Source organism: Bos javanicus, chromosome 6 (genome assembly GCF_032452875.1).
Source record: "Bos javanicus breed banteng chromosome 6, ARS-OSU_banteng_1.0, whole genome shotgun sequence".
In the NCBI taxonomy this organism is placed as follows: Eukaryota; Metazoa; Chordata; class Mammalia; order Artiodactyla; family Bovidae; genus Bos; species Bos javanicus.
In genome coordinates this window covers 68,571,916-68,716,094 of record NC_083873.1, presented here as the reverse complement: position 1 = coordinate 68,716,094, position 144,179 = coordinate 68,571,916, and the positions used below count along the sequence as shown (strand labels likewise).

The window sequence follows — 144,179 nt, the reverse complement described above, 5'->3', positions numbered from 1 at the left end:
TTTCTTTGTTTTTTATTTTTTATGTTTTTGGTAGATGGAATTTTATTTAAAACTGTAAAATATAATGCCTTAATATTTACCCATAATTATGAGACTATCTAATATTCTTTTCATCCTTTAAGAAGTTTCATATATGACAGGTCCCTAAAACAGTGAAACCTTCCAGTAACTTACCAGAAAAAAGTTTCACTATATTATTTTGCCTGTAGAATTACTTATCTAACATTAAAAAACATATCTAAACCCTTGGCAAAAACAAACTTTGTATTGAAATATAGTTGATTTACAATGTTGTGTTAATTTCTGCTATACAGCAAAGTGATTCAGTTAGAGATTCTTTTTCATGTTCTTTTCCATTATGGTTTATCACAGGATATTCAATAAGTTTCTGTGCTATACCATAGAATCTTATTTTTTATCCATCCTATCTATAATAGTTTGTAGTTGTTAATCCCAGTAATCCCAAACTCGCAATTTGTCCCTCCCCCTTGACAACCACCAGTCTGTTCTGTACGTCTGTGAGTCTGCTTCTTTCACCAGTGAACCAGTGAAGTCGCTCAGTCGTGTCCGACTCTTTGCGACCCCATGGACTATAGCCTACCAGGCTCCTCCATCCACGGAATTTTCCAGGCAAGAGTACCGGAGTGGGCTGCCATTTTCTTCTCCAGGGGATCTTCCCGATCCAGGGATTGAACCTGGGTCTCCTGCACTGCAGGCAGACGCTTTGTGGTCTGAGCCACCGATATGTTCATTTGTGTCATGTCTTGAAACCCACATATGAGTGAGATCATATGGTATTAATATTTGTCTTTCTCTGTCTGACGTACTTCCCTTATGATAATCTCTAGGTGCATCCATGTTGCTGCAAATGGCATTATTTCATTCCTTCTGTGGTTATCAGATCAGATCAGATCAGATCAGTCATGTCTGACTCTTTGCGACCCCATGGACTGCAGCACACCATTCTTCCCTGTCCATCACCAACTCCCAGAGTTTATCCAAACTCGTTTCCATTGAGTCGCTGATGCCATCTAACCATCTCATCCGCTGTCGTCCCCTTCTCCTCCTGTCTTCAATCTTTCCCAACATCAGGGTCTTTTCAAATGAGTCAGCTCTCCAAAAACTGGCGTTTCAGCTTCAACATCAGTCCTTCCGATGAACACCCAGAACGGATTTCCTTTAGGATGGACTGGTTGGATTTCCTTGCAGTCCAAGGGACTCTCAAGAGTCTTCTCCAACACCACAGTTCAAAAGCATCCATTCTTCTGCACTCAGCTTTCTTTATAGTTCACCTATATATTCCAGACGAAGTTCAAGGGAAGCTGTGATGCTCCACTGCCCTTGAAGGAGTCCACATGGAATGAAGAAGTACTGTGGGAAGTCTATTAGTAACCACCATGCCTTGGGTCTGTGGTCCGCACCCCTCCGCTCCGCTCACTAGATGCCAATCCATGGGGACCCAGGAGTGCACGAAATCGGCGTTCCCAGCCGCAAAGGCGACCGCCGAGACACAACTGGAACCCCCCCGACTCCGCCCCGACCGGAACTCCGACCCGCGCCGCCCGTGTTTGCCCCGCCCCTGGCCTGTAGTACCATTCTTAATAACTGACCACTTCCTCTTTCCAAATACCTTCTTCCTTCAACCTTCACTTTGATAGTTAATTTTACATGTCAGCTTGACTTGGCCATGGGGTGCCCAGATATTTGGTCAAATGTTCTAGGTGTTTCTCTGAGGGTGTTTTGGATAAGATTAACATTTAAATAGGTAGTCTCAGAGCAGATTTCTCTCTCTAATGTAGATGGGCTTTATCTCATCAGTTGAAGGGCTAAACAGACCAAAAAGAATGCCTCTCCCATGAATAAGAGAATTCCTTCTTCCCGACTGCCTTCAAACTAGGACATCAGCATTTTTCTTGCCTTTGAACTTGAACTAAAACACCAGCTCTTCTTGAGTCGTGAGCCTGCTGGCCCTCAGTAGGAGCTGCACTCAGTCCTCCTGGTTCTCAGGCCTGTGGGCTCAGACTGGAACTAAAGTGTCAGCTCTCCTGCACCTCCAGTTTGCTTACTTACCCTGCAGATGTTGAGGCTTGCCGGGCTTGTAATCATATGAGCCAATTTTTAAAAATAAATCTCTGTGTGCACTCCCCTGGCTTTTCTCCTACTGTACAAGGTGCTCTCCTTGGCCAACCCCTCTCTGTTCCATCTCTAAATGTTGGAGTGTTCTGGGACTGGGGCTGGACTCCCTACTACTTGTGCAATGGCAATGTGCACGCTCAGTCACTCAGCTGTGTCTGACTCTCTATGATCCCATGGACTGTAGCCAACTAGGCTCCTCTATCCATGGAATTTTCCAGGCAAGAATACTGGAGTGGGTGGCCTCTTCCTACTCCAGGGGATCTTCCTGACTCAGGGATTGAACCCATGTTTCCTGCAGCTCCAGCATTGGTGGGTAGATTCTTTACCACTGAGCTACCTGGGAAACCCCTACTACTCTCTATCTGCATAGTATTCCGTACCAGTCTCTATAAACAGTATCTTTGTGTCAATGATTCGCAAATCTATCTCCAAAGCTGATTCCTTGTCTCACCTCTAAATTAATACATTCTTACGTATTTGTTGTGACCACTTGAATGTTTCATGTCCACCTCTACTTAATCATGGTCAAAACTTTACTCTTGATTCCCTCCCAAACCTGCTCCCTCTTCAGTTTTCCTGGGCTCAGTGAATGATGACACTGTGCACTCAAGTTGCTCATCCCTGAATCAGATGGTTTCCACTATTCCTTTGTCCTTTTCCCCAGCTGCCCACAAATGCAATTTGCCAGCCCATCAGCAAATTCTTTCAACTCATTTCTATCCACATCACCCTATTCAAATAACTTCTAGCTAGACTGCTACTGTGCTGTGCTGTGCTGTGCTGTGCTGTGCTGAGTTGCTCAGTCATGTCCGACTCTTTGCGACCCCAGGGACTGTAGCCCGCCAGGTTCCTCTATCCATGGGGATTCTCCAAGCAAGAATACTGGAATGGGTTGCCATGCTCTCCTCCAGGGGATCTTCACCCACTACTAACTCTTCTAACAGAATCCAATCTTGTCCTCCTGAAATTTATTCTTTATTTATTTACAAGAAATAAAAATGTATTCTTTATTCTTCTAAAAGGAGACTTTTAAAAGCGAACAATATCACAGAATTTCTGACATGTCAAGGGCTTCCCATAATAACTAGAATAAGATCCAAAGCCCTTACATGGCCTGTAAGGCCTTAGTAATCAGAGCCTTCTCTCCCCCACGTTTGCTCTTGAGACCATTGTTCTAGCTCTGCCCACAGTGCTCACCCTGGCCCCATCTTCAATAACTGGAGCTCTTGCCACTCAGGTCTCAGTTTAAATACTACCTTTCAGAGGCTTCGTTTACCTGAGCACCACGTCTCAAGAAGCACCTGCATCCCTCACTTTGTGACACATTTACTTCCCAGTAATTTTTTTCCCTTCTAGAATAAATGAGGGATAGTGCGGGCTACACCCATCAGAATGTAGGTGGTTTTGAATGAGAATAAAAGTGAACTTTTTGGGACTTCCCTGGTAGTCCAGTGATTAAAACTCTGAGCTTCCAAAGCATGGGGCGTGGAAGGGGCGTGGTGGGGGGGGCAAGTTAGATCTCTGGTTGAGGAACTAAGATCTCACAAGTGGCCAAAAAAATTAAAAATTCAAATTAGGTCTTTAAATAAAAATAAAACAACCAAAAAAAATGAAATAATTTTTTTAAAGTGAACCTTTGGTTCTCCTGGAGCAGGAAATGGCAACCCACTCCAGTACTCTTGCCTTGAAAATCCCATGGATGGAGGAGCTTGGTGCAGTCTACAATCCATGGGGTCACAAAGAGTCGCGCACAACTGAACGACTTCACTTGGTTCTCCTGGTCTTTTTTTTTTAATCTAGTTTATTTCGTAATTATTCACTTATTTACTCATCCATTCATTCAACATTCAAGAAACATTAGTTGAGAAAAAAATAAACATTGCTTGATTATTTCCCATGTGCCTGCCCTTGTTTTAGGTGCTGGACAGACAGCAAGACAGACAGGTTTACATTCTACCAAGAGGAGAAAACAATGCACAAGCAAAATCACACTTTGAAAGGTATGACTGTGACATGTAGGAGCTGGCAGGCTATCTTATAAGCAGCAGAGCACTTAACCAAAGTCTCTGATAAGCTACTTTCTTGCAGTGTATTGAGATTTTTACATATCTTTGCTGGGAGTCAGTTCCCTTACTATAAAATGGAAAGGATAATAATAGAATGTGTCTCATTGGGTTCTTGTGAGAGTTTTGGATTATTGAAAATAAAGTGTCAGAAAGTGCCTTGACACTTCATAAATGTTAATTTTTATTATTACTTTAAACTGGGGACTCATTTAAGTTTCCGGGAGGAAGAAATATTTAAGCTGAGACCTAAAAGACATAAGAGACCCAGCGTTGTGAAGATGGGCTAGGGAGAACATCCCAGTCAGAGGAAACAGGTGACACACGACTCAGGCGGGGCCCTTCAAGGCCAGAGACTGAGCGGGGGTGGGGTGAATCTACACGGGGCTACATGAGCTTGACCAAGGGTTTAAATTTTAGGAGCCATGCAAAAGCAAGGGAGAGTGTTGAGTGTGAGAGATGACCCAGTCTTAACTAAAATCTTTAAAAAGGATCCCTCAGTTCATCATGCAGAGAATGGATTTTTAGCAAAGCAAGGGTGGAAGTAGACGGACAAGTTGGAGAATCTGTTTCGGAGGTTAAGGTACGGAAGGCTGTAGGCAGGACGGTAGCTGTGGAGACTGGGAGAAGTGATGGTTTAACTGTGTCGTACTTGATTTTTAAACTTCCAATTCTGATATTGTGCTTTTGTTTTTCATTTTACAAATATTTAAAGTTATAATATATATTCCAATGTCTTTTTCTATTGAGTTCTTCCAAACAGAGAGAAATTGACTTTTCTTTCATTGATGTGTCTCAAAAATCATTCCCTGGTAAGTCTCCATAAAGTTAAGCTTTTATGTTTAAATTTTTATCAATGAATTTATCTTTTAGGTTTCTATTCAGTTATCAAAATATATTCATTAGTTTCCTTTATCTCTTTGATTTTGAATGCTCTTAACACAGTCAGATTTTCTGTTTTCCCTTTCTTCCTTCTTTAAACTTGGGGTTTCTTCTTTAAACTTGTGTCTGTTTCTGGATTCTTTTACATTGAAGTAGAATTCCATTATATCACTACTAGTCTGTAATTGCTGCAAAAGAGGATGTAAAAACTGATAACAGCCTTTCCCTTTCAGATATTCCTTTATAGTTGAATCCATGTACTTTTCCATTTTAAAAATTATTTTTTATTTAAATTTAGTATTTTCTATGTTTAATTGGAATTGCATTAAAATCAAATGTTATAATTTAAATATTTATGCAATTATAAATAAGGAACACATACATATAAAAACTTAGTTTCAAATTTCAGAATTTCTTATGTACCCAATGTTTCATTGTTTATTTTCTATCTCCCTCTGTCCTTTATGCCTATAAATTCACACTATTTGAGAATATGCTATAATTCTCCACCTCTCTTTATTCCTTTTCCAAAAATCTCCCATTTTACAGATGGATAAACTAAGACTCAGAGAGGTTAAATAATTTCCCAATTTCCCACAGCTGCTAACAGTGAAAGCCAAGATGGGCAGCAAACAGCCCACTCCATAAGGTGCCCTCTGAAGCACTATCTTGTATGGTTGATAACTAAACCAATAAAACAAAAGAAAATAAAGTATATATCTAAGTGTTGTATATTTTTAAGTTTGATCTCTTATTTTCAGCTGGTTATATGAGGATCCTATTAATTTTCATCTTTTTCTCACCATTAACCTATTTTTATATCTCTAGAATTTTTCTTTAAAACATAATTACTCTGGATTTTCTAAGACTATCAGTTGCATTACCAGCAAATAATAGTGCTTTTCTCTTTTCATGTATAATTACATTAGCATACAATTTTCAAAGAAATCTTAAATAGTTGTGTAAGCGGGAGCTAATTTTTAGACCTGAAATTAAAGAAAATATTCTAGTTTATTAGATCTAATTGCATGAAAGTTTTTTTTTTTTTTTATTCTTAAATGTGTTCACTTTGTCTCTGATAGGAACAAAGATTTCTATAATAATGGAAGGTAGAGTTGAGACTTCCTCTCAACCACCCGCCTTCCAAACCTAGATTATAGGTTTAAGTGCTCTGACTGTGTGCGTGCTAAGTCATTTCAGTCGTGTCTGACTCTGCAACTCCATGGACTGTAGCTCACCAGGCTTCACTGTCCATGGGGATTCTCCAGGCAAGGATACTGGAGTGGGTTGCCATGCCCTCCCGCAGGGAATCTTCCCGATCCAGGGATCAAACCATGTCTCCTGCATTGTAGGCAGATTCTTTACCACTGAGCCACCAGGGAAGCCCCAAATACTCTGACTAGAAGATCTTAAAATTATAAAGATGAATTCAGTTAAACTGGATTTGAAAGTATGGGAAATTTAAGTGTAATTTAGATATTGTGGGGAAAGAAAAAATACTTTAAATGAAACGGTGTTCCTAGTCCACTGTTTGTTTAGAGCACTAGTTCTCAAACCGGGCTGCACATTGGGATCAACTGGTAACATTTACAAAATACACTGATGCCTGTGCTCCACTACCAGTAATCTGATCTAATTGGTCTGGAGTGCAACATGAGCACTGGAAGCTTTTAAAAACACCCCAGAAAGTTCTAATATATGGCCAAGTTTTACAATCACTAGTTTAGGGAAGACTCTAAACCTGTTTCTCACCCTGTACAAATTCTGGTTAAAAAGGTCTGTATAACCTAGTAGTAAAATATGCCACTGTGTACACCAACATTCATAGTAGCCAAAAAAAATGGAAATAATCCAATACCCATTGATGGATGTGAATAAACAAAGTGCATATCCATACAATGGAGTATTATTTAGCCTTAAGACGGAATGAAATTCTGTTAGATGCTGCAACATGCATGGATGCTGAAAACATCATGCTGAGTGAAATAAGCCAGATCTTGCATGATTCCCCTGAATCTGAAGTTTCTAGAAGGGTCAAATTTGTAGAGACAGAGTGGAATAGAGGTTACCAGGGTCTTGGAGATTTACTGTTTAAGAGGTATAGTTTCAGTTTAGGGATGACAAAAATTTTCTGGAAATGGATAGTGGTGTTGATTGCACAACATTGTGAATATTCTTAATGCCACTTAATTGTACATTAAAAAATGGTTAAAATGGTAAATTTTATGTTATATATATTTTAGAACAATAAAAAAGTGTTAAGCATAAAGGTTGCCAGTGGTGGGCTAATGAGCCACCTTTCCCAGCTAGTTTTAGAGTGTTGATGGTAAGGACTATGAAACAGAGTAATTTAGTAATGGTCTTAACAGAGTTTGGTGGTGATTTTCTCTCCACATCGTTCTCAAAGAAAGCAGTTCTTTTTATTTTTACTTTATTTTTAAATGTTTGGTTGTGCTGGGTCTTTTGGCTGTGCTGGGTCTTCCTTTGAGTGCATGGGCTTTCTGTAGTTGTGGCACCACTTCTCACTGAGGAGCATGGTCTTCCCACGTTGTAGAGCATGGGCTCTAGAGCTCACTGGCTTCTCTAGTTGCGGTGTGTGGGCTCAGTTGCCCCAAGGCATCTGGGATCTTAGTTCCCCGACCAGGGATAAAACCCACGTCCCCACATTGGAAGGTGGATTCTTAACCACCTGACCAGACAACAGTTAACTGTTATAAAACCTTTGCATGTGTGCAGACAGGTAGAGACCGTAAAGCTGAAATCTGCAATGCAATGCTGTAAAAACTACTGTGTGAGGATCCTTTTGAAGCAAAGTTCAAAAGTGAGTCTCTTTGACCCTCACATCTTTGATGCACTCCCTCCTGGACTGTACGTGTACACAGCAAACAAAACCGGGACATCTAGATCACTATTTCTGTGAGACATTTAGCGAGAGAAGTATAATTTGTATCTGACGTGATGCTATTTCTGGTGTTCCAAAGAGAAAGATAAAGTGAAATAAGTCTCGTTGGTATCAAATTTTCATGACAGAAATGAGGCTATTTATAAGCTGTCTTAACCGAAGTAAATGGATCACAATGTCAAAGGGCTTGATTTACCAGTCTGGATAATCTGCTTGAGCAGAAGACAGGTGAGCTCTTGGAGCTTGGTTTTCCTATGCAAAATAATTGTATCATAAATTCATACTGGCTGCAAGGAACATATTAACATTCAGAGTTTCTAAATTCTAGAAGATTTCCAGGAGATACTCTTCCTCCTTAAGCAGAAGATTCTGGAACTGTACTGTCTAGAAGTGTGCTCTTGAAATGAGGCTAGTGCTACTGAGTATATTAATTCACTATGGCTGCTGTAACAAATGTCACAAACTTGTTGGCTTAAAGTACACATTTATGATCTTACAGTTCTGGGGGTCAGAGTTGGAAGTTAGTTTCCCTGGGCCAACATCAGGGTGTCTGTAGGGCCATGCTCCTCTTGAAGTTTCCAGGGAATAGTTTGTTTCTTTGCCTCTTCTAGCTGTAGAGCTCTACTCTGAGCATTGATTGGCTCAAGGCCCCCCCTCCACCTTCAAAGCCTGCAGTGTAGCATCTTGCCTCCGCTGTCACATTGTCTTTTTCTTCTGTTCTGCAGTCAGATCTCTCTGTCCCCTTCTTATAAGACACCTGTAATTACATTTAGGGCCCATTCGAATAATCCAGGATAATTTCTCCACCTCAAGATCTATAATCTAGAGGGGAGGAGAGGGTGAGATGTATGGATAGAGTAACATGGAAACTTACATTACCATATGTAAAATAGATATCCAACAGGAATTTACTGTATGGCTCGGGAAACTCAAACAGAGGCTCTGTGTCAACCTAGAGGGGTGGGATGGGGAGAGAGATGGGAGGGAGGTTCAGAAGGGAGGGATTATATGAAACCTATGGGGCTTCTCTGGTGGCTCAGATGGTAAAGAGTCTGCCTGCAGTGTGGGAGACCCGGGTTCGATCCCTGGGTAAGGAAGATCCCCTGGACAAGGAAATGGCAACCCACTCCAGTATTCTTGCCTGGAAAATCCCACGGATGGAGGAGCCTGGCAGGCTACAGTCCATGGGGTCACAAAGAATCGGACACGACTGAGCAACTTCACTTTTCTTTCTTATGGCTGATTCATGTTGAGGTTTGACAGAAAACAACAAAATTCTGTAAAGCAATTATCCTTCAATAAAAAAATAGATTTAAAAAAAGATCTTTAGTCTAACCATATCCATATAGTCTCTTTTGTTACATAAGGTACAACTAATAGGTGCTGGATATTAGGAGGTGGATCTGTTTGGAGGCCATTATTCAACCCACCATACTGAGGACTGAATTTCTCATTTAATTAAATGTAAATATCCATGTGGCTAGTGGCCACCCTAGTGGACAGTACAAACATAGGACGTTTCGTCTTCACAGGAAGTTCTATAGAAACAGTGCTGCTTTAGGAGACATCTAGCAGCCAATGTAGGCTTCCCTGATAGCTCAGTTGGTAACAAATCTACCTGCAATGCAGGAGACCCCAGTTCAATTTCTGGGTTCAGAAAATCCGCTGGAGAAGGGACAGGCTACCCACTCCAGTATTCTTGGGCTTCCCTGGTAGCTCAGTTGGTAAAGAACCCGCCTACAATGTAGGAGACCTGGGCTCAATCCCTGGGTTGGGAAGATCCCCTGGAGAAGGGAAAGGTTACTCACTCCAGTTTTCTGACCTGGAGAATTCCAAGGACTGTATAGTCCATGGGGTCACAAAGAGTTGGACACGACTGAGTGATTTTCACTTTCAGTAGCCAATTCTAGATAGTTCATTTCATAGTTACAGGCCATCTTAAGTTATTATTGGGCTGCTCTTCAAAAGAAAAAAAAACTATATAATTTTTTTAAAGAAATTCAGAACACCTCTTCCCATAGATGGCCAAGGAAAACCCCTAGTGATCCTTCATCACTGAGTAATGAGGTAATGAGTATTTATGATGGGCCAGGCACTGAACTCTAAAAGAAGTTCACAATCTACAACATAATTAATAAACATCGTGATAGCAGGAGACACTGGGAGCATGAGATCAGAAACCAGTCCTGATGAGGTCAGGAAAGGAATTCTGGAGAATCAAAAAGCCTAAGGGGTTGCCAGGCTAAGAAGGGTGAGAAAGAACACAGGCAGAGGGTAAGAAAGATGTTACTGGCACAGCGGAAAGAGATTAAGAGAGAGGTTGGGAGTAAAGTGGTGCCATGTGACTGAATATGCGGGCTCCAAAGGGAGAAGGCAGAAAATAAGGCAGGGGACATCTTAACTGGGTCTAGTATGTTATCATAAGGAGTTTGAGCTTTTCCCTTACTATCAGGATTGGTTTTCATGCAAATAACAGAGGCCCGGTGATAGTGTCCAAGGTTCTGATCACTAATTAAGATGTGTGGGAATTTGCCACACACATCAGCTTTATTCTGACACTATCTACCTGGAGATAGCATCAGATCCCACAGATCAAGGGCTCAGTCCCCACACCCCCTCCCGGCTCAAACATCCAATGCCAATTGTGAGTCTAGGTTGTTACCTGTGGTTTTGACAACTGACTTAGATCAGATGTCCCCACAACTCTAGACTTGGGTTCAACTATAGTAATTAGAATGACTCACAAACCTCAGAGAAACATTTTATTTACTAAATTATCAGTTTATTATAAAAAGGCATAACTCAGGAACAGCCAGATGGAAGAGATGCAGAGGGCAACATATTAAAAAGGGGAGCAGAGTTTACATGCCCACTTTGAGGGTACCATTCTCCCAGAATCTCCATGGGTTCACCAACCCAGAGTTCTCTGAACCCTGTCTTTCTGGTGTTTTGTAGAGGTTCCTCACTAAGGTGTGACTGATTAAATCAGTGGCTATTAGTGACTGAGTCAGCCTTCAGCCTCCAGCCCCCTTCCTTCCCTGGTGTGGGGTAGGGGGAAGACAGGAGGGACTAAAACTTCCAATCCTCGAACCACAGTGTTGGGTCCTCTGGCAACCGGCCCCTATCCTGTACTTTCCAAAAGTCATGTCATTAGCATAACAAAAGACACTTTTTATTGTACTCATCAAGAGTTTTAGGAGTTCTGTGCCAGAAACAGGGCCACAGTATACAGGACCTTGAACAAGGCAGATGTTCATCAGGACCAAAGCTGATGTAGAAGTTGTGCTCCATACAGTTCTCAGGGGCTCAGATTCCTCCTAACTCATTTCTCTGCCATCTTCAGTATATTAGTTTCCAAGGGCTGCCATAACAAAGGACCACAAACTGGGTGGCTTAAAGAACAGAAGAGCAGCGTCTCCCAGTTCTGGAGGTTGGACATCTGAGAAGGAGCTTTCTAGAGGCTGGAGGGATGAATCTGGTCCAGGTCTATCTCCTGGTTTCTGGTGGTTTCCTGGGAACCTTGGGCACTCCTTGGCTTGTAGAGTCATCTCTTCCTTCATCTTTCTATTCATATAGCATTCTTCCTGAGAATGTGTTTCTGTGCCCATGTCTCTCCTTTTCATAAGGACACCAGTCATACTGGATTAGGTGCTACTTTAATACGACCTTCTTATCTAATTACATCTGCAATGATCCTACAATATCACATTTCAAATAAAGTCATGTCTAAGGGGGAGGGGTAGGACTTGGACACATTTAGGGGAGACACAATCCAACCCATCACGTCTAGGAGATGGTCAAAGATGGCAACTAGAGATGCAACTATCACAGCCACATTCAAGGTTTTCTTAAAGGGCCCATCCTTACTGTGGAGGGTTTCTCAAAGCAGCCTAGCACGAACAGATTCTGGTTTTGAGGTGAGAGTCATTGGAGAGTCATTCTTTAAAAAGGGTACTGACCACTTGTTAGCAATGTCTCCTCTTCAGAAGTGAGATCAGAGATAAGCCTGGCTGAGGATTGAGAAGCAAACAGGGAAACTTGTTCCTTCTCCTCGTATCATTCCAAAAGGAGGAGAAAGGATCAGGAGTCATCTACAAGACCAAGCTGCTAAGGACATCTGACTCATTTCCCGCAGACTAGTTTCAACTATGGCGTGCTACAGACCTGCTGGCAGGACTCATGGCCAATTGCCATTTCTTCTGTGCTTTCACCCCCTTTTCTTTTTGTAATGTCTTTTCTGCTGGGGGGTTGTGGTTATTGTGAGTTTGCCTCCACTATGAGACCATAGGTTCCTCAAGAGGAAACAAAGTACCTTTTAAGTCTGATAACTCTCATAGAGGTGGCGGTGGTGGGATTCACAGCTTTAATCTCAGCTCCAGCACTGATAAGCCATCTTAAAAAAAAAAAAAAGTAGTAACAGTATATATCTTACAATGTTGTTAGGATTAAAAATAACAAATGCAAGTGCTTGGGTGTATAGTATTTAGTAGATGCTCAATGGTAACTATTATTGGTTATTTGTCAGAGTTTATCCTAGGGGCCAGCACAGGGCATCTCACAGAGTAAGCCCTCTGCTATCCTCATGTGTGGAAACTGATGATAATTAAAACAGCCATCACAGTAACTATAAGACACAAGACATTGGAAAAGAAACAGTCATCAAAAGCAATCAAGCATTGTGGGGAGAAATAAATACATGTAACATAAAAAGTAACACTGGAAGGACATAATAAGTACATATGTATCATTTAAAAGTCAAAAGACTCCAATGATACCATGGAATAAATAGGACAGTATGGTTTAAGGAATCCCTTACACATAGGAGCCAGATTTGACTCAGACCTTTGATTACAAGTCTGAGGGCAAACTCTCAGACACAGCTAGTAACAGCCCAGGAAAGCCCTCTGACAGAGAATTGTGTGACCTTGGATGACAGCAGACAGTAAACGACAGGTGACGGCAGTATAGCAGCAAACTTTCCCTGTGATTTGGGGCTACATATTTTATGGTGTCTGATCACAGGAAATGTCTCCTAAAACATTAAACTTTCCCAAACCTGAAATAATATTTTCGTTGCTAAAAGTACAAGGTCAAAACAGCTGGATGTCTTACCTATCTTTGGGAAGATGCATTTTTAATTTCTTTTTAAAAAGATACTACATAGATATTTTTGAAGAGCAGCCCAGCCATAAACTCAAGATGGCCTGTGGCTGTGAAATGAAGTATCTGGTATTGGCCTCTAGGTGTCTTCTAAAGCAGAGCTGTCAACAGAACTTCCTATGAGGATTTTCTATATCTGCTCTACCAATATGGTAGCCACTAGCCCCATAGCTATTTAAACTAAATTTAAAAAATCAGTTCACTGGTGCACTATCAAGGCTAATTATAAAGCTATAGTAATGAAGACTATGTGGTATTGGCACAAAGATAGACAAAATCAACCTATTAAATAGGACAGAGTGGGAAATAGGTCTACACGTATGTGGTCACCTGATTTGTGACAACTGCAAATGTGGGCAAGTGATCAATTAAATAACCATGCTGGATTCATTGGATAGCCATATAGAAAAACAGATGTCTGGATCTACCTTTATATCTGATCACACACAACAATCAGTTTAAAATGGATTACTATTCTAAATGGGCAAATTAAAACAGTAAAACTTTTGGAGGAAAATAGAGAAGGAATCTTCATAACCTGGAGTAGGCAGAGATTTCTTAAAACCAGTCACCATCAAAAATTGATACATTGGAGTATTAAAACTAAGAACGTGGGCTTTGCTGGTGTCTCCGTTGTAAAGAATCTGCCTGCCAACACAGGGGACACGGGTTCAGTCCCTGGTCCAGGAAGACCCCACAAACCGGGGAGCAACTAAACCCATGTGCCACTACTACTGAGCCTGTGCTCTAGAGCCGAGAAGTCACAACTACGGAAACCCTCATGCCTGGAGCCTGTGCTCTGCAACAAGAAAAGATGCAGCAATGAGAAACCCATGGACCATAACTACAGACAAGACCCTCTCACTGCAACTAGAGAAAAAGCCCATATAGCAATGAAGACCCCAGCCCAGCCAATAAATAAATAATAAGAACTCTCCCTCTCAACGGGCATCGCTAGAAGAATGAGAAGGAACTCAGAATTGAAAGAGATATTTGAAACACATACACTTCACAAAGGAGGCATATTTTACAAGTCCTCTTACTACGGATAAACTAGTATATTTACCCAATGGAATTCTACTCAGCAATAAAAAGAAATGAATTATTGACACATGCAACGACATGAAGGAATCTAAAGTACAGTAGGCTGAGTGAAAGAAGTCACAAAATAGCAGATATTTATGATTCTAGTTATATGAAATTCTGAAGCAGGTAAAGCTAATCCACTGTAGGGAAAAAATAAATCAGAACTATGGTTTCCATCAGGAAAGTGGAAATGGAGATTGACTGGAAGGTGGCATTGAACTTGAAACTCCTTTGCTCAAAACTCAGCCAATCTACACTGAAGATTTGTGCATTTAAGTTTTATATCAAAAGAAGAAACCTTAAATACTGAATTATATATATGCTGAAGTTAGAAGACACATATTGCTATCTGCAATCAATTTTGAAATGCAACAACATGAAGATGGATAAAGGGAAGGATAGAAATATAATAAAACAAGTTGTATAAAAAATGGGAGATCAAAGCAGTCAATCCTAAAGGAAATCAACCCTGAATATTCACTGGAAGGACTGATGCTGAAGCTGAAGCTCCAATACTTTGGTCACTTTATGTGTGCTATGCTGTACTTAGTCACTTAGTTGTGTCCAACTCTTTGCAACCCCATGGACTGGTGCTCGCCAGGCCCCTCTGTCCATGGGGATTCTCCAGGAAAGAATACTGGAGTGAGTTGCCATGCCCTCCTCCAGGGGATCTTCCCAACCCAGGGATCAAAACCAGGTCTCCTGCATTGCAGCCAGATTCTTTACCATCTGAGCCACCAGGGAAGCCCTTAGTCACTTGCTGCAAAGAGCCAACTCATTGGAAAAGACCCTGATGTGGGGAAAGATTGAAGGCAGGAGGAGAAGTGGGTGACAGAGGATGAGATGGTTGAATGGTATCACCGACTCAACAGACATGAGTTTGAGCAAACGCCAGAAGATAGTGAAGGACAGGGAAGCCTGGGATGCTGCAGTCCATGGGGTCCCAACGAGTCGGACATGACTTAGCAATTGAACAACAACAGAATCTGTGTGGCAGGTTTACCTGTGTTTACTGTAAAATTCCTTAAACTTTGCTATTTGAACATTTTTATAATCAAGTATTAGGAAAAAAAATTAAAAACTCAGGAAAATGGGCAAAAAATTTAACAGAAACTTCATAAAGTTATTTCTAAATAACCAATAACCATATGACAAAGTGCTCAACTTCATTAATCCAGTTCAAGTTCAGTCCAGTCCAGTCCAGTTCGTGTCCGACTCTTTGCGACCCCATGAATCACAGCACGCCAGGCCTCCCTGTCCATCACCAGCTCCCAGAGTCTACCCAAACCCATGTCCATTAAGTCGGTGATGCCATCCAACTATCTCATCCTCTGTCATCCCCTTCTCCTCCTGCTCTCAATCTTCCCCAGAATCAGGGTCTTTTCAAATGAGTCAGCTCTTCGCATCAGGTGGCCAAAGAATTTCAGCTTCAACATCTGTCCTTCCAATGAACACCCAGGATTGCTTTCCTTTAGGATGGACTGGCTGGATCTTCTTGCAGTCCAAGCGACTCTCAAGAGTCTTCACCAACACCACAGTTCAAAAGCATCAATTCTTTGGTGCTCAGCTTTCTTTATAGTCCAACTCTCACATCCATACATGACCACTGGAAAAACCATAGCCTTGACTAGACAGAACTTTGTTGACAAAGTAATGTCTCTGCTTTTTAATATGCTGTCTAGGTTGGTCATAACTTTCCTTCCAAGGAATGTCTTTTAATTTCATGGCTGTAATCACCATCTGCAGTGATTTGGAAGCCCCAAAATATAAAGTCAGCTACTGTTTCCACTGTTTCCCTATCTATTTGCCATGAAGTGATGGGACTGGATGCCATGATCTTAATTTTCTGAATGTTGAGCTTTAAGCCAACTTTTTCACTTTCCTCTTTTACTTTCATCAAGAGGCTCTTTAGTTCTTCACTTTCTGCCATAAGGCTGGTGTCATTTGCATATTTGAGGTTATTGATATTTCTCCCAGCAATCTTGATTCCAGCTTGTGCTTCCTCCAGCCCAGCGTTTCTCATGATGTACTTCATTAATCAGGGAGATGAAAATTAAAATCACAGAAAACATAATCATCACCCACCAAAATGGCCAAAATGAAAAAAGATGGGACATACTTGGCACTGACAAATATGTGGAATGACTGGAACTCTCATATGTTGCTGATCAGGGTGTAAATTTGTGCAAACACTCTGGAAAACTGCTTTAAAATGTCTACTAAATTTGAACATGGCACAACTCTGATCCAACAGTTCCGTTTCTGGTTATACACCCAACATGGCTTGTGTACTTAACTGCAGATGCGAATATTTCAATAAATAGCACTGTGTGCCAGAGAGTGGCAATAAGGAACCACAGAAGGATTTGAGATTTCTGAGACCTGAGAAGGATTTGAGAGAGACGATCAGATTTGCCTTAGGAAGATTAATCCTTGGATTTGTAGAGGATGGCAAGGAGAGGAGTTAAGTTGTTTTTAGAGGTAATCCAGCAATTACGAAGTCCCGGATTAAAATAAGAGACAGGGATGAAAAGGACAGAGTATAGTGCATACTTGCAGAGCAAACACAGAACTTGGGCAGGTGACTTAAGTTCTCTGTGCTTCTGGTTTCTTCACTTGAAAAACCATTGACAGTACCTACTTCACTGATGATTATTTTGATGATTTAATTAATTAAGGCACGCGGGGCAGGGAGTGGTGGTTAATGATTGTTAAAAAAAAATTTAATTCTCAGTGCATGCTATGCAGAGCAAGACGTAGGTTTGGAGATCAGAAAGCTTTTAAAGAAATACCTTAATTTGGCAAGGTCTATGGAAGCCTGTTTTCTCCCAAGCACGGGTAAAAACAGCTCCCTGCCCAGGACAAGGTCAGTTTGGGGACACAGGTTAGAAAACTGAGGTTAGGAACGAGACAAGACATGCTAGAATCTGGGCAAGAAATGATTCTAAAATGCCACGGATGAAGAGGTGGGATTCTACTCGGGCAGCCCAAGCTCTCGCACTAGGAACTCGGGGCAAGCGTAGGCGTTTCCTCTCCTGCTCTCCATCTCCTCAGCTGAGAAGCAGTGCCGGAGAGTGGGACGAGGGTTCAGACGGAGAAGGGTAAGTTGGCTCCGGAAAACATGCCAATGGGACGCGAACCTTCCCGTGCTTAGCCAATTGGGTGCGCGCGGAACCGCCTCCATGTGGTGATTGGCAGGCTGCGTCCCCCAGGGTTCTCGCGGCCGGTAGCAGCGCGTCAGAACTCTCGCGAGGGGGCAGGTCTTCCACCGGGTTTGGAACACTTGGTCTCATTGCCAGTGGGTGGAGGGTGCGGTGTCTTTGCCTACTCGGATGCTTCGGCCTTTGGTAGCGTCCATTCGCTCGCTATCCCGAGCCGCGGGGCTTTGAGGGGCAGTGGGCGTGGTCAGGGAGTTTGACGAGCCGCAGGCAAAGAGCTGCCTGTCTCGAACCCCGGACCCGTGGTGCCCGAGGCGGAGGTGAGGCTGGGCCTGGGCCGTGGGGTCGCTTAGCCGCCGGGTCTTGGGTTTTCCCTCTCGGTTCCCTGCCTCCCCTCCGCGGGGCGGAGATTCGCTGTTGGCGCGGCTCTGCTGCCGCTTGGCGGGAGGAACCCAAGCTAGTAAAGCGCGACCTGATTGGGCCCTGCCGGGCACTGACGCTCACTCAGTCTACTGAACGGTTTGCGGCCTCGGAAGGGATATTTGCATTCAAAATAGTGGAAGAGTTTGTGGCTTTCTGGTTACCGCGCTTGAGTGTTCGCAGGACGGTGAGATAGAATGCTTAGAGGAATGAACCGCCTCGCTTAAATGGTCGGTTCATGTTCTAGCCTGTTTCTAGCTCGTGATTATTCGGCTGCTGTACAGATAGTTAAGTGAGGGTAAAGTCACATCTACATTTTGAGGGTCGTTTCTAATGGAAACACCTGCAGTAATGCAGATTCCTCCAGTAATGGGGAGTGTCAATATGTATTGAATTCTTGCACTTGGCAAACACAGTTATCTTCAAGTATTTTACACTTAATACTAAAAGTCTTGTGGCTGAGTCTGTTTTCACTGCAGAAAAAGCACGGCCAAGAAGGGGGTAAAAGGTAAATGGGGATCTCGACTACTGAGCCCTGTACATAACTGAATATTCACGTACTGTTGTGGAAAGTGGTAGAAAATAGCAAATGTTGAGGTTCGGCATCCTGGTATATCCTCAAAAGTACTATTTTGAGTAGTAGATTGTAGACAACAGCATCCATTCTCTTGTTATGTATTTGGCCTATTAATACAACACGTTTCAGCTGACCACACTGCTTTCTAGGTTGCCAGCTAATTTTGTGAGTAGATGACAATTTGTTTTTCAACCATAAAAACGAATGATCATTATTTAGAGCAAAAATTTCGTGTTAAGCTTTGTATAAAGCCAAGTGTAAATCTGCGACACCCTTGAAATGTTAAAATATAATTTATGGTGAAGAAGTACTGTCAAGAGCAAGCCTCTGACTAGCATAAAAGGCTTGAAGGCGGAGATGACACCCAGGACGATGCAAGCATATTGCAGTTATCCATATTACACATGAACAGTTGAGGGTCAGGCATTTTGCTGAAAGCCAATTAACTAAGAAAAAAAATGAGTAAGAAGCTAAATTAATAGATTCATTCTGAAAGGAAGCGTGCACCTGAGGGAAGTTCCTAGCAAACTCTGTTGTGGGCAATGATCCTGTAGAAGTCTAACCAAAATAGGGCTGCACCAGAACCTGCCACTTGGGTGCATGTTTAGGGAATGCCAAGTTGCTTGTCGCGTTCAACTCTGTGCTACCCCATGGACTGTAGCCTGCCTGGCTCCTGTCCTTGGGGACTCTCCAGGCAATACTGGAGTGGGTTGCCAAGCCCTCCTCCAGATCTTCCCAACCCAGGGATCTAACTGACATCTCCTGCATTGCAGATGGATCCTTTACCTTCTGAGCCTCCAGGGAACCAGGGAGTTAAGCCAGAGATAATGGGAATATCTCAAAAGAAGAGTGGCCACTTTTAGGCAGAAATACTCAGACTTGTAATAATGAAACTTTTTTGCTGTGGAAAGTTAACAATAGGTATTCAAATCTGTCAGCAAGAAAGGAATGGTGGGGAGTTTTTTATACTTTCACTCTATTCAGGTCTACAATTTGCTATGGTGAGTTTTGATCCTAACTTCTTTGAAAGGAATGAGATTCAAAAGGCATTACTGTGAATGGCAACATGTAAACAACACACAATCTTTTCAATAATGTTTTATTTATTGACTGTGATAGCCCCACAAGAATACTGAAATTCAGTAAGTTTTTTATTCAGAAACTTGGGTCTGTCCATCTACTTACCAATCTCTAGCATGAAGCTGCCATTATTCGGTATCAGTATTTGTTGCAGCCTGTGTGCTGTGCTTAGTCACTCAGTTGTGTCTGACTCTTTGCAACCCCATGGACTGTAGCCTGCATGGACTGTAATCCCATGGACGTAGAATTTTAAATAACAAATTCCTGGTTATTTAAAAAATTTTTGGAAAATCAACGTATGAACAGGACTGTACCGGTTGCAGTTGCTTCCTGGGAGAGGGGGAAATCTGTGGCAGACCCAAGGTTTCCACCTGTGTGCCCAGCCCAAGTGACTCCTCAAGGGACAGAGAACCACCAGCAGGGCTCAGTGGAGTGACGCTTCTTGTGCAACCAGTGGTTACCCTTGGAAACTTTGCTAGCGCCCTCAGACTTTCATCTAGGCCTTTAGTCTACCAAATACTTCTCCACCAAAATGCTAACTAGTCACAGGCCCTTTACACCGGAGGCCTTTGTCAAAGACCAGTTGCAATTACATACTCTGATCTGCTTTGTTCACAATACCCAGAATAGGTCTTGGCCCATAGCAGGTACTCTATTATTTTTTTTAACGAACATTAAAGCCAGGATCTTAGTACCATATAAATATCAAGTATCAGTATTTTCATTCTGATCTAAATTACAGTGACCATACAGTATTATCAAAATGATCCTATAGCACTACTAAGTGCCTACTACTCACCAGGGAGTTAGATGTACTGTGTATAAACCCCAGTAACTATCATCAACTTAAGAGTTAGACTCAACATAGCGACTAAGCCACCACTGAAGATAAAGAAATTGAAGTTAAGAACTGGTCAGAGATCATTTAGGATGGGGATTTGAATCTAGGCTCTTATTAACTAGGCTCCACTCCTAAGTAAGCCACTTACTTCAGTGTGATTTATAAGACAATTCAACACAACTAACAATAGTATTATAAATGATACTGCTCCTTGTACTATAGTCACCATGGTTTTAGGACTATTTGAGAACTTATAATATGCCAGGTATTTGGTCAGACCCCAGGAATATGGTAGAAACCAAGATGGATTTTATTGGCAAGCTCACAAGAAACCACAAAATGTGCTTCCAAGTATAAGGGCATTACAAGGTGCTATAGAAATCCAGAATAAGAGCACCGGGGAGGGAAGATAGCACTTAATAGAAACGTGGGAAAGTATATGGATGGCAGGGGGCATTGTAGGTTAAGTGGTAGCATTCCGAGGTCTGACAGGCCAGAAAGCAAGCTGCCATCTTAGAATGGTCTCAAATATCCACCCTAGCCCTGCACACACACTTAAGGCTACTTCTCTGCAGCTTCACCTTGCTTTCCCCACAAACCTTTAAACATATCCCTCCCCAGGGCCTTTGCACTTGCTTTCCCTCTACCTGAAATCCTCTTCATCCAAATATTTACAGTTGACCTTTGTATAATAAAGGAGTTAATCTGAATAATTTATAGATGGCCCTCCACATCCACAAATTCAACCATGTAGTATCTACTACTGAAAATACCTATGAATAAGGAGACCCATTAAGTTCAAATCCATGTTACTCAAAGGTTGACTGTAACAACCATGTTACCCTCTGCAGCCCTTTCAGGTCTTCTGTAGTCAGTCTCAGCCAGCTCTATCTGAAATTATGTCCTCCACTCAGAGTGCATACACACGCCTTTCCTATTTCCCTTATCTTTTCCCTCTAGCAATTATTCTTTTACAACATATTTGTTGAATTTCCTATATTAGGAGGCTAGATTTTACAGAATTTGGAATATTAAAAAAATGAAGTTTACACAGAGGCTAAAACAATGTTTTGAAATAAGCATTAAGAGTGAATCCTAGGCTTAAGATTTAAGATTTCTGGAAAATGAGGTATTTGCAAGCATTCAGTGCTGATAACAGAAAGAATTCCTAGCTCCTACTGGACTATTAATTTTGCTACACTGACATTTCTTCCTATATGAAAACTTTCCCATCACCTCCAATACTTCCAGAATTCTAACAGTCTAGCATCATTGTGTCCTTTAAATTCCTTCTTACAGCTCACTGTGCTACATTCAGCAGCATTTAACATACTGAAGAATGGTCCCTTTGTGCCAAATTTCAACATATATACTAAGTCTCTAATCCTAACTCCCTCCCCAAATGGCCTAATCTCTACTTGAATACTTCTACTGTTACACGAGGACACTAAATCCCGAGAGATACATGACTTTCCATAGTTTACATAGCCAGAAAGGTACATATGAGGTTACTTGTTTAGGGCTATGCATGTGATAGAATATTAATTCACTACCTGAAATATTGCTTCATCTATAATTTTACACTACCCACTTCATAAAGCTGGGAGAATTAAACCACCAGCATTATCCCACTGACCCAACTCCTATGCCAGTGCAGATCCATAGCTGCTACAAGTTATGTGAGAATAGCTGGCCTCATTAGACTCACTTGTGTGTTGTACACTGCAGAGCAATATAGTTGGTGTAGGTCAGTTAAAATACCAGCATCAGAGAGCATCCTGGCTTCAATGGCTTGTACCTGTAGTTTTCAACCTAAAAAAATAAATGTTTTAAAATTACCTTTTTGAATAGAAAATTTGTACATGTGTTCCATCATCTAGATATTTTTCCACCATCAGAAGCGACCAAAGTACCCAAACTGTCTTGTATTTTTGAATACACTAGATGGGACCCGCAGAGGAATCTAAAAATCAGGCCTGAAAGTATTGTCAAACCGAAGGTCAAGTTTAAATTTAATGACCTTGGTATTAACTATACACATACTAGTAAGTGCTAAGACTTAAAATCTTCTGGTTCAGTTGTGACTCCAGACAGGATCCAGAGAGGAGTTCTAAAATCTCTTCTCTGGGTTTTATGGAGACTTTCTTTACCCTCCTGTGTTAGCCTCTTAAGGCACTGTGTCAACCTTAAAAGGGCACTGGAAAGGGCGATCTGGGTTTCTCACAGGGTTCTCTACCATTTCCTGCACTCCTCTTCATAATATCATGGACATCAGCAGTTTCTTCAGCCGAGTCCGAAAACCCACTTAGAAGCAGCTGGTCTGCTGGGTGAAGCCAGTAAACATCCACTTCTTTTAACATTAAGGAAGAGCCTGATCCAAGCCTTTGCATGGAGCTTGGGAACTCTCCAGTCACCATTAGCCACACGCTCGGGCCTGGGTCATCTTACTTTCACTCAAGGACAGGGTTGTAAGGAATAGGCCGGGCGTTTTGGGTAATCTTTACCTGAGATGGCATTTGTAGTTGAGCAGGGGGTGGAAAGTTCCAGGCTGATGCAATCTGCCTGGAGTACTGGAGTGGGGCAAAGTTCACTTTTATTTTCCCTGAAGTCAGGTGGTCCAGCAAGGGCCCTTGAGGTAGTTATCTTCTTTTTCTAGGCCTGAGGACTCCTTCATTACAGACCCTGAAGTCATAAAAGGATGGGAAAAGGGTGCCGTATCTCTCTGGCTACTTCCTCCTGGATAGGGGCGACGGTTTTGGGGTCTGGAACAGAGGATCTTTCTAGGGCCCAGGGTTTCCTTTTTCTGAAGTTAAGGTGAGGCTCTCAAGAAGAATGGTCTTTGACTTGGTCTTGAGAGATGGCCCAAATCCGGTCTTGGAGAAACCTTTGAAAGAGACTGAAGAAACAGGGGCCAAATAAGAGGAGTCAGATAATAAGTACTAATGGTTCCAAGAAAGGGAGCAACCAAGGGCAGGCCAGTTGGAACAGGCTTCGGGGAGTGGAAAGCTTTTGTAACTCTTTTTTGTGGCCTTTGATTCTGTCTCTAAGTTCTCTGACCCTACCCTGGACTATGCCTGTTTCGTTAACAAAAGAGCAGTAGTCTTCTCCCAGGAAAAGGCAGGTTCGTCCCTTTCTGTGGTGAGAAGGTCCAGGGCTCGTCTATTTTGTAGGGCTACAGAAGCCAATGAGTTAATTTGCCTTTGGACTGCAACAAAGGACTCCACCACCTGTTCCATATTATCCTTAAGTTCCTGGGACAGTTTGTAGTAGAAATGGGCTGAGGTCGAGATGCCCCCAATCCCAGTGCCCAGAGCTGCCGCTATGCCAGTCCCAATCAGGAGGGGGGCCATGACAGCCTGTTTTTTTCCTGTGGGAATGTTTCACCTGGGGATCTGCTACTTGTTCTATCTCTTTATCTTCTAGGATGGTAAGACCTGGGGTCAGAAAGACCAAGATGCAAGGTCCAGGGGGTTGGGGGGAAGACATGAGTAGGCATAGGTCCCTCAGAGAATGAAGATTCCTGGGCTGGTGCAATTACTTGTGCTGTCCCAGAGAACCAAAGTGGAACAGAAGAGAGTGGAGTTTGTGAGCCTGGTGTAGTTGGGACTAGAGTAGTTGACACAGGTTAGGTTTGAAGGGGCTGAAAGGAGGATATTGTCAGAGACTGGCCCAATGAGTTGTGTAGTGTTTTGTTGGGGAGGGGAGGTACAGTTGCCCTGTGACAACCAAGTGGAGAGTAAAGGGATTGCTATGTGTAGTGATGGAGACAGCGACATGCATATCCAGCACTGGGATGTGTAGTGTGTGTTCTAGAAGAACTGGAATGAGTTAAGGAGGATAAGGTGTCAGTTGTCAGAGGGAGGATTTAGGAGGGGCCGTAATTGGGAAAGGTGGTCTGGGCATCTATAGGACTCAGGGGTTGCCTGTAACTGGGAGATTAGGTTTCTTATAACCTGTTCTTGATTCTTTTTACACTGTTGATCTTGTGCCCCTCCCCCGTCTGAGTACCCCCAGCGGGTAGTGGGATAGAAACATGTGTTTTCCATTTGGCTTATAGCAGCTGCTCACGGGACTCCCTGTCTTCTGTACTTTAACAGTGAGTAGGGATTTGGACTTTCCTGCCCCGATGTTCATAGTGCATGGTTTAGGGGCCGTGTTAAAACATGAGGAATGGACATAGAAATGAATTTCATCACAGGGGCAGGAACTAGCCAGAAGGCCGGGGAGCGTAGCAAGGATAAGGAAAAGGCGAGTCATGGGTCTGGTAGTTAGACAACGTGAAGGAAATAGAATCCTAGGAGTAAAACACAGCTGACAGCATAGGTGGCACTGACGAAGAGATGGAAGATGGGTGACCAGTCTAGAGGAGACAGTTGTTAGGTCTATAGCAAGGGCTAAGGTTAAGGGTGATGTGGACTGGGGTATGTTTGGCTATGGATGGGTGACCAGTACCCCAGACTCGGGGGTCTATGGCAGGTAGGTCCAGGGAAGGTCAAGAGTAGGGGATACGGATGGTCCAGGTGCCATCTGCATGTAGGACAGAGACCACATTGAGAGGGGGTATGGTAACAGAGACCCCTAATTTGGATAACAAATCTCTCCCCAGGAGCACCACGGCGCACTGAGGCATTATGAGAAATGAGTGTTCAAGGGTCAAGTTTCCAAATTGACCGAGTAACGGGAGGCTGATTCTTGGGCTCAGGGGGACTCCAGAGACCCCCTTGATTGTGAGCTCTCAGTTTTGGGTTGGGCCAGAGTAGGAGGTCGAAAGAAGGCAGCTCCAGTGTCTACTATGAAGGAGACCTTTCTCTCAGCCACTATCCCGTCTACCCTGAGTTCTGAGCTCGTGTCCAGGACACAGGCCGGGGGGGTGCTGGAACCTGGTTTCCATCATTGGACCAACTCTCACAGGGTCGGGCTGGAGTTTTGGGGAGAGGTGGGGACCTCCCCAGGGGTGCCAGGGCGTTCCTGGGGGCAGTCCACCTTCCAGTGTTCCCACTGGCCTCAGTTCAGGTACGCCTTGGTGTGGGTCAGTGGGTTTGGGCATGCCTTTGACCAGTGTCCCAACTGGTTGCAGGGTCCGGGCCAGGGGGGTTAGGGAGGGGGGCGGTTTGAGCCCCAGTCTGGGATGACTTGGGCTGGGCTGATCTCTTCCCTTAATTGCTGCTGCCAAAAGGTATATTTAGCCTTTCTCTCAGTCTTTTTCTCTTTTAGCCTCCTTCTATTATTGAACACCTCCAGCTACTCCTAGAAGGTCCCTTTGGGGAGCTCTTGGGGCCCTTCTCTAGTTATCGAAGTTTGCGTCTAATGTCAGGGGCGGACTGATATTGAGGTTGTTATACTTTTGGACTGCCTCTGTGAGGCACACCAAGAACAAGGCTGGATTTTCGTCCGCCCCTTGGGTGATTAATCATAACTGACATGGATATGAGTATTTTTCTGCATGCCCTCTAGGAGGCAGGTGACCATATGGTTGAGTATCCTGATGCCTGGGTCACCGGGCTGGTATGTCCAATGAGGTTCTAGTTGAGGCACCACCTCATCAGCAGCTGGGCTGGCCCAGTCTTGGTTGTGACTGGCATGGGCTTCTGCCGCTTGCCAGATACGATCTTTTTCATCTGGATTGAGAGTGGCATTTAGGATATAATATATGTCACTCCATGTGAAGGTTATAGGTCTTGGTAAGCCTCAGGAACTCTTTTCTGTACCTGGTAGAGTTTTCAGAAAATGATCCTAACTTTTCTTCTATCTGGCTCATGTCTGACAATGAAAATGGCACGTGGACTCGGGTGGGGCCTTCTGGTCCTGCCACTCTCAGGAGAAACGTGTTGGGTACGTGATTGCATGGCAGGGGGGTTGGGAAGCAGGGAGGAGGGACTGGGGTCACGGGGTTGAGAAAGGCTCAGGAGAGGTTTCAGAGTCACTAGGTGAGTTCGGTGAGGGGGAAGGAGGGGGTTGATGGTGTGGCTGGTAGGGAGGGGGCTCGTCCACAGGGTTGAACTTTGGGGGTGCAGAAGGTCGTGCGTGGCTGGTTAAAGCAGAAGGGTCCTTTTGTTTGGGAGGCAAGGTGCACAGAAGGACCTCATGCAACAGGACTTGCATAGGGAGGGCCTGCTCCGAAAGGCCCGAAAGGCTTGGGCATATGGGACCTCGGACCACTTGCCATTCCATTTTAAGAAGTTGGTAAGATCTTGAAGAATGTATAAGTCAAATGTGCCAAATTCAGGCCAGTGGTTTTGATTGTCTAATTAGTACTGAGGCCAGATCTGCATACAGAGCTGCTCTAAGCAGCTCGCCTTGAATTCAGTAAGAGTAGTTTGGGATTTTTGAGGACGCAGGACGAGGGGAATCTTTTGGGATAGACTGGCCAGACCCCATGATTGGGAGGCAAGCAGAGGCTCTTTCTGTGAGTCTCGGTCGTCACCCGTAGTCACAATAGGAGTTATGAGAAGAGAGCTCATTATCAAGGCGGAGCAGCCCCCACTGTCGCTTACAGAGTGGCCTTAGGCCAGGGGACCCCGGGACCAGAGAGGACAGTATACTAGGGTACCTCTAGAACACTATCCGGATCTTACCTTAATATGGGGGCCGGAGTGAGTGGAATATTGGATGCAGAGCCGTCGAATGGCAAGAGTTCCCTGTTCCAGAGGTCGTCAGAGAGAGAGAGGAAAGAGGAGAGAGAGGAGAGAGGAGAGCGAGACACGAGTGCCTCGCCCATTCCGGGGTTTCAGCACCAAAAAAATGAAAGCAATAGTTCTGCTGCTGCTGCTGAGTCGCTTCAGTCGTGTCCGACTCTGCGCGACCCCATAGACGGCAGCCCACCAGGCTCCCCGTCCCTGGGATTCTCCAGGCAAGAACACTGGAGTGGGTCGCCATTTCCTTCTCCAATGCACGAAAATGAAAAGTGAAAGTGAAGTCGCTCAGTCGTGTCTGACTCGTAGTGACCCCATGAACTGCAGCCTACCAGGCTCCTCCATCCATGGGATTTTCCAGGCAAGAGTACTGGAGTGGGGTTCCATTGCCTTCTCCAAGCAATAGTTCGGGATGAGGCAAAGAAAGGAAAACGACCTCAAAGAAGACAGGTTACCTTTAGTCAGGCAAGGAGTAGGGGACAAGCGGCCTGACGACCAGGCTGAGCGCGCGAAGGATCAGGGAGGCTGCGTATTTGGGTGAGGGGGTGGGTTGCGGAAGTGATACGAGAAGCTTTAGTCAGGCGGGGCGTTTTGGGTGATCTTTAGCTGTGATGCCATTTGCGATTGAGCAGGGGGCGGGAAGGTCCGGACAGCGGGGGGAAGTCCCGGGCTCATCCCATTATCTTCTTTTTCTAGGCCCGAGGTCATACCTGCGCTTAGTACTCAGGCCGCTGCAGCCGGCAGTAGCTGGAGATAAATTCCCCAGGCCCACGGTTGGTTCAAGATCCGCTGTAACCGCCTCAGTCTGGGTGGGGCCCGACCCCGCTACAAAGTAGCCGCGGCTGAACCCTGGGGAAGCAAAGCGCAAGCTTGTTACCGCGCCCGGGTAGGCCAGCCTGGAAGCCTCCGGGCGACTCGGCGCGGCGCAGTGTGCCTCGAGCGGCCCCGGGACGGGCACCGCCGCCCGTCCCTCCCAGGCCGCCGAGGGCTGCTCTACCCCTGCGTTCTGGCCGCTGAGAGCAGTGGAGCTCCGGGCGGGCAAAGCTCGAGGGGATGAGGGGCGAGCCCAGCCCCACCCGGCCCGAAGTCCGGCCGGGTGCCCTCCCCAGCACACCGACCTACACTCACCTCTCAATTCAGCAAGACTGAGGCCGGTGCGCGTGTGCTGCGCCGAGAAAATGCAAGCGGGGCGGGGCGGGGCGCGAGCAGGGCATCCGGGGCGGGACGGTCGGGGGTAGGGGCGGTCCGGGCAGCCAATCCCGGGAATTATCCGGACCTGGGCGGTGCGGGCCTGGCCATGCGGTCTCTGGCTAGACCGGATGCTGCAGGTCTTTCTGTGGCAGGAGGACTAGGCAAACCTACGCAGAGCGTTCTACTCAGATGCTCTAGGAGCCTTGCCGCCTTCCTAGGCCTTGGTACTCGTGAATCTGGTTCTCTCGGCCAAGTGTCTTCCTCTGGACTGCCCTTAGAAGGCTCTGGCCAACCCAGAGATTCCCCTTCCCGTAGCTACGCTTGTTCTGTTTGTGTCCTGCAAAACTAAACTTAGAGGCCAGAGCCACGTCTTCTTGAACAAGCTCACTCCATGGTCCCTCCTAAACCTGGAGGACCAGCCTTTCTTCATGCTCTCTGTTCACTCATTCACAGTGTTTAATAAGTAAATTGGGGTGGGGGGTGGGTGTGATGGGGGAGGGTGTTGGTGGTGAGTGGGGGCGGGGGGGGGGGGCAAAGAGGCGCTATAAACCTTTCCTAGGTGACAGGTATCAAACTTGGCAAACAATCAACTGGATTAAAATTGGAGTATATAAAATGATAACTTACATTACTGTTCTAAGAGTTTATCATTTGTTAAATTTAATTCTCAAAATATTTTTAATCATCGTCACATTATAGGTGGGGAAACCCAGACAAGTCCAGAGCAGCAAACAAGTGGTGGATCTGGGATTTGAATGCATTTTGAAGGCTGCTGCTGCTGCTGCTAAGTCGCTTCACTCGTGTCCAACTCTGTGCGACCCCATAGACAGCAGCCCATCAGGCTCCCCTGTCCCTGGGCTTCTCCAGGCAAGAACACTGGAGTGGGTTGCCATTTCCTTCTCCAATGCATGAAAGTGAAAAGGGAAAGTGAAGTCGCTCAGTCGTGTCCGACTCTTAGCGACCCCATGGACTGCAACCTACCAGGCTCCTCCGTCCATGGGATTTTCCAGGCAAGAGTACTGGAGTGGGATGCCATTGCCTTCTCCGATTTTGAAGGCAGAGCCCCCCAAAACACCACACTACATTGCTTTCCCCAGGTGGGTGGGAAGGAAAACAAGTGGCCTAGGTTTGAATGGCTGACCAAGGTAGGCATCTCCAGTGGAGTTGGGGGTCTGCAGGCACAGAGAACAGCTTGTGATAGAGCCCTGAGATAGAATGGAAAGGGCTTGACCTGTTAATTGGAAGGACTGATGTTGAAGCTGAAACTCCAATATTTTGGCCACCTGATGCTAAGAACTGACTCTTTGAAAAGACCCTGATGTTGGGAAAGATTGAAGGCAGGAGGAGAAGGGGACAACAGAGGATGAGACGGTTGGATGGCATCACTGACTCAATGGACATGAGTTTGGGTAAGCTTCGGGAGTTGGTGATGGACAGGGAGGCCTGGCGTGCTGCAGTTCATGGGGTTGCAAAGAGTTGGACACGACTGAGCGACTGAACTGACCTGTTAAGGGCTCCAAAGTGCAAACAGAACTTAGGGATGTAGGAGTAGAGTGGCCTGAGAAAAGCGTGGGGCCACACCATGCAGGAGCCCCTGGCAGACTTTGTGTTTTATGCTGAGAACAAATGAAAAACTGTTCAAGCCTTTTGTTTTTTATCAATTTTTTTATTGGAGTATAGTCGATTTACAGTGTTAGTTTCTGTTGTATACCAAAGTGAATCAGTTGTACATATATTGACTCTATTTTTAGATTCTTTTCCCATATAGGTCCATAGAGAATATTGAGTGGAGTTCCCTGTGCTATACAGTAGGCTATTGTGTGACTGCATGTGTGCTAAGTCGCTTCAGTCATGTCCATCCCTTTGACCCTGTGGACTGTAGCCCACCAGCCTCCTCTGTCCTTGGAATCCTCCAAGCAAGAATACTGACTTAAGTAGATTGCTGTGCTCTCCTCCAGGGGATCTTCCTGACCCAGGAATTGAACCTATGTCTCTTATGTCTCCTGCATTGGCCAATTGCACTTTCTAAAAATGGCCAATTGCCTGCACTTTCTAAGCAGCCCTCAAGTCCTCTGGACAAAAAAAACTGCTGGGAAAGTGATCTGGGAACAGTTTAACTCTGCTTTCTCCACTCTCCTTGGGATGGAATAGATAGCACATGCTCTTCTTTTATACTGTCTTGCACATAAAAAGATAAATCACAGTATCTTCCTCAGACCTTTTTAAATCTACTTTTCCCCCTTCAATGTTGAAAAGTCATAATAAACCTGAAACCTTCTTAGTCCCTTCATTATATTTGTGTGGTAAAGCTCACAGTTGATGTCAGAAAAGAGACATCCATGTATAAAGAAAGATGTGGAACATGTTAAAAATAAGATGGATTTAACCAGCAACTTGAAAATGACCTGCAATGTATTTCTTTGTAATTTTTTGTGCTTATATTGATATTTATTTGTAATTTTTAAAATAATTTATTGTTGTTCATTCATTTATTCACTGTTTTACATCTCATTTTAGCCCAAGAAGAATGTAGTTTACAAGAATATATTACAATTCTATTTTTAAAACACAGTGAGAAAATTGGATTGCAGGGGAAATAAGATAAAGCTGGGGCTGGTACAGAAAATATAACCCATGAAGCTCTGTTGACTTGCTGGAAAAGGGCCAAAAATTTTACTCTGAGCTGCCTAACAGTCAATTCAAAAACCAGAAAATGGAAACAAATCAGACACTCAAGAGAAGCACAAAGATTCCTGAAGAAAATTTCCTCCATGGGTCTTCATAAAGAGGGCACTGCAACCAACTTCCTCAATATCAAAAACCTAGAAAAATATAATTCACATGTTCAAGATTTTTGACCCCCGGGCAGACAGTTTCCTAGTCAAGGTGATTTCACATGCTTAAACTTACTTAAAATAATTATTTTCTTCCAAGTCCTAATTATCATGTGATAGGAGGGTTATCAGGCCACATGCATCTGAGAACAAAATTGCACCTGATTTTGAAGCAGATAGGCCACATTCTATAACACTGAAATCAGTGATCAAAAACAGGTAGTATGATCCCAAAGAAAGACGTGGTAATTTGGGTTAATTCCCTGATCAAAGATTCATCATCAAATTGTATATGTGTGTGTACAGTAGTAGATTTTTAAGACAACTAAATCTCTAACAACATTATAGAATTAGGAAGTTCTCAACAATAAAATCTTTTTTTAATTAAAAATTATTTATTTATTTTAATTGGAGGCTAAATACGTTACAATATTGTGGTGGTTTTTGCCATACATTGACATGAATCAACCATGGGTGTACATGTGTCCCCCTCATCCTGAACTCCCCTCCCTGCTCCCTCCCCACCCCATCCCTCTAGGTTGTCCCAGAGCACCAGCTTTGAGTGCCCTGCTTCATGCATCAAACTTACACTGGTCATCTATTTTATATTGATAATATACCTGTTTGAATGCTATTCTCTCAAATCGTCCCACTCTCGCCTTCTCCCACAGAGTTTAAAAGTCTGCTCTTTACATCTGTGTCTCTTTTGCTGTCTTGCATATAGGGTCATTGTTACCATCTTTCTATATTCCATATATATGCATTAATATATTGAATTGGTGTTTCTCTTTCTGACTTACTTCACTCTGTATAATAGGTTCTAGTTTCATCCACCTCATTAGAACTGACTCAAATGCATTCTTTATAGCTGAGTAACATTCTGTTGTGTATATGTACCACAAATTCCTTATCCATTTGTCTGCCGATGGACATCTAGGTTGCTTCTATATCCTAGCTATTGTAAACAGTGCTGCAATGAACCTGGGGTACACGTGTCTCTTGCAGTTCTGGTTTCCTCTGTGTGTATGCCCAGCAGTGGGATTGCTGGGTCATATGGCAGTTCTATTTCCAGTTTTTTAAGGAATCTCTACACTCTTCTCCATAGTGGCTGTACTAGTTTGCATTCCCACCAACAGTATAAGAGGGTTCCCTTTTCTCCACACCCTCTCCAGCATTTATCAACAATGAAATCTTAAGTCCAGAACAGCACATCAAAGTACAAATTTATTTTGATGTGAAGTCAATTCATTGTACATCCCCTGAGAACTTAAAGTGACTTTTGAGGAAAGAATTAGACTGGCTTTTCTCTTTTAAAAAAAATAGCCAAAGAACTTTGAGCTCAGTTCCTTTTCAGTGTGTCCATTAATTTTTCTGAGTATATGGAATTATTCTCAATTCTCCCTCTGATCTTTTCCTGTTGAAAAGCTAAAAAGTTAAGAACCTGCCTCTAGCTTGGGGCTAGTGCACTGGGACAACCCAGAGGGATGGTATGGGGAGGGAGGAGGGAGGAGGGTTCAGGATGGGGAGCACATGTATACCTGTGATGGATTCATTTTGATATTTGGCAAAACTAATACAATTATGTAAAGTTTAAAAATAAAATAAAATTAAAAAAAAAAACAAAAGCTGAAGGAAAAAAAAAGAAAAAGAAAAAAAAAAAACCTGCCTCTAATATTTGCCCTTCAGTCTCACTCTAACACTGCAGGTACAATTGAAATTTTTGGAATCAAAACAAAATCATCAAGAAGCCCTGAGTTCCTTCATTCTTAAATCTTATCATAAAAATTTCCAAATATAAAAGGGAGAGAATTCAACAAGTCCCTGTATATTTATCTTCCAGGCAACAACTGTCAACCAAAACTATCATTTATTTTGCATACTTCTTCCATTTATCTCCCTTTTTGCTTGAAGTATTTCAAAGAAAACTCCAGATACTATGTTATTTCAGGCCTCAGTATTTCAGTATGAATCTCAAAAGACATAATTGTACCTGAAAACAATACCAACGTGGTTGCTAAGAAAATAAACAATAATTCCAAATTCATATTCAACATCTCCGCTTGTCTAAAAATGTCTATTTTACAGTTTATTTGAATCGAGATTCAAGCAGGTTTACTTATATTTAGTACGTCTTCAAAGTTTAATCCTCTTTTAGTCTGGCTTCTTTTAGCATAATGTTATTCAAGGTGGAACAAACAAGAGCAGTGCTATGCATTGGTGGACTTTATTCCTTTATGGCTGAGTCATATTCCACTGATTGGACTTACTAAATTTTGTTCACCTGTTTATTAGCTGGTGGACAGGTCAGTTGTGTTGTGGTATGTTCCACATGTTGGCTGATTGCTTCCTTCTGCTGCTATTTAACTTGGGTGTCTTTATCCTGTTTTTCTTAAAACCCTGAGAGAAACTCACATTCTTGGAAACTTGTTTGTCAAACTTTAATGTATGAAAGAACTACCCGACATCCTTGCTAAAGGTGCAGAATTCCAGGCCCATCAGCAGAGAGTCTGATGCAGTCTGGTGAGAAGGCCCAGGAAACTGTATTTTTTAACCCACCAGTTGATTGTTATGCAAGTATTCCCAGAATATGCTTTGAGAAGCTCTACTACTGCTGCTGCTGCTGCTAAGTCACTTCAGTTGTGTCCGATTCTGTGCGACCCCATAGACGGCAGCCCACCAGGCCCCTCCGTCCATGGGATTTTCCAGGCAAGAGTACTGGAGTGGGTTGCCATAGCCTTGTCCAGAAGCACTATTAGGTGTCCCTAAATTTTGATTTTAATAGCACTTGACGTAAAAAAAAAAGTCATAACAGCAACTGGGAGATTATTGACTAAGACTTTTAAAAAATAAAGTTGGAAATATTACTACAGAGTTACTAGAAGAGGCTAAGTGAATACCCTGGATGATGTCTTCTGGGTTGGATTTAGATATTTGCAGGAGTGATGGCCAGTAGAAATGAGTTGTGGATGTTAATTAGCCACCCTGGAGTAAGTGAAGTAGCCAAATTTAGTTTTAAACACAGTGGAAGTCAAATAGCCTCTAAGAATTAAATTACTGTATGGATCTTTACATTATTGACCTCAACATTTACAAATGCACTCAGCCTGATTAATTAGAGTACTTCTGATGCAGGAAATTTTAATTCTTAATCTGAAGCCATTTTCTCTTAGGTGACCAAAGCCAAAGTAGGTCGTAAGTATTCTAAGAGAGCTCCCCTTTTCCTCTAGAAATAGGCTATAACCATATACAACTGCATGTGCTTCAACACTTTTTCATGATCTTTTTCACTATGTAAATATTGCATTTTAAACACCCCAAACTCCTGAGTATGAAGAGTGGTTTTCCCTTAATTCAATGACAAGGATTTTCTTTCACTTATTAGATGAGTGATGTTAACAGGGTCTTAATGGTTCTCAAGCAGCCAAAGGAGCAAATGGAGTTCCATTTACTCTGCACATTCCATTATTACAGAAGAGATCAATGTGGGAGAAAAACCACCGTGCTTTTCTGGGCTGTGAGAGAGAGAGATTAAAAAAAAAAAAAAAAGGATATCAGGATATGAAAACTTAGTTTTGGGCATTTATAGGGGAGTTACCAGTAAAAGGGAAAGTTGAATTTGTGACTAATGATAATCTCAATGTCTTGACTCATTACCATGGCTTGTAAGGAATATATACCTACAGCAAAAGTATATTTTAAAAACTTTTTATTATGGACAATTTCAAGCATACCCCCATATAAGGAAAAGCTTCACATACTCAGCACCAATCTTCAGGAATTGGTAACATTTTGCCAATCTCATTTCATCTGCCCACCCACCTTTATTTTTATTCATTTTCAAGGAAATTCCAGACTTTGTCATTTCACTCATTGAAATTGTAGTAAGCATTTCTAGATTGATAAGAAAACATTTTAAAACATTTTAAAACATAACTATTTGCCATTATCATACTTAATAATTTTTTTTTAAATCATCTAATACCAGGTCCATGTTCAGACTTCCCCTATTGTCTCAAAACTCTCTATTTACAGTTGGTTTTTTCCCATCAGAATCCAAATAAGATCCACACATAACATTTGGCTGCATCTTTAAGTCTCTCTTATTTAATGATCCTCCTTCTTTACCTGGTCACTGATTTGTTGTAGAATTGGGTAACTTTTTCTATTAAAATGACCCACATTCTGGATTTGTCTTTTTGTTTTCCCTTCTGTCATTTAGTGTGTTTATCTTTGTTTAGCTTGTTTTCTTTATTTAACTTATTTTCTACAAACTAGCTGGATAAGTATCAAGTTGAATTTTGGGGTGAGAAAACTTTCAGCACTTCTGGTGCATCATACCAAAAGGCCCATAATGGCACACTTGCCCCTTTTTACACTTTATTAGTGGGTTGAGGTTGGAGAAGCGAATGCCAACCCATTCCAGTGGTGTCAGGACACCATCCTTAGTCATCACCCTATCACTGACTAGTCTCTTGTTAATCCCAGGTGGCTTAGTGGTAAAGAATCTACCTGCCAATGCAGGAGATGCTGCTGCTGCTAAGTCGCTTCAGTCATGTCCGACTCTGTGCGATCCCGTAGACGGCAGCCCACCAGGCTCCCCCGTCCCTGGGATTCTCCAGGCAAGAACACTGGAGTGGGTTGCCATTTCCTTCTCCAATGCATGAAAGTGAAAAGTGAAACTGAAGTCACTCAGTTGTGTCTGCCTCTGTGTCTGCTCCTCTGTCCCTGGGATTTTCCAGGCAAGAGTACTGGAGTGGAGTGCCATTGCCTTCTCTGGAGATGCAGGAGACGTGGCTTCAATCCCTGGGTTGGAAAGATCCCCTGGAGGAGGAAATGGCAACCCACTCCAGTATTCTTGGTGGGAAATCCCATACCCATAGGGTTGCAAAGAGTCGGATGCGACTGAGCACACAGGCACCCTTTCACTAAATGGCTTTGGCTTCCACTAGTGCTCATTCCTTAAGCTCTTTATTCATAGCTGTAAAATATCAGAATTATTAGAAATTTTAAAAAAATCATTCCTTCTGCTTTTATTAGCTGGACTTCTAGAAAGAACAAGTTTTCTTCAAATACTGCTTGATTACTCCCCAAAACAGGTCACATGGGTAAGGCAGGATAAACCTTTTTTCTCCCCCCACCTCAAATTTCAGAATAATATTATACAACCTCAAGAATTACAGGAAGGTTTCATATTTTCATGAATTCAGGATTTTTATATGTTTTACATTCATCAAAAGTAAGTTTCTAAAACTGATGCTGGAAATGGAATAATGAAATACTGGCATCAGTCTTTTGAGCCAGAGTTTCTCAAAGTATGGCCACAGACCATATACATCAGAATCCCCTGGGGCACTGGCTAATTTGTAAATTGCTGGTCCCCCCCAAGACCTCCTCTCCAAGGAGGAAAACCCCGGAATCTGCATTTCTAACAAGCTTCTCTAAAGATTTCTAAAGCAGCTATGGAATGGGTAGCTTTACGGAACAACCTCATCAGAGCGCGGGGACAAAGCCCCAGGTGGGTACACAGCTGAGCAATTACTTCAAAATAAGGTCACAAGATCAATGACCACTGATCATTCAAGAAAAGAGAAGGTGGATACACTAACCCCTTCAAAAAGGGCCCAACAGGAACTTCCTTGGTGGTCCAATGCCTAAGACTCTGTGCTCCCAATGCAGGGGGCCCAGGTTCGACCCCAGGGAACTAGATCCCACATACCACAGCTAAGGATTCACATGCCAAGGCTAAAAGATCCCACATACTGCAACGAAAGCCCGCACAGCCAAATAAATGAAATATATATATATATATTTTTTTTATTAAAAAGGGCCCAACAGACAAGAGTAGTACTGTACAGTGACCTTAGCTCTTTCAAGTTTTCTATCAGATGTCACCGTCTCAATGAGGCCAATCTTCTAACCTCGTAACATGGCAACCTGCCAAATTACTCTGTTCTACTACCTTTTTTTTACATAGCAATTATCAACTTATTTATTATGCCCCTTGTCTGACTCCACCTGCTAGAATGCAGGCCATATTAGAGCAGTGAACTTCGTTTTTCCAACTATTTCAAGGGCCTAGAAAAGTGGTTGGCATATACTGCTGCTGCTAAGTCACTCCAGTTGTGTCTGACTCTGTGCGACCCCATAGATGGCAGCCTATCAGGCTTCCCCATCCCTGGGGTGTTCAATAAATGTTTGCAGAGAGTTGAATAAATAAAAGTGGGATGCCTGTGTAATGAAAGAAAATAATAGTTCTACCTTATATTTCAATACTTGGTAGATATTTTGTAAACATAATGTTTATGCATGTGGATCATTTCATATTAGAGGAAGCATCGAACATTTTGGACTGAAAAGCACTAGAATCCTTGCCTGGTCTTTGATGCAAATGGTCCTGGACCCCTTACAGTGCTCTACCTGGATTGAGACAATCTAGGTTCTGACTATACATTGTTCTTAGAACTCTGGAAAACTTCCACAACAATAAATTCTGTACAGCATGGCTCGACATGACATTGAACTAACCTCTCCTGTGGATTTTCTTGGACCAGTGTGTTGTTCACATCCAAAGCCTCAGATCCTGCGTAGCTGCTGTCCAGTAGGCCCCAGAGACTATCACTGCATGATGTGTCGTCGCATCAGGTAACATGGCTCTGCATCCGTTAAGACATGGAGTGTCACTGGTATTTGGAGGATCATGTAGCATCGTTCTCACACGTCCTACTTTCAAATTGCTCATCTCCTCCAGGGGATATACTTTCAACATTTTATTAAAGTCCCCAGGTGCTTGGCATTTTGAGCGAAACATTTATTTAGTTGGTTTTCCATAGAAGTGATGATCCATTTCTGTAATTTCACTTGCCTTTATTTATTGAATTTTAAATATCATTGTTGAATGCACTGACTCATAGGGGATAAAATACAGATGCATAGAAGAAAAGCCAAACTTGCAAATCTTGGCAACTGAATTTTCTGCAGATTGGAGAATGCTAAACTACATCACTCAGCATTTTTTCTGCCCAAGTACTTGAAGGGGGAAAAAAAAACAAATGAGAATTAGGTAGCTGGGGCATAGCGGAAGTCCTAGCTCTCCCTGAATGAATGCAGCCTCATTGTGTGCCAGTGAAGCTCTGTGTTATGCCAGTACCCAGCCCAGAGAAGGGCATGGCAAAGGACAGCACTGGGCAATCCAGAAGTCCCTACAGGGGACTGGAATTATATGCAACTTTTATTGAGATTCTTCAAGTTGCTGCCAATGAATGCCCTGGCATTGAATTCCAGGCAGAAACCTGGCCTTGATGTTATTTGATTAGGGCAGGAGTCAGTTCAAGTGCCTATGAAAGGAAGGCAGCATAAAGGAGTGAAGAGGCCTGGATAGGAGGCTGGTAAATTAGGGAGATATGTCCCCATTGAACAAAGCCACCCCAGTCAACAAGATCTCTGAATGGCTCGAGCTTTTGGTATTTCAAGAGAGGCTTATCATCTAAATTTTTATGTGAACTCTTTAGATTTCAAAGGTTGTCATTAATTCAAATAGCTTCTAAACACTGCACTGGTTAAACTAAACACATCTGTGGGCTATTGTTTGGGGGCTTTTGATTTAAGGGACTGTTGTTGTTCAGTCACTAAGTCATGTCCAACTCTTTGCGATCACATGGACTGCAGCATGCCAGGCTCCCTTGTTCTCCACTGTCTCCCAGAGTCTGCTCAAATTAATCTCCATTGAGTCGATGATGCCATCCAACCATCTCATCCTCTGCTACCCACTTCTCCTTTTGCCTTCAATCTTTCCCAGCATCAGAGTCTTCTTCAATGAGCTGGTGCTTTGCATCAGGTAACCAAACTATTGGAGCTTCAGCTTCAACGTCAGTCCTTCCAACAAAGACTCAGGGTTGATTTCATTTGGGATTGATTTAAGAGATACAGTACCTTAAGTTAATACCACAGTGATATAGAGGAGAACTTATATTTCCCAGACCAAGATGGTGAAAGTTAGCCTATAGATGGTTTGCTGATGCTACTAGTGAAGTTAAAGTCACTCAGTTGTGTCCGACTCTTTGCAACCTCATGGACTATAGAGTCCATGGAATTCTCCAGGCCAGAATACTGAAGTGGGTAGCCTTTCCCTTCTCCAGGGGATCTTCCCAACCCAGAGATCAAACACAGGTCTCCCGCCTTGCAGGCAGATTCTTTACCAGCTGAGCCACAAGGGAAGCAGAAACTCAAACCATGAACATCGTAGGGATAAATTAGCTATATTTTGGTCAGTAGAGAAAGGCTAGACATTTGCAATTGTGTGCCATTTTTAATCTAGAAGTTCTGGATGAATGTACAAGGATCAGTGTGGAGCTATAACTTGAGGTTCACAATCTACTGATTGTGGGTCAGTAGTGAAATCTTCCTACAAGAAAGTCACCACATTATGGAGCTAGCCCTCAACCCCCCTTGAGTCCTCAAAGGAAGACAGCACAGTATTTGCATGAATTGCTCTATAAAACTCTTAGTCTTGACTTGCTGGTGAAGACAGTAGTGAGAATTTAGACAGACTGCTTTTGTCTTTCTGAAGAGTGATAGCCAGATGGCATGTTCTGTTGGGATTGGATTTCAGTGTTGTTGTCTTCTAATTAGTCAGAGAAAGCATGGCTATATAATTACAACATGTGGACAGAGTGTTCTTTCATGGTTAACTAAGTGCACTTACAAAATTAATCTGAACTCTAAGAAATTGAGTTCAAAGCGAAATTTTAGACTTAAGAAAGTACATTGAATAAAAGTTTAGGTACCCTATAAAAGACCAGGGATGTAGGGACTAGAATTCTAGTTCTGGCTCTGTCCGCAACTGATATGGGTCTTAATCATTTAATCTCTCCCGGCTCCAAGGCAGTTGAATTAGATTAACGTAACTGTAATATTCAATTATTCTACAACTCACACTTTACTTTTTAAAAAGCTGGTTATTTTCTGTTACTGCTTATAGGCACTGACTATTCATTCCTCTGTCTTGTTTTATTTTGAGGAGAGAGTGGATGGATCCTTTTCTTGCTAGATGATTCACATGTACTTGTCACATGTCTATGTTATTGCTTTTATACTAGTTGGGACATGGACCTTACTGAGATGGGCTTACAATGAAACAGGGTGATGTGGATTCAGTACCAAAAATATTTAATAAGCATTATTAAGTTATATGGAGAAGGAAATGGCAACTCACTCCAGTACTCTTGCCTGGAAAAAACCCAAGGACGGAGGAGCCTGATAGGCTACAGTCCATGGGGTCACAAAGAGTCAGACATGACTGAGCAACTTCACTTTCTTTCACTTTATTAAGTTATATATGGCATACTTACCAAAAGGCGAACGTTAAAAAGCTTGATGTACTAAGCCACTTCAGTCGTGTTCGGCTCTTTGTGACCCCCATGGGCTGTAACCAGCCAGGCTCCTCTGACTATGGGATTCTCCAGGCAAGAATACTGGAGTGGGTTGCCATTTCCTTCTCCATGGGATCTTCCCAACCCAGGGATTGAAACTGCGTCTCCTATGTCTCCTTCACTGCAGGTGGATTCTTTACCACTGAGCCATGTGAAGCAACAGGTGAGTGTAAGTTAGTATGACCCCTTTACAAACCAGTTTAGCATTATCACCCCAAGTTGAAAACATGCCTACCCTATGATCCAGCAACTTATACCTAGATGTATATCCAACAGAAATGTGTGTGCATGTTCACCAAAGGACACATACAAGAACATTCATAGAAGCATTTTTTGGTAATACATTTAAGATGAAAGCCAACCAAATATCCATCAGTGTTGAATTTTTATATAAACTGTGATATCTTCATAATACTGTATAGCAACAAAAGCTAACAAACTACAGATTTTCTGAGCAACATGGCTGAATCTTATAATACTGAGCAAAAGAAGCCACACAAAAAAGAGTTACACACTGCATGGTTTTATTTAGATAAACACAAACAGAAAACCCAGGCAAAAATAAGCTATTGATTTAGAAGTCAGTGTAGGGGTTTGAGAGGGGAGAGGGGTTGGGAGGAGCATGGGCGAGGACTTCAGGAATGCTGATTATGTCCTATTTCTTCACTTGGGTGGTGGTTGTACAGGTGTGCCTGTTTTGTGACAATTCACTTAAGGTTTATGCCTGTATGTATGTTTTAATTAAAAATTAGAAGTTCTGAATGTGTGCTTTAATTTAAAATATTAAAAACATAGAAAAGTCTCATGCTCTGTTCTTAGACATAATATCAACAGCTCTTTTAAAAAGTTGTTATAACCTATAGGAATCATAATAGCTGAAACTTATTATAAGTGACTTCAACTAAATGGCTGAAGAAGTAAGCTATCTTAAATTGTCCTTTTTATTTAAAAATAAAGTTCAAACAGCAACAAATATAGTGTGCTTAAAATGGAAACATCCACAGTATCATTGTTTCAGTTGAATCAGAATTCCATCAAAAACAGCAGAAATCACTTGTAATCATTTGAATCAATTTGTACTCTTGAAACATTTGAATTCACTTACTGAGCTTCCCTCATAGCTCAGTTGGTTAAAAAAAATCTGTCTACAATGCAGGAGACCCAGGTTCAATCCCTGTGTCAGGAAGGTGCCCTGGAGAAGGATATGGCAACACATTCCAGTATTCTTGCCTGGGAAATCCCATGGACAGAGGAGCCTGGCAGGCTACAGTCCATGCAGTCACAAGTCAGACATGACTTAGCGACTAAACCACCACCACCATCTAGCTCATGGAGATCTTGAAAGGCTTATCGAATGGGTACGTAGAGCATCCCAAGCTGTCAGCTCCTCACAGCCTCTCTCGGACCACTGGCGATGGTAGGTGATGACTGGCGTGTGTACAGTACTTTTCAGGGCACACAGCACCACAGCCACCAGTAGGAGGATCTGCTCACGTGGCCTTATTACTATCACCCTTAATTTGGCTGTCTGACCCTATTTTATTTTTTAAAATTTATTTTTAAATTGCTGACCCTTTTTTCTGAGAAGAAATGCAAGAGTAGAACCCTAAACATTCACTGGAGACAAAACTATACAGTGAGAGAGTTCACGTCAATCTTGCTTTCAACGAACCACATGGTTGCCAGTTTTCTGGAAGAGCAGCACCACAAAGGAGACTTAAAAGCGCCTCTGCCTGAGGGAAGTCTCATTCCAGGCATCACTTGTGAATTCCTGCCCTTCCACCAGGTGGCAGCGGTTGTCGGGAGGTTGTTAAAGCTATGCAAGCGATCAGACATGGGCTGGGAGCACCCCTTTGGGTATGATCTGGTGAGGAGGCATACATCTTTCCTCTACTGTAAACAGTGTTTATGGACATGGAAGGAATGCAAGTGCCCCCAAAGCCTGTTCTAAATCTGATTAGGCTATTGGAACAACGATTCGCTTACACGAGAGTTTATACTTGGAGTTCTTCTAATCTTATCCTTTCAGTCAACCTTTCAACAAATATTGAGCCTTCTAAGAGCCTTACTGTTCTGAGGGCCATGGCAATAAAGAAAGCAGTCAAAACCCCTTGGGGGCAATGGAGCTTCTATTCCTGTCTACTAAGACAGTGGAGGCCATCTCCTGTTAATTTCTTCAATCTAATGGATGGATGACTTCCTCCTTTCCAAAGCTCTTGGGCCCTCAACCTGAACGAGTGCTGTGCTCCGGCACACCTGACTCTTTGCGACCCTATGGACTGCAGCCTGCCAGGCTCCCCTGTCCATTGGGTTCTCCAGGCAAGAATACTGGAAGGGGTTGCCATGCCCTGCTCCAAGGGATGTTTCTGACTCAGGGATCAAACCCGCGTCTCCTGCATTGGCAGGTGGATTCTTCCCCACTGAGCCACCTGGGAAGCCGCTCAACCTGACTCCTATTCTTCTAATAACCGTCACTTGCAGGTTCACTGGCTCCTCACATCTTGACGACAAATGTACTAATACTTGTGGTAAAAGAAAAAAATAAGATGACTAAACCCTTCCATTGATTCCCTTGCCTTCCTTAGGCTGCTGAGATCTCTCATTTTATGATCAAATCTCTTTAGAAGTCTCATTTCTAAATGAAGGAAGCTCATTTGCTTCAACTTCCTCATCATGCACTTACCTTCTAAATCCTGCCTTCCCCATACGCATGATGGCTAAATTCTGTATAATTCAGATCAGAACTTGAAGGAAAGAGAAAACCACCAGGAAAGCAGGATGGTGAGCAAAATGGTTCTGATCAAGGAAGCCAAGTGTTGTAGGTAAAAAATTAATTACCTGTTAATTATCTGAGAGCTTCCTGTGTGCACACAGCATTGTGCCAGGCATTTCAGGTTTCTAAAGAAATGTCAAAAGTGACCTCTGATAAAAGCCTACCAAGAAAGGTGAGACTGAGAAGACTTCCTCTGGAAGCAAGCTTTGAATTGAGTTTTGAGGAGTGAGTGGACTTGAAATGGAAGGCAGAATAATCAGCTGAGGGTGGGGGGAGCTGTGAGGCTGCAGGCACAGAGGCAGAGTGATGTGATTTAAAGGAGGTCCTTGCAAACCAAGCAGAGGCCCACTTCAGGAAGGTAACTTTGAGCTCTTTAATTATCTATTTATCTCTTCTTCCCTTGAAAGCCAAACACGTTTAGTCTGTTTTCTCATCTCACTCTTATTAATCTAATACGAATAATCCAATATCCTAACTGTTCCATGCAAACTGCCTTTGATATAATTCAAAGAACTTTTCAGCAGTAGGTTCTGGTGCTTAATTGAATCTGAACAAGTTACTTAAACCCTTTCAGTCTTGGTTTTCTCTTCTCTAAAATGGGAACTTTAACAGTGCTTTCCTCCACAGGATTGTCAGAGGGTTAAATGCATCTTAAAGTTTTGCTCAAGAATTGAACATTGTTATTAATCACCTTTGATATCTAAGCTGTATTTGATACTTTTGACTACCCCCTCCCATCTTGAAGTACTCTGGCATTTGCCACGCTGCATGTTTGTTTCTCGTCTACCACTTTAGAAGCACTGTATTCATTTCCTTTGGCTTCTCCTTCCTCCACCTGATCGGTTGCATGGTGGGGCTCTTCCCAGCTATTCCTTTGTCTACTCTAAGTCAACACTCCTTGGCAAAACTCTTTCTATGCAATTTCATCCATAACCACATGCCTTCTGTTATTTTCTCTATGTTAATTAGACTTACCTCCAGCCCAGACATCTCTTCTGAGCCCCAGATTGGTATCTGACATAATCTTTACAGGTTGTTCCATGGTTATTTCTAACTCAGCTTCTGAAATCAAGTTCATTTCTTCTCAACCACCTATACCTGCACCTTCTCCTTCAGCATTCTCTATCGTAAGAAAAATGACATTCCTTTTCATTCTAGTCAGAAACCTGGGTTTTATCTTTGACTCATCCTTGTCCCTCATCCCAGACAACCTCCAAAAACGTCTGCAGTCTGTCTGCTTCTCCCCTTTCCATTGCTGTTCCTTACCTAAACCCAGGCTCCCAGGAGCTCTGGGACTCTCTCTCCACAGATTTCTAACTGGCCTCCCATAGAGCACTTTTGCTTTCTGTCAACCCGCTTTCCCCACACAGTAGCCAGCTATAGTCATCTCTTCTTTCAGTTAATCAAAATGTATTAGCAAATTGAAATCAAATTATGTTCTAGCCCAGTTTAAAAGTCCTTCAATGGCATTTCAATTGGCACTTCAAAATAGATCAATTGTTCCAAAGACTTAGGGAATCTTAACCACCCATAAACACATTCATGGCTTTAGAGGTAGTTTTCTCATTGTAGAAATTCACTCCAAAGTTTGCTTATCCTAATTTATATTAACTGCATGCAAAAAGTAGTGAAGACATCCACAGTGATGCCAATGACCACCACACTAGAAACACAGAGCACAGCAGAATGCTGTGACTGCCTCCTCTTATTTTAGGACCATTGGTACCTCACACAGCATCTGGTGCAAAGCATGTTTTTAGTATTTGCTGTATACATGATGTAAAAGGGAAAAGACTGTCATAAAGTTCCTCACAGAATTGAAATATAACCCTCAGAAGCCAGTCTGGTTTTAAACTGAAGTCTACAACTAGGAAAATGTTTTCCCCCTGACAGCCAAATGTTTACTAGTCTTTGCATTTCAAATGAGGTGCAATAACCTATTCAGCAATGAGGGGAAAGGGAGAGAGATGAATGTGCCAGGCACAGTGCCTGAGACCAGATGAGATCTTTTTTAATACAAAAGACAAGGTACCTTCCCTCTAGGAGCTTCCAGGCCACTTGGAAAGAGGCAATTGCCCAAATATTTAATATCTGATTTCTTGGCTGCTCTTTTGGACAAAGCACTGTGTCTTAGGTGTAAAATGGTAAGCAAAAACAGACCTCTCACTTCACATCTAATGTGAGATGAGAAACAGATACTAAACACTCACATGCACAAAAATAATAGCAGCAATCACTTATAATGCACATCAGCCATAGTTTTGTACTCTATATAAACACAATCACACTCTATGAAGGGCCTCTTCTTTTTATGGATCCAGGAATTTTGGCATAGAAAAGTTAAGACATTTGCCCAAGTCCAGAGAGTCTGGATCCAGGACTCCCCTTTTTAACCACCCACTCTACTGTCTCCACGCTGTGTGCTGGATGGCATAAGCAATTCACAAATATAAGGTCCATGAAGGGAAGAGGGATGGCACTGTGAGAACATATGACAAAGGCATCCCATCTTGTCTCAGGTCATCTGGAGGCTGCATAATGGTAACTAAGCCAAGAGGGGAAGCAGGAGGGCAATGACACAAAACTGGTAACAACAGAAGGGCATGAACCATCTGGATGTACTTCATTGGTGGTGGTGGGAAGCAATCTTGGACGGCATCATGGAGAAGAAAGACTGGAAAAATCCACGTAGTAGGAAGAGAACAGAGGAAAAGGGAACATCATGAATTCAGAATGAACCTAATGAATTTTGCGAACAGGGAGACAATGATGTTTTAGAATTGTTTCAGTCATGAGCAGCAGTCACTCAATTTGAACGACCAAAGAAAACAAGGACATTACCAACTTGAGTTGCTGAAAAGGCCTTGGCAGCAGGACAAAAGATGTTGTTTTACATTTCTCAGCTTTATTTTTCTTCACTCAAGCAGTGGAAAGACAGAAGCTCTAGATATTATCGTACCAGCTCAGCAAACTAAAGAAGGGGAGCACTTCTTTCCCCAAAGACCCAGGGCCAACTCTAATTGGCTCAGCGTATATCACATCCTCCTAGCTGAACCAATCACTGTGGCTGGGCCATGTGGTGCTTTCATTGGCCTGGCCTGAATCAGGTTCCTTCATCTGTTTAGTGCTAGCCTATGTCCCAACTTTCCACTTGTGTACTTTGCCCAGATTTTACTCTATATCTTCGAATCAGCTGGCCCCTATGTGTGAAACACTTCTCCTAAAAATTCTCATTAGCTTGTCAACATTTTCATTACTTTGCATCTTATCACCGCCAATGTTTCCCGCTGAAAAAGACTGAGGTTACAATTCTTCAACTAATGCCCTTTCCGATTTAAGGCCTGTGAATACCAACCTCGTACTAGTGTAAAAATATATTTAATTATTCATGAGTCTGACAAGATCTGCTGTGTTCAGTTGATTTGTTGTGTTTGTAATTCACTGAGTTTCAATCTGAATGTTTGTCTATATTGAACACTTAGGTTTTAGCCTATAGGCTGTTCATGCAAAGGATGCCTTGCTGACATAGCACTCAGCAATCCAACGATGTTCAATTTTCATTGTGTCAATGGCATTTTCAATCCTGTGGACTTTGCCATCCATTATGCTATAATAATGGCAGAAATTCTGAACTCTATTATGGCATAAAATTTCTATATTATTTAAGATTTTGTATTAATGCTTTTATAGTGGAATGTCTGTGAAATTTGAGTCCTAAGGCTTGAGTTCTAGCCTTGAGGTTGCTCCTGAACTTGTTCTATGACTTTCCTCAAGTATAATATTTTAAACCTTTACAGGTGTCAGTTGTGGGCTTCCCAGGTGGCACAGTGGTAAAGAATCTGCCTGCCAATGCAGGAATGCAAAAGACGGGCGTTCAATCCCTGGGTGGGGAAGATCCTTTGGAGGAGGAAATGGCAACCCACTCCAGTATTCTTACCTGGAGAATCCCATGGACAGAGGAGCTTGGAGGGCTACAGTTCATGGGGTAGTGGGATGTGACTGAGCCACTGAGCAGGCACATACACTCAGGTGTCAGTTACCCTAACTGGCCATAGGTTGGGTGTTTTGTTGTCTTGTCTTCAAGGTGCTCAGGCAGATTAGCACACCAGCTTCAGTAGGATGCTTGGTATCCTAAGCTTTTTTTTTTTTTTTAACTGACCTACAAAAGGCGATTATAATAGGACCTATTATCTGATGGTTTTGGTGGTGACCAAGATCCTGAATGTAAAGAGCATCATGACTGACAATGGTAAAAAGTCACAGTGAGCTACCATCATTATCAGGATCTGTTTGGAAAAAAGATGTAGGCAGAATAACTTAAGCAGGAATTGATGTCTGGAAACCCATTAAATATCCTGAGCCAAGATGACCCCCAACGAAACTTTTAGTCTCCGTTGTCTTATTTCCATCCCAGGTCCTAGGGACATTAACAATCAATGGTCTTCAACTATTAAAGAGCATAACACTGAATAGATAATGGAGGACAGGAAGTGAGCTATTTTCCCAGTATGTTCCTCTTGGTGGTTAGATAAATGCTATCTTCAATTTTATTAATTTCTCCTCCAATTCGATTTGTCATTAAATATATGGGTTTAAGAACTGTCAGGCGTTTCCCTCGTAAGACTTCTCTGTTTAAAGCATAAAACTGCAACTTTGTATGAGAACTGTTTTACACCTTCGGAAACGGGCTCCTCCACTTCACAGAACATAACTGCTAAGTGGTGTAGATTCACGGTTTGAGTCAAAAACCACGACTGTGTTTGCAGGAAATGTGTATAAGCCAATACAATGACCCTCCAAACCTAAACAAGCTGGGAGGCCCCGAGAGAAGTAGGTTTTTCTAGAAGACGCGGAAAAGTTTGTTTTTCATTCTTTCCAGAGTCCATCGCTCTTCGGACCATCCCTAGTCCTTGTCCAGAACCGAGACTTCCCCTTTGTACCTGCTACTGTCACCCAGTGCCCGAGCGCGCCTCGGCCCAGGCTCCCGTCCCCCTCGACCCGGCAGGCCAAGGGCTCTCGGCACTCCCGTGTCCTGACCCCATTTACTTCGTGGGTCCCCGCCGGTGCCATCTAGCTGGAAACCCGGGGACAAACGAAAAGTTGGACGTAGTCACCCTTGCCCCTTGCCTCCTCCACTCGCCCGAACGTGAAAACGCGGGGCTGCTGCGGGCCGCGCGGCCGGAAAGAACAAGTGAAGAGAGAAAGCGGCCCCGAGTCTCCAGCCCGCGCGCTGCACCTTCCGCCGGCCGACACCCAGCGCGGGCTCGGTCCTCGCTTCCCGGGCGGCGCCGCGGGCCGGAGCTGGGCGGAGGAGGCCGCCGGCGCGGACGGGTCCGCCCGGGGGACAGGCTGCAGCTGCGCGAGCCCGGGCCTGGCCGCGCTTTCCAGCCGGTTCGGAGTGAAGCAGGACGCCGAGAAAGAAAAAAGAGAAAAGCCGAGCCAGGGCGGCAGGCGGAGGCGGGAGGAGGAGCCGCGGGGACCCGGGCCGGGTCGGGGCCGGAGCGCTCGGGGCGTGCGGGCTGCACGCGGCGCTCGGGCCGCCCCTCCTCCCGGCGCAGCCGGCCGCGGCCCAGGCTCCCTCGCTCCGCCACTCCCCGCCCCTCCGCTCTCCCGCCCGCCTCCCGCCTTCCCCGCCCTCCCCGCCTCCTCTCCTCCCTCCCGGCCTCCCTTCTCCCAGCCAAACTGAAAGCCGGACCCCAGGCCGCCTCCCCGCCGCCGCCGCCGCCGCGCCCGGCCTCCCCGCGAGCGCTCCACCATGGCCGGTCCTGTTTTCCCCTTGTAAAGATGGCGGTGCGGGATCGCTGTAACCTTTAGACTAATGACTGTCCGAAACATCGCCTCCATCTGTAATATGGTGAGTGGTCGCCGCCGCCGCCTCGAGGGTCGAGCCCCAGGCGCGGGGAGACGAAGAATGGGAAACCCGAGCTGCACGCCCGCCGAGCGGCCGGTGGGGGTGGGGGCGGCGGGGGCAGCGCGGCGCCGCCAGAAGTTCCCGGCCCCCGGGCTGGGCGGGCCGGTCGCGGCCCGGAGAGCTGCCGGGGGAGGGGCCGGGAGCCCCCCGCCCCCTTCTCGGCCCCGGGACCCGGGAGCCCGCCCGCCCGCGCGTCCCTGCGCCGCTGCGCCTCCGCCCTCGGGTTGCGGTGAAGCGTCTTGGGGGGAGGGGGTAGGCCGAACCCGGACGTCCCGGGGGACCAGGTTGGAGGAGAAGCTGGGGTGGCGGGGGACGCCCACCATGTTCTTGCCGAAGATAAAGCCCTGCCGGACTCCCTGACCGCCCTTGTCTCATTTTTGAGTTCACTCTTTTAAACTGTATTTAAGATTCACTTTGCAGAGGCAGTCGGTGTGTCTGGAGAAATCTGAAATGTGATAGAGCTGTAAAAAAGTGCAAAATTGTGGTTAGGGAAGTGAACTTCTACCTGGTTTGGGAAAGAACGGTCATTTGTTGTGGATGCCTCAGTTTCCCCATCTGTGAAAGGGGGACAAGGTCATAAGGCAGTGACATTTAAAGGGCCGCCTGAGGGCATGGAGGAGGTCTCCAGGGTTATCCTGCCTGATTAACTGTAGACCCAAGTGTGGACCGGTGGGTGTGGACGCAGCAAGAGGACACTGCTGGGCTCTGGTGAGGACGGGGCCCATGACATCGTGTCCACTTTAATTTGTATTTCTCCCATTGCTTTGCCTTCTGCAGGAACAACCTCCAGCCCTTGGGTCCCCAGGGTGCCTCCTGCTGGTACCTCCACTTGTCAGAGCCTTGGGGAGCAAGGCTTGCCCCCTGGAGTGAGGCACTGCCTTCCTGTGCAAGATGAGAGGGTGTGTGCTTTGCCTCGCCTGTCCAAAGACCACCCCCCACCCCGCCCCCATTTTGTCTCCCCTCCCTCCAGCTGGATGGAACACATGGTCTTTTAATGCCAGTTTGGGGAAACCTCTCTGAAGCTAATAACACAGGCCGCTAAAGGGAATCTGAGGAGGCTTGATTGAGAAGCCTGAGAGTAAGGTGATCTGGCTGCCCTTCCCCCATCACCGAGCTTTTAAAATCTTCTGTCCCACATTCCCCTGCAAGATTAACACATGGGAAAGGAGCATTAAGGAGCCATGTGTTACTCAGGGATGGAATCAAGACCTACTGGGGCTGGCTTCAGTGTTCAGTGCTCTTGGACGTGGCTACTGCTGTGGTGGGCAGAGCAAAAGCTGGGCCTTCCCGGAGTGACAGCTGCAAAGATACTGGCGCAGGACCAGTTAAACGTGGTGGGTGGCTCCTGGTGGGTTTCCATTTCCTCTCTTCCTTCTCCACGCGGAGACAGGCCCCCTGCTCCCTCCTGTCGAGTGGCATTAATGTTGCTTGGTGCACTGAAAAGGTGATGCCTTTCTTCTCGGTTTCTCTGTCTTCTAAGACCAGCTCCTGAGGGGAACTGTGAAACCAGAGCAACACTCTCTTTCGTGCCTCCTGGGGTGGCTTTGGGCTTACAGGGCAGTGAAGCCGTCCGTGGTGGTGTTCCTGCCCTGCTTGTGTGTGGTGACACCTCTGTATTGGAGCAGGCTGGAAACTTGAGAACTAGCGTGTGCCAAGATGAAGCCAGCCCCCAGCTTTTTTTTCTTTTCTGCCCTCAGTGCAGCTGGGGCTTCTTGGCGCACCTGAGTAGAATGTCACAACCTGTTTCCAACAAAACTCAGCTAGAGAGGCAAGCTTCAGGGCAGACATGAGAAGAGTGGGCTGTGGAGAGTTGACACCTCATGTGAAGTCCTTAAAAAGGCACCGAACTTAGGATCATCACCCAAGTGAGATGAGGAATCAATTCACAACTCGGGAGTTGTACATTCTGATATGGACCCTGTGCCTAGAGTAGGGGATATGAAGAGTTTGGGCTGTAAAGTCAGGCTTCCTGGGTTCAGGGTTCGAACATATACTAGCTTTTTGTCCCGGAACCAGTTGCTCTCTCTCCTACTTTCCTTATGTACAAGAAGGGGATGATAATGGTTCCTACCTCATGGGACTGTTGTATTAAAGGAGTTACTGAGCCTACCATGTAGCAAGTACTTACTGAGTATCAGGTGTTGATGATCAGATTCATCTTTCTCATTATGTCACCTTCAGTTGTTTAAAGTACAATGTCTTTTGGACCTGATGTAAGCAGCTGCTAAGATAAATGTTTATGCAGACCAAGCCCTACAGGGAGACTGGGGTGGGAGTCCTTAACCCCGCCCCCTTATAAAAGGCTGCTGTGGTGCCCTGGTCCCTCCCAGTCTTGCTTCCCACAGAGGAGGCTCGGTGATGAGGAGACTGCTGTGTTTTCACTTGTTCAGACATACAGTTTCATTGGACCTCCCTTTAGATTCTTCACTCAATGATGAATTGTTTCCAGGTAGGTCTTCTGTGGGTCTCTCCTCACCACTTCTTTTCTCTCTGGGGGGCTCTAACTGATCCTTCCCAGTCCCAACTCCATTTGATCCCAAATGGAGTTGTAGTAAGAAGAAGTGACAGTTGCGTCTTTTTTTTTTTTTTTTTAAGCAGGTCATCTGGCATATTTTAAACAGGCTGATGTGTGTCACAGAAACAGTGATAGAAGATACATCCTTCTAGGTAAGGCTTGTGCAAACCAGGACCTAGTACTGAGTCTGGATTTGTTTCATCCAGCAGACAAGAAAGGACCCAGCAGAGCAGGAAAAACCTTGTTGCAAATCCTTGTGTGATTGAGAAATAAACACCTTCTCTTTCCCCCACACTTCTTGTGCCAGTTTTAGATATAGGGGTCGTGGAAAATACTCCCATCCCTCTACTTGTCTTTTACCCCCGAGGTTTTATTGTCCATTGGCAGTTTAATGTGAGTTCCCGTTTGTTTTAATTTCACTTCGTGTGAATTCCTGCCATAGTGATTCTTGATCAGCTTGCTGAGGGCTTGTCACCTTAGCTACACAGCGTGTCTGGTTCAGAGATAGTAAAGCTTGTTTGGCTGGTATGTTGTAATTTTTTAAATGTATTAGCTGCTACCAAGCATGAGGAAATGTCCCTTGTTGATAGTCTTCTGATTTTGGCCAGGCTAATGGATTTAAGTTCTGTAAGTGAAAGGTTTTTGGGGGGTAGATTTTCTGTTTGAAAAGCCTGAGGAACTTTCTAAAGAGGAAGCATTTGTTAGTAGAAACCAAATGTGCCCTCTAGAAATGTGACTTGTATGGATGCAGATTGGCCTAAATCATCAAATCTTAATTTCATTTGTGAATAGTGCTGTAAAATATTCCATGAAAGAAATGCCGTGTGTCAAATAGATCACATTTTGTTCCTGGAAATGGCCATCTGTTGAGGATCTCTGTGTTAGTGTTGGCACATATTATGTGCAGGTGTGTAACTGAGTGAGGGGAGTCGCTGTCCCCAAGGAACTCAGTGGTTTCTTGTGGGCATAACATTGGTAAAGATGAAACTATCTCAATACAGTGTGGTATCCACACGGATAAAGATTGAGCAAAATCTCAGAAGCAGTACAGTAAACTGATGATCACAGCAGGATGTTTCTTTAATTTGCATTTGATTCAAGTTTGATTCTTTTATTTTCTATGATTGTAGTCAGAAGAGCTTAGAACTGAAGTCTATGCTATTGGGTGTCTCTCCAGCTAAGCTTGAGTCTAATGGTGCCATTGAACAAATTGTTGTGTTTCTTGGGACTGTAGTTTCTTTCTCAACTTGTAGAACTAATGTGTATGTATATTTGGTTGTCAGAAACTTCCTTAGTGAGTAGTAGTTCTTAGACTCTTTCCTTGAGTATTTAACTACTTTGTTTGAAACTGTGTTGAATTTACCAGATATTACCATTTCAGCATCCATTGAACAACCCCAGGATGCTATTGGGCACCACTGTGAGTGCCAGATTTCAATTCTTTTAAATAGAAGTCACCTCGATATGAAGGAAAAATAAAATTACTAGAAATTTGTAATAAAGCTGGAGGACATTTATAGAAATCATTTTATATTGGAAAGTCAGTTACTTATTTGAGGCAGGCATTTTTAGAAGTTGAAAACAGTTTTTAAACATTATTTAAAAATATGTAAAACTCAAAATTTGAGAGAAGAGATGACTGTGTCTCTTCCTCTGTTACTCCTTCCCATTGCAAAGATAATTGGAGACTCTGAGTTAATGAATCAGCTAGGAGAGGTTAAGGTCATGTTGTGAGCATCTACACTGATAATCGTCAGATTTAGAAATTGCAGCCTGAAGTGGGCTGGGTTAATGTTTAAAAAAACATTCTGTTCTTCTGGCCTCTTAGGTCTAACATGAAGGAGTTTGTGTTGGGTCAGGACCTGACAATTAGGTCTACAGATTCTTCTCTGTTTCTCTTGGAATCATATGGGAAAACAAAGCTGAAAGCCAGTATTTTGTTAGAATTAAATCTTCCCTGGTGGCTCAGACGGTAAAGCGTCTGCCTATAATGCGGGAGACCCAGGTTCAATCCCTGGGTCGGGAAGCTCTCCTGGAGAAGGCAATGGCAACCCACTCCAGTATTCTTGCCTGGAAAATCCCATGGATGGAGGAGCCTGGTATGCTATAGTCCATGGGGTCGAAAAGAGTCGGACAGGACTGAGTGACTTCACTTTCACTGAAGACTGTGATACCCGCTTCTGGATATCAGCTTTGTGTGTTCCAGTTCACCCAAACAATAAAACCTAGTTATTTTTCAGTAATGTGGAATTTTGGTGTGTTTGGGTAGCAACTGAAAGTTTTTATTCTCTTAAGCAATTAAGAGAAAACTCCCTAAATTTCTCTAAACAAGAAAGTTCACATGTCTTTTTTCACCCTACACTGGGCCTAGTCTGTCTAGTTAGTTTTAATGAGTTGAAGTTTTATGATGGTATTGAATTCTTTGGTATCATCAGAAAGGTATCTCTCGGTGGTTTTATCTCTGGCCTACCCACGGAGCCAGCCCAAAGCAAACCAACTGGGAGAGTTGTAGAAGTTAACTTTGAGTCTAGTTAACTTTTCTGGCCTAAATATTTTAATGCAGTTTCTTATAATAAACCTTCGTTTGTGGTGAAACCCAATGCTCATTTAAGGGTTTGAAAGGCCTTGCTGATCTTTTCAAAGAAGAGGCCACCCAAAAAATGAACCAGGAAAAAAATGTCTTCAGGCAGATAAATTCTGTGTCAGCACTAAAGGCTGTTTGGAATGTTTCTGTTCTGGGATTGTGGCTTAGAATTTTGGGGGTGTCACAAGTCCTCTATATGGAATTTTGCCACAATTCTGAGAATGATTTTTTGCCATGGATAGTTTGAAGAGGGAGAGAGGAACGCTATTGGTTGTTTTAGCTTTCCATTCACAGGTCCAACTTTCCTTCTCCCCATCAAGTTCTGATTCTGCTTTCAGAACCTTCAAATGCTTTCAGGTAGCTCAGACGTGGGACTGTCTTTCTGCTGCTGCTGCTAAGTCGCTTCAGTCGTGTCCGACTCTGTGCGACCCCAGAGACGGCAGCCCACCAGGCTCCCCTGTCCCTGGGATTCTCCAGGCAACAACACTGGAGTGGGTTGCCATTTCCTTCTCCAGTGCATGAAAGTGAAAAGTGAAAGGGAAGTCGCTCAGTCATGCCCGACTCTTAGCGACCCCACGGACTGCAGCCTACCAGGCTCCTCCATCCCTGGGATTTTCCAGGCAAGAGTACTGGAGTGGGGTGCCATTGCCTTCTCTGAAATTTCAGGCATGCAGAAAAATATGCAAACTAATAGAGTGGCCACTCAGTGTCTACACCCTGTGAAGAAATAAAATATTACAAATATGAGTGAGCATTTCCCCATCCCCTTGCTACCAGACAGTGACCGCTGTTCTGAATTTATCATGTGTTTATCATGTGTTTCTACACCTTTCCTAGATATGTAGGTATTCATACACTACATATTGTATTGCTTCCTCACGTTTTAAACATGCTCTTGTAATACTGAACAACTTCAAAGTTGCTTTTAAGTTATGATTTTGAGGTTTATTGATGCAAGCATGTAATCTAGGTTGTTTTTAACTACTGTATAATATTCCATCACACAGATGGGTTATATTTATTCATTTTTCCGTTAGTTTTAGAATTTTGTCTGTGTGCCATGACCGTTTGGAACTTGTCTCCCTCTGCGTCTGTTCAGTTTTTCTCTGTGGTGTACCTACCTAGAAGGGAAATTGTGGGTCAGAGGAAGTGGGCATCTTGACTCTAATATATGACCTGATTTCTCTTCAAAGCAGTTGTACCAATTTACATTTCATCTGGCAGGTTTGAGAGTTTCAGTTGCTTCATGTGCTTGCAGACACTCAAAATTGTTAAAGTTTTGCCAGTCTGATGGGTGTGAAATGATATCATTGTGATTTAAAATGTGCAATTTCTAATTTTCTAATGAGGCCAAACATCTTTTCATGTGTTTGTTGTGCTTTCTTTTTAATTTTATTTTCAAAAATTGCTGATTGAAATATAGTTGATTTACAGTGTTGTGTTAGTTTCAGTTATACATATGTGTGTACACACACACACATTATTAGGAATTCCCAGATGGCTCAGTGGTAAAGTATCCACTGCCGGTGCATGAGACGCAGGAGATACAGGTTCAGTCTCTGGGTGGGAAAGATCTCCTGGAGGAGGAAATGGCAATCCACTCCAGTATTTTTGCCAGGAAAATTCCATAGACAGAGGAGCCCGGCAGGCTACAGTCCATGGGGTTACAAAGAGTCAGACAGGACTGAATAACTGAGCACGCACTCGGCACGCGTGCACACACACACACACATACATACATACATTGTTTTCTATTTTCCATTATAGGTTATTATAAGATATTGAGTATAGTTCCCTGTGCTGTGTGTAGTAGGTTCTTATTGGTGATCTATTTTATATACAATAGTGGGTATATGTTAATCCCAAACTCTTAATTTACCCTCCCCCCAACATGCACACACACTGTGCTGTGGGTTTGTTTGTTTGTTTGTTTGTTTGGCTGCATATGTGGGATCTTAGTTTCTTTACCAGGGTATGAACCCAGACTTCTGATTGTGGAAGTGCCGAGTCCTAACCCCTGGATCTCCAGGGAATTCCCTATACTGGATTGTTTTTAACCCCAGGGGCTCCAGAGAGGTTTTCCAGGGCATGAAAGTCAGACTGTGGTATTGGTTTTGTTTGCACATAGGGAAATAGAAAATGAAGGGGAACATGGGGGAGGCTGAAGGAAAAGTCAAGAAAGATAAGGATGGAATGGAAGATACTCAGATCAAGGAGATGTTAACAAGATGTGGAAAACTTGTAGCAAAAGGACTATAGAGTAGAATGAAGATGGTCCTAAGAGGAGAAATTTGGCATCTCTTAACTCTGCTAACCATTTCTGTTTAATTGAACCTGGCTCTGGTGTCGGGGCCAGCAGCAAGGCTGGATCTGTGGAGCTTTCCTGTTTACCCAGTTGCTTTTTGAAGTTGTTTTATTTAGAAAAGCAGTGTGAAGTTATGTTCTTCCTGAAATACGTTTCTTTGTCCTTCAGGGTTAGATACACTGTGCGGGAAACCAGTTTTCATCAGGATCTGCTCTTGCATATACTTGTGGAATTATGATCTCGAGCATTTAGGAAATGTCCCCTGCACCTTAATTTTCAGAGTATGAAGCAATGTCACCTTATGGTGACGTACCAGACACATATGTTTTTAAAAATTTGAGTAATAGTAACTTAAAAAAATATACTTGAGTGGTTCTTCAGTGTACAGTTGCACCCATGGGTGCATTCTTTTATTAAAAATTCAGCCTCTGGGTTTCTGCCCTCAGAGCTTTTGATTAAGTAGGTCCAAGGCAGGAAACCTGGAATCTGCATTTTAATAAATACTCCCTCTCCTTCTCACTCCCTCTTCCTTGTATCGCTGGTGAACTGAGGATCACAGTTTGAGAAATGTTTCTTTCCTTGGGTAATACTTACCTTTGGCTCCTGAAAAAAAATATATAGCTTGTAGAAACTATCTGCCACGTGAAAGTTTCTTTTGTAATATATATAAAATTATTTAAGGAAGTAATTTAACTTCAGGAGCTATAGATCATTGCCATTCTATAGATGTATTTCCTGATATTAAACAGCTAGAGTTGTATTGCTTCATGTTCTTAGAACAGGGATTCCTTACCCTGACTATATATTACATCCCCTGTGAAGCATTTGAAAGAATTTTAAAGAAATTAAATCACAAAACATTAGCACCCAAAAATGTATGGGGAAAAAATGTAATTTAGTATATATTAGATACCCAAATTCTAACCTTCAGATTTAGCAGACTTTAATTGTATTTGGTTAAGATCTTTTTTCAGATCTACTAAGTACCTTAGAAAAAACCACTAACCACCACTTTCTCTTTCCTCTCCCCTCCTCCTAGAACTAGCCATTTTCCTGAAGATGGTGTGTGTTTGCCATGCATGTCTTTATGCTTCATATTTATGAATCCATATATGGCATGTATAAAATTATGTAGCCTTTTGGAACTATCTTTTTCCCCTCAACAATTATATTCTAGAATATATCAACACGTACAGGAGACACAGGAGATGCAGGTTTGATCCCTGGGTTGGAAAAATCCACTGTGATAGGAAATGGCAACCTACTCCAGTATTCTTGCCTGGAAAATTCCACAGACAGAGGAACCTGGCTTTGAGTCCATGGGGTCTCAAAGAGTTGGACACGACTGAGCACACATACATCTATTTTCTATTTGTTTATGCATCCCGAGGGCTCTTTAACAGTATTCTTTATTTAACCATGGTTTACTTGTTCATTCCCTTATCTAAAGACAGTTGAATGGTTTCCCAGATTTCTGTCTGGAAGCATTGCTGCAGTGAGTGTTCTTGTTCCCGTCTTCTTTGCACACATGCTTCCATTTCTCCAGGATATAGTCCTGGAAATGGAAATGCTGCTCTTAGGATACGCTTGCCTGCAGCTTTCCTAGATACTGTCAACTTATTCTCCAAGGTAGGTGCATGAATTGGAGCTTTTCTGATAAGCAGCATCTAGGGTTTCAGTCTCAGTTTCTGACTGTATAGAGATGTAGGTGGGTCTGGGATGGGGTTTAGGCATCTGCTTTTTTTTTTTTTTGCCTTTTTTTTGTTAAGTGCCACCTTTGATTATGGTGAGCACCCAAGGTTGAAAAACCACTATGTTAGACTGGCAACCCATGAGGGCAGGACCTGTGCTTATGTTATTCACCGTGGATTTCCCAGCATTCAGCACAGTGTAGTAGATGCACAAAAAATAACTATTGGATAAATGAATGAAGAGATGCAGCGTGGGAGAATGGAAGGACTGCCTTGCAGTAAAGCAGTGCTCTTCAGATTGTCTTGTCCCCAGAAATTACCTGGGGAGCTTGTTTAAAATGCAGATTCTGATCCAGTATGTCAGGAGTGGGCTGACATTTTGCCTTTCTGGGGCCCTCTCTCGTGACCAGATGCTCTTGGTTTGGGGAGCACACTTAAGACCCTAGGAAGAAAAGGAAAACAAATTTTTTTTTTCCCCATACAACTCTAAAGTGGAGCAGTTTGGGTTTGAAATCCTGCTTGATAAATCTCAGAGCCTGTTTCCCCATCTCTTTACAACACAAAAAGACATGATGAAAAACCCTCCTCACAGCTTTTTTTTTTTTTTTTTTTTTTGAGAATCAAAGGATATCTCGCTTATGGAAGCATTTTGAACCATGATGCCCTCACACATATTACTTTTCATAATTCTCTTTTAGTGAATTGAACATTTTCTTTAGTTTGATCAAAGCACAGAGCTGTTGACATTGCAGGAGCCAGTGGGATCCTTTAACTCTGACCTGCCGTCTACATTTAGTGGGCATGTGGGGAACAATAGGATTGGACAAAGAGGTTGGGCAAGAGCAGAGGCAACATTCACCAGATGGTGCAGTTCTGACTGCGGGTGCTGGGGAAGTGGGGTTCCTTCTCACTGTTTCTGGGGCGACAAGGGCTAGAGAGAGGTCACAGGTCTCTCCCAGTTGGCTCTCCAGTTTGCTGGCCAGGTCAGATACTTAGAGAGGGCACGCTCAAAATAATTACCTGGTATTAACTGGTCTACTATACGTGTAATCAGAACTATTCAGGGTCAAACCTTGATAGAAGGTTTCAAGTTGCTTTGGTAACAGGGGTCCTGCCTCGGGCATCTGAGCGAGGCTGGGTGGTGTGAAGGGCAGATGGAAATGAAATAAATACAAATAAGGCGACATTCAGAAGCCATGTGTGTTGTGTGCTGGAGTATTCCTGAGTTTCTCTTCCTCTAGGTAAAAACGGTGGGTTGGATCCACTTCCTTAGACCCATGATTCGTGAATGTCAGTTTGTTTTCCTTCATGGTTTTCATTATATCTGTGAACCACCTGAACTTATTTATTTAGCAGTTGTCCTTAAATCTGTTCAGCTTCTTTTAATTCAGTCTCATTTTGTGCTAAGACATCTGTGAAGTAATGGGTTTGATGAGCTAGTTATATGCTTTTTAAATACATATCAAGTATAATTGCTAAAGTTAAAAAAATGTTCATATTCGTGCCACCTAAGATTATTTCTCCTTCTTTGGGCATTCATGGTCTGTGGTTTGGGAGACATTGGCTCAGAGAAGAAGTTCTTTATGGTGGTTCATGTAACTGGCTCTTGGAGTGACACTGTTAAACTGGTTTGCAGGTTGTGGGCTGGTGAGCTTCCTCCAGAGACAGGTCAGTGTGTGGATGGGATCTGGTTGGTTAGGTGTGAGAGCTCTCCATGCTCCACCCTCTCAAGAGACTCTGCTTCTCATCCACAGGATGTGGGTCACAAGAGCACCTCCCTCCCTGGGGCATTGCGGGGCGTAAGTGGCATCATTTGTGTGTAGTGCTTGGCCCAGAACCTGGCCATTTTATTTTATTGCTGTTTTCTTCTACTGCCCCCTCCTTCCGACTAGCAAAGGAATCCACAGGATGTAGTGTAAAGAGCCCTGAACTTGGGATCCAAGGTCCTGAGTTCCAGTCCTGATCCTGCTACTTTGTAGCTTTGTGATGCTGGGCAGGTGAGTTAGGTCTCTGGGTCTGTAAGATGCTAAGAGCCATTCCTTCTGGTGAGTAGCACTAAAGAAAGAGATGAGCAGACTTGTAAACTCACTAGGGCTTCCAGTCAGAGGCAGGCCTGGGGAGGGGACGTGCATGGAGCGGACAAAAGGAGGAAGAAGCTGTGATTTCCTACTGAGATGTTGGAAGACACAGGGCTGCTGGTGTGTGGCAAAGCTTTTATAATCATCAGTCAGGATGCTGTGTTTTCCCTTTCCTAGTAACGAGCACGCGTGATGCAGTAAACGATTTTCAGTCATCTGATAAGCCAACAAACATACCCTTTTGTGTTATCTGGTGTACAGAGGCATTCTTAACAAAAACATGAAGTGGCTAAGCTCAGTTTCTTTCTTTTTAAAAGTTTTGAAATAAAGTTTTTGAAAAGGGAGTATGAATTACTGGTAGAAAAAAATTTCAGATTGTACAAAAGGATATACTGTGTTGCAGTTATGTCCACCCTCCGATTCTTGTCTGTGGCATTCATCAGTATTTGCCATTTCTTCCTCTTGTATTCAGCGATGTCTTCTTATGCATATACAAGCAAGTATGTTTTGTTTCTCTCCTGGTTTTTAAAAACACAAATAGTGCTTGTAGCATGTACGGAACAGTCTGGACCTGCCCTTTGCTTTTTGTATCTTGGAGTGGGGTCTGTGCCACTGTGTGAAGAGCACCCTCATTCTCTTTTTATGGCTGCAGAGTATTCAGTTGCCTGAACGTATTGAATTCACTTAACCAGCCCCTACGGATGGGCATGGAGGTAGTTTTCCATGCCTTTTTTACAAACAAGGCTGCAGGGAACAACTTTGTGCCTACATCATTTTGTGTATATGGGGGTGTATCTGTCAGCTGACTTCCTTGCTGTGCATCTGTATTTGTAACTTTGATGAGTTTTGCCAAATTGCCCTCTACTATCAATGGGTGCGACTGTTGCTGCCCCAGCCTTGCCAAAGTAGGGTGCTATCCAAAAGCCTTTTGATCTTTGCCAATAGGAGGGAAATGGTGTCTTAGTATATTTTTAGTTTGCATCTCTCATATAAAGAGTGAGCTTGAGCAGCTATTCACACATTTCAGAAAACAAGCTCAATTTCACTCAGCTGTTTTGCTGTTGGCAATTATTTTCCAAGTCTGTAGGGAAGGACCAGTTTTATTTTTATTTTCAATCTGTCACAGACTGATATTTTTGTAAACTACAATAAAAAATTAATTGCAAAATGGAATAAAAACCCCAAAGATACATAAAACACCAACTTTAGGGTTTTTTTTTTTTTTTTTTGTCGTTTTTGTTGTTGTTACTAAACTCAACAGAAAGGAAATTACTCTGTGCGTTCATTATACATGTTTTCAGTTTCTGAACTTTGCTCCTGGCAGAGGGTTAATAACACTTTGAGTAATGCTGCTGGGAAGACCTCCTTGTTCCCTCTGCTTTCTCCCATTGCAACACTGTCTGGGAATGGGGGAGGAGTCCACAGAATTTTGTATTTTATGTTTCATAATGAGTACATTACAGGGTGTTTCCAGTGCACTTGACTAAAGTATCTCTGAGAGGGCAATACTGATTCAAGGGCAGGAGTCTGTGCTGTCAAGTGGGGGTACTGGGTTTTAAAGACCTTGAGCTTGCGCTAGAGAGAGTGAGGAAAGTACTTGAGGTCACCCTATTAATTAAATTTGCAGAGTTGGCCTCTTTGACCAGGATTCCTGTGCCATCTGATGGTCAAGGAGGTAACTTGGTGCCTTTGCAGAACTTTGGATTTAGAATGAGGTTCTTCCACAATTCTAAAACACGCATGTGTTCATTGCAGCAGTATTTACAACAGCCAGAACATGGAAGCGACCTAGATGTCCATCGACAGATGAATAAGTTGTACATATATACAATGGAATGTTACTCCATAAAAAGGGATGAATTTGAGTTGGTTTTAGTCAGGTGGGTGAATTTAGAGCCTGTTATACAGAGTGAAGTAAGTCAGAAAGAGAAAAACATATATCTTATATTAATGCATATATACGGAATCTAGGAAAACTACTGATGACCCTAATTGCAGGGCAGCGATAGAGATGCAGACAGAGAACAGGCTAGTGGACACAGCTGGGGAAGGAGAGGGTGGATGAACTGAGGGAGTAGCATGGAAACATACCCATTACCGTATGTAAAATAGACAGCCAGTGGGAATTTGCTCTATGACAACCTAGAGGGGTGGGATAGGGTGGAGGATGGGAAGGATGTCCAAGAAGGAGGGGACATATGTATACCTATGGCTGATTCGTGTTGATGTATGGCAGAAACCAATACAACATTGTAAAGCAGTTATCCTCCAATTAAAAATAAATAAATTTAAAATAATAATAAAGCGAAAAAAAGAAGGAGGTTCTTGTTTCTAACTCACTGAATTCAGGGACTGGATAAATAGTTTCTCTTTCCCATTCTGCTGGAAGACAGACCCAGTCCCAGTTTTCTTTGTTCTACTTTTGAGTTGAAATTTTGCCTTTGCCTGAGGACTTTGTTGTGCTGTCTCTAGCCACGAGAAGAATTGTTTCACAGGCCGGAGTCTCCCGCTGCTCTTTACTGTCCTTCCTATGACGACTTGGGGTCATTATGTATCCCAGGGTCGTCGTCTTCAGTTACAGGCATTTTTGCTTCTGTGTTATGGTCATTAAGTGAAGTCACACTGAGGTTTTTTTCCAGCATTGTTTCTCCCTCCCCAGAAAGGCATGGAAGTGATATGCTCTCCTGGTGTAGAATGAAAATGCCCATCACTGCCTTCTCCTGAATGCCTTTTTCCTTGGGGGAGTCTGGAGGGAGGTGCAGGAGCACTGTTGAACCGGGAGTTGGCATTGTGATGGTAAATAAGATTGTGGGTTTGCAGCTGACCTCTGCCTCATACTAACACTTGACCTTGGCAATTTACTGAACCTCCGTTAACTTCATTTCCCTTACCTATGAAATGGAGGTGGTGAGTCCGAGTGAGTGCCTTGTCTGGAGGGAGAGTGTCGGTATTGCTCAGTGGGACCAGGTGACGTGTCTGTTCTCTGAGGAGGACGGATGGCATCTGAACTCCTCTGGGTACAGCGCACTGGTGGTTAGGTGATGTGTGAGGGCCAGCAGCCAACGAGGATGCAGTCAGAACCAGTCATGGCCCTCTGCCCAGACCCTCCATCTGCAGCTAAGGAATTACTCAAAGTCTGAATGGGTAGATCATTTTCCCTGCCTTGTGGTCAGAAGCTCAGGCTCTGGAGCCAAGTGGCCTGGGGTTGAGTCCTGGCTCTGCCCTTACTGGCGGAGTGGAATGGGACAATAAGTGGAATGGCTTTGGCTGGTTGACAGTGGAGTTGATGAGTACAGAGGTGTGAAATTTTCTGAACCACAAGCGGCACATACTGCTTATTACCCTTTTACCAAGTTGATTCAGTCAGCAACTTTAGTAAGTGCCTTTTCATGTCAAGTGTTCTGTAGGGTCCAGGTAGACCCATCAGACACAGTCCTGTCCTCAGAGTTTATGGTCCAGTGTAGGACTTGGCAGGGTTGTTGGTAAAGGGCTCGATGGTAAATACTTTAGGCTTTGTGGGCCACGTGTCTCTGTCGCAGCTACTCAACTCTGCTGTTGTATTGTGAAAATAGCTACAATAAGTAAATGAGTGGTCATGGCTGTGTTCCGATAAAACTTTATTTACAAAAACAGTGGGCCACATCTGGCCCAGGGACTGTCATTTGCCAATCTGTGGTCCAGTGGGAAGACAGATGTTAAAGACATCAGCCCCAAATAAATATATTATTACAGATTATGATTAGTTGCGTGAAGAGTGACACAGGATTCTGTGAGAGGGAAGGGTCAGAGAAGATAGCTTTGAAGAAGTGATGTTAAAGCCAAATGCTAAGGAGGGGTGGTGGGGGTTGGGGGAGAGGGGACAGCGCTGAGGGGCCAGAGAACTGGCTGCACCAGTTCTGAGCCAAGAGGCACAGAATTGCAGTCTGCATTTATGTCTATATAGAGGCATGACAGAGGCTTTGCCACTTTCTTTGGCTAAGAAAAAAAATGACAAGTTTTTCCCCTGATACATAATTCACACCATTTCTCCCCACTTACCCCTCCCAAATAGTCCCAGTACTGAGAGATAAGCTGTATTAATATATTAACATATTTTATTCTGAATACTTCTGGTGGGTCCTTTCTCTCTGGCTTCCTTTTCTTTTTTAAATTGTCAATATCTGTCCATGTTAGGGAAGTAAGAATGCACGTTATTCCATTATTAGATGTAAAATGGTTTACTCCTTAGAACTCATTTCTACTTTTTGATCTTGTTTTTGCTTTCTCCTATTTTAAACAGTAATATTTTCTTTTACTATTATATTTGGCTGGGTAAAAATTCACAGCCTGAAACTATTTTGGCAAAAAAAAATTACTACCTCTTGATTACATCTCAGGTTTCTCCTGATTTTCAACCTCAGTTTTATATATTCTTTAAATTGGTTGCAGCGTTCTGTGGTGATTTTACAGAGAAGGATACCTGTGTTCCTCATTCTAGAATATTTGGAGTGGTGCCTCAGAGGTAGGGGATTAGATCTCTTAACTGTGACCTCTTCTTTTTCCTCAGGTTTCTATTCTTACGGTTCTGGGGCTCTGAGGGGACCCTATGACCTTGAGAGTCAGTGTGGTATAGTGCTTGGGAGCCTACACTCTGGAGCCAGATGGTGTGAATTAAAACCTAATTCCAGTATTTATTATCTGTGTGAACCTGGATGAAGTTATTTACTCCCTCTGTACCTCAATTTTCTTATCTTTAAAATGGAAACAGTAATGATATCCACCTCATAGAGTTATTGTGAAGATTAAAATGAGTAAAATATACCTTAAGTCCTCAGAGCAGTGACTGGACACAGTGTTATTTTTTGTGTTATCTATTAGTATTACTAATTATGATTGGAAGCCAGTGACTGTAATCTGTCCTTAACCATCTTTGAATTCTGGCAGTTGGCACCTGACTCATCCTGAGATCTTGAGTAGCATCACTTTATTTACTTATTTTTATTTCTCATTTGTAATTTTAATTGAAGTATTGCTATTCATTTTTAAGTCCTTCCTTATAAGCACCAAATTTTAATATCTATGTCAATTTTGGTGGCGGGGGAGGGGGGAGAAACTCTATCAAAAACTTTCTTCCAGAAGAAAACATCACTTCATTTTTGCTTCACTTTCTCCTTAAGGCTCTACGAAAGACCTTTTGTCATCAGAAGTCTGGGAATTCTAGTCCTTTTGAGAATTTGTCCTCAAAATACTTTTGTACTTTGAAACACGCTTGTTAGGTAAAATAGCCCTTTTTTGAATGTCTACTTTAAAAGGTCGTTTTAGCAACAACATTCCCCTCTCCTGTCATGTATTTTATTTTATTTATTTATTTATTTTTTAAATACTTTATTGGCTACCAATTCAAGTTTGGGACTTAAGCCACAGTATACAATAACAGTATAGATCACAAGTCCCTTGAAAGTCTATGATCCGATAGATTAGGTTAGTACTTCTAATTCCCAAGGAGTTATGAAATGGTCAAAGAGACCGAAAAGTTTGACCGAGAAAGGAGAGTTCGGTCCACAGGCTTTGCCCATTTCTGGTCGGTTCCCGAAGGAGACATTGGGTGCCTCTTGGCATTGGCAGGTCGGTATAACGCCCCGACAGGTTTCTGACATAAGCCGTATGAGATCACCGTGGAACCGCAGAGCGGGGCTTCTTCCTTGCTTCACGCAGGGCATGCCATTCATTCACACAAGCACATGGTAGAGTTAGTAAAGCACAGCAGAAAATGTGTTCTCTAAGAGAACAAAGAACTAAAGCTCCAAGCATCCTTACCTTGTCCTGAAGGATCCCGGACGAGCCCCCAAGATGAAAGGTTGTTGTTGAATCACGCGAATACACCGGGATTCTTGGCCCCCGGAGGAGAAGAATTCAATCCGGGGCCAGAGACGAGGCTTGATCGCTCAGAGCTTTTGTGTAATAAAGTTTTATTAAAGTATAAAGGAGATAGAGAAAGCTTCTGACATAGGCATCAGAAGGGGGCAGAAAGAGTACCCCCTGTCATGTATTTTAATTCATGGTTTATAATCAGCGACTTACTCTCTGTGTACTTAGAATTCTTATGTGTTCTTTGGGGCCTTTCTGTACTTTGTACAAACTTGAAAGAGATCCTGCATGCCTTAGGATGCAGAAGAGTAGGCTGCCTTGGGGTGATCTTGAGAAGTAGGTTTATGTTTATGATCTTAGGTGTTGGTTTTTTGGATCTGTATAATGGTCTAGCTGATCTTCAAGGCCCCTTCCTGGTTTCTATTTTCAGTTTAGGCTCCTGCATAATATACAATGTTCTTTTTATTTATTTATTTTTTAAGTTTTATTTGGCTGCTTCTTGTCTTAGTTGTGGCATGTGGGATCTTAGCTGCAGCTTGAGGGATCTAGTTCCCGACCAGGGATGGAACCTGGGCCCCCTGCATTGGGAGTGCAGAATCTTAGCCACTGAACCAACAAGGGAAATCCTTCATGGACTTTGCTAGATCTTGCAGTGCCATTGTTCTGATTACAGCCTCCTGGGCAAGAATCTGTCTTCATCCCCTCTCCCCTGAGGGAAGCCATTCTAACTTGTTTTCCTATAAGCTGCTTTTAAAATTGCTTTAGAAGAATTGCCTTTCTTTATACCTCTCATACGTTTATGATTCATTCTTCCCGAGTCGTTGTTGTTGCTTCTGTGTTTTTGTCGCATCCCTTGGCAGCCACACAAGTGCTTTCAGACATGCTGTGAAGAGCTAGCATTACAGTCTTCTTGTTGGAACTTGTCCCAGCCCAGATTCTATTTTTAATAAACTGCGGTGCATTGTTTTCAAAGGTTACCACGTTTCTTACCGATGTAAATGAAAACTCTGTTTCTTATACCCGCACACCCTGTGACTTACTGCTGTGAATCAGTTTTTCGTTCAGTATCTGGTCAGTTATTCTCAGTGCCCCGTTTGCCTTTTGTGTCATTATGCTGGGTGCCACTGATCAAAGTGCAGACTTGGGTTTACAATGCATCTTGCCATTTACTTAGTGCTGATAATGTTCCTTGTTTTGCTTGATTTCCTCTGACACCCTGAGCCACAGGCAGGCTGAATATGAGCAACCCCACTTCTAACCCAGGAAACAAAGACCAAGAGAGAGGACGTGCCTGAAATCAAAAGGAAATTCATACTGGGGGGAACAATGGCCAAATATAACTGTGAGGTGTGTGCTGTGGGTGTTCGATCACTGGTCTGCAGGATATTAGTTTGCTAACTTTCATTACATTTTTTATGACAAAGATAATATGTGCTCATAGTTAAAAATTGGAACAGTTGAAAAAACAAAAAGCCCCTTGGTGGGCTTCTCATCTGCAAGCCATTCTCCTAGACACTGGTTCAGTGCAGTTCAGTTCAGTTCAGTCGCTCAGTCGTGTCTGACTCTTTGTGACCCCATGAATCACAGCATGCCAGGCCTCCCTGTCCATCACCAACTCCCGGAGTTTACCCAGGTTTATGTCCATTGAGTCTGTAGCCCCCAGTCCCTCCCAGCATCAGGGTCTTTTCCAGTGAGTCAACTCTTTGCATGAGGTGGCCAAAGTATTGGAGTTTCAGCTTCAGCATCAGTCCTTCCAATGAACACCCAGGATTGATCTCCTTTAGGATGGACTGGTTGGATCTCCTTGCAGTCCAAGGGACTCTCAAGAGTCTTCTCCAACACCACAGTTCAAAAGCATCAATTCTTCAGAGCTCAGCTTTCTTTACAGTACAACTCTCACATCCATACATGACCACTGGAAAAACCATAGCTTTGACTAGACGGACCTTTGTTGGCAAAGTAATGTCTCTGCTTTTGAATATGCTATCTAGGTTGGTCATAACTTTCCTTCCAAGGAGTAAGCGTCTTTTAATTTCATGGCTGCAGTCACCATCTGCAGTGATTTTGGAGCCCCCAAAATCAAGTCTGACACTGTTTCCACTGTTTCCCCATCTATTTGCCATGAAGTGATGAGATCAGATGCCATGATCTTCCTTTTCTGAATGTTGAGCTTTAAGCCAACTTTTTCACTCTCCTCTTTCACTTTCATCAAGAGGGTCTTTAGTTCTTCTTTGTTTTCTGCCATAAGGGTGGTATCATCTGCACATCTGAGGTTATTGATATTTGTCCTGGCAATCTTGATTCCAGCTTGTGCTTCTTCTAGCTCAGCGTTTCTCATGATGTACTCTGCATATAAGTTAAATAAACAGGGTGACAATATACAGTCTTGATGTACTCCTTTTCCTATTTGGAACCAGTCTGTTGTTGAATGTCCAGTTCTAACTGTTGCTTCCTAACCTGCATATAGGTTTCTCAAGAGGCAGGTCAGGTGGTCTGGTATTCCCATCTTTTGAAGAATTTTCCACAGTTGATTGTGATCCACACAGTCAAAGGCTTTGGCATAGTCAATAAAGCAGAAATAGATGTTTTTCTGGAACTCTCTTGCTCTTTCCATGATCCAGACACTGGTGACAAGTGTTAATGTTTTCTCAAGTATTCTTTCTGGAATTTCCATTAGAGCACAGATGTTGAAGGCAGGCTCTGGCCGCTCTGTCCCTTTGTGTCCCTCAGGTATGTAGTTGTGCTGTGGACCAAGTGGGCTCAGTGTCTGTTGCTTGGATGGAGGACGTTTCCAGTAATTGTTCTGTACACACGTTGGCTCACTCACATGTTTTTACTTATCGTTGTATCTTGGACAAATTTTCACAGCCATACCTATGGAGTAGCTTTGCTTTTTTTAAGTAGCTATATGGTATTCTGTCTTATTTATTACTGTAATTATTTAACCAGTTAAATTATTTCTTGGAGAAGAAAATGGCTACCTACTCCAGTATTCTTTCTTGAAGAATTCCCTAGACAGAGGAGCCTGGCAGGCTACAGTCGATGGAGTCACAAATAGTCAGACACGACTGAATGACTAACACTAAATTATTTCTTTTTTCTGTTAAAACCGTGCCAGGGAGGACCATTGCATGCTGACTGTTATTTCAGTATCCTTTTTCCATTTCTAATTTTGGTGGCTCATCGCTGCTCAGGAGCACGTTTGCCAAGTTCCCCTGGCAGCTAGGTGTGGCCGCGTGGCTGGGAGATGTTCTGGCCTTCAAGATCTTGAGAAAATGTGATGTGTGACTCTCAGGAACTTTTTTGTAAGGGAAGGACATATCTCTCTCCTTCTTGTCTGTTTGCCCCGGCAGGGGTTTGATGATAGGGGACTGGAGTGGCCATGTTGGTTCCTAAGATAGACTCTTGAGGATGACAAAGCAACAAGTTAAAAGGAGCCTGTGTCCCTGGCCCTGCAGAGCTGCCATTTCAGACCTGCACTGCTTCCTTCCTGTGAACACTTACGTGAAAGAGAGAAAGAAACTTCCATCTTGTTTTAAGCCAGGCCTGGTTCATTTGGGGCCTGGATACAGGCTCTGTATCTTTTCCACCTGTGTGAGTATAGATGTGGAACAAATTGCAGGGCTGAAGGACATGCTCATTTAAAGTTTTGATTTACATTGTCTAATTGATCTTTAAGTATCTGTCATCATCATCTCATGAAACATTCCCCATGATGTCTATGTCCTTTTATTGTACAGAGATCTACATTTAACATAGAGAACTCCAAAATCTGTTAAGGTTGCACAAAAATTCATGTTACCAATGGAAAATGCTAGCATGTGAACCAAGAGTTTGGTTCCAAGGGTCAATATTAGTAACATTCTGTATCCATAGGAAGGAATTCCTAGGATGGGCAGGGAGAATGGGGAAGTGGTTGAGGGTACCACTTGTACCCTCACTGAGCCTCACTGAACAATAGATCTGGAGAGTGCACGCATCCATGTGTGCACCCATGTCCAAATGATCATGGATATGGAAGCAGTTCACACACCCTTGACCATTCCCATCCAGGCATCCATCCAACCATTCATCCATCCAGCCACTCATTCATCCATCCATCCATTTACCCACCCAGCAGGACTGGGCCTGCCCTGTGCTAGTCACTTAGTACTGTACTTGCAGGATTAAATAGGTTAAACATAGTCTTTGCTACCATGGGACATATAGTTTAGGGCGATGGCACCCCACTCCAGTACTCTTGCCTGGAAAATCCCATGGACGGAGGAGCCTGGTAGGCTGCAGTCCATGGGGTCGCGAAGAGTCGGAGATGACTGAGCAACTTCACTTTTCACTTTCATGCATTGGAGAAGGAAATGGCAACCCACTCCAGTGTTCTTGCCTGGAGAATCCCAGGGACGGGGGAGCCTGATGGGCTGCTGTCTGTGGGGTCGCACAGAGTCGGACGTGACTGAAACAACTTAGCAGCAGCAGATATTAATAATCATGCAAATAACAATTGGCATAAATACTGTAAGGGAGACGGTATGCTATGAGTGGAGGGTGGAGGTTGTTGGGGAGGGGGGTATGTCAATTTCGTGTTGCTACAGTAAAATAGTACCACAAATTTAGCAGCTTTTTTTTTGGCCGTACTGTGTGGCATGTGGGATCTGAATTCCCCAACCAGGGATCCATCCAGTGCCCCCTGAAGTGGAAGCACAGAGTCTTAACAACTGGACCACCAGGGAAGTCCCTTAGCAGCTAAAAATGACAAGGGTTTATTCTCTTGGAGCTCTGGAGGTCAGAAGTCCTAAAATCAAGGTGTTGGCAGGGCTGCACCGCTTCCAGAGGTTCTACAAGAGCACTTTCCATTGTCTAGGGCCTGCTGCATTCCTTGGCTCAGGGTGCATTCCATCTTCAAGGCCAGCAGCATAGCATCTTCACTTCTCTCTCAACTCTGCATGTGTCATCATGTCTCCTCGCTGACTGTGATACTCTTGCCTCCTCCTCATGAGGACCCTTGATGACACTGGGCCCACTCAGACCATCCGGGATAATCCCCCCATCTCAAGCTTCTTAAATCAGTCATGTCTGCAAAGTCCCTTTAGCCACACTGGGTCATCGTTACTGCGAGGGCTTTTCTCTAGTTGCGGCGCATGGGCTTCTCTTTGTGGCGGCTTCTCTTGTTGCGGAGCACAGGCTCTAGGTGCGTGGGCTTCAGCAGTTGTGGCACATGCGTTCAGTAGCTGCAGCTGCCAGGCTTTAGAGCACAGGCTCAGTAGTTGTGGCACATGAGCTTATTGGGTTTTGGGATCTTACCAGACCACGGATTCTTTACCAGTGAGCCACCAGGGAAGCCCCAGATCTGTATTTAAAAAGAACAGTTTTGCTGCCACGTTGACAGTGGGGTTAAGGCCAGCAAGGTGGATGTTGAATGCCATTTAGGAGGCTGTTTAAATTCAGGTGAGAAATGGTGGTGGCTTGGTCTCACTGGTGGCTGGAGGTTAAAGAGAAGCGAAAGGACTTGAGAGATTTAAGGAGAGGCAATCAGTCAATACTCAGTGATGAATGAGTGTTGAGCTGGGAGTGGGATGTTGGGCCTGGCCCTGAGGTTTGTAGAAGGAGCTGGAAGGAAGGTAGCATTGTCATGGACTAAGTGGGGAAACACCAGGAAAAGATTGGATTTGGGGGGAAGGAGAAATGAAAGCTAGGGCTTGGGGTAGAATGACTTTGAGGGTCTGTGAGACAAGCAAGTGGAAATGTGTATTCATCATACCTGAATGAGCTCAGAAGTGAGCTTCCAGGGATGAAGGTAAAGAGTTGGAGGTGTTTGGCACATAGCTGCTGATTAAAGCCTGGTTATTATCTGGACCCTCCACAGAGAGGCATGGAGGGAGTGAGGAAGACCTCAGACAGTGGCTGGGGAAAGCTAGCAGCTGTGTGTACCATCCAGAGTTGACCGTGTGTGGAGTGCATCCAGGGTAGCCTCCAGAAGGGGCTATTTTGAGGAGAGATGGCAAGGGGAGAAAACAGAGGCAGGTCTCAATACGTATTATGGAAAACTTCAAACACAGTGTATTGGTTTCTTCTTGCTGCTGTAACAAGTTACCATAATCTTAAGTGGCTTAAACAGTACAAATTTATTATCTTATAGCCTCAAGGTCAGAAGTCTGAGCTGAGTTTCCCTGAGCCAAAATGAAGGCAGTACAGTGCTGTATTCTTCCTGGAGGTTCTAGTGGAACCTGCTTCCTTGTCTTTTAAGCTTCTAGAGGCTGCTTGGTTCTTTGGTTCCTGGCCCCTTCCTCCACCTACAAAGTCAGCAAAGGCATGACTTACACATCATATCACTCTCATTGGTTGTCCTGCTCTGTCTCCCCCTTTTAAGGATGCTTGTGATTACGTTGTGCTCAACTGGATGGTCCAGGACAATCCCCCTATTTTTGGTCAACTGATTTGCAAATCAGTTCTGCAATGTAAATTTCCCTCTTCCACGTAAGGTGATGTCATCACAAGTTTGGAGAGTAATCACAAGTTTTGCCCATGTCATTACAAGAGGACATGGGCATCTTTGGGAGACCATTACCCTGCCCATAATATCTGTAAAGGATAAACGGGATGGTATAATAAGCCCCATGTACCCACGCTCAGCTTCAACAGCAGAGTTTTATCCCCACCCCCCACCTCCCACTTCTCCCCACTGGATTATTTGAAACAACTCTTAGAAATCATCTGATTCATTTGTAAAATGTTTCAGAATAGATAGTTGTTTAAAGTAGTTTAGCTGTGAAGAGAAGGTGAGAGAGGATGGGGACTGGGGAGATGTGGGAAGAAGATGTGTGTATATATTTTCACATGAGAGACATGTAGGCATGTTCCGTTCAGCAGGGCAGGATCTAATAGTGCAGGAGCAATCAACCTTGGACGAGAGCGAGATCTCCATCATTGACGGGGAGGCATGTAGGTTTGAAGGGTTCAGTTCAGTTCAGTTCAGTTGCTCAGTCGTGTCCGACTCTTTGTGACCTCGTGAACCGCAGCACGCCAGGCCTCTCTGTCCATCACCAACTCTCGGAGTCCACCCAAACCCATGGCCATTGAGTTGGTGATGCCATCCAACCATCTCATCCTCTGTCATCCCCTTCTCCTCCTGCCCTCAATCTTTCCCAGAATCAGGGTCTTTTCAAATGAGTCAGCTCTTTGCATCAGGTGGCCAAAGTATTGCAGTTTCAGCTTCAACATCAGTCCTTCCAATGAACACCCAGGACTGATCTTTAGGATGGACTGATTGGATCTCCTTGCAGTCCAAGGGACTCTCAAGAGTCTTCTCCATCACCACAGTTCAAAAGCATCAATTCTTCAGAGCTCAGCTTTCTTTATAGTCCAACTCTCACATCCATACATGACCACTGGAAAAACCATAGCCTTGACTAGACAGACCTCTGTTGACAAAGTAATGTCTCTGCTTTTTAATATGCTGTCTAGGTTGGTCATAACTTTGCTTCCAAGGAGTAAGCGTCTTTTAATTTCATGGCTGCAATCACCACCTGCAGTGATTTTGGAGCCCCCAAAATAAAATCAGCCACTATTTCCACTGTTCCCCCATCTATTTGCCATGAAGTGATGGGACCGGATGCCATGGTCTTAGTTTTCTGAATGTTGAGCTTTAAGCCAACTTTTTCACTCTCTTCTTCACTTTCTGCCATAAGGGTGGTGTCATCTGTATATCTGAGGTTATTGATATTTCTCCTGGCAATCTTGATTCCAGCTTGTGCTTCCTCCAGCCCAGCGTTTCTCATGGTGTACTGTGCATATAAGTTAAATAATCAGGGTGACAATATACAGCCTTGACGTACTCCTTTTCCTATTTGGAACCAGTCTGTTGTTGAATGTCCAGTTCTAACTGTTGCTTCCTGACCTGCATATAGGTTTCTCAAGAGGCAGGTCAGGTGGTCTGGTATTCCCATCTCTTTCAGAATTTTCCACAGTTTGTTGTGATCCACACAGTCAAAGGCTTTGGCATAGTCAAGAAAGCAGAAATAGATGTTTTTCTGGGAGTCTAATTAAAAAAGCTCCTCTCTGCTCATTTTATTTTGTTATTTTTGCTGTTGAGTGGGAGGCCAGTGAGAGGGGCAAAGGAGTGTAAGAGTTTTGAGGAGCTTGGAGAAGGCTGGAAATAGTCACTGTGGAGTGGAGAATGAGCGTGTTAGGAAAACGCTATTGGAATGTGGGCGTGTTGAGAGCTGCCTGAATTTGGTGAGTTCAGTTGAGTGCAGTCAGCTTGGGGTGTGACTTCTCCCCTCTAATATTGCTCATCTGTCCGGGTTCAGAGAGGGTGGATAGTTTGGTCCCCTCTGGGTTGACTTTTTGCCAAGTAGTGTAAGCAAAGGATGGGTGGGGGTGTGTGTTTATGAGAGCCATTGAAATCATGATCCATGGACTCTAAGCTAGATGAGAAAGGAGAGGAGTGAGGGGTTCCAGCCAGTCTCTGTGTGGCTGTAATGGGATGAGCCGGCAGGCAGAGCCCAGCCTGCCTGGGTTTAGGTGGTGACCAGATCCAGGCTGTGTCTTTGGGAGTGGGTAGCTGGAGTGGAGTGGAATAAAAGGCAGCTGCAAAAGAGGACACCAACACTGAGAGAGCAGGTGTGGGAAGGTGCTGCCACGTGGATCCTGAAACCACCCAGCATGATGGCAGGAGACGGGGTGTCAAGGTAGGTCGCTGGGAGATGGAGGGTTAGGCAAGATGAGGAGAAAGGAAGGGGTTTGTACAGTGCTGGGAGGCATGGGCTGCAGAGGGCAGATTTTTTAAAATTTTGTATTTATTTCCACAGGCTTTCTCTAGTTGCAGTGAGCCGGGGCTACTCTCGAGTTGCGGCGCGTGGGCTTCTCACTGCGGTGGCTTCTCTTGTTACAGAGCATGGGTTCTGGGGCACGCGGGCTTCAGTAGCTGCAGCACGTGGGCTCAGTAGTTGTGGCACATGGGCTCTAGGGTGTACGGACTCCGTAGTTGCAGGCACAGGCTTAGTTGCTCCATGGCACATGGGATCTTCCTAGATCAGAGATTGAACTCATGTCCCCTCTATTGGCAGGCAGATTTTTAACCAGTGGGCCACCAGGGAAGTCTGAGGGTAGCTGTTCTGACAAAAGGGTGACATTGCAGTGATCTGGAAGCCCCCCAGGGTATCAGATCTCCCTCTTGACCCTTCCAGACCTCCTGCGAGAGGATGAGTGGGCCTGACCTGAGGCGTGGCCAGGAAGTGTGGCTCTCAGGTTTCATGAAGACCCTGTTAGCTCCCTTCCCTCTTCCTGAGCTGTGCTGCGGTGCCTCCTCCCCTGCTGCCTCTTGTCCAGGGTATCCTCTCAAGCACCACCACCCCCACCCCCAGTCACTGTAGTCAGCCTGAGTCACAACCAGCACTGCCCCCACTACCGCCACCAGCTCCCTCTTTGGTGGGAAAGTATTAAGATAGATAGAAAAAAGCAGACTCCACTCAAGAATTCCCAAATAGCAGAAGTCATGGATTGAATAAATGGCTGCCTCATAAAGAAAGATTTAATGAGATCTGTCTCCATGTGCTCTACTTTTATATCTGACATTCCTCCTGGGCACTAAGCCATATATCCTAACGTTGCTTCAGAAATGGCCGTGGGTATATTTAATACACGTTATTTACATCGATTTATGATTGAGATGTAGCTTTATTGGAAAATATTAGTGATTTTTTTCAATACCATGAAATCCTGCTTTAATGAAGTATTTTATGAATTCAGCCTGTATATGGAGTCACATCATTGTGAAGGCAGTGACTCGCTCCCTGCCCCCCAACCGGACCCCCCACCATTAAAAGATAGTGAAACTGTTGTGCACACAAATGGCCACTGAATGTAAAGTCTCTGGTGGACTTTAGATTGGCGGAACAGTATAATGGACCTAGAAGACAAGTGGAAACAAAGGATATTATGATAAGGGGATGGAATGTACTATTTCTGCTGAGGTTCTGTTTGCTCAGAATTGAGTTGTTCTGCCCCTTTATTGTTTGCTTGTTGACACGTGACCATCTTGACAGGTTCTTAGCCTGCCTTTTGGCCATTTCTTTCTGTGATAGGAGATTCTAATTATACGAATCCAGAATAAGTAGCAGCAGCAGATTTATTTTTTATAAAGCCTAAACAGTCTCTTTTTAAAATGCCTGTCTCCCAGATCTTTGAGAGTCTGTGAGCTGTAGGTCTTCTGTGATAGCCCGAGGATTTGAGGAGCATAGAATAATGTAGAGCTGTGAGTAACCGTGGGGCCTGGTCCTCCCTACCCCCACATTACTCACCTGGTTGGACTGAACTTTGGTCATTTTTCCTAATCCCAGTATCCAGGCCTTGGGGGGAAATGATCATCAGTGAGGTATTGCCAATGACCTCTTGGCCCTTAGCAGGGCTCAGGAGATGATTTTATTCAGTAGGATTGCTCTGCATAGTATTTGGTTAAGAGTATGAAATCCCAAGTCTGACTCCAGGGTTCAAGTCTAAGCTCTGCCACTTATTGACTGTGGTTCTTGGACAGATTCTCAACCATTCGAAGCCTTAAGTTCCTAACTGTTAAATGGGGATTATAATAGTAAGTACTTACCTGATGCTGAAGCTCCAATACGTTGGCCACCTGATGCGAAGAGTTGACTCATTGGATCCTGGGAAGACCTGATGCTGGGAAAGACTGAAGGCAGGAGGAGAAGGGGCGGCTGACGATGAGATGGTTGGATAGCATCACTGACTCAATGGACATGAGTGTGAGCCAACTGCAGGAGAGAGTGAAGGAGCCTTGTATGCTGCAGTCTGTGGGGTTGCAAAGAGTTGGACACGACTGAGAGACTGAACAACAACAATTTACCTGATAGGAATGTTGTGAGAATAAATAGTGCAGTTCCTGGCACACAGTGGGAGTATCCAGTAACTTATTATCCTCGTGTTGGAGTGTTGAAATGAGTATGCATGGCTTACGATTTCATACACTTGGGAACAGTTAGGTTTTAAATTCTATGTTTCCGTTATTTATATGTCTTTGGACATTTCGCTTTCTCAATAAGGCCTTCCCTGACCACCCTATTTAAAGCTGCAACTTATCTATCCTTCACGCCTCCCCACTCCATGCTTTCCCTCCTCCCCCTACTCCCTGGAGTCCCTACCCTCATTTCCAGCTTTGTTTTTCTCCACTGCACTTACGCGTTCTGATGTACTGTCCAGTATACTTGCTTTTTCTTTCAGACTGTCTTTGTCTACTGTTCTGTTGTCAGAGCCTAGAATAGTGCCTGGCATGTGGTGGGTGCACAGTAGATAAATCTTTATCAGAAAAACACCATTGACTTTGACATTGGTGGTATGATTCTATACACCACTGTATAAAAGTATAAAAGCTACTCCAGGTATCTGAGCTTAGAACATTTTATTTGAAAGTTCTGAGTGGTAGTTTGCTCGTTACTTGTCCTAAACCTCCTTTCCTAATGGAAGGTCATTGAAGCCGGGTAGAACAGATTTGAGGGACGATGAAGTTGGGTGAGGAGAGGAATAGGCTGACCTCATTACCTCATCTACGGTTTGCTTCCAACACCTGTTTTCAGCATGACCATCTCCAGACTCTGTGGCCACTCGGGGAAATGCTGGTCTCAATAGCGGGCTCTCTCAAGTATTCTTTTACTTTTTGTCTTTTTTACATGCAACAGAACTTTTGCTGTTTTTCTCTTTCAGGGCACCAATGCCTCTGCTCTGGAAAAAGACATTGGTCCAGAGCAGTTTCCGATCAATGAACACTACTTCGGATTGGTCAACGTAAGTATTTTGAAACGTACTGTTACTCAGGTGTTTTAGCATTCTTGAAGCAATGTCACTGCCATTTTCATCATTACCAAGTTTTAAATAATTGTTCATACTCCTTGGTTACCATAGGTGGCAAATAGCAGAGTAGGGGATGTTTAGTCCAATTTTTGGAAGTATGAGTTCCCCTAGAAGAGGAAATTTAATTAGTGCATTATTAGGTCAGATTCTCATTTTTTCCCCTGTGCTTTAAAGGATTTCCTTTGCACACTAACTTTCAGAGCAATATTATTAGCCTTTGTAGCAAAATCTGCTTTTGTGTGTCCTCCCTTTACCATCTGAATGGGCTTGTCAGATGGTATACATCAGCTCAGCCAGAGTGTTGAAAGGGTTACCGGCTCATCACCAGTGGTTGCTTCATAGCATAATTTGGTATCGGAAGCATGGATGGGAAGTGGGGGGAGACTGGGGTCAGTTTATCTCTAAATCCCTTGGCCTCATTTCACTTGTGCTCAGCAATGGTCCCCTTGTATATAGCCAGACTTGTCAGGCACTGTGTCCTGGATAAGTTCATGATGGCCAGGTAGTAAGGCAATATTACGCACCACCCTCATGAGCTTTCTTCTCCTTTCTCTCTGGGGTGGAGGATTTAAATAACATCAGCTGTTACCTCACAAGCACCAGGTTTTCTGGAACAACTGCTCTGAGCATGGTCTGTCAGAACTCAGGTGTCATAGGTCATAGTCTCTACTGAGAGTGTCCTGAGCGAATGCCGCTTGTGGAATAATGGAGTGGACATTGTCTCTGAAGTAGTACAGACCTAATCCAAAGTCCGCCTGTGCTGTTCCCTAGCTGTGTGACCTTGGGCAAGTCACTTGCCCTCTCTGAGCTTCCGTTTCCCCCTCTGTGAAATGGATCACGGTGGTTGCTGCTGCTGCTGCTGCTGCTGCTAAGTCGCTTCAGTCGTGTCTGACTCTGTGCGACCCCATAGACGGCAGCTCACCAGGCTCCGCCGTCCCTGGGATTCTCCAGGCAAGAACGCTGCAGTGGGTTGCCATTTCCTTCTCCAGTGCATGAAAGTGAAAAGTGAAAGTGAAGTCCCGCAGCTGTGTCCCCGGCTTATGGTGAAGGATCCATGAGAGCTCCTATTGACGGTCCTGACGTGAGGCTGAGGCACACAGTGACATTCAGTAAACGTTAGTTCCTTTTCTTTCCCAGGAGTTGTTCACTGGTCCAGGGACCAAGTGTTACTAAAGGGTGTCTGGCTAAAGGTGAGGTACTGAGTAAAGAAAAGGATGGAAGGAGGAGGCTACAGTACTGAAATATAGGGCACTGTGTTGATGGAATACTGACTTATAATTGTAATACAACTTTTTAGGCATTGTGCAAAGGCCTCTTGCTTAAGCTCTATGAGAATAGTTATTCAAGTTGAGGGTATTCTGCCTTGGCCAGGGAAAAGACAGATGCAGACTGTGGAGGAATAAAGAACTAAAGCCATCTCCTAGCCTGTGGAAGCGTTGTGAGATCTAAACCTATTAATAGTTTTGTACATGTTCACTTCGAATGGTAGTTCATGAAAGTTACAGCTTCTCTTTAAAAAGGGGTTTGTCTCATCATGTAATTGTGTCAAAGTAGATTAAAATGTATAAAAATAGAAAGTGTTCTATCTTAGCATACGAAGAAATGTCACGGTAAGGATGGCCGTGCATCTGCCTCGCTCTTGGGCAGATGACACACAAGCCAACAAACCAGGCTTGAGAAGATGTTCATGTTCTATTTTAATCTTACACAGCATTTTCTAACCTGCTCTTAATCTTCTAATTACCTTAGATGGTTTTCCTCTTTATTTTAGCATGTATGAAAAATTCTAAAATGAACGTCTCAGCTATGTGTTCTCCCATAGAATTGGTTATCCAGCCAGTTGAAAACCAGTGAGACTATGACTTTTTGCCTCGTTCAATCATAACCGTGGCTTTTGAGAAGTGCAGAATGTTACTCTCTGAGTCCTACTATGATGGCAGGAGACCAGGACCTACGTGCTATTGTATTGAGGCAGTGGCTACTTCGGCAGAAACGAGATTGCTTTGGAGAAAGTGAGGTGATTGGTCTGAAGCCTGTGGCAGGAGTGCCAGACCCTTGAAAGAGAGAAACTTAAAAACAAGTTCCTGCTTGGTTAAGGCTGGTTCAGCTGAGCAAGTGGTTCCTAGTAGCTGGATTTCTTTCTGATTGGGGTTTTTATTTTCCCTGTCATAGGAGTTTTGATGTGTTGCAATGTGACGTCTTTTGTGTCGCCAGCTGCTTTTCTGTGTCTCCATATCATGTTGATTTTTTTTTCTTTCTTCACCCTCTCTTTTAAGCACCAGAAAGTCTCATTAGATTTTTAAAAACCAAGGCTGAGTGTTCCTTATCATTTTATAGAGACTTTTATAGCCTAGAGATCTCTCCAGCTTGTGTGTACCAGCATTCATTTCCCTGGTGATCAGATAGTCACTGGTGTTCTGCATGGCTTACTGGTCTACCACGGCATGACATGGGGGACCTGGGCCAGTTCACACAAGGGCGGCCCCTCCCTCTCCTCACTGATCCCGAGAACCCTGATTTAAATCGGCCCTCTGGTCCTTTGGCAGTTCGGAAACACATGCTACTGTAACTCCGTTCTTCAGGCCCTGTACTTCTGCCGGCCGTTCCGGGAGAACGTGCTGGCGTACAAGGCCCAGCAAAAAAAGAAAGAGAACTTGTTGACATGCCTGGCAGACCTTTTCCACAGCATCGCCACGCAGAAGAAGAAGGTCGGCGTGATCCCACCAAAGAAGTTCATTTCGAGGCTGAGAAAAGAAAATGGTGAGTGGCATGGAGACGAATGTGTTTCGGATCTGAGATAAGGAGAATCAACAGGTCTGTGTAACCTCAAAATGAATCCCTCCCCTTTTTTTTAAATGGGAAAATAGTATGGCCAACTACTCAAATATCAGTTTTTAAATAAAAGATATTTCTTCTTTTCCACCCAGTATATAAAGCAAAATTGGATAAAAAGAAATATACTTAAAAATTCTGATTGGAACTTCCCTAGTGGTTCAGTGGTTAAGACTCCACATTTCCTGTGCAGGGGGTGTGGGTTCCATCTCTGGTCAGGGAATTAAGATCCCACATGCCACATGGCCAAAAAAAAAAAAAAAGTAATCATTATAAGAGGAAAAATTGCCCAAGGCAGGACACTGACTGGAATAAATAGGTTGATGTAATAATTGAATAAAACAGTACTGTCTTATAAACTTGTCATAAGTGATTAAACTAAATGCACATTATCTAATTAGAGCCTCTCCTGTTTTAAAAATAATACCTCTGATTTTTATATGTCTAAAAGAGCTGAAGGATATCAAATTGATATTTTTCTATAATAAAAATGTCCTGCTGTCACTTGATTTTCTTCTTTTTTTTTTTTCCCTCTTTATCTGTTTTTTTTTGGGGAGATGTGGTGGTAGAAACAAGGTTATTCCAGAAGTTTTGCATGGGTAAATTTTATGACTATAGAAATATTTGATATGGCAACTTGTGTTTAGCCTAGATTTCAGCCGTATTGCAACAGACTTGCACAGTTAATCAGATGTTTGTTTTTTAAAGTCTCATTTAATTTGATTGCTGTCTTTTGAAGTTGTTGTAGTTTATACAGACCAGAATAAAAATAATCTGAGAAGGAAGCAGAACCCTCCCAAGTCTCCCTTGTGAACATGATTAATAATGAAGTTTCACAGCTGCATTCATCTCTTGATTGTTTGTCCTTATGGCAGGGAGCAGCAACGGGCTGCTAGAATCTTCTGTATTTGGTTTCAGAATGCTATCAGATAGATACATTCTCGTATATATCTCTCGTCTCCCTTATGTGTTTCATTTAAGCTGCTTCTAGGCTGGTCCAGAGTTTAATATGATCTTTGGGAAGAGACCCTGTCATTCTGGATAGATTACAAACTGAATAATTGATCATTGGTGGTCATATTATATTAAATATTGATATTTTATCAGGGAGCTTGTCAAGTATTTCCTGTTCTTTTTCTTTTCTTTTTTTGTAGAGCAAATACAAGTGTTTGTAGCTTTATATATATATGATGACTTTACAGAGGGAGATTGGGAAAATTTAGTTCTCAGTGGTAAAAAGTAGAAGTGAACAAAAATTTTTTAAAAAACTTATCCATTGAAGTTGCAAGATAGAGGTGAATATATCCCATACATGTCCATTCTTTCGATATAAAAATTGAAACATGGTTTGTAAAATTAAGCATTTCCTTTGCTTTTCAAGAGCCAGAGACTGAAATAACAACCCTCTCCTTTCCAGATCTCTTTGATAACTACATGCAGCAGGACGCCCACGAATTTTTAAATTATTTGCTAAACACTATTGCGGACATCCTGCAGGAAGAGAAGAAACAGGAGAAACAAAATGGAAAATTAAAAAATGGCAACATGAATGAACCTGCAGAGAATAATAAACCAGAACTCACCTGGGTCCATGAGATTTTTCAGGGAACGCTCACCAATGAAACTCGATGCTTGAACTGTGAAACTGTAAGCATCACGAGGGCTTTCATGTAATTTGCTTGTGCATATTTGTGCATGAGCTATGTTGTGCATGAGTGCAGTGTGGCATTGTAGCACCTAGCAGTTGTCTTCCTTGTATACAGACTGTTCTGTTTATATGTTTGAGCCTCAGGTGCAAACTTTGGAAGCTTGTCTCTATCTTAGATGTCTCAGCCGGTGGAAGTAGAGTGATCAGGGAAAAATCTCAAAAACTTAGATCACTATGCAGCATGGGCTAATTTGAGGGTCTAAAAATTGAACTATTGAATTGGACCTCTGCCAGTTATCTTGAAAATATTTGGGCCACAAGGAAGTCATGTGTGACTTAGAACAGACCATTTCCCCGGCATAAAGGGAATCAGCTGTGCTATGGTGAACTTGAACTCAAAAGACAGACCTAACTTCTGATTCTCCAGCAGTTAGCTGGGTGAATGGGATGAATCTCTGACAGCGCTGTTGCAGGGCCTGGGTGAGTCTGGCACGTGGTAGGCACTTAGTGTTGAATTTGAAGACGTTTTCTAGAGGGTGATTCAGGAGGTCACGTTGGCTTCGTATATTTGAGTTAACTCTATGAGTGGCCTCATGATGTGATAGATAAAAGCCCAACTCTAGGGCCAGGCTGCCAAGTTTGTATGTAGGCTGCCAAGTTTGGAGCTATGGGACCTTATGCAAATTATCCAACCTCTCTGAACTCACTCTCCTCATCTGTAAATTGGAGGTGTTGAGAGTGCTTATCTCCTAGGGTTGCTGGTTGGTGGTTTAGTCGCTAAGTCGTGTCCAACTCTTGTGACCCCATGAACTGTAGCCCATCAGGCTCCTCTGTCCATAGGATTCTCCAGGTATGAATACTAGAGTAGGTTGCCATTTCCTTTTCCAGGGGCTTGTCCCAACCCTGGAATTGAACCAGGGTCTCCTGCACTGCAGGCAGATTGTTTACCAACTGAACTATCAGGGAAGCCCCAGTGTTGCTGGAAGGATTAAACGAGTTAACTCTTGAAAGCACTTAAAAACTATGCTTGGCACATACCAACCAAGTATGCAGTAAAAGTCAGCGTTTATTATTTATTATTATAACTACTAACAATATGGAGAGTATGGGCTCATTTGGGGTCTCAAAGTTTAACACTATGAAAAATTCTCAAGAATTGTGCATTTCTAGGGGAGAGAATGATTTTCATCAGATTCTGCAAGGGGTCTAGGACCCAGAAATGGTTAAGAAATGTGAACTTAAGTGAGAGGTTTTTTGTTTTTTGGCAGTCTTCTATCCTTTTAAACAAGTTTTGAAGCGTTCTGATATGTTCATTGTAGAAATAATTAGAAAACATAGCTAAGCAAAAAGAGACTAAAAGTTACCAGTAATCTCCACTAGAGATGATAAATTTGTAACATTTTCTAAAAATTGTGATCTTGTTAGCCCAGAGATAACCACTTAAACATTTTAACATTTTGAAATATATCCTGCCAAAACATTTTCTACACATATTTATCTATCTAGAGATCTCTCCTCCCTCCCTTTCTCCTTCTGTTCCTTTATATTTTATATTCCATTAAAATTCAATGGAATATAGAAGTAGAATGTGTAATAAATCCATATGTATATAACTTGGGGTCAGTGATTGTTAGCACACTGACGCATCTTGATCGTCTTTCCTGTCATATCCCTCTTCACTGAACCGGTCTGTTTTTAAGGAAGTCCCAGGTAACATCATTTCTCATTTCTTCATTACTTTGCTATAAATCTCTGAAAGATAATAAAAGGTAAGAAAAAAAATTTTTTTTAAACATCAGTACAATACTATTATCACACCTAAAAATGATTCCTTTAGATCATAATTCACTCAGTGTTCAAGTTTCTCCAAGTATGTCTTTTTTTTTTTTAAACAGCTAGTTAATTCAAATCAGGATCCAAACATGGTCCATACATAGTCCATATTTTCTTTGGGAGAGTTTGTATACATTTTGAATGTTTTGGTAGAACTCAGAACTTATCTTTGCATCCTTAAAACATATAGTTCAGTTTGCCTTGTTTTTGGAGAAGGCAGTGGCACACCACTCCAGTACTTTTGCCTGGAAAATCCCATAGACAGAGGAGCCTGGTGGGCTGCAGTCCATGGAGTCACCAGAGTCAGACACGACTGAGCGACTTCACTTTCACGTTTCACTTTCATGCATTGGAGAAGGAAATGTCAATCCACTCCAGTGTTCTTGCCTGGAGAATCCCAGGGATGGGGAAGCCTGGTGGGCTGCTGTCTATGGGGTCGCACAGAGTTGGACACAACTGAAGTGACTTAGCAGCAGCAGCAGCAGCAGCCTTGTTTTTGATCTCTATATGAATGAAATCATACAATATGTGTTCTTTTGCATCCTGTTTTTTTTTCCTCACTAACCCTTGTGAGATTTATTTGTGTTGTTACATGATGCTTTAGTTCATTCATTCTCATTGTCCTATGTCAGTATTTATACAACTCTATTATTTTTATGATACAAGCTATTTATTTGAGATTTACTTCTTAATATTTGCTCTCTATTAAATTAATTATTGCCTGAAGATATCACAATTCATGAATCCATTTTATTGCTGATGGATATTTAGTTGTTTTCAATTTGGGGCAACTATGAACAATGAACATTCTAACATATAATCTAGTATACATAAATTTAGTTTCTTTAGGATATATGCACAGAAGTAAATTTGTTAGGTCATTAGGTGTGCTTATCATTAAACTCATTTGAAAATATCAAATTCCCACCTGGTATATAAGCATTCTCATTTCTCTACATTCTTATCTATACCCATTCTTAGATATCTTCACTTTGGTAATATAGTGGCTGTATAGACAATTATTCTTTTATTCAATAAACACCTTTTTTTCTTTTTCACATGTACTAAGTAAAGATACAGACACTGAGGATGCAGTGAGACCTTTGCCTTTCTGGAAGTTTGAGCATGAATGATAGACATAACAAATAATGAGTTTTGTAATTATGATTGCAAAATTTTATGAAGGAGAACAGAGTATTCTGTGAGCTTATGATACAAGAACCAGAACAGTGGGTCATCACATCTCTTCATTTAGCCAGATAACCTTCCCCAGATTGTCTAATCCGTTTGGTTATCTTTGAAATGAACACAGTTACTAAATCTATCTTGTGATTCTCTGCATGGATTTTCAGATAGGCTCAGTCACATTGGTAATTTCTTTTTTTGTCTAAGAACAGGTCAGTTGATCCCAAAAAATACAAAGGTTGCACCCCCAGACGACTGATTTGCAGAACCTGTTACTGAGCCTGTTAGTTTGTGGAAGGTTACTGTGGATCAGAAGCCTGTGCCCAAAGATTCCTCCAAAACTTTTGGATCATACCATAGTGTTTGTTTCAGTGGGATTCCAACCATTTATACTTCATTTGCAGAAAACAATGAGACTGTGTCTTTGTGGAGGATGGTGCATTTTGAAAAACCTGGATCTTTTTCCCCCCACCACAATTTTATTTTTTTAATTTATTTTTTAAATGGAGGATAATGCTTTACAGTATTGGTTTCTGCCCTACAACAATGTGAATCAGTCATAATTATATATATCTCCCCTGCTTTTTGAGCCTCCCTTCCCTCTCCTATCCCACCCTTCTACATCATAGAGCGCGAGACTGGGCTTCCTGTGTTATATAGCAATGATTAGATTTGTGGCAAGAGTTGTCCCCCCAACCCCCACCGCCGCTCTGGAGTTACTTGGATAATCACCTCCATTTTCTTAGCGACTGTAACTGGTTGGGAGCCTAGGAGTCACCTAATCCTTTCTCGCCCTGTGCCCAGGTCCCTCCAGTGACGTCCTAGCCAGTTGGTCACCAGCATCTGCTGGATTCTGTCCAGCGATAGGGAACCCAATCTCCCCAGGCGACACCTTCCATTTTTAGAAAGCTCTGATTGTTAGAAAGCCGTCTACTTTCTAAGAAAATACATAGTCTGCAGGCTTTTTCGTTGTTATTGTAGAACGTTGAGAATTCAGTGTAAAAGAAGACCTTAAGTTAAAGTTTTCCTTCACAGGATGAGAAATATAGGGCCCCATTTGAGTACTGTCCTCTGCCCAGGGCAAGCAGCCTTTTCAGAGTGCTTCCAGCAGAATTGCCAAGGCCATTAGTGAGTGCTCACAGTGGGATTAAACTACACTGGATCTGGAGCAGCAAATTGACCCCTGGGGGAGCCTTGCTGTCTGGGCAGCCTCAGCTGGTAGTTCCTCCAATTGTGCAAAAACCTTTTGTGCCAGTCTTCATGCTTTCAGACAACAATGATTTTTGTCTTTTTCTGGGTCTCACCCTTTGTAAATGTTGCCTGGGATTGCAGTGCAAATGTCAAGGGAAAGGTTTATGGAGAACAGCCGGTTTTCATTCTGCAATAGAACTGGGGAGACAATTTTAAGGGGCTCATCCTTTGCTGAATTTTCCAGATGAGCTTGACCAAGGTACTTTAGAATTGAGGCATGGGATTTTCCAGTCTAGCCTCAGCTCTCCCTTGGTTGTCCTCTGCTTGGGTCACAAGATTTGCTGCACCAGTTGGAGCTTAATTTTGTTGTTGTTGTTGTTAATTTTCACTCCCTTCTGTTTAATCCAAGTTTTTGCTTTGCAAATTTGTGGTTTTCATAGCTTCTCAGTGGCTTTAACGCATTTATATCTGTTGTTAGAGCCAAAAGTTTGTCTAAAGAGCTGCTTTATTAAGTACCAGTTGTAGGCTCCTTCTTGCTTTGTTTGCCAAGGTTAAAATTGATTCAGTAGAGCTTCTGAGCCCTGTACAGAGGAGCAGTGGGGGATGGGCACGTGGTCGCTGAGTAATGGTGCTGGGTTCCTGGGATTCAGATGGGCTGTCATTGCCACTTTTCCTGAGCCCACCTTCTTGGCATCACCTCTAAGCCAGTTTTCAGTTCCTGGCTGAACAGCATGGAGCTGCCACCTGGTCACCTTTACTGTTAAGCCTAGCAAAGGCTGCTGGGAATTTAGAAGCACATTTGAATAGGATTTTAATTACTCAGGACTTTTAGCAAAGCTCCTGATTTTTTATGTATGCCCTGTATATTAATTTGTTCTATTAATTTGTAATTAAAAAGAAGAGCAAGTAGGATCTCTTCCACTCTTTTAAAATTAGTTTCTGAGGAAGTCCATGCCCAGAATCAGGAGGGAAGAAAGGAGAATAAGATGTAGCCTGTACCTGCTGAGAGTATTGGAGTCTTAGCGATATATATGTTTCCTTGGAGACAAGCTGTGTTTTCACTTAGACCAGAATGAGATTCTTCTGTGTGGGAAGAAAATGGTTTTATTTTCTGGCAGTTTCCTGGGAAGAGAGAAAAGGGAGGGGGGGGAAATTGCTTGATCACTCACTGCTTTTGACTATGTCAGTCTGAGACAGGGAGAGGGAGAGAGAAAAATCCCCATGAAAGAGTTAGTGCTGTGTTTTGATGTCCCTGGCGTGGCTCACCCACCTGAGCAGTGCTTGCTCACTCTTAATTCTGGAAACAGTTTGCACTGGGAATTGAGAAAGTTACAATAACTTTCTCCAGTCCTTTAATTAGATGTGTACCTTTCTTCCCTCTCCCTAGAATAATTAAGTAGAGGAAAAGATTTGCATCTAAAGGGAGACAGTGTTTCTTTGTTTTTATCCCCCTTTAAGTACAAGAACTTGAGTAGAACTATCTAAATTATGTGTGAACTTCAGTTGGCTAGAATCCTTTTATTATCTCTCAAAGAAGGGCCATTTGAGTTTTTAAAAAGATTTACTGATGAAAAAAATATACTACCCGTGAATTATGTTTTTAAAAATCAGGAACAAGAATGTATAAACAGTAAATCATCCATAATTCTGCCACCCAGATGCCACTGTTGGCATTTCGATATCTTTTCATTTGTTCAGTCTTTTGTTCAGTTATGTATTCATTTATTTAGTGAATAGTAATATGAATCTATTAAATAATGGAAATTATGTTATGTACTAGAGATATAGCAGTTAAAGCAAACAGAAAAGACAGTCCCTGCTCTTTTATTTACTAACGTACATGTTTAAAGTTATACTTTTTCCTTTTATCACGCAATCAGTGCTGGTTGCGTCTCTCAAATCCTGATGTTTTCTTTGTCACTAGCTCAGAATATTTTCTAATTTCTCTTGTGTCTCTTTTCCTTTTACTCATGTATTGCTTAGAAGTATGTTGTTTAATTTTCGAACACTTGGTGTTTTCCCAGGTTTCTTAATGTTTTCCAATTTCACTTTGTTTTGGTTAAGGAATATATTCTTTATGATTTCAGTCTTTTAAAATTTACTGTAACATGTTTTGGATCCTAACACAGTGTCTGTCTTGGTAAATGTACTTGAAAACAAGGTGTGTCAACCTTAGAACTATTAACCGTTGGGATCCAATGTTTCTTTGTTGTGGGGTACTGCTCTGAGCATGGTTAGCTGCATCCCTAGCTTCTACCTACTGGATGCCAGTAGCATCCCCAAAGATATGACAACAAAGATGTCTGTAGACATGGCCAAATATCCCCTGAAAGGCAAAGTTTCCCTTATTAAGAACCATTGAGTCAAAAATGATTTGTATTTTGTAGTGGTTGGGTATAGTATTCTCTAAGTATCAGTAGGTCATGATGATTGGTAGAGTTATTCAGATTGTCTGTGTTTTTCTTAACTCCCCTGCCCGCCCCCACCCCCCGGGTTTTATGTCATTTGTTGAGAAAGAAATGTTAAAATATCTAACCATAATGTGGGATTGTCTTATTTCTCCCTCTAATCCTGTCAGTTTTTGCTTCATGAATTTTTTTCTACTTTTTAAAAACAACTTTGTTGAGGTGCAGTTTATGTACCATAAAATTTATCCATTCAGTGCAAAAAATATATATATATTTTTTTGGTGATTTGCTGGATTATGCAACTATAACCATAATCCAGTTTTAAAACTTTTCCACCACACCAATAAGATCCTTTGTATTGAGCAGCATCAAGAATGGGAATGTGACATCATCTTGTGGGATTATATCAACTTCTGTCTTCAGATATTTACCTTTTTTGAGCATTTCATATAATTAGAATCATACAAATGTAGTCTTTTGTATCTGATTTCTTTTACTTGCATATCATTTTTGTAGTTCATCTGCGTTATAGTATGTGGTTCATTCTTTTTTTCTTGGTGAAGTGTTCCAGCTTCATATATTTTTGAGACTTTGCTACAAAAAACTAGGGCTTCACTAGTAGCTCAGTTGGTGAAGAACCCGCCTGCAATGCAGGAGACCCCAGTTTGATTCCTGGGTCAGGAAGATCCCCTGGAGAGGAGATAAGCTATACTCACTCCAGAATTCTTAGGCTTCCCTGGTGGCTCAGCTGGTAAAGAATCTGCAGTGTGGGAGACCTGGGTTCAGTCCCTGAGTTGGGGAGATTCCCTGGAGAAGGGAACGGCTACCCACTCCAGTATTCTGGCTTGGAGAATACCAAGGAGTGTATATAGTTCTTGGGATTGCAAAGACTCGGACACGACTGAGCGACTTTCACTTTCACACTTCTATGAAGGACTTCTGTATTTTTTATTATGTTTTTCTAGTAAATTGACCCAATTACTAGGAAATAGTTTTTTTACTTATAATTTTGTCTAAAATCTATTTTCTTATATTAAATAGTCCACTATATATGCATCTTGACTCTTTACATAGTATATCTTTTCCACCCATTTATTTTTAGCTTATCTATTTCTTTATATTTAAGGTATAGCTCTTGTGGACAGTATATAACTGGTCTTGCTTTTCAAAAAAAGTCCAACTTAAAACTTTCACTTGAAAAAAAGTGTTTAATTATTAACATGGTTGGGTTTGATGCTCCGTTATTTTCTGTTTTTCCTCCTGAGCTCTATTCCTCTTTCTCCGATTTTTTTTTCTTTCCCCTTTTTGGATGATTTGTGCATGTATATATATATGTATTATATTTAATAATTCCATTAACATTTTTCTCTTAGTGTATCTTTGGAGAATATAGTATACTTTTCACAGTCCACTTAAAGTTACTAGGTTGGTGCAAATGTAATTGCAGTTTTGGACCGTGAATTTTAAATCATTATAATTAGGCTCAAACATATCTTTATTAATCAAAATAGGAGCCATTACAATCAACACAGTTTTGCTACTGAGAAATAAGTTTGTTTATTCCTTTAGCATAAAATCCGTGCTTTGGGCTTTGAGGAACTCTTGGAAAGCACTTTCTGCCTCCTGCTGGTTGTGGACGTGTTTTCCCTGCAAACGTTGTGGAGATGCTTGAAGACGCAGTAGTTGATTGGCAAGAAGTCAGGTGAATGTGGCGAGTGAGGCAAACCTTCGTAGCCCAGTTTGTTCAACTTTTAGCATGTTGGTTGTGTGATGTGCAGTCAGGTGTTGTCGTGGAGAAGAATCGGGCCCTTCCTGTTGACCAGTGCTGGCTGCAAGGTGCTGCAGTTGTCGGTGCATCTCACCAATTTGCTGAGCGTACTTCTCACTACAATGGTTCCACTGGGATTCAGAAAGCTATAGTGGATCAGTCAGCAGACTACCAAACAGTGACCATGACCTTTTTTTGGTGCAAGTTTGGCTTTGGGAAGTGCTTTGGAGCTTCTTCACAGTCCAGCCTCTGAGCTGGTCATCGCCAGTTATTATATAAAATCCACTTTTCGTCCAGTGTCACAATCCAATCAAGAAATAGTTCGTTGTAGTTGTGTAGAATAAGGAAAGATGACACTTGAAAACGACAATTTTTTTTGATTTGCAGTCATCTCATGAGGCATTCAGGGCTTCCCTGGTGGCTGAGATGATAAAGAATCAGCTGCAGTGCAGGAGACCCAGGTTCGATTCGTGGGTCAGGAAGATCCCCTGGAGGAGGGCATGGCAACCCACTCCACTATTCTTGCCTGGAGAATCCCATGGACAGAGGAGCCTGGCAGGCTACAGTCCATGGGGTCGCAAAGAGTCAGGTATGACTGAGTGACTAACACATGAAACATTCACTTATCAAGCTTATTCACCTTTCCAATTTGCTTCAAATGCCGAACAACCACAGAATTGATCAACGTTGAGTTCTTTGGCAACTTCTGTAATTATAAGAGGATCAGCTTCAATGATGTCTCTCAGTTTGTCATTGTCAACTTCCAATGGCTGATCACTGCACTGCTTATCTTCAAGGCTCTCGTCTCCTTTGCAAAACTTCTTGAACCCCCACTGCACTGTACGTCCGTTAGCTGCTCCTGGACCAAACGTGTTGATGCTGAAAGTTAATCTCTGCTGCTTTATGACCCATTTTGAACTCAAATAAGAAAATCGCTTGAATTTGCTTTTTGTCTAATGTCATTTCCATAGTCTAAAATAAATATAAAATGAACAGCAAGTAATAAATCATTAGCAAAAAACAAAGTGAGAAATGTGTTTTAAAATGATGTATAACAAAACCACATTTATTTAAAACGTATTCCAGTATCAGATGGCAAATTTCAACATTGCAAAACCACAATTACTTTTGCACCAACCTAATACTAATGTTGCTGCCTGCTGCCCAGTCGCTTCAGTCGTGTCTGACTCTTAGCGACCCCATGGACTGCAGCCTACCAGGCTCCTCCATCCATGGGATTTTCCAGGCAACAGTACTGGAGTGGGGTGCCATTGCCTTCTCCCAATACTAATGTTACATTTCACATAAAACATAGTTAACTCATAACTGTGTAGGTGCCTATTCCTTCCACCCCAACCTTCCTTGTTTTTTATGCTGTAATTATATGTATTACATTTACACATATTATAACCCCCACAAGACAAAATCACAATTCCCATTTTCGATGCTTTTCATTTTTTCTTGAGATCTGGATTTCCATCTGGTAACTTTTGGTTTAAAGAATTTCCTTTAACCTTTCTTGTGGTGCAATTCTGTTAATAATGAATTCTGTTCATTTTCTTGTCTTCATTCTTGAAGGAGATATTTATCAGATACAGGAATTCTGTTCTGATAGTTTTTCCTTTAGCACACTAAACAAGTTCAGTGTCTTCTGGCCCTTGAATTTTTGATGAGAGACCAGCTTCCAGTGAAATCATTCTCCGGTAATGTGTCATTTTTTGAAAAAAAAAAAAAAAAATTGTTTATTGTGGGATCTCTGTTCCCCAACCAGGATTTGAACTGGGGCCACAGTCATGAAAGCCCAGAATTCCAATCATTAGATCACCAGGGAACTCCCTGTAATGTGTCATTTCTCTCTACGTGTTTTTAAGATTTGCTTTTTCACCTTTGGCTTTCAGCAGTTTGACCTTGGCTGGCCTTCTTTGTATTTATCCTGCTTGATTCTTGTTGAATATCTTCAATCTATAAATGTATATCTTTCACTGAATTTAGGGAATATTCAGCCATTATTTGTCAAATAGTTTTTCTGCCCTATTCTCTTTCCTCCCCTTCCGGGACTCCCGTTAGTTTATGATATTTTCTAACAGGTTTATGAGTATTAATTTTTATTTCAATCTTTTTTCTTCCTTTATTCTTCTCATTGGATAATTTCTGTTGTTCTGTCTTCAAATCCACTGATCTCTCTCCAGATCTCTGTTAAGTCCAGTTCAGTTCAGTTGCTCAGTCGTGTCTGACTCTTCGCGACCCCATGAATCGCAGCACGCCAGGCCTCCCTGTCCATCACCAAGTCCCGGAGTTCACTCAGACTCACTTCCATCGAGTCAGTGATGCCATCCAGCCATCTCATCCTCTGTCGTCCCCTTCTCCTCCTGCCCCCAATCCCTCCCAGCATCAGACTCTTTATTAATTTTTTAGTTCTGGAATTTCCATTTGATTCTTTTTTTGTTTGTTTCTATTTCTCTGCAGTCTTATGTTTTGGTTCACGGTGAATATATTATATTTCACTTTATTGAAGATAGTTACAGTAGCTTCTTTAGAATCATTGTTTGTTACTTCCAACATCTGGGGCATCCCAGGATTGGTCTCAGTTATTTCCTTTTACTTAAGAATATCTTCCATTTTCCTGATTCTTCACATATGGTAAGTTTGGATCATATCTAGGACGCTAAGAATGTTAAGTTTGAGAGTCTCTGGGTTCTGCTGTTTTTCTTCGATGAGTTTCTTAAGTTTTAGCAGGTAGTTGTGTTGGTTGGACTCAAACTGCAGACTCTGTTTCTCAGGCAGCAGCTTGACTCTTGGGTCAGCCCTCTTGTCTCCAGCCGTGTTGCTGTGAGTGTACTCGGTGTGAGCGTGGCTCAGGGGTCAGCCAGAGATGTGGGCAGCCAGAGTTGGGAATACCTTCTCAGATTTTTTCCGTTCTCAGTGGACATGGTTTCCCAGGATGGTTTTTCTGCCTCCTAAACCAGAAAGATTGCATTTTCCCCCATGAATCCCCAGCTAAAGGCTGTGAAACTATGAATTCATCCTTTGCAACTCTTCCTCCTCCCAAATGTGAACCGCCCATCTGCCTGTCTTTGTTTCTTCTCTGTTGGTTTATCTGAGTTTATAGTTTTCTGGAGGAGTGCTGGAAGACAGGATCTTAGTCATTACTGAAGCCAGTCTTTCAAACTTTCATTTTAGTAAGGGGGAAACTGACAATAAATGAATAAAAATAAAAAGTATATACAGACATACCTTGGAGGTATTGCGAGTTTAGTATCAGACCACTGCAATAAAGTGAATATTACAAAGAGGCAAGTCACACAAATTTTTTGGTTTTCCAGTGCATGTGAACGTTATTTTTACACTGTATTGTGGTCTTTTAAGTGTACAATAGCATTGCATTTAAAAAATGTATAATACTTTAATTAAAAAATACTTAAATCTAAAAAATGATAATCATCATTTGAACCTTCAGTAAGCCATAGAAGTAACATCAAAGATCACTGATTACAGATCACCATAAGACATAATAATGAAAAATTTTTTAATGTTGCAAAAATTACCAAAATGTGACACAGAGACATGAAGTGAGCAAATGTTACCGAATAGACTTGCCTGACACATAGTTGCCACAAATCTTCAAATTAGAAAAAACACACTGTCTGCCAGGTGCAATGAAAGGAGGAATGCCTGTCATGTTAAGTAGTTCTGTTGGTTATTTGTTGCTTTGCTACAGACTTCCCCAAAACTCTGAGGCTTAAATCAACTCTGATTTATTTTCACTATAATTCTGCAGCCTTGGGTTGGTGGGGAGTTGCCTGATCCAGCTGGCCTTACCCAGACCTGTGGGTCTGCATCTCAGCTGTCTCACACATGTATCCACAGGCTGGTGGGGGTTGAGCTCTAGTCTGGGCTTCGCCAGGACACCTTAGTGAGAACACTCTCCTCTGTGGGCTCTCATCTTCTTCAGGGGAGCAGTCACGGGGCCAGCCTGGGTTACCTTTCTCATGGTGGTGGCGGAAGTGCAGGAGAGGAGTCCCGTATTTCATGTAATATTATGCCCACAACATAGTAACCCATTCCCTACTATTTGACCATTTTAGACCATTTAAAATATTTTGCCCCTCCTGGATTTGTTGAGTACTGACTTCTTAAAGCACTTTACATGTATTAGTTTATTTCATTCTCATAACAACTTTATGAAATAGCTACTCTTCTCCCACTTTACAGATGAGGGAACTGAGGTACAGAGTGGCTAAAGTCATCCACTGTAAGTAGCAGAGACAGGACATGGAGCTGGGCAACTGCCAGTACCCATTCTTCGGTGTGCTAATAAAAGCATGAAGGATTGTGTCCACATCTCTGAATGTTGGAGTACTGGCTCCTAGGATAGTTGTCACATTTATAGGCGTATTATTTTTGTTTGCTGCTAGGTGACTGGGCATCTTAAAGTTGCTGCTGGGCTAGTTTGTCCCTCCTACTCCAAGATGGTGAAATGCTAGGCTAGCTGGTGAGCTTCGTTAAGTACAGACCCAGAAGTGGTGTGGTGTTAGCTGTGCAGGCTGAGAAATAGTCGGGACTGATGATCAACTCGGCCAGCACAGGAGACATAAGAGATGTGGGTTCAGTCCCTGGGTCGGGAAGATCCTCTGGAGGAAGGCATGGCAACCCACTCCAGTATTCTTGCCTGGAAAATCCCATGGACAGAGGAGCCTGGCAGGTTATAGTCCATGGGATCACAAAGAGTCGGACATGACTGAAGTGACTTAGCAAGCAAAGCAGCCCAAGCCCAAGCTCCAGGTCTGGGTGGTACCCCAGACAGCAATGGGCATTCTGCAGGATGGCACTTGCTGGGCCAGAGGACAGCTGTGTGTGCAGGTAGGGTGACCCTCTGGCCCATAGCACTTTCAGCTCCCTGGCCCCACATACAGTTTGAATGACGAGGCACCAGAGGAAGGGAGTGATTTCAGGGCACTGGCAGGAAGTGCAGACAGCTTAATGGAGGGCAGTCATCTGAGCAATAGGTTTATAAGGCTCTTGTCATTTTTCTGTTTCCATTGTTAACCATTCTGCCAGGCTGAGCTGTAAGGATACCTGTCTGATACTTCTTGCTTTGAAACAGTGGGAGAGATGAAAGGACAGGAAGAGAAATCTGGTTGAGTTATAATTGTGAAAAGCCTGAGTCAAAGCTGGGATATAGGTATGCTTTAGAGTTTTCTAAGAATTTAGAGTTTTCTCTTGCTTGGGATTGTTTTCAAGGTTAACCAGTTGCCAGTGAATATACAAAGTCACACCTGCCTTTAACTGTAGTTACGGGTTTTGGTTCCCTGTAAGTATTCAAAATTACACCTGCTTGTCTGTTATGTATTTTATACCTAATACTTTTTCCTTTTTTTGCTTCAGGTTAGCAGCAAAGATGAAGATTTTCTTGACCTTTCTGTTGATGTGGAGCAGAACACATCTATTACCCACTGTCTAAGGTAACCTCATGAATTCTGACTATGGTCTGAGTTTTTGATGAGGCTAATAAGTCATGGGGGAAAATTTCCTGTATTTCTTCAGGAGATAATCTTCCTTTCTGTTAAACCAATGTAATCCTATTATTTTCTATTTCTTCTTTCCCTAGAGAGATTAGAAATAAGTATATGTTGTCTAGAGAAGAGTCCTGCTGAGGAGTGAGGGGATCAAGTGGAAGTCATTAGTCATTAAGTTTAAAAATAAGGTTTTAATCTTTAATACAGATGTGTGCTTTGGGCCCTCATCTGCCTCTCCACACACACAGACATACCCAATCACAGTCACACAATTAAGTTGAAAAATGCTACGGATGCCTACCATTCCTTTCTTTTTCTAAGCTAATCTAGTCTTTGATTTTAAAAATTATGCACTTTTGAACTGAGAACCGATGACGGCATTGCCTTTTCCTCTATCTCGCAGCATTGTGTAGAGCTCATTCATGGAAGAAGGCTTTCTCCTAATTAGAGTTGAGGGGAGGTAAGGTTCCCTGAGTGTAAGAGTAACATACGCCCAGGGTTCCTGCAGATATTGTGTTTTGACTTGTAGTTGAAAACGTGCTCAGAATTGATTTGTTGTTGTTCAGTTGCTAAGTTGTATCTGATTGTTTGTGACCCCATAGACTGCAGCATGCCTCACTTCCCTGTCCTTCAGCTCTCTCTCATAGTTTGTTCAAATTATGTCCTGAAGTCAGTGATGCTGCATAATCATCTCATCCTCTGTTGCCCCCTTCTCCTGCCCTCAATCTTTGCCAGCATCAGGGTCTTTTCCAATGAGTCGACTCTTTCCATCAGGTGGCCAGAGTATTAGAGCTTCAGCATCAGACCTTCCAATGAATATCCATGGTTGATTTCCTTTAGGATTGACTGGTTTGATCTCCTTGTTGTCCAAAGGACTCTCAAGCATCTTCCCAACACCACAATTGATGCTGAAAGCATCAATTCTTCGGCACTCAGCCTTCTTTATGGTCCAACTCTTACCATATATGGCTACTGGAAAAACCATAGCTTTGACTATACGGACCTTAGTTGGCAAAGTGATGTCTCTGCTATTTTAATACTCTGGAGACACAATTCACTGTCCTGTCCTCACTTCTTTCTCCTCCTTTTAACTTATAATTAGCCCCACTCTTCTATACACCGGAGGTCAAGGGCTAGCGTCAGGTATGTATCTCGTGGCGCTTATAGTCTGGTGGGAATCCACGGACAGGAATTGGTGCTTTGAAGGACATTAAACATGTCTAGAGAGTGGCTGGTAGTGGGGGTGCCCGGGCAGGCCAGGTGGTCTGGGTGGCCCTTCCCATTGCTTAGAATGCCTCATCAGCTCAGGGCACTGTTGGGTTTTTATTTATTTATTTTAAAAAAGTTTATTCTATTTAAGGATAGGTGATTTACAGTGTGGTGTTACTCTCTGCTGTACCTCGGGGTGATTCAGTTATATATGCATTCTTTTTTGGTTTGTCACAGGATATTGAATATAGTTCCCTGTGCTGTATAGTAGGAACTTGTTCATCCATCCTATATTTAATGGTTTGCATCTGCTAACCCCACACTCCCAATCCTCCACCCCCTGCCCACACCCCGCCAGCGACCACAAGGCTGTTATTCTCTATGTCTGTGAGTCTGTTTCATAGATAAGTTCAAGGTCCCACACATAAGTGATACCATATGGTATTTGTCTTTCTCTTCCAAGCCCTGTTGATCTTTATCAGTGGGCATTGTGTGACAGAATTGTTCTATCAGGAGTTCAGGTTACTCAGAACTCTTTAGATTAAAGGGACTTGCTGTGGCCGTCGACTGTTAGAAAGTCATTTTTCATGGTAGAGGCACCAGTTCCAACCTGGCAGAACGTCCCAGTTCGTCTGGGTGTCATGTATTGTGTGAGCTGGGGGCTGGTTACTCTCTCATTCCCAGGAGGCTGAGCCTTCCCCTGTCCCCACCAAGTTACCTCAGCACCTCCTGCTGGTCTGGCATTTCATCGTTTGTCTCCAGATGCCTTGGGTCCAGGTGTCCAGGACACATTTATGGTCTCTGTTTGCAAAGCATTTTTCAGGCCAAGATAGCTTTTTTTGTTTCTTCTGATTGGTTCTGTTTTTGGCATGGGCTCTTAATATTCCTGTGAAAAGAAGCCAGTTTTGATTTCCTTAGGGTTTTGTGATCACAAGGAGGCGAAAAAGCTATAAAGTTATGCCAGAGCTGGTCATATGTGAGGGAGCACAAGAAAGGGTATTACCTGCCCATTCTTCTTGGAGAAGAGGAGCTAGGAGGCTGGCTGCTTCCCCTCCCTTCTAAGAAATTCCTGGGCTGTTCAGGAGGGCAGATGGCAGTGGCTATAGCTTTGAGACCAGCTAAGAATTTCAACCATTGGGGAGCCTCGTTACAGACAAATGTAACCCAGAACTAAGTCCCCTCACTTTTTTTTTCTGGAGGAAATACATACATTGGCAGTGCATACCTGATGAAGGCAGACTGGAGACATTTGGAGGCCTTTAAGCCGGGATGGGTACAGAATAGCCTCACAATACATTTTAAACAACATCAAATTCTCATCTGATTGTTCAGGCTGATATTCCTGAAGGGCCTGCCCCTCCCCCTTAGTACATCATCCTGAAAATAGACGTTGGCTGACTTACCTGGACCTGCCTTCATCGGTGCCTAAGAGCTCACCTCCCCAACAGAGAGAAGCCTGCCAGGTGTTGCTGTTCAACCACTGAGAGTTCTGGGGTGGGGGTGGCAGCTTTCCAGCCTCTCCCAGAGGAACAAAGTGCAGGAGAGAGTTCAGGGAATAAATGATGCCAGCTGATCTGTTAACTTTTTCTATTTGAGACAAAAGAGAAGGAATGATTATGATCTTTTTTGGCCCCTTTTATGGCTTAATGTGGTTTGCATTCTTGAGGATTTGTTTTTCAAACTAGAATTATGAGTTGTCTTCTTTAACATCATGCCTGCGTATCTTTTCTGGTGTGATATCCTTACCATTTATTTTGATATTGAGAAAAGTTAAAAATCAAGCTAAAATTGTAGGATTTAAAGCCACCTTCTTCCAGAAGGGCTTTAGGTGATCAATTACAACGTGTTTTCAATGAACTTTTATCCCAGAGAAATGATGATATAAATAGTGGTTAATTTGGGAAACAGGTTTAGAGAAGCCATTAAAGCCATATTGTAGCTGAGGTATACTTCTAATATTTCACATCACAGCACCGTGTCTTAGGCAGGCAGAGTGAGCCATCTGCATCATAGGAGGATACTGAGAAATTTCTTTTTCTTTTGAAAAGTTCAGGGATAGCCTCAGGCAAAAACTTAAAATATGTGTTTATCTTACCCCCTTGTCCTTTTGGGCATTTTTTGTCTTTCACTTCAGGGCCTTAGTCCCTCCCTGTGGCTCCTGCACAGAAATGTACCTCTCTCCTCAAAGGGCTCGATGCTCTGACACCACTCTCCTCTTCCTCTGTCCTCCTCTCATTAAAAATGCCCATTCTCTCAGGGCCAGGGAGGTCAGCGTTTTTTAGTTCTCCCAAAGCTCTATTTTAAAATTACTCTTCCTTTTAAAAAAATGTCTTTTCATTTTGGAAACTTCTCTGTGCCAAGTTTATATGGAACTCTATCACAAATCTATTGCCATATGCTTATCTGTCAGTTTCTCTGTTTTATCTGGCTTGTGTCTTAGTTTTGGCTATTTCTCATATATGGTATTTGCTAATATCTGACACACCTTTCTTGTGGATTTCTTTTTTTCAACTTTCTTTAACACTTGAGTCAGTAGTTCTCAAACTTTGGTGCATATCAGAATCATCTGGAGAAGTTGGTAAAAATGGAGGCCTAGGTGATATTTAACTTCTGTTAGCCTGGGCATCTACTATTCCTTAATTTTCCAGATGGTTTTGATACCGCCAGAGTTTGAGAACTGCTGCCCTAGATCTTTGCTACTCAAATAGGGGTCTGCGAGCTAGTACCGTTGACATTACCTGGGTCATTAGTAGGGCAGAATCTCTGGTCTCCTTCAACAATGAGTGCACGAGTCAGTGCCTGCACTTGGACAAGATTTCCAGGTGATTCCCATAACATGTTCATATTTGCAAAGCGCTGGGGACAGTGGCTCTCAGCCCACGGAGCATATTGGAACCACCTAGGGAGTTTTAAGAACAATGGTGCCTCTGGTTCTTGGAGACATTCTCATGTAACTTGGCTTGGGGCAGAGTGATGGGGGATTGAGATTGTTTTGAAAGCTCCCCTGGTGATTCTGATGAGCAGCCGAGTGAACCACTGCTGTAGACTCTAGAACAAAGCTTCCTAGCTTATATGCCATGGAAGATGGGTTCCAGGTGTGTGCAGATCCCCTCAACTTGCAGGCAGAGCCTGGAGCTGCCGGCAGAGCAGCCGTGTCAGTGTACCCCAGCTCCTTTCTACGTGGCACCATTTTTCGTTGTTGTTGATTGTTTTGTTTTTCTTTTTCTTTTGCCACTATTTTTTAAATGTGCATCATAACATGAAATTATCGAGAGACCTCCTTAGCTTGAGATTTTTTTTTTTTACTTTACCACATTGTGTTGGTTTTGCCATACATTGACATGGATCTGCCATGAGTGTACATGTGTTCCCCATCCTGAACCCCCCCTCCCACCTCCCTCCCCATACCATCCCTCTGGGTCATCCCAGTGCACCAGCCCCGAGCAGCCTGTATCATGCATCAAACCTGGACTGGCGATTTGTTTCACATATGATAATTTACATGTTTCAATGCCATTCTCCCATATTATCGCACCCTCGCCCTCTCCCACAGAGTCCAAAAGACTGTTCTATACATCTGTGTCTCTTTTGCTGTCTCGCATACAGGGTTATCATTACCATCTTTCTAAATTCCATGTATATGCATTAGTATACTGTATTGGTGTTTTTCTTTCTGGCTTACTTCACTCTGTATAATAGGCTCCAGTTTCATCCACCTCATTAGAACTGATTCAAATGTATTCTTTTTAATGGCTGAGTAATATTCCATTGTGTATATGTACCACAGCTTTCTTTATCCATTCATCTGCTGATGGACATCTAGGTTGCTTCCATGTCCTGGCTATTATAAAGAGTGTTGTGGTGAACACTGGGGTACACGTGTCTCTTTCATTTCTGGTTTCCTTGGTGTGTATGCCCAGCAGTGGGATTGCTGGGTCGTATGGCAGTTCTATTTCCAGTTTTTTAAGAAATCTCCACACTGTTCTCCATAGTGGCTGTACTAGTTTACATTCCCACCAACAGTGTAAGAGGGTTCCCTTTTCTCCACACCCTCTCCAGCATTTATTGCTTGTAGACTTTTGGATAGCAGCCATTCTGACTGGCTTGAAATGGTACCTCATTGTGGTTTTGATTTGCATTTCTCTGATAATGAGTGATGTTGAGCATCTTTTCATGTGTTTGTTAGTCATCTGTATGTCTTCTTTGGAGAAATGTCTATTTAGTTCTTTGGCCCATTTTTTGATTAGGTCGCTTATTTTTCTGGAATTGAGCTGCAGGAGTTGCTTGAATATTTTTGAGATTAATTCTTTGTCCGTTGCTTCGTTTGCTATTATTTTCTCCCATTCTGAAGGCTGTCTTTTCACCTTGCTTATAGTTTCCTTTGTTGTGCAGAAGCTTTTAATTTCAATTAGGTGCCATTTGTTTATTTTTGCTTTTATTTCCAATATTCTTGGAGGTGGGTCATAGAGGATCCTGCTGTGGTTTATGTTGGAGAGTGTTTTGCCTGTTTTCCTCTAGGAGTTTAATAGTTTCTGGTCTTACATTTAGATCTTTAATCCATTTTGAGTTTATTTTTGTGTATGGTGTTAGAAAGTGTTCCAGTTTCATTCGTTTACAAGTGGTTGACCAGTTTTCCCAGCACCACTTGTTAAAGAGATTGTCTTTAATCCCATTGTATATTCTTGCCTCCTTTGTCAAAGATAAGGTGTCCATAGGTACGTGGATTTATCTCTGGGCTTTCTATTTTGTTCCGCTGATCTATATTTCTCTTTGTGCCAGTACCATATTGTCTTGATGACTGTGGCTCTGTAGTAGAGCCTGAAGTCAGGCAGGTTGATTCCTCCAGGTCCATTCTTCTTTCTCAAGATTGCTTTGGCTATTGAAGGTTTTTTGTATTTCCATACAAATTGTGAAGTTATTTGTTCTAGTTCTCTGAAAAATACCGTTGGTAGCTTGATAGGGATTGCATTGAATCTGTAGATTGCTTTGGGTGGTATACTCATTTTCACTATATTGATTCTTCTGATCCATGAACACGGTATATTTCTCCATCTATTTGTGTCCTCTTTGATTTCTTTCCCCAGTGTTTTATAGTTTTCTATATATAGGTCTTTTGTTTCTTTAGGTAGATATATTCCTAAGTATTTTTTTCCTTTTGTTGCAATGGTGAATGGAATTGTTTCCTTAATTTCTTTTTCTGTTTTCTCACTGTTAGTGTATAGGAATGCAAGGGATTTCTGTGTGTTAATTTTATATCCTGCAACTTTACTATATTCATTGATTAGCTCTAGTAATTTTTTGGTGGAGTCTTTAGGGTTTTCTATGTAAAGGATCATGTCATCTGCAAACAGTGAGAGTTTTACTTTTTCTTTTCCAATATGGATTCCTTTTATTTCTTTTTCTGCTCTGATTGCTGTGGTCAAAACTTCCAAAACTATGTTGAATAATAGTGGTGAAACTGGGTACCCTTGTCTTGTTCTTGACTTTAGGGGAAATGCTTTCAGGTTTTCACCATTGAGGATAATGTTTGCTGAGGGTTTGTCATATATAGCTTTATTATGTTGAGGTATGTTCCTTCTATTCCTGCTTTCTGGAGGGTTTTTTATCATAAATGGATGTTGAATTTTGTCAAAGGCTTTCTCTGCATCTATTGAGATAATCATATGGTTTTTATTTTTCAATTTGTTAATGTGATGTATTACATTGATTGATTTGCGGATATTGAAGAATCCTTGCATCCCTGGGATAAAGCCCACTTGGTCATGATGTATGATCTTTTTAATATGTTGTTGGATTCTGTTTGCTAGAATTTTGTTAAGGATTTTTGCATCTATGTTCATCAGTGATATTGACCTGTAGTTTTCTTTTTTTGTGACATCTTTGTCAGGTTTTGGTATTAGGGTGATGGTGGCCTCATAGAATAAGTTTGGAAGTTTACCTTCCTCTGCAATTTTCTGGAAGAGTTTGAATAGGATAGGTGTTATCTCTTCTCTAAATTTTTGGTAGAATTCAACTGTGAAGCCGTCTGGTCCTGGGCTTTTGTTTGTTGGAAGATTTTTGATTACAGTTTCAATTTCCATGCTTGTGATGGGTCTGTTAAGATTTTCTATTTCTTCCTGGTTCAGTTTTGGAAAGTTTTACTTTTCTAAGAATTTGTCCATTTCTTCCAAGTTGTCCATTTTATTTGCATATAGTTGCTAATAATAGTTTCTTATGATCCTTTGTATTTCTGTGTTGTCTGTTGTGATCTCTCCATTTTCACTTCTAATTTTGTTGATTTGATTTTTCTCCCTTTGTTTCTTGATGAGTCTGGCTAATGGTTTGTCAATTTTATTTGTCTTGTCAAAGAACCAGCTTTTGGCTTTGTTGATTTTTGCTATGGTCTCTTTTGTTTCTTTTGTGTTTATTTCTGCCCTAATTTTTAAGATTTCTTTCCTTCTACTAACCCTGGGGTTCTTCATTTCTTCCTTTTCTAGTTGCTTTAGGTGTAGAGTTAGGTTATTTGACTTTTTTCTTGTTTCTTGAGGTAATCCTGTATTGCTATGAACCTCACCCTTAGCACTGACTGCTTTTACAGTGTCCCATAGATTTGGGGTTGTTGTGTTTTCATTTTCATTCATTTCTATGCATATTTTGATTTCTTTTTTGATTTCTTCTGTGATTTGTTGGTTATTCAGCAGCGTGTTGTTCAGCCTCCATATGTTGGAATTTTTAATAGTTTTTCTCCTGTTACTGAGATCTAATCTTACTGCATTGTGGTCAGAAAAGATGCTTGGAATGATTTCAATTTTTTTGAATTTACCAAGGCTAGATTTATGGCCCAGGATGTGGTCTCTCCTGGGGAAGGTTCCGTGTGCGCTTGAGAAAAAGATGAAATTCATTGTTTGGGGGTGAAATGTCCTATAGGTATCGATTAGGTCTAATTGGTCTATTGTATCATTTAAAGTTTGTGTTTCCTTGTTAATTTTCTATTTAGTTGATATATCCATAGGTGTGAGTGGGGTATTAAAGTCTCCCACTATTATTGTGTTATTGTTAATTTTCCCTTTCATACTTGTTACCATTTATCTTACATATTGTGGTGTTCCTATGTTGGGTGCATATATATTTATAATTGTTATATCTTCTTCTTGGATTGATCCTTTGATCATTATGTAGTGTCCATCTTTGTCTCTTTTCACAGTCTTTGTTTTAAAGTCTATTTTATCTGATATGAGTATTGCTACTCCTGCTTTCTTTTGGTCTCTATTTGCATGGAATATCTTTTCCCAGCCCTTCACTTTCAGTCTGTATGTGTCCCTTGTTTCAAGGTGGGTCTCTTGTAAACAACATATATAGGGGTCTTGTTTTTGTATCCATTCAGCCAGTTTTTGTCTTTTGATTGGGGCATTCAATCCATTTACATTTAAGGTAATTATTGATAAGTTTGATCCCATTGCCATTTATTTTATTGTTTTGGGTTTGAATTTATACACCCTTTTTGTGTTTCCTGTCTAGAGAAGATCCTTTAGCATTTTTTGGAGAGCTGGTTTGGTGGGGCTGAATTCTCTCTGCTTTTGCTTGTCTGTAAAGCTTTTGATTTCTCCTTCATATTTGAATGAGATCCTTGCTGGGTATAGTAATCTGGGCTGTAGGTTATTATCTTTCATCACTTTAAGTATGTCCTGCCATTCCCTTCTGGCCTGAAGAGTTTCTGTTGAAAGATCAGCTGTTATCCTTATGGGAATCCCCATGTGTGTTATTTGTTGTTTTTCCCTTGCTGCTTTTAATATTTGTTCTTTGTGTTTGATCTTTGTTAATTTGATTAATATGTGTCTTGGGGTGTTTCACCTTGAGTTTATCCTGTTTTGGACTCTCTGGGTTTCTTGGACTTGGGTGATTATTTCCTTCCTCATTTTAGGGAGGTTTTCAACTATTACCTCCTCAAGTATTTTCTCATGGTCTTTCTTTTTGTCTTCTTCTTCTGGGACTCCTATGATTCGAATGTTGGGGCATTTAACATTGTCCCAGAGGTCTCTGAGGTTGTCCTCATTTCTTTTAATTCTTTTTTCTTTTTTCCTCTCTGTTTCATTTATTTCTACCATTCTATCTTCTACCTCACTTATCCTGTATTTTGCCTCCGTTATTCTACTGTTGGTTCCCTCCAGAGTGTTTTTGATCTCATTTATTACATTATTCATTATATATTGACTCTTTTTAATTTATTCTATGGTTATTATCCCTATGATTATTATGGGGCAAATTGTTGGTTTGAAAGTGAAAGTGGCTCAGTCATGTCCCACTCTTTGCGACCTCATGGACTGTCCATGGAATTCTCTAGGCCAGAATACTGAAGTGGGTAGCCTTTCCCTTCTCCAGGGGATCTTCCCGACCCAGGAATCCAACTGGGGTCTCCTGCATCGCAGGTGGATTCTTTACCAACTGAGCTATCAGGGAAGCCCAAAATATTTCTTTGAGCTGCTTTTTGGGGGGTGAGGCAAGAATACTGGAGTGGGTTGCCATTCCCTTCTCCAGGAGATCTTCCCGACCCAGGGATTGAACCCAGGTCTCCCACATTGTAGGCAGACGCTTTACCGTCTGAGCCACCAGGGAAGTTCTTTCTTGCATCTTTTTGATCCTTGTCTCCAGGCTATTTATCTGTAACTCCAATTTGTTTTCAAGGTTTTGGATCATTTTCACTATCATTATTTGGAATTCTTTATCAGGTAGATTCCCTATCTCTTCCTCTTTTTTTTGGTTTGGTGGGCATTTATCCTGTTCCTTTACCTGCTGGGTACTTCTCTGCCTTTTCATCTTGTTTATATTTCTGTGTTTGTGGTGGCCTTTCTGTATTCTGGCAGTTTGTGGTTCCTCTTTATTGTGGAGGTTCCTCGCTGTGGGTGGGGTTGGACGAGTGGCTTGTCAAGGTTTCCTGGTTAGGGAAGCTTGTGTCAGTGTTCCGGTGGGTGGAACTGGATTTCTTCTCTCTGGAGTGCAATGAAGTATCCAGTAATGAGTTTTGAGATGTCAGTGGGTTTGGTGTGACTTTGGGCAGCCTGTATATTGAAGCTCATGGCTATGTTCCTGTGTTGCTGGAGAATTTGCATGGTATGTCTTGGTCTGGAACTTGTTGGCCCTTGGGTGGTTCTTGGTTTCAGTGCAGGTATGGAAGCGTTTGATGAGCTCCTATTGATTAATGTTCCCTGGATTTAGGAGTTCTCTGGTGTTCTCAGGACTTAAGCCTCCTGCCTCTGGTTTTCAGTCTTATTCTTACAGGAATCTCAAGACTTCTCCATCTATATAGCACCAACGATAAAACATCTAGGTTAATGATGAAAAGTTTCTCCACAGTGAGGGACACCTGGAGAGGTACACTGAGTTACATGGAGAAGAGGGAGGAGGGAGATAGAGGTGACCAGGAGGAGAAGAGGGGGAATCAAAAGGGAAGAGAGTAAGCTAGCCAGTAATCACTTCCCTATGTGCTCTCTACAGTCTGGACCGCTCAGAGATGTTTACGAAGTTACACAGAGAAGAGAAGAGGGAGGAAGGAGACAGAGGTGGCCAGGAGGATAAAAGGGGGAATCAAAAGGAGAGAGACAGATCCAGCCAGTAATCAGTTCCCTAAGTGTTCTCCACAGCCCAGAACACACAAAGAGATTCAGAGTTGGGTAGAGAAGAAAAGGGGGAGGGAGGAAATAGAGGCGACCTGGTGGAGAAAAAGGAGAGTCCAAAGAGGGAGAGAGCAGTCAAGCCAGTAATCTTGTACCCAAGTAAAAATGGGTACTGAAGATTGGGTTCTTAAAGGTACAAAATTTATAACAAATACCAGAAAGCAAAGATTAAAAATCTAGAGTAGAGGTTAGATTCTCAAAAATAGAATATTTTTAAAAAAGTCAAAAAAATTATATATATATATATATATATATATATATGAAGTTTGCTTTAAAAATAGGGTCTCTCTTTTTTCTTTTTGCAAGATAATAGTAGGTTATAAAAATGAAAATTAAAGATGTAATAGGGGACTTAAAATTTTTAATTTTTTTAATTTAAAAAATGATTATAATAAAAATATATCTAGGACTTTTCTCTGGAGCTGTTGCGGATAGTGTGGGGTCAGTTCATTTTCAGATAGTTCCTTGGTCCAGCTTGTACTTCTCGAGGTCTATAGGTCCCTTCATATGTAGTCGGTGCTAACTACAGGGTTTTAATCTATTGCACCTGTCACTTCCAAAGTGGTTCCCTGTGTTTATTTTAGCTTCTTCTGTTTGCTGGTCTCTTCAGTGTCTAATTTCCGCCCTGACACAAGTGGGGCGGTGGAGGTCACTTTTTTTAGGCTCACTTGTTCAGTTGTGCTGTGGGGAGGTACTGCAAACAAATATCACTGGCGTGTGCTCACAGTGATTCAGCCACACTGGGTTTGCCCCTGCTCATGGCGTGTGTGCTTTCCCAGTCTACACCGCTCAGGCTCTAGGTTGCTCTGCCGGGAACTGTCTGATGCAGGCCCTGGGTTTCATGCAGTCTCCAGGTCTAAGCCGTTCAGGTTCTCGGGTACTCCACAAAGGCGCAGAGTTGGTTGGGCCTGCGTTTCGTGCCCTTCCAGGTCCAAGCAGCTCAGGTGACCAGGTGCTTGATGAGCGCAGTTGCCCCCAGTTGAAGGCTATGACTTATCACCTCCCCCATCCCAGCCACTGGGTTTTCTGGGTGTACACGGGCATGCCTTCTCAGGTGTGCCGTGTGTCTCTTCTGGGGAACTGATCTCTGTCTGCAACTCTCCTGGCAGATGTTGACTATCCAGAATCCCAAGAAGTCTTGGTTAGCAATGACGTCAGCTTGCAGTTTGGTATAGGATGCCTCTCTGGGGCCGGGATTGCCCTCTTCCAGCTCTGGCTGCCCTCACCTGCCTGTCTCCGGTGGGGGATGGGCTGGTCCGCAGCCGGCTAGCTCTGCTCAGTCCTTTGTTCTGTGAGCAGGCCTGGCGGTGTACCTTGAAAGTGAAAGTGAAGTTGCTCAGTTATGTCTGACTCTTTGCGACCCCATGGACTGTAGCCTACCAGGCTCCTCTGTCCATGGGATTTTCCAGGCAATAGTCCTGGAGTGGATTGCCATTTCCTTCTCCAGGGGATCTTCCCAACACAGGGATCAAACCTGGGTCTCCCGCATTGTAGACAGACACTTTACCGTCTGAGCCACCCATAGCTATCCCACAGTCTGGGTTGCTATCTCAAGCTAGTTCCCTCAGATTGCCCTTGGGGCATTCAGGCGAGGTCCTTACCCTAAGCAATGCGGCTTGCACCTCCCTGTCCAGCCCCTGCTTGCTAATGGGCAATTCGAGCGTCTGTCCGGGCTGCTCCTCCGCTGGGAGTTGCTGTTAGGCATGTAATTTATGGATTTTAATTATTTATTTATTTTTCCTCCCGGTTATTTTGCCCTCTGAGATCCCAAGGCTTGCCATAGACCCGCCAGAGAGAGTGTTTCCTGGTGTTTGGAAACCTCTCTTTTTAAAAATTCTCTTCTTGGGAAGGATCTCCGTCCTTACCTCTTTTGTCTTTTTATCTTTTATATTTTGTCCTACCTCCTTTCGAAGACAATGGGCTGTCTTTCTGGGTGCCTGATATCCTCTGCCAGCATTTAGAAATTGTTTTGTGGAATTTGCTCAGTTTCAAATATTCTTTCGATGAATTTGTGAGCGAGAAAGTGGTCTCCCCGTCCTATTCCTCCGCCATCTTAGGACCGCCCCTGAGAATTTTTTTAAATCAATTTTTGAGCTAATGTGTTGAGTGAAAGGTTAAGATTTAAATAAAAAATGTTTTCTCTCAAACATAGACATTACCTTGGTCATGATAGCTATTACAACCTGTAGCTGTCTCAGCTGGAAACATAGTCATTCTCCATTTTTTTCAAGTTTTCTTGTGTACATTTCCATTAGGCTTTATAGTCCTTATGAAGGTATGTGTTTCATATTAGACTTGCTCCCAAAGTATATTTTTAAAAAGTGTTTCTTTGACTCTTTTTCAAGAAATACAGAGTTTTGTGCTTTCCTGGTAACCTCTCCTCTGTGCTTTGATGTAATTTATCCCAAGTGTCTAAAAGACCTTTCTCCTCTCCTCTTTGATTTCCTCATTGAGGAGTTTCCTCAACATTTGTTGCCCTCTTTTGTTCCAACAACTGTACAGCATTATCTGACAGTTCTGCTGTGCCTCAGTTTCCTGCTGGGGCCACTCTGTCTTTATAACTTAGCCGCATTTTCCAGTTCTTGACTCAGAGATGCTCTGAAGGCTTTGTCCTGCCTCTCCTGTGGCAACAAGCTTCCAGTCATCTAGGGCTGGGCAGGATGGTGAATCGGGTCTTTAAGTACCAACTTCTGCTATGTTTTTACCTTTGTGGATCTACAAAAACATTTTTTATTGAGAAATTTGAGTAGAAAGTGTTTAATTTCTTATTTGCTGTACTTGCCTGAGGTCTTCTTTTTTTAATTAACTTTTATTGGAGTGTACCTTACTTACAGTGTTGTTGCCTGACTTACTCTGATTCTTTAGTAGGATAGAGGAGAGGTTTGTCTGTGGTAGACATTCCAAAACTATGACTCTCCACCCTCACCCAGACTCACTGCCCCTTCTTGGTTGCTCTGTTCTACCCCAGTAAATCTTGTGCAGACCAAGAAGAGATTTCACAACAGTTACTTAACATGAAGAGCCGAGCAGTATTCATTCAGCTGAGTTTGAGTCTGTATCAGGTATCAGGCACTTGGAGTCTGAGGGTTGAGTATACTTGCCTTCTAAACTGTGTTTTTGCTTTTTGACCCCCTACAGTCCTTCCTCTAGAGTGCTGCCAGAAATGGTCCAGAAAGCACCATCTGATGCTGTCAAGCCCGCAGAGACAAGTTAGAGAGCCACAGGGTCCACACAGCTTCTAAGAAGTGTGCTCTGTACCTTGTGTTCATGCCTCTCAGCCATGGCCTTCACTCTGTCTGGAATCCTGGACTCTTAATCCCTTGGTTCACTTTCCCTTTTTGAGAATCTGACTTAGATATCACCCCTTGGGGAAACATACTGAATTGCTGCAGTTCAAATTCATTTCTCCATCCTCCGTACTTTGCTGGGGACTTTATACACATGCGTTTCTCTTTATTCATCCAGCACACGTCGTTGAGTGCTGTTGTGTGTCAGGCCCATTCTCAGTGCTGGGACTCTGGCAGTGAGTGAGACAGACACGGTCACTGCCCATACACGTCATCCAGCAAGTAGGAGGATGTTTCAGATAGTGATAAGTGCTCAGAGGAAAACAAGACAGCAACAGAGTAGGGGCTGGATGGGTTTGGAAAGAGTGACTGGGGAAGTCCTTTCCAAAGAGGTGACGTAGAAGCTGAGCTCTGAACAATGAGCAGGGCCAGTGATGGAAGCATCTGGAAAAAGAGCTGTCAGTGCAGAGAAAAATGGCACTAGCAAATGCCCCGAGTAGGGATAGCATGGCACCCTGGAGCTGCAGAGAAGACCAGCCAGTGGGACTGGAGCAGCGTGAAGGAGGTGGGAAGGCAGGAGATAGGTCAGAAGAGCAGACAGTCTGTTGGCATAGCAAGAAATGTGGATTTTAGGGACTTCCTTGGTGGTCCAGTGGCCAAGACTTGGCGCCCCCAATGCAGGGGAGCCAGGTTTGATGCCTGGCCTGGGAACGAGATCCCACATGCTGCAACTTAAGACCCAGCACAGTCAAATAAATTTTTTAAGAAGTTAAAAAAGAAATTTGGATTTTATTCCTGAATTCACCAAGAAACTATCGAAGAGCTTTAGGCAGGGGAGTCAGTAGTATGAAATGATGTATGTTTAATCTGCACCGAACACTAAGTCTTGTAAGTGGCTCATTGCGTGTGTCTCTGGTAACCTGTGTGCTGTGAGGGCAGGCATTCTCTGTGGATCCCCAGCACCCAGTCCAGGGTATGGTCGGTAGCCACTGGGGAATCTAATGAATGAATAATCTATGTATTCTCTTGATAAGCTCTATTTAAGTGGTTGAGTTAGTAACACCACGTAAATAACTTTTTCTGTTTGGTAAAAGCTGGTCGAGCTAGTGCTAGGACACTTCCTATGAATAAGGAAATGTCACGGCCTTTTTCAAGACTCCAGGGTGTTATGATATTCTGGATATTCTATTCAGCCTTTGAGGCAGTACCCCAGGAATGTTAAGTAGAATCTTGATGACCAGAGAAGAATGAAAAGCCATGACATGTTAAAAAATGAAAGCTATCAGTAGTACAGTAAAATCTTATGATGAGGTGAATACAGATATAGCATCCCAATGGCGTTTGTTCTCAAGAGGAGGTAGTTGGGAGTTCTTATCTTCCAGCATGTGGGGAGGAGGGGAGCAGGGGGTTGGTAGTCATCTCCTGATAATTTGAGACTTTCTGAGTTCAATATAAGGGCCATTGAATACGATTTAAATTTTATTATCTTTCGTGCTCTTTGAAAATGTAGACCACCTAAGACAGATTGTTTTTCATTAACCGTGTAGTAATGTCTCCTGGCATTTTGTGTGATGGTTTTTTGGATTTGACTTTCACTGTAATGGTTGGCTTTTACTGTAGTTAGTATTTTTCTATTATAATTTTTATCTCCAGTTTTCGGGTACTGTCTCTTAAAAACCTTGAGTTTCTTTTTTTTTTTTTTTTTTTTCCCTGAATCAGTTGGAAACCCTAATTTAGATCTATCTGTGTCCCATTAAATAAAGCTTACTTGAAAATCTTTCATGGTGAAATCATAACCCAGCCCAGTGAACATGCTCTAATCATCATAGCACTTGCTCCCAAGAAGGATCTTTTCTCATTACTTCTTTCCCCACATTCACTTAAAAATTACCCTACAGGTAATAGAGAGTTTAGGACATGGTAAGCTGAGTACATTTTGGACTTCTGTTGAGTTGAAAATATTTTTCTCTGCAGAGATTTCAGCAACACAGAAACACTGTGTAGTGAACAGAAGTATTATTGTGAAACATGCTGCAGCAAACAGGAGGCCCAGAAAAGGTACGTAAGGGTTTAGCCTAGGGGGTGGCTTCCTTTCCGCAGAAGGGACCAGATCGTGGAGCCTGACAGATCTGATTTTTGAATCCCAGTTCCTAGGGCTCGTAACCAAGTAGCTTTGGAGAAGTCAGTTACCTTCTTCACTTGTAGAATAGAATAAGGATGCCTACCTGGGGAAGTTGCCCATTCATCTGATCATGTGTTCATCTGTTTGTTTGTTCATTCATTTATTCAGTGTGCCAGATACTCATGCTGGGTAAACAAGTGGTGATCAAGTGTGATCACTGTCCTCTTGGGATTAAAGGTGAATTATAAAAATGACTTAGCATAGTACATAACACATAGTGGTCACCCAGTAACACTGTTAGTATTGCCTAATGTTGGAACTTCTTATTTAGAAGATAGAGGCAAGTAATACTAATCATTTAGTAAGGAAGCATGAAACCAATAACATCAGTCTATGGATGGGTAATAAGAAAGTTATCGTATTCAGAGTTGATACAAGACCCAAGGTTGCCCATCTTTTTACCAGCACTGGTCGGTTACAGGTCTTGAACAATGTGAAATAATTGTCCTTCCCTATGTTCTGTCCCCAGAAGCCAAGAAACTTGACATTTTTTACTATCCTGTAAAGCTTTACCATGAGTTAACTTTACCCTGCCCATGGTTTGTGGCATATTCAGGATAACTCACAGATGCCCATTCCTACCATCTAACACCATGAGGGGTCTAGAGCTGAAGTTGAACGAGTTTCTCTGACCAGTCTCCCAGCTCTTCATCCCCAGGCATACACAGCTTTCTTTGGTGCCTCAGAACTGGAGAAAGGTTAGTCATTGTGGTGGCAGATGGGAGTTAACATTTATTAGTGGCTGGGGAGCTTACCTCTGTCCTCATCCGTGTAATCTAAACTAAGTCTGCCTAAGGCCATCCTAGGTCTTCCAGTGGAGCATGAAAGCATATTCTATTCAACCTTGGAAGTTGTATACACTAAAATGCTGTGTTCCTGAAAAATAATAGGGATCCCCATAAATCTTATGTTTCTGCTGATGGTGTGGTTTTGCTTACTTTTATGCACAGGATTTTTTTTTTCCAATAGATTTCTAAATAATATTCTATTAAATGTGTCCTTTACAAACAATAATTCATGGAAAATATGCACAAGTCAAACAGCATTTACAATAATTCAGGGCCTTCAAAGAGGGTGTCCTCGAAGGTAACCAGAAAATCCTCTGTTCTGTCAGAGTTATCTCCATAAACTGTTGTCTTTGCAACTTCTTACCGAAGAATCTTAATGGTCATCTAGTTGAAAAAAAGAGCTTTTCATGTTTGTGTAAGTTGCGGAACTGCTGCATCGAACAAAAAATCCTTTTCTGCAGGATTTCTCAAAGCCTTTGGTATGTGGATGTGCCAGGAGGAACTTAGGAACAGAAGGGAGAGCAGCATCCTGACTTGGCCTCAGAAACCCCGCATCCATTAACATCTCCGGTGCTCTCACGAGCCTATTTTGAGAAATATAGCCCTAAGCCAATCAATCTCTGAATTTATAAGCGAGGAACCTGAGAGCCAGAAAAGGGAAATGACTTGCCCAGGAGCCCAGGGGTAAGGAGGGAGAAAGGGCCTAGCATGCCTGGTTATCTGATGGTAACCAGTTGGCAGTGGTATCTGAGGCATACCTGCCTGTCGGTTCTCAGAACCTATATGTACAGAATCCACCCTCTGCTTGTCCTTTCCCTAGCCTGCTTTTCTCAAAAACTGTCCCCCTCCTCTCCATTATCTCAGAGTTGAGGGATTATCCAAATATCGTTCTCCCTGGGAGGCAGAGGGCAGTGACGTAGAGCAATTGTGCATCATATTTTTATTGGTACGTAAGTTCTGGGGTGTCTCCTTTGACCAAGCATATGATCCCACCCCCCACATCCTAGCCCCGCTGCACTTTTCTCTGCTTACTAGGCTCCAGTTAGCCAAGTCTGTACAAGCGAGCGTCCTTTTACTCTGGCACGTGGATTGGCAGTTTGCTGGTTTGAAGTTTGTTGAACCCCTCCTGCTCTCCATTTGTGCAGGCCGTGGTATAATTGGTCCCACTCACAGGGATTGGGTGCCACTGATTTTCTATTCCGTGGTTTATTTTAGGATGAGAGTCAAAAAGCTGCCCATGATTTTGGCCCTGCACCTCAAGCGGTTCAAGTACATGGAGCAGCTCCATAGGTACACCAAGCTCTCTTACCGAGTGGTCTTCCCACTGGAACTCCGGCTCTTCAACACCTCCAGTGATGCAGTAAACCTGGACCGCATGTACGACCTGGTCGCGGTGGTGGTACACTGCGGCAGGTGAGGGCGGGCAAGGAGCGCGTTGAGGGGGGGCTGTCCTTGGGCCACGTGGACTCTGCCACATCTTTCAGGGGCGGGGCCGGGGATCTCAGACTCAGTGGTGATGGCGCTTCGGGGAATTTCCTCTAAGCTCCAGTTTATCACCTCAAAATGAATCTCTAAACTTAGGTATATAAAGTAAAATAATAAATTTAAAAATAAAGATAAAATTAATGCATAATAATAATTTAAATGTTCTCTCATAAGGGAAATAATAAATCTCCATTGGATACAAAGAATTTGAAATCACATGGAAAAGTAAATGTTTGTGCTGTGATTTTAATTTTTGAAAAACCAGGTTACTCATTTAGTATGATCACAAAAGTGTTTTAAGATACCTAAATAAAGACTGGAAGCAGTGGATGGAATTTAGTACTTCTTTGGCATTTGAATAATTAAAATGTATCCTTATGTGTTCTTTAGGCAGTTTTAAGCCTTTCCCCTGTATTCTATAGTAAGTACATAATCAAAAAAAAAAAAAAGAGTGGAGAGACATCCCCTAGATATGGAGAAGCAAAGTGTTTTTGCTGGAAGTCTTTTGAGGAAATATTTTTTATTGTATAATTTGGTGTAAGTCTTGAAAACTCTACTGAAAATTCACCTGTTGTTATTATTTGCTCAGCTGGGATGGGTTTGTGTCCCCTCCCTGGGATCGATATCGCTGTCACCCTTGTAGGTTTCAGATTGGGGCCTGTCACAGAGCAGGTGTCTTTTCCTCTCCATCCACCTGGATGGAGTGGTAGTAAACAGACCATTACCAAGAGGATGCGTGGTTCCACAGGGAGGGATGGAGTGATTTCCTTTCCTCTACTGGGTGGATGGTATCAGAAACTGTAACATACCTGAAGCAACTCTTGTTTTGTTCCATGCAGAGCCATAGTCACAGATTATTGTCTTACGTTCTCAGAAAGTTGTATTTGTTGGTCAGTTACAAGCCACCTTTCTATTTCCCCCTGAAGAATACTTCTAACTGCTAATTATTTTAAAGAACCTAAGGGTTGGGAAGATCCCCTGGAGGAGGGCATGGCAACCCACTCCAGTATTCTTGCCTGGAGAATTCCATGGACAAAGGCGCCTGGTGGGCTACAGTCCATGGGGTCCCAAAGAGGTGGACACAACTGAGTGACTGAGCATACATACACATACATCTATTTTCTATTTATTTATTCATTCTAAGGGTTCTCTAACAGTTTTCTTTGATTTAACCATGCCCTCCTCCAGGGGATCTTCCCAACCCAGGGATCGAACCCAGGTGTCCCTCATTGCAGACAGATTCTTTACCGTCTGAGCCACCACGGAAGCCCAGGAATTCTGGAGTGGGAAGCCTATCCCTTCTCCAGGGTATCTTTCTGACCCTGGAATTGAACCAGGGTCTCTTGCATTGCAGGTGGATTCTTTACCAGCTGAGCTACCAGGGAATCCCATATATTATGTATATGCTATGTAAATGCTATGTTCCTGGTGGTTTAGTCAATAAGTCATGTCTGACTCTATGTATATACTAGGAAATGGCAACCCACTACAATATTCTTGTCTGGAGAATTCCCATGGACAGAGGAGCCTGGCGGGCTACAGTCTTTGGGGTCACACACAGTCAGACGTGACTGAGCGACTAAGCACACACATGATGTAAGGAACAGGGCGATGACAGAGAGCAGTGGGAGGTGCCCCTTTAGGGAAGTTAAAGTGAAGTCGCTCAGTCATGTCCGACTCTTTGCCACCCCATGGACTGTAGCCTATCAGGCTTCTCCGTCCATGGGATTTTCCAGGCAAGAGTGCTGGAGTGGATTGCCATTTCCTTCTCCAGGGGATCTTTTTGACCCAGGAATCGAACCCGGGTCTCCCGTATTGCAGGCAGACGCTTTACCGTCTGAGCCACCAGGGAAGCCTTCCTAGTAAGGAACAGGGCAATGACAGAGAGCAGTGGGAGGTGCCCCTTTAGGGAAGGTGGTCAGCAAAGGTTTATCTCCTGAGATGACATTTGAGCTGAAGCCCACCCAAGGAATAAAAAGAGGCAAGAATGCAGACATGAGTGAGGACCCTTTCAGGCAGAGCTGCAGCAGTCACAGGGGCCCAAGCTGAGAATGCTGATGTGTGTGAAAACAGAGGCAGCCCATGGGCTGGAGCTCAGAGGGAGAGGGGAGAGTGGCTGGAGAAAGGTGAGAACAGTCCTCTGGGGTATCTTTTATTTAAAGAAAGCAAACTAAAGGGACTTCCCTGGTGGTCCAGGGGTTAAGACCCTGCACTTCAAATGCACAGGATGTGGGTTTGATCCTTGACTGGGGAACTAACATCCCGCATGCTGTGCAGTGTAGCAAAGAAAAAGCAAACTAAGGCAGATTCAACTTTCCAACTTTGATGATGCATTGAGAAAACAAAACTTCAGAGTTAGAGTTAAAAATTCCCTCAGTTGTGCAAATCTGACTTCATAGGAGAAGCTGTTTGGTTGTTCGGTCTACTTTTTTCTGTAGTGTGTAATAATGTACCTTTTTGTTTTCCTACTGGTTATTATACATTTTGGTTTAATATCTTTCTAAAACTCGAATCAGATCACATCACTCCTCAAAGTTCCCAAGTGTCTTCCTGGCTCACTCACAGTTGAAGTCCATAATCTTAACCACAGTGGCCCATTCCTAACCCTCCTCCACTGCAGCTCACTTGGCTCTGGCTGCCTTGCTGTTCCCTGATCACACTATGCCCACCCCCACCCATCCCCTAGGCCTTACACTTGCTCTCCTCCCTTCCTGAAACTTCCATCATGTGGTCTCATGGCTTGTCTCTCCCTCTGTCTCTCTCTCTCACACACACACACTCCTTCCCTTCAGGGAAATTCTTCCTGCTCACATCTCATGTCATCACCGTAGCATCTTCCCTCTGTCGCTCACCAAGCCGTTGCACTGCTATATTCTTCAGCATGTATCACCACTTGAAATATATTTGTATTTTAGTTTATTACCACTCCAACCCTCAACCTCAGGAAAGGCAGGACTTTGTTTCATTCACTGCTTTTTGTTTGTTTGTTTAAGTAGAAGAGAAGAGGCTTTTCTCCCAGTCTTAACATTTATTCATTTATTTGGCTGCACTGCGTGGTCTTAGTTGCACCATGCTGGATGTCCTGCGAACTGAGTTTTGGCACAGGGGATCTAGTTCCCTGACCAGGATTCAAACCCAGGCGCTCTGCACTGGGAGCAGAGTCACGGGACCACCAGGGAAGCCCCATTCACTGCTTTTTTTACCTGACTTCCTGAATGGACCTAGATGGAGCCTAGTGGGTGTACAATAATTATGTGTTAATATTTGTTGGATTTGAGTGTCTGTTTTCCCCAGTGGATTGTGAATCCTTCAAAGACAGAGACTTTATTCATCTTCCCTTGTGCCCAGCACAGTGTCAGCACCCAGGTATCTCTCTGTGAGTTGTGGCCAAAGACATGTGGACGTGGACATGACTTATCCAAAGTTCTCTGTCCCAGTGATAGTTTTTTTTTTTTTTTTCCCCCCAAAAAAGTCATTGCATATAAAGAGCTACATAGAGTTTTATAAAGAAGTAAATGTTAACTTAGTAACATTCTTCTGTTTGTTCTTTTCCAGTGGTCCTAATCGTGGGCATTATATTACTATTGTGAAAAGTCATGGCTTCTGGCTTTTGTTTGACGACGACATTGTAGAGGTTGGTATGCAGATGATTATATCCAAGGGAGCTGGGGCGGAGACAGTGTTTTGGGATGTGTGCATGTGGACATTTTCTAAAATAGGCCTGTATTCCCGTCATCTGACTTGAAAACAGCTTACATTTCTCTCAGAAATACATTCCGCTGCTCCCCATCCTCTCTGGAACGGGAGAAGGGGTGAGATCAGGGGCTCATCAATACTGTATTTTTGTTAACTGATTGACCACAGACGTGGGACCTCCTTGCCATCCTAAGTCATGTTTACATGGAAGTCCTCTTTCCTACAGTGACTAAAGCCTACTCTGGGACCAAATAATAAACTTCAAAGTTGTATTAAAATCCTTTTATTATACCAAAATTTTCTGATATTATTATTGAAAATTTTGTTTTCTCTCTGTTCAACCTAGAATTCTTTATATGACACCAGAATATTCCATATATTGATTTTGTTGTAACGGAACACTAGCCGGAGAGACTTCCATACTCAAAGACATGGTCTGTTTCAGCCCACTTAAGGTAGCAGTAAAGGGAATAAACTTTGATGACCTGAATAAATTATGCTTATTCCCAAGAGCTCCCACAGTATACCGTTTGAAAGATAGAAGTCCTGTCTTCTTCAAAGAGTGCAGACCTATGGTTGCTAATAGTCGAAAGGGTGGCATTCTTTCCCAGTGATTTGCAGCGTATGTCTTCATGTTCTCTCGGTCAAGCCTGTGGAGTTACCCACTTGCTGTTGAAAGGTCCCAATTTTATGACGGTGTTTCTTACATTTTCTTGTGCATCCCGTTAGCCTTTCTTCCCTTCTCCCAGTAATCATGTTAAACCACTGTGTTGTTTCACTTCTCTTTTTCTTGCAGAAAATAGATGCCCAAGCTATTGAAGAATTCTATGGCCTGACATCAGATATATCAAAAAATTCAGAATCTGGATATATTTTATTCTATCAGTCAAGAGAATAACTTAAAGGACTGTGGAACTAACTCGAGTGAGGGAAAATGCACTCGGACCTGGTTTCTCTGCAAACGTCCCTCCTCTCCAGTGGGCCACCGATGCACGGCATCACTCCAAGTCTCGGTGGTCTGGCTGCGTGACTCTCTTCCCCCTTCATTTTTCTACAAGCAGCACTACTCGTGGTTTTATGTTAGTCTGAGGTAGAGTTAACTGCAATCAGACTGTAGTAAGGTTTAGATGAATAACATTTGCTAATTTTAGTTTCAGGTACATGCTATGCCGCTGTCTGGCTAAATTAGAATGCCATTTCTTACAAACATCGACAGTCTATTTGGGGTCTTTGCTAATCTTTCTAAATGGCTTCTGGGGTCTCCTTTCAATGCATTCCTTTAACTTGCCCCTGGAAACATTGCTCCCCATTTTTAGCTTCTCTGCCTCTTTTCTGACAGAAGGACAGAAGAATGGGGTAGATGCTTACCTTTTAGAGCTGCAACTATAGCTTTAAGTTTGTTCGAGTGAAAATGTTTTAAAATTGAGTAACCTCGAAACTGAATTCATCTTCTGGGTGGAACAGGGCGAAGAGAAGCTGTTCGAGGATGCCCAGGGCTGTGCCCACCCGGCCGTTACAATTCCAGGGGCTGAGGAGGCGTGGAGCTCAGGGCAGGCGAAGCCAAGAGGAGGAAGCTTTTGTACACAGTGGAAAGTTGCTTTTCTTCTCTTTCTACCAAAACCAAGTTTCAGGAAAATAGCTCTGTGCTCTTTGTTTTTAGTGATGCTCTTCTTCTGTCCTGTGAGTTGTATCTCTCCTTTATCCGGTGCTGCTAAGCCTTCCAGGGTATCTTTCCAACCCCACTGGTGTTCCATGGTCAGAGGCGGTAGGGCTGAGACACCACGGGGACTGCCACCCACCCAGCTCTGCTTGGCCAGGCAGCACCAACACCGTCCTTTCCCAGGAAGAACAAAGACGCTGCACCTGTCCTCCCATCAGCCACACTGTACAACAGTTCATATTTCAGCGTTTCAGGTCCTGGCAAGCCCAGGGCTACCGTGGAACCTTCTCCAGAGGAGATACTGGAGTTAGCTGGGGATGCAGGTGGGTCAGAGGAAGTGTCAGTGGGCAGGTGGTGCGATGAACAAAGTGGCAGCATTTCTTTGGCTCAGGCTCCCAGGATGTTTGACAAGACGGAGTTTTTTGGAAGAACCTCATCTCACCATAGTTTTACTTTTTTTTTTCACTTTTGTTGTATGTATATTTATTAAATCATTTGAGTATCGATGCCTTTTATTAAAAGGTTCGATATGCTGTTTTGCTGTTGAGCAGGTTTTTGGTTTCCTACAAATCTTATGAGGTGTAGATCTCAGCTTCCTGTGGGAAGACCGCTGACTTCCATACACTATAATATACTGTGAACCTGTTATTTTGTTACCTAATACATCAGCGAAGGAACACGCAAACTTTTGGCATAATGTGAACTAAAATTGAAATTGAAAATGTTACTGGCCATTTTGCAACAATTAAGAGCATAGCACTTTATCTAGATGAAAACTGGATTTCTTTATCTTTGAAGTATCTTGAACTGTTTATTGCTCACAACTTCCATAAGCATGCCACCCTTCATCTGTTCATGCTTGAAGTGAAATGTTTTACGTTTCACTGGAGAAGACAAAAACAGGGTGATCTTCATGTTATTGTTTTATACAAGTGATGAAAATATACCTTGCCTTGTTTAGAGGCGAATTCATATTTATAAATATTTTGTCTTTTTTCCCTCCATAAGACTTATGCAGTTATCGCTTACCTGGAAGGTGAGTTTTCATCCTGTTTTTAAGAAGAGATGCTTTTCAATTGAAGGTGACTGATACAGGGAGCTGTTTATACTATACATAATCCATATATTTGCAGGTTGCAAAGTTTCAAAAAACGATGGCTGATTCCTAATATAGTTGGAAGTGATACATGAGAAACACTGTTAAAATTATCTGTGAAGTGACTCTTGAAGCTAATTTATGAGGAAAAAAGTTTCAATTGGAAACCTGTAGAACTAATGTGTTGTTTAGTCGTGAAGTCATGTCTGACTTTGTGACCCCATGGAGTGTAGCCTTGCAGGCTTCTCTGTCCATGGGACTTTTCCAGCAAGAATACTGAAGTGGGTTTCCTTCTCCAGGGGATCCTCCCAACCCAGTGATCCAACCCGAGTCTCCTGCAATGGCAGGCAGGTTCTTTACTGCTCAGCCACCAGGGAAGCCCCTTAGAGAAGTATTATCTGAGTGCTAAGTCATAAATTCAGTACTTTGGGGTTTTTTTGGATGAGCAAAAAGTTTTTCTCAGTGATTTAACTGAAATAATTCCTTTTAGTAGAAAAGGTCAGTTAAAATTCAGTGTTCATGGATAAATGTTTGCATAAATATTGAAGATAATACAAAGACATTAACATGGTCGTGTGGTGCAGGAAAAAGAAAATTGAGATAAAAATACACGTATCCACCAACACACTCCATCAGTTTTTTAAACTTTAGCACTATCTGGGATCATCTTCCCCCTTCTTCTTTAATAAATGAAAGAAACACTAGGCAGCTACATCCTCCCAAGTCATTTCACTTTGTGTGAAGACTAGAGTACATAACACTTCTTTATTTTTCATCCCTCGTTCGTTGTGTGAAGCAGGGATGGTGTGGGATGTGTGAGACCATTCTGAGGTGAACGATAGCACAAAAGCTCAGCAATAGTCCCTCAAATGGCCAGGGTTTTGTGTGTCATTTTTCTGGCAGGAATGGGCAGGCTTGCTGTATTTCTTCTCACTGCTGGGTGTTTTAAAATAAGTTACAGTGTTTGCCACTTTCAGAAGAGAAGGAATGTTTGCTTTATTGGTTACTTCCTTGTTTAACATCTAGCTTATGATACAGTATGCTGAAGTGTCATTTATGTAAAAGTAAATATTGGTAGAATGCCGACGCCCAGTCTTGTTATTCTGATGCATTTTCCATTCCGAAGAAACACGAAGTGAGCTGGTTTGAAGAGAGCCAAGGAGCAAAAACGCAAGAGAGTGGTGCTTTGTCGAGGAAGCCAGTCATACTGGTTTTATAGCTTGGTATATTTTGGATTTCAGATGAAATGGGGAAAAAATGACAGAAATGGTCCCTATGCATTTATTTTCATGGATACCCTTAATTTTCATGGGCATGCCTAACAATGAACTATGTTATAACTGGAGCTTAGGGCTTATTTTAGATATTGGAGTGTAGCTTTATTACAAAGATGGATTTTATCTATAAACATTGCATTTTGATCAACTTTGTACGTTCATGTGTATTAAAATATTGTGCACTAAATGTTTTGCCCCTGTCTGCTATTATATGGTCAAGGCATTTATCAGCACTAGTGTGATTCACTCATGTAAGTGGCACGGGTCAGGGAAAGTTATTTCCTACATTTCTGCCTAATTAAATTTGTTTTTCAGTATTATATTAATATATTTCTGGCTTCCATTTCTATGTAACCAAAATAGTTACTGCATTTGTGTGGCACATTTGACTTTGTTGCAAAAAAATTTTTTTTTTTTAGTTTTTATTTAAAAAATCTGTACCTTTTTTTTTTTAATGTAACCAATTCAAGCACTTTAAGCAATAATGTCAATCTTGTTAAACTTCAATCAGTTTAATACCCTGCCTCTGAAGTTGTTGACAGAAAAATAAAGAGGAATTCTCTTCCTAGAGAATTATATCTGAGTAGTGTTAACACACATGGATTTAAAATCCTTTTTATAAAATGTGAGTCCTTGGCAAGTCTTATGTCCAGGTAATCAGTCCAAGCCTGATTTTGAGGCATTGTAGAGGATATTCTGGTTATCATAGTAAAGTTGCCACTATTGTTGGAAGTTCAGAAAGTTAGGGTTCTGGAGGGTACTCACCATTTTTTTGAGTCAGAAAAAGCAGCACAATCCAGAAACCTGGGTCTGGGAAGAGCAAATTGAGAATATCAGTGAAAAACAGAATTAGGGTAGGTATATTAGGTGTAATGAATTGCTTAGCTGAGATTTTGCATAGAAAATGCCCTTTATCGGTTATGAAATAAAAGATCCATTCTCAAAATAAGGCAGTGGCTTCCAGCTCATTGATCTCATGGGCATCTGGTTTCTAGGAAAGAATCGGTGTGGCTTTCCCCTGCCCCCAATACTGGCAGCAGCCACAGGCCTCTGGGTAGGGTCTGAGCTGCACAGACCCCAGCGGGGTGCACACCAGTCCCACCACTGGCCTACCTGGAGGGGGGCAGTGTGGGCCCATTTCTTGTGGTCTCAGCATGTGGCTCCCCAGGGCTGATACTCAAGCTTGCTGTTAAAATGTCTAAGGTTTTTTTCCCCCAACAGTTACTTCAAGGGGTCCCTGTGTGGACAGGAGATTGTCATCTGAATACATTTTCCTGGGCCCAGTGACGGGAATAAAACCGCATAGACCAAGAGCAGAGCAACGTGCCTTGAAGTCTCCCGGGTTCCACCCATCTTAGAGCAGCTCAGGTGAACCTGGCTGAGCTGCGTGGCCTCCTTTTGTCCATCTGCTGAAAAGGTTTACGGGATAAGCCTGTTGCCACCAGCACAATACAGTTTCTGGGGTGTGAGAATTGCCCGTTTCTCTAAATTTCCCTCCTCCTGTTCGCTGAGACTTCAAACCCCTTGAACAGAGGACGAAGACTTCCCTTTCCATGTCTTGTATCCCCATGAAGATTAAAAGGCTTGCTAAATAATTTTTCCTCCTGAGGGAAGATTTTGATCTTGGGGACAGAACTCTTAGACTTGTCTTAGAGATCCTCCAGGCTTCCCAGGTGGCATTAATGGTAAAGAACCCACCTACCCATGCATGAGGCTCAAGAGACGTGAGTTCAATCCTTGGCTCAGAAAGATCTCCTGGAGGAGGAAATGGCAGCCCACTCCAGCGTCCTTGCCTAGAGGATCCTATGAATAGAGGAGCCTGGTGGGCTACAGTCCATAGGGTCGCACAGAGTTGGACTCAACTGAGCAACTAAACACAACACGGAGAGATTGGAGAGATTTTTAATGAAGACATCACTTAGCACCTGGAAGTGCTAGGCATGGGGACAGGAGTTGGGAGGTAAAAAGGTGAAGCAGATAGGATCCCCTTTCTAGTATCCTGCCTCAGAAAAAAAAAGTTTTGTGGAAAAGAAATTTAAATTGTGGAAATAATGTGAGCAGCGGAAGCCATCACAACCTGCTACATTGTGGTCTTCGGCCTGGGTCTTCTGGTGCAAACGGGCACTGCTGCAGCTGGTGCTGTGGGTGAAGCAGCCAGCTCTTTTTTCCCCCTGGGTCGCCTTCCTGGAGTCCCCACCTTCCTCCTCGCCTGAGCTCTGTGTCGCCTTCACCTTCCTTTTAGCTCCTTGTAGCAGGGATGACCCCATTTTTAAAACAACGCATAAATCCATTATGTTACAGTGATGGACTCAGGCATTTTGCTTGTTAATGCTCATGTTAAAAGAGCCAGAATATTGAAGATCTTCACAGGATTTTATGAATAAATTATCTAAAAAAATCTCCTTCTGTGACTACCGAATAATGAGAGCCTAACTTTACTTCACCAAAATCAAACACGCATCAGTTTTCAAGCCATTTTACTGACCTTTCAACCTATGCTCCCGTTTTGGATTCCATTATATTTTAATAGTGCTTTTGAACAAAGCACATTAGGAGCTTACAAACAAATGTTAGATAGCTTCATTCTGGTTCTGAGACACCAAAGTCAGAAATGACATTAGATTTTGTAAAAAGGGCCCCTAATTTTGTGCTTATTATCCATGTGATGGTTCCTAATAAAGTATTTATTAACAACCTTGAGGTTATCGTATAAGTTACATCGATGTGTCTTTCACTTTTTTCCCCTTCCCTCAAGTGAGCATATGGGCTGGATCAAGGAGGTGTGAAATTCCACAGAAACTGCACAGGAAGGTTAAGCGTTTGTGTTGTGGGTGGAAATCTTTTCTAACCTCCTCCTAATAGGGAGCTTGGAGAAGAAAACTGAGATGTAGATTTGACTTGGCAGGAAGGATAGTTGAAACCACTATTTCTATATATTTAACCAAGCCCTCCTTCTATGATCCAACTCAACTGTATTTGTATTTCAGAGTGTCTCTTAGTTGACCTTGCCTGAGAGAACATTCTGTGCTGAGATAAATGAAAATAAACACTAGAAAAATTTGAGAGTGAGCTGTCATATCTTCCACAGAAAGCTAAGTCTCTTCACTGCAGAGCCCATCTTGAGTTAAGAATTGCTTGTTTCCCATGCTGAGGGGTACAAGAATATATTTTGATGGGTTATAAGACTTATGTAAAGGAGAGACTCTTCCTCGCTCCCCACCAACCCCATAGAACAATTTGAAAACTCTTTTTGAAAAGAAATTGTTTGTGCATATTTTCCCACCTCTGTTACCCTAAAGCCCAGACAACAAAAAATAAGTATAAATTAGCCTAAGTATGTTGCCAGTGCCAACTTGGATTTACGAGGCTCCAGCAGAAGAAGGGGTGAAGATTGTAGAATGGAGAGAAACCTTCCTCCTGGACATTCATTGACTGACCCGATCTTTGTGTCAGATTCGAGGAGTCTGGGAAGATTAAGAAGAAGCAGCTCATGGCAGAATCTACCCTCAAATGGAATTGGTACAGAATGTAGAATAAGTTGGCAGGGGGTGAATTTCAGGGGGTAAGAGGAGGGGAAAAGGTTGAGACCCTCCTAATGTTTGTATATATAGAGAGAGACTGCTCTATTGAAACCTCACGAAACAGCAAACCCCCAAACTACAACTGATACACGCAAAAGAAAAAGCAACCCAAATAACACTACAGATGGTCATCAAACCACAAGAGAAGAGAACAAAAGAGAAAGGAACGGATAGAGACCTACAGGGATTTCCAAGGGGTACAGATTCCATCCTTGGCGGGGGAGCTAAGACCCCACATGCCTTGAGGCCAAAAAAACAAAACATGGAACAGAAGCAATATTGTAACAAATTCAATAAAGACTTTAAAAATGGTGTATGTCAAGAAAAAAAAAATCTTAGAAAAGATCACTAAAAATAAAACCCCAAACAAAAAAATAGGAACATACTGATGATTACCTTCTAACGTGACTGCATAGCTTCTGACCTCAGGTGTCACTGCAATGTCTGTCCCAGTCTGTGCGTTTGCCCTGCAGGGTCAAGGGGGAATCCCAGTGAGCCCCACAAGTGCCCCTAGCTGACAGACAACCTACGGGCTTGATGGCCTTTCTGTCGTCCTGACTTTGATCTCTAATAGTAAAACTTCAGACTCGATTCAATAGCAGTTTGAGAAAGCCCAGCTGGACTTGGAATCACAAATCCAGGTTCCAGTGCAGGCTGTCGTCCACTGGTGCTGTCACCGTAGCGTGTGCGAAAGGCAGAGGGTCAGGAAGCAGAAGGTCTGAGTTCACGTCCTGACTGTGGCGTCCTGCTTGGATGATGTTAAGACTTTGTCACCTGTTGATGTTGACTTACCAACCTGAGTCAGATGTTGGTCATAATGTTGCGGTTGGGATGCTAATGAGTGGTGTTTGGCAGAGGGACCCTTCTCTGTAGGTCCTCAAGGGAGATAGAGATGCAATTGCCAAGACAATAGAATGCACATGAGAGCTCAGTTACTTAAATAGGAGGTTGTGGGGTAGTGTAGCTATACTATTTCATTCAATCTAATCCCCACAACATCTTCCAGGCATAAAAGACAAAACTAAAAAGAGCTGAGTGAAAAAAAAAAAAAAAAACCCCAGTAGCCAGATAGCCAATGACAATTATGCCTGGGATGTTGTCTAAAAATGGGCTGTGCTGTTTCCTAGACATAAACAATCTCACAGGACACCAACCTCAGACAAGGTCATGGTGTGATCATGATGAAATGAAATAAGACCACTTTGTAAGTTTGCCCAAGTGTGGACAAAAACCAGATCCCTGAAAACCACAAAATACCAAACCTCCCTCCTGGACCAGTTCCCAGTCACTGCTGCTACTGGACCAGTGATGGCGTCAGCACCACTCCCATCTGTCCTGGGTGAGATCTATTAAGATACACAAGCAAATGACTAGCCCCGCTTCCTGACAGTACCTGGTCCAGAGCTAAACCCTGTTCCTTGAACCCTACCCCAAATCGCCAAACCAAAGCCTTGATCCTGTTTAAGTTCTAACAGCCTCTTACTGAAATCCCCCATGCTTCCCCCACAGTGTGTGGTCTCTCTGAGCTTTAAACACACTTGTGAACCACAGCTGTAGTCCTGGAGGTCTGGCTGGAGAGCATGGAGTCAGGACTTGCTGGACTGAGAGGTCAGCTGCTTCCTGGGGTCAGCCTGTGGCTGCTGACCTCATGGCTGCAAAGGAGAAAGCCAGTTCAAGGTTGTCTTGAGCGTCCTGAGACCTCAATCTGCAGTGACTCCCACCCAGAGGGAATGCAGGTGTAGGGCTGATTGCCAAGGAGGCTTCTTACAAGTAGCTTTGGATGAATCTGGGCCTCATTTTTCCCTAACCTGTAAAAGAAAGAGATAACAGGGCCATGATGTGTAGAAACTGCTAGAAAGCAGAAGAGGTATTTAATATGATTATGAGCAGGATATGGTAACACTGACAATTTATTTATTGCTTACGGATTCCTGGCACCCCCATACCTACGCTTAGACTCCCTCAGGCTCAGCTGTGTCTGTCTCTAGAGCCCTTGAGTTCACTGTCAGAACCCCTGTTTGGGGCAGGGTCTGAAACCAGTAAGATGGGGCCTGAGCTCCACCTGTAGGAAGAGTACAAAATCTACTTCAGGAATTCCAATTTTCTATAGCAGACAAGGTCTCAGTTCTTTCCAGATCTTCTGTATGTGCCAAAGAGCTCTGTATTTAGAAGCATACAGTTGGGTTGGGATAAGAGCAGAGGAGGATGAAGACAGGTAGCAGAAGAGGTGATTGAGGACTTGTGCTGGGTCTAGTGCCCTCTAGTGGTGATGGTCTAAAATAGCTCCTGATTTTTTCTCAAAATTGTTGGACATGTCTTGCTTTTATTTTATATACATTATTTGTCCATGGGTTTTTAATAGAAACAAGCCAACCTAAAATCTGACAACAGTTACCTTGGCTCAAAGCCAAGGGTTAAGTTAAACAGGCCGTCATCTTTCAGCAAGATGGGGCAACACAGGGTCAAAGGAGAGAGGAAAGAAACCTCCTTGAAGACAGAGACTGTCCTGTTCACCTCTGAAGTGTCATGGCTAGAGAAAGATGAAAACAAGAGCATGAAGTCAAGCAGGAGTTAGAGAGAAGAGGACTATTGGTTCCTGGTCCAACTTAGATTGTTAATGTCACAAAGCAGAAAGGGAAGAAAAAATATGGAAGGAAAGAAAAATAATGACATCTTTGAGAAAGTGATGTAAGGGTTTAAATCAAAGATCTAAGAGCTACTGTCTTCTTTTGGGAAGTGACAGGAGAGCTGCCCACAGAAAGCCAGCTAAGGTGACAAGGCATAATTTACTCCTTATAGTCCAACTAGAGTGCAAACATGCTATTTTATTTTTGTTCTTGTTGTTCAGTCGCTCAGTTGTGTCTGACTCTGCCACCCCGTGGGCTGCAGCATGCCAGGCTTCCCTGTCCTTCACCATTTCCCAGAGCTTACTCAAACTCATGTCCATTGAGTCGGTGATGCCATCCATCCATCTCATCCTCTGTCGTCCCCTTCTCCTCCTGCCTTCAATCTTTCCCAGCATGAGGGTCTTTTCTAGTGAGTCAGCTGTTTGCGTCATGGGGCCAAAGTATTGGAGCTTCAGTTTCAGCATCAGTTCTTCTAATGAATATTCAGGATTGATTTCTTTTAGGACTGACTGGTTTGATCTCCTTGCAGTCCAAGGAACTCTCAAGAATCTTCTCCAGATTTTATTTTGCTATGCACATTTTGGCTAAAGTTCTTCACAAGCTATTGATTTTTGTGATAAAGCCTGTGAGGCCTCACAGGGAGCTGATGGTTTGAGATTTTCTGGGAAATTGTTTTGCATTTTGGAGCAGTCTTACATTATTCTTGTAGAGACCTGTATTTGTAATCCTATCTGCTGACCCCAAACTTTAGCGTATGTAATAGAACTTTAATTACATCAGACTCAGTATTTTTCTCTTCTCTGGATATATAGGAAGTGAAGTATTGGATGGAAAGTCTGTAGTGAAATCTAAGAAGAGGAGTGTGAATAGTGAATGTTAGAAGTGTGAGAACATTCAATAAAGAAAAATTGCAAAGCGGAGCGGAAGGGAACAGGGAGAAAGAACGTGTGTTAATCTTCGTAGGCGAGGCTGGTTAGCATGTGACTTCTGTCACAGGAAGAGTTAGATGAAGCTGGCTGAAAGCATCTATTTTAAAATAGATTTCAAGGAAGGCAGATACATTTTAAAACTTTATTATGGGAAATTTTAAACATGTACAAAAGTAGGATACAGAATAGAATGGATTTCTGAACCTCCATGAACCTGGAGCTCAGCTTCACCAGTTAACTATGGCTATTCCTGTTTCAGACAGAACTCTCAGATCATACTGGAAAGTTACCAAACTAACAAACTTTCCACTCTTCAGAATATCTAAACTGGTAGAAGATGACATGCGCGGTGTAGTATGGCTTGCATTAACCCCCGTCTCTAAGGGATTATCTGCCTAGTTGTTTGTTCCTCTGACTTGAAATACTGTGTCATTCCTCTCAGTTGAAATGTCCTCACATAATGCAGGGTTTTGTTAGTTTTTTGGTGATACAGAGGCATTGTGGTTGAAATAAGCTTACTTTGTATAGTGGCTAAATAATGTGAAATATAGTGGAACTTAAGCTGTAGTGTTTGAAGGTGACCACATTTATTTGGAAAATTATAACAAAAATAATGGCACTTTACTATAGAATATGCATGATCTCACATGTATATATGCAAAAGTGAAAAAGCCCATGGCTGTTTCACATGCTTTCTGTTACAGGTTTTCACTTTTCCATCTGCCCCCTACTTCTGGAATTTCCCCAAAGAGATGGGGTTAGTCTCAACATTTGTTTGTCTCTGGCTTTTCCTGTTGGTATTTTTCCTCATGACGTGTCATTAGCTGGTTTCACCGGTTAATGGATTAAACTGAAGAATGCAAGAGAGAGGAAGGACGTTCCTGGATAAGAATGCAAGTTTTCCATAGTCATGTTAAGAACTGGAAGCCCTGAGACCTTAGCAAGACTTGCTTCATTGTTTTCCAAGTCAGAATTACCTAAAATAAGGAGGTGGGGCTGGTAGAAGTTGCCAGGCGTTGAAGCAGGGTCACAGTTCTGTACGGTGGACCCTCGCAGCAGAAGCGGACTACAGGTCCATTTCATCTTCCTGAATCTCTGTCTACCTGATGCCTGCAGAGCTTCAGGGCATTGGGCAGGAAAGAGAAAAGAGTTGGTCTTAGCAGTCAAGGTAGCGCAGGATCCAGAGGGTTTTATACAAGGAACTCACCTTCTCTGTTCCATTGTTCAAATGATCAAAGGCTGAAATTCTCAAACTTTTCATTTAGTAATAGTACCATAATCTTTTTGAAAAATAAAATGTTACGTAAAACCTTACTATTGTAAATACGTACATAGTATTTTATATGTTATTTTATTGGTAGAGTTCTTTAATAACTAAGTCATGTCCAACTCCTTTGTGATCCTGTGAACTGTAGCCCACTAGGCTCCTCTGTCCATGGGATTTCCCAGGCAGGAATACTGGAGTGGGTTGCCATTCCCTTCTCCAGGGGATCTTCCCAACGCAGGGATTGAACCCGCATCTCTTGCATTGGCATGCAGATTCTTTATAGATGAGCCACCGGGGAAGTCCTAGTGTATGGTTCTTTTATAAATAAATTTTGAAAGTTAATGAGAACAAAATGGCTACTTGAAGAACATGAAATTTTGGAAGTGGCAATCTGCTACTGGTCTCAGCATTCAGTTTGTATCTGAATTTTGTTTTTGCTCACAGAGGATTAAGACAATCCGAGTTCACACAAATATATAATTGCAAATTCCTCTTTTGTTTCTGTTGTTTTGTAAACAACTGTCTTGTATTATCCAAGATTCTTTACAATAAAGGAAGGTAGTAGAAGAACTTTTGAGGTCTTCATAAAAATAAACTAACCTCCCAATTTATCTCAGTTGGGGTCTTCCAATGAGTTTAAATTTGATTTATAACACCCTTGAGTATATCTGTTGATTATTTAACCAAGTTGTATTTTAAAAGTGAAATCTTAACACATTTGTGGAACCCCCAAAGCAAGGTTCCATGAAACACAGTTTGAAAACCAACAATCTGATGTTAAAAAGGTAAGGCTTCCTTTTATTTCCTTACCCAAACATCTTTAAGCCTTTAATAGGGCACCATCGTGGCTTTTCCCCCTTTTAGAGAAAGCATTGAACTATTTTTTTTTTTATGCTTTATTGAGATACAATTAACAGATAACTTTGTGTATGTTTAAGATATACAATGTAATGATTGACATATGTATGTACTGCAAATAAATACCACAGTAAGGTTAGTTAACACATCCATCACCTCGCATAGTTACAATGTTTTGTTTTGTGGTGAGAGCTGTCTTACAACTTTCAAATAGTGTTGAACTCACTGTAACTCAATTTCACTAAGATTGGCGGGAGTCTTCTCTAAGACTGTTGGTGGGAGGATGGAGAGGAGGGTACAGCAGCCAGCTTGTTCTGCCTAGGTCCCTGCATTCCTGTCTCCCTTCCCTCCCCTCTGCTCCCACATTGGTATAAAGAGGGTATGTTCCAGTTCAAAAGAGAATCATCAAGAACATGGACTTAATAGTCCTTCCATCAAGACTTCCACATTCAGTATCCCATGGCTCACACCGTGCTTTCTACCAAGTTGTCCGTTTGCTGGCTGTACTGGTAAACTAGCCTAGCTGATATAATCCCTGGCATGCTTTTGCAAGTATTAGTTATTTTGACTACATATCTATTGAGCAACTGCTATGTGCCAGATACTAAGCTAAGCTCTTTGTATGAGTTTCCTCCTTGGGTTCTCACCACTTTGAGACAGGGTCTGGTATCACCATTCCCATTTAGAGATGAGAAAACTGAAGCTGGGACTTCCAGAGTACACTGAGAATCTTTCTGGAGCACTTTGTTCTGGTACCACTCGAGCTATCTGGTTCGAATTCCAGGTATAAATAATGAGGTAGTTTAGAACTTTTGTTTATCTGCGGAATAGAAAAGTGAAAATGATTTTCCAGGCAAGAATACTGGAGTGGGTTGCCATTTCCTGCTCCAGAGGATCTTCCTGACCCAGGGATTGAACCTGGGTGTCCTGCATTGTAGGCAAACGCTAGACCTTTCCCTCTAATAACACAGCTGTAGGCTCTAAAATCAAATGAACACAAATCAGGATATGGGCTCTGCTGCTTACCAGCTCTGTATTCTTCGTCAGTCTCAGTTTCCTCGTCTGTCAAACAGATAATGAAAATAACACTCACATCCAATGTCATTGTGAGGATTACATGAGATGAAGTATGTCAGGCATATAACACAATACCTACCCTTGTGTTCAGGGCATTCAGTACATTCAATGTTGGAATGTGTTTGGAAAGTATTTGCTGTTATTTTGTCATTAATTCATTAATAGAACTGCCTGAACAAAATGGTACCCATCAAATCTTCCACTTAAGCACATATTTAAAATAAGAATAAATGATGTTGTCTGGATTAATCCAGACAACATCATTTATTCTTATTTTAAAAGTACATCATGAGAAATGCTGGACTGGAAGATACACAAACTGGAATCAAGATTGCCGGGAGAAATATCAATAACCTCAGATATGCAGATGACACCACCCTTATGGCAGAAAGTGAAGAGGAACCAAAAAGCCTCTTGATGAAAGTGAAAGTGGAGAGTGAAAAAGTTGGCTTAAAGCTCAACATTCAGAAAATGAAGATCATGGCATCCGGTCCCACCACTTCATGGGAAATAGATGGGAAAACAGTGGAAACAGTGTCAGACTTTATTTTTCTGGGCTCCAAAATCACTACAGATGGTGACTGCAGCCATGAAATTAAAAGACGCTTACTCCTTGGAAGGAAAGTTATGACCAACCTAGACAGCATATTCAAAAGCAGAGACATTACTTTGCCAACAAAGGTTCGTCTAGTCAAGGCTATGGTTTTTCCTGTTGTCATGTATGGATGTGAGAGTTGGACTGTGAAGAAGGCTGAGTGCCGAAGAATTGATGCTTTTGAACTGTGGTGTTGGAGAAGACTCTTGCAAGTCCCTTGGACTGCAAGGAGATCCAACTGGTCCATTCTGAAGGACATCTCCCTGGGATTTCTTTGGAAGGAATGATGCTAAAGCTGAAACTCCAGTACTTTGGCCACCTCATGCGAAGAGTTGATTCATTGGAAAAGACTCTGATGCTGGGAGGACAGGAGGAGAAGGGGACGACAGAGGATGAGATGGCTGGATGGCATCACTGACTCGATGGACGTGAGTCTGAGTGAACTGCGGGAGTTGGTGATGGACAGGGAGGCCTGGCGTGCTGCAATTCATGGGGTCGCAAAGAGTCGGACATGACTGAGTGACTGATCTGATCTGATGTATATATATATATATATATAATTTAATTTATTTATGTTTGACTGTTCTGAGTCTTTGTTGCTGTGTGCAGGTTTTCTTTAGCTTCGGCAAGTGGGATGTACTCTTTGTTGGGGTGCTTGGCTTTCTCATTGCAGAGCTTCTCATTGTAGTGGCTTCTTTTATTTTGGATCACGGGCTCTAGGGCTCCTGGGCTTCAGCAGTCGGGACCTGCAGGCTCTAGAGCTCGGGCTCGGTAGCTGTGCCCCATAGGCTCAGTTGCTCTGTGACACAGGGGATCTTCCCTAGACCAGGGATTGAACTGGTTTCCCCTGCATTTCAAGGGGCCTCCCAACCACAGGATCACCAGGGAAGCCCTGCCTGGATTAATCTAATGAAAGAAATGAGATGATGCTAAAACCATCTAGCTTAATTCTTTGATCCTTTCAAAGTATCATCTCCTCTGGAAAGACACCAGCTCATATTGGGCCTCTACCATGGCCAGTTCTAAAGTTAACGTTTGATATCTTCTTTTCCCTTTGGGCAGGTGGGAGTCTCAGCATAGGTGGATGTTGTTTGAGGCAAGTCAACAAAAAAGACAGCAGAGAGACCCGAGATCATCAAGCTGTCACCCTTGCATTTTGTGCAAACTTCTGTAAGTATCTCTGGGAGCAGTTTGGTCCCCGGGAGTGGGAAGCTGATGCTGGTGTCTAATGAATCAGTGCTGTCCCCACAGGGGCTGTTTCTGCCCCTGCAGGACAGAGGGGCTTGCCAGCTGCAGGCCTTTGTGGCCGTGGGGCTCAGCGAGGGGCAGTCAGCTTGCTGTGTCCCAGACTCCCAGATACTGTTCACTCCTGGGCCCAGAGGGATAGTGAACGGGGAGCCTGGGGTGAGGGCTTCTTTGTCCCTGTCCATCCGCTGAAGGTTGGCCCAGTAAACCAGCTGCCATTTTTTTATTGTACATTTAAGTTACATATAAATAATTAGAAAATTATAGAAGTGACATACGAATCATGATTATAGTTAAAAATTCAACAAGACCTGGTTAAATAGAGTAAAAATGAAAGTTTCTCCTTTCTCCCAACTCTATTTCTTTCTCCAGAGATAACTACTAATGAAAGTTGTAGAAGACTCTTCTAGACCTTTTCTTGCATTAACACACATATGTGTGCCAGAGATAATATTAACATGTACATATGTATTTAGTTTTGATTTTTAAACATAAATGTGGGACTTCCCTGGTGGTCCAGTGGTTAAGACTCCTTGTTTCCACTGTAGGGGGTGTGGGGGGTTTTATCCCTGGTCACCAACTCCAGTGTTCTTGCCTGGAGAATCCCAGGGACGGGGGAGCCTGGTGGGCTGCCGTCTATGGGGTCGCACAGAGTTGGACATGACTGAAGTGACTTAGCAGCTGCAGGGAACTAAGATCATGCATGCCACGAGGTGAGTCCAAAAAAAGAAAAAGAAAATGTAAATGTTTTAAAATATTATTCTGCAACTTGCTTCCCTCTCCCCCAACTTAATAGCCTTGGAGATCTTTATGTACCTGAGCTACTTCATTTAAAAAAAAAAAAAAAAAAGGTACTGCATACAGTTCCATAACATGGACATACCATAACTTATTTAAAAACATTTAGGTCCTTTTTTGCTGTGATAAGCAACCTTGCAATAAGTATCTTTGTACATATATCTTTATGCAAACAGCATTTTTAATTCAAACTTACAACTTTCCCCCTTAGTGCAGGAAGGATTTATACCTGTAGGCTTGGAAGATTTAGCTGTCTAAGTGCAAATGTTGCATTAGTCCAGGGAAGCACTTGGGGAAATTAGAGGGACTCTAAATCTTGGACAGGAATGAACACGGAACTTCAGAACTAGTCTGGTTTATGAATACTTAGAGATTTCTTAGTTTCCTGTTGGTTTAATGTATGTAGACCCTAGAGCCATCATCTAAGGAGTCATCATTATAGCACAGTAGACTTGATGTCTATCCTCATCTGGTGTCTGAAATTCTTTCAAGTGTCTGAGAGCCAAGAGAGAGGCTTGAAAACTGATAGTGTGTGGTTTTCTGTTGTTTCCTTTCCACCAGCATATAGACTTTCCATCTGGTCCACTTGTGAAACTCGCCTTCTTGCTGAAATGTTTTTCCTTGATTGGGGTTGTTTTGTAACTGTTGCTAAAGTCACATGACTTAAATTGTCAATGCCACAAAATGTATTCTTATTCTACTGTTCTTGAGATAAAATTTGTAAATTGAAAAGTTGAAGGGTAGGACTTGGAGAGAGAATTTAAGAAGCTACGGTTGAGCTAAAGTCCTTAATGAGAGTGAGAGTGTCTCCTCCTGCTTTGACGTCAGGGTCTCTTGAATCATCTAGTCCGTCTGTCAGATAATCCCTGCCACAGTGAGTAATAAATCCACTTAGGCTGAGGGTGGCTTCTTGCAAAACACTGAGAGGCGACAGGGTGAAAGGCTAGAATCCAAACCCAGACTAGAATGGATTTGGGTTTCCGGAGCCATTGTTCCCCAACCTGACAACATCAGAACCATCTAGAAGCTTTCAATATAATTTCCTGGGTCTCACCCCACACCTACTGGATCACAGACTCTGGCCTGTGGTGACAGTTCACCCATAAGCATTTGTTACCTAAGTAGAAACAAGTTACTCATATATAGTTTGTAATAATTGCCTTCTCCGATAGCACATATACATTTATGCATATGGTGATTTTAGTGATTATTATAATGTGTTGAAAGGTAATATTTTGCTAATACAGCAGCTAGAAAGGAGCTGACATTTAGCTTGTCACAGTCACAAGTGTAAATGTCATTCCTTCACCTACAAGACATATGACAATCACATAGGCATCTCTCCATGTCTGTTGTCAAAAGCCTAGTCCAGCCTACTTTATGTCTTGTCTGGACCAACCTTCTTTACTGCTTCCTCCAATCCATTCACTCATGGGCTTCCCAGGTGGTGCAGTGGTAAAGAATTCACCTGCCAATACAGGAGACCCAAGAGATGTGGGTTCTCTTCCTGGGTTGGGAAGATTCCCCTGGAGTAGGAAATGGCAAACCACTCCAGTATTCTTGCCTGGAAAATTCCATGGAGAGAGAGGCTGGTGGGCTACAGTCCATGGGGTTGCAAAGAGTCAGATATCCATATGAATGGATAGTCAGATATGACAATCCATTCATGGTGCCTGCCTGCTAGGTTGCTTCAGTTGTGTCCAGCTCTTTGCGACGCTATGGACTGAAGTTTGCCAGGCTCCTCTCCAGACAAGAATACTGGAGTGGGTAGCCATTCCTTTCTCCAGGGGATCTTCCCAACCGAGGGATAGAATGCACGTCACTTGCACCTCTTGCATCAGCAGGAGAGTTCTTTACCAATAATGCCACCCAGAAAGGCCATTCATGGTACAGAAGCCTGAGGGATTACTTTTACCTTTTTATTTTGAAAAATTGCAAACCTACAGAAAAGTTGCAAGAATAGAGTAATAAGCACCTATATACCCTTTCCCTGGATTTACTGATTGCAATATTTTGCCGTATTTGCTTTCTCTCTTTAAATATGTATGTCTTATTATTATTACTATTATTATTCGCATTATTATTTTTGCAGATACACTGGAGAGTACACTGGAGACATCATGGCCCTTCACTTCTGAACATTTCAGCCTGTATCCTCCAAGAACAAGAGCAACCTCTTAACACAGTAACTACAGTACAATGATCAAATTGGGAAATTTGACATTGATTCAATACTATTATTTAATTTATAGTCCATAGTCAAAATTCACAAGTTGCGCCCAAAATATGCTTTATAGCATTCTTTTTTCTTCTAGGATCTGGTCCCCAGCAAATATTTACTTTGTCTTTTGTAACATTAGACTCTTTTGAAGGGTACAGACCTGTCATTTACACAACACTCCTCCATCTGGGTTCATCTGAGGTTTTCTCATGAGTAAATAAATGTGGGTGATTCATTTTGGATAGGTTCTATTTCTGAGCATCACATTCGGGGTCGGAGGTGCCATGGTAAGTCATCAGCCCGTGGTTCTTCTGCGTTATCACCCTCCAGAGGCATCTCATTGACCTAGCCTTTTCACATCATCTCTCCAGCCACACTGGGCTTCCTCTAGTTCCTTCAGCCCGTTAAACCCTCATTGTGGAAAGCTCTTCCTCATTCTTCTCACAGTTGATCATTTCGAACATTCCATAAGCTTGCCCAAGGAAAAGAGAGTGAGGAATTGCCACTGCCTTGAAAAAGAAGTCCCTGTAAGGCGATTTGTGTTCAAAACAGTTTTCCCTCTTTAAGGCTACTTGTCTTTTGCTTTCTTTGCTTCATTCCTTTAATGCTGTATTACTCAAAAAGCAGGATGTTCCATAATGCCCTCGGCACACTCTGAAGTACACCCCCTCTCCCATGTGGTACATTACCTGTTACTTTTGCCATTTAGAATTTAATATTTTTTTTTTATTCAACTATTTCTGGAGGCAGAAAGGCTGTGTTCTGAAATGTTTTAATTGAACCATACTTCAGTACCTCCCCCACACTAATTACAAAGGCCTTAGTATGATGTAGCATTTTGAGCTGACTCAGAGCTAGAACTAGCAAAGATTTACCAGGCATCTTCTGTTGAAAAGATTCTGAATTATATAGAGACTCCTATATTCACTTCTCGATGGACGTGAGTCTCAATGAACTCCGGGAGTTGGTGATGGACAGGGAGGCCTGGCGTGCTGCGATTCATGGGGTCGAAAAGAGTCGGACACGACTGAGCAACTGATCTGATCTGATCTGATATTCACTTCAGAGAAGGCAATGGCACCCCACTCCAGTACTCTTGCCTGGCAAATCCCATGGATGGAGGAGCCTGGTAGGCTGCAGTCCATGGGGTCACTAAGAGTCGGACATGACTAATCGACTTCACTTTCACTTTTCACTTTCATGCATTGGAGAAGGAAATGGCAACCCGCTCCAGTGTTCTTGCCTGGAGAATCCCAGGGATAGGGGAGCCTGGTTGGCTGCCGTCTATGGGGTTGCACAGAGTCGGACACCACTGAAGCGACTTAGCAGCAGCAGCAGCAGCATATTCACTTATTTGTTTAATAAGTAGATATTTACTGAGTGCATACCATGTGCCAGAGGATACACGTGCTGGGGATCCATGGATACATTTCTCCATCCCATGGTTTGGTGGGGGAGAAGGAATAGAATTCCCACCACTTACTGAGTGCCTCCTGCAAGCTGGGCACTGGGCCCAGTGCTCTGTTCAGTTTAGTCACTCAGTCGTATCCGACTCTGCAACCCCATGGACTGCAGCACACCAAGCCTCCCTGTCTATTGCCAACTCCTGGAGCTAACTCAAACTCATGTCCATCAAGTCAGTGATGCTATCCAACCATATTATCCTCTGTTGTCCCCTTCTCCTCTCGCCTTCAATCTTTCCCAGCATCAGTGTCTTTTCCAATGAGTCAGTTCTTCGCGTCAGGTAGCCAAAGTATTTGAGTTTCAGCTTCAGCATCAGTCCTTCTAATGAATATTCAGGACTGATTTCCTTTAGGATGGACTGGTTGGATCTCCTTGAAGTCCAAGGGACTCTCAAGAGTCTTATCCAACACCACAGTTCAAAAGCATCAATTCTTCGGTGCTCAGCTTTCTTTATAGTCCAACTCTCACATCCATACATGGCTACTGGAAAAACTATAGCTTTGACTAGATGGACCTTTGTTGGCAAAGGAATGTCTCTGCTTTTTAATTTGCTGTCTAAATTGGTCATAGCTTTCTTCCAAGGAGCAAGCATCTTTTAATTTCATGGCTGCAGTCACCATCTGCAGTGATTTTGGAGCCCCCTAAATAAAGTCTGTCACTATTTCCATTGTTTCCTCATATTATTTTAAAAATTGATTTATTTTTATTTTTAAAAATATTTATTTCTTTAAGCACATGGGATCTTTTAGTTATGGCACACAAAAACTAACCTTTTTAGTTGTGGCTTGTGGATCTACTTCCCTGACCAGGGATTGAACCTGGGCCCCTGCATTGGGAGCTCAGAGTCCCACTGGACCACCAGGGAAGTCCCCAAATTGGTTTTTTTTTTAATAAAAAGACTCAGCATCAAAAGGTTTACAATGAAATATAGGTGTTCATCACCCCTAAGCCAGACAACCCCTTAGAAGGAAGGAGCCTCACTTGCTCTAGCCATCTCTCCTGGCCACCTCTGTATTTGTAAATAACATGCTTAAATTAAAAAAAAAAATCTGTTTAAGGTAAAATAAAACACAAGGAACACCGCATAAAGCCAATGAATGGTTTAGCGGGATATGGTGAGCATACTGAACTCCTTGTAACCACCACCCAGGGTGAGACAGAACCCGAGGGGTCACCCAGAAGCCCCTCCGTGTGCCTCATGCTTGTCGCCACCACCACTTCCCCAGAAGTAATAGTTCTGCTATCATATTCTTGTGTTTTTAAAAATAGCGTTATTATCTGGTGTGCATTCTCGGACACTATGGCTTGTTTGCTGCTGCTGCTGCTAAGTCATTTCAGTCGTGTCCAACTCTGTGTGACCCCATAGACGGCAGCCCACCAGGCTCCGCCGTCCCTGGGATTCTCCAGGCAAGAACACTGGAGTGGGTTGCCATTTCCTTCTCCAGTGCACGAAAGTGAAAAGTGAAAGTGAAGTCGCTCAGTCGTGTCCGACTCTTCGAGACCCCATGGACTGCAGCCTACCAGGCACCTCCGTCCATGGGGTTTTCCAGGCAAGAGTACTGGAGTGGGGTGCCATGGCTTGTTTAGATTAGACTAATTGACAGGTTCCATCTTTTTTTTTTTTTTTTTTAAATAAAGTCTACAATCTGCATTTTCTTGTTTTTAATCTCGGAGTGTGTCTTTTATGTGACCTTGCCCAGTGGAGTCCTTTATATACTGGTTAGATAGGCAAATAGAGGCTGCTTGCTCTAAGAAACAATTTTACACTTAATATTCTCTGTAGAGAGACATTTGGTACAATTAAATTATCATTTTGGAAAGTAGGAAGATGGAGGATAATTAGAAGTTTGGGAGTTTGGTAGAGCCTGGCAGGATGTGGTACCCAGCATTTTTGCCTTATGCAGAAAAATAAATAAATACGTAATAGTGGTTATTATATAGCTTTGAAATAAAGAAGACTTTAAAAATTTGTGTACTGATTTGAAGTAGGTGCTTTGATGTCTACCTGAGTTCAAATCCTGGTCTCTCTACTTCTTATTGGCTTTGTGACCTTGAGCAAGTACTTAGCTTCTTATTGCTTCAATGTTCTCTTCTGCAAAATAAGGGCAGTAATTGTCATAGCGTTGTGAGGATCACATTAGATCATTTGTGTAGAGTGCTTTGAGCAGTAGTTGGCGAGCATAAAGTAAATGTTCAGTTGTAAGCTGTTATTATTCTTTGCAGTGGGGAATAGACTGGAAATGATCAGCCTAAGTCTGATGCACATGGCTCACATTTTCAATTCATTTGTTTGCTTTTCCTCATGGTACATTTCCAGCTCTCAGTCATGTGACTGGGGATACAATTAATTCATCCACAGCTGTTCTTTAATCTCTGGTTACTTTCTGACTCTTTGGCACATAAATTATCAACCTTTAAACTACACAATTAGTCTTAGCTTGAAAGAATTTGTATAAATCTCCAAGGCCATGCACAATGAAACAAATCCTTTGTTCTGTCTGTTTATATATAAACTGTGAGATGGAACTATGGAAGCCTCCTCTTTCCTCTAAAGGCATTTCAGAAAGAAAAAAAAAAAAGACTATGGTAATTAATGTTTAGCAACATAGAGAAAGCTGGTGCATTTCTATCACATTTCACATCCTTGAAACTCAGAAATGTTTCTCTTCAAATCTATTTCCTGCAGTCATATGTCCTAATATACGAGGTTATCTTCTTGTAATTGAAACAGGAGGGAAAGGGGCAGGGTAAAAACTTTAAAAGAATGACATAACCTGAAGACACCACATAAACTGATTAGAACCAAATTGGTCCAAGGTGGTGGACAAGTCAACTTCCACTTGAGACCTTGAGGCTCAGTATATGTTCATCTTAATATATCAGCAAGCTAAATGACAAGCCTGAAGCTCCAATACTTTGGCTGCCTGATGCAAAGAGCTGACTCATTGGAAAACACCCCTATGCTGGGAAAGATTGATAGCAGAAGGAGAAGGGGCTGACAGAGGATGAGATGGCTGGATGGCTTCATCAACACGATGGACATGAGTTTGAGCAAACTCTGGGAGATGGTGATGGACAGGGAAGCCTGGCATGCTGCAGTCCACGGGGTCACAAAGAATTGGACACGACTTGGCCACTGAACAACAACAGCAAAGCTGGGTGACACGCCCAGCGGCACCATGACAGTTCTGAGGTCAACCATCAAAGCTCAGTCTCTGGGCAGTGGCCCAGTTCCCAGAAGTCCTCACTTCTTCCCTGAAACAGCTCCCACTCATTAGCCTATGAAATTACCCAGCCCATAAAAACTAACCATACAATATTTCAAGGCCACTCTCACCATCTTTGAAAGGCCCACATTTTGTCTGTGGAGTGTCTTTTTCTCTAAGCCCATTTCTTACCAAGCACTTTTTCTCTCACTGAATTCTTTCTGTGATGAGACATTAAGAACCCGAGCTTCATTAAGTTCTGAAACCATGTGTGTGATCTCAGTTAAGAAAAATCTGGGTTTTGGCTAGGTCCTGTCCTGTCTGTATGAGTTCAAGTCCCAATCTGGGTTTAGGCTGGGTTCAAGTTCTAGCCGTGTGGGTTTAAGTCCCAATTTGAGGTGCATGGTTTCATAATGGCTTGAAGGGTATCTCCCCAAACTTGTGTTCAAGCCCTAACACTCTGAATGAAACTAATTTGGAAATAGCATCTTAACAGATATACTTAAGTTAGGGATCATGAGATGGGATCATCCTGGAAGTGGGATGGATCCTAAATCCAATGGCTGGTCCTTATGAAAGAAAAAAGAGAAAGTGTTAGTCATGTCTGACTCTTTGTGACCCCATGGATGAGGCTCCTCTGTCCATGGGATTCTCCAGGCAAAAACACTGGAGTGGGTTGCCATTCCCTTGTCCAGGGGATCTTCCCCACCCAGAGATCGAACCTGGATCTCCCGCATTATGAGCAGATTCTTTACCATCTGAGCCACCAACGAATAAGAGACCTTATAAAGGGGAAAGCCAATGATGACTGAGGTTGAGGCTGAAGTGGTCTGTCTGCAAGTCAGGGAAGGCCAAGGATTGCTGCTAATGACTGGAAACTAAAAGGGGGCAGGTGGGGTGGATTCCCTCTCAGAGCCTCCAGAAAGGACCAGCCAACCCTGCTAACAGCTTACTTTCATACTTCTGGCTTCTGTAACTGTTAGCAAACACGTTTCTGTTGTTTTATGCCGCCATGTTTGTGGTCATTTGCTGTGGCAGCCCTAGGAAGCTAATAATATCCTCATGATGATTAAGGACATTCTGAACAATTGTTTTAATCTCAGTAACTGACAAAATTAGAGGGTAGACCTAGACAATCTACTTCTGCCAGTAAAAATAACAGTGCCTCCTCACATGCACCTTTTATTTATCCCAGATTAAACATAGTAGAGTAAAGGGCAAGTTCTGGTTAACTACGGTGTCCCACAGCAGGGTCCTTGATTTTAGGAATCCAAATATTTACACTGCATTGCACACTAACTCTTCATTCTGAGGTGATTCTGAAGGCACTGCTTATCTTCAGGGACCTGGAAGTTAACTGTGATCACCTTCACCCTGACATTGAATGAGTCACCAAGTGCTGTAACCATTTCCTTCTAAATGTCTCTGTAATGTGTGCACTCTTTCTAGGTCCTCTGTCACTCTCCGGGCCCAGCCACCATTGGTTCTCACCCTGACCACCAAGATGCCTCCTAAATGGCCTCTGTGCCCTTCAGCGTGCTGCAAGTAGCCCAGTCTCTCAATACTATGAGTCTGATTGTGTTATCTCCTGCCTAAAATTCTTGCACAGGGCTTCCAGTGTTCTGGACAAAGATCAGACTCTTTGAGAGAAGA

General features: G+C 42.8%; 1 protein-coding gene, 2 long non-coding RNA genes and 2 other non-coding genes across 5 annotated transcripts; 3 read left to right on the top strand and 2 right to left on the bottom strand.

Moving 5' to 3' along the window:
- Positions 1–16,282: 16,282 nt before the first annotated feature.
- On the top strand, positions 16,283–37,482 carry LOC133249542 (uncharacterized). Its single transcript, XR_009737008.1, has 2 exons — positions 16,283–17,707; positions 28,828–37,482. It is a non-coding gene; the product is annotated as an uncharacterized LOC133249542 (long non-coding RNA).
- Positions 19,478–28,172, bottom strand: LOC133249541 (uncharacterized). The gene is made up of 4 exons (XR_009737007.1): positions 28,066–28,172; positions 27,648–27,786; positions 22,810–23,201; positions 19,478–22,117 (listed from the first exon to the last, which is right to left on the bottom strand). It is a non-coding gene; the product is annotated as an uncharacterized LOC133249541 (long non-coding RNA).
- On the bottom strand, positions 22,382–22,503 carry LOC133250143 (small nucleolar RNA SNORA26). Its single transcript, XR_009737253.1, has one exon. It is a non-coding gene; the product is annotated as a small nucleolar RNA SNORA26 (small nucleolar RNA).
- An 11,189-nt stretch (positions 37,483–48,671) lies between the features above and the next one.
- Positions 48,672–125,358, top strand: USP46 (ubiquitin specific peptidase 46). The gene is made up of 9 exons (XM_061420150.1): positions 48,672–49,017; positions 77,801–77,881; positions 80,494–80,707; positions 82,197–82,426; positions 96,198–96,274; positions 112,449–112,532; positions 114,660–114,857; positions 118,485–118,563; positions 119,422–125,358. The coding sequence occupies exons 1-9, from the start codon at positions 48,982–48,984 to the stop codon at positions 119,521–119,523; spliced, it is 1,101 nt and encodes a 366-aa protein (XP_061276134.1). The 5' UTR covers positions 48,672–48,981; the 3' UTR covers positions 119,524–125,358.
- Positions 53,544–53,615, top strand: TRNAY-AUA (transfer RNA tyrosine (anticodon AUA)). The gene has a single exon. It is a non-coding gene; the product is annotated as a tRNA-Tyr (tRNA).
- Positions 125,359–144,179: the final 18,821 nt, after the last annotated feature.

Excerpts from the sequence above, each read along its gene's own strand:
- USP46 (XM_061420150.1), top strand. The coding sequence starts at position 48,982 with ATGACTGTCCGAAACATCGCCTCCATCTGTAATATG. Across the intron at positions 114,858-118,484 it reads GTGGTGGTACACTGCGGCAG|TGGTCCTAATCGTGGGCATT; the intron begins GTGAGGGCGGGC and ends GTTCTTTTCCAG. Across the intron at positions 118,564-119,421 it reads TTGACGACGACATTGTAGAG|AAAATAGATGCCCAAGCTAT; the intron begins GTTGGTATGCAG and ends TTTTTCTTGCAG.